Consider the following 144179-nt stretch of genomic DNA (forward strand, 5'->3'; position numbering starts at 1 on the left):
GGGACATGCACAATCAGTCTTGCCCCAAATGATGGAGTTAGAAATGTACCAGGGGATTCCAATACAATCCCATCAAGGTGGCATGTACCAATGCCATCTCACTAGTCCAAGTGGTCAATTTCAGTTCACATTCGATGGCTTGGATAGGTCTAAGAAACAAAGGGATCACACAAACCAGACAAGTGTCTGCTAATACTAACTGATAGAATCAAAAAGGGAGAGAAAGATCCAGCATGGGAAGTGGGATACACAGCAGACTCATAGAATGGCAGATGTCCTAAACAACACTCTGGCCTCAGAATCAGCCCTTAAGGCATTCAGATCTGGCTGAAGAGCCCATGAGAGTATAGCAGGCATGGAAAGCCAAGATACCATGGAAAAGAAAAAAAGAAGAAGACCTAAATGAAAGATCTCTGTTAGTGAGATCCCAGTGGAAAGAACGGGGCCATCAAAGAAGGAGGTACCTTTCTCTGAAGGGAGGAGAGAACTTCCACTTTGACTATGACCCTATCGGAATAAGATCAAAGTCAGCGAACCCTAAAAGCTTCCATAGCCCTAGCAACTCATGACTAGAGCCTAGGGAGATTACTGACGCCATGAACAGGAGTGTCAAATTGTTAAGTCAGCAACAGGAGTCACTGTGTACTTACATCCCATGTGTGATCTATCCTTAATGTGTTGTCTAATGTGCAGTGATGCTATAACTAGTACTGAAACAGTATTTTTACACTTTGTGTTTCTGCGTGGGTACAAACTGATGAGATCTTTACTAATTATATACTGAATTGATCTTCTGTATATAAAGATAATTGGAAATGAAAAAAAAAAAACCTGGTGTTAAATTGGAAATGGCATAGAAAATTAATTAATTTTTAAAAAAATATTATGTAGGATCTCTGCCTTTAATGTGCTGTACACTCTTATTTAATGCTATAACTAGTACTCCAACATTATTTTTTTTTTCACTTTGTGTTGCTATATGGGGGCAAACTGTTGAAATCATTACCTAATATATACTGAACTGATCTTCTGTATATAAAGAGAATTGAAAATGAATCATGATGTGATTGGAAGGGGAGAGGGAGCGGGAAAGGGGAGGGTTGTGGGTGGGAGGGAAGTTTTGGGAGGGGGAAGCCATTGTAACCCATAAGCTGTACTTTGGAAATTTATATTCATTAAATAAAAGTTTAATAAAAAAAAAAGAGTTCTTAGAGATCCTATATTCTAACTTACTCATTTCTCCCATGAGGTATTTTTTTAACACGCAGTCTGTTTATTGGCTCATCATACATGCACACTGAGTACATACACAGACATAAATATTCCAATGTATGAATGTTACATGGGATTCACAGGCCACACCCCGCTGCTCACCCCACATGCTCAGGCTGGGCCTGTCTTCCACTGAAGCTGGCTCTGGGAGGGTGGGGTTTGGAGGATGGAGAGGTCCTAATCCCCTCTTCTCACAGGTACCACCAAAGGGTACTATCTCTCCTATGAGGTACTGTTGTCTAGAGAGCTTATGAGACATGCCCTAGACCATACAGTATACAGCATTCCTGGGCTTAAATCCAGTTTTTCCCTCTCAAATACAACCTGATAATAATATGCTTGCTTTCAAAAATAATAGTATTTATTCATCTATTTATTTATTATTAAATTGAAAAGGCACAAAAATTGAATTATTTAAACAAGAGAGGTTTTCTTTCATTAGAGAAACCCGGAATTAGGTTCAAAATATTAGAAAGTTTTTTGTAAACATGTGGCAAAAGAATTTTTCCAATGGTTAGTAACCAAAATAGACTACATTATGATCAGATGGATAACATCATAGATGATTTAAAAGATTGAATTCCTAGGCAGATGAGTTTCACTATTACTACGTAGTAGGCAGAATAATGCCCCAATGATATTCACAACATTAATCTAAAGAACCTATACATAGGCCAGCACCGTGGCTCACTAGGCTAATCCTCCACCTGCGGCGCCAGCACAACAGGTTCTAGTCCCGGTTGGGGTGCCGGATTCTGTCCCGGTTGCCTCTCTTCCAGGCCAGCTCTCTGCTGTGGACCAGGAGTGCAGTGGAGGATGGCCCAAGTGCTTGGGCCCTGCACCCCATGGGAGACCAGGAGAAGCACCTGGCTCCTGGCTTCAGATCAGTGCAGTGCGCCGACTGCAGCGCGCCGACCTCGGCGGCCATTGGAGGGTGAACCAACGGCAAAGGAAGAACTTTCTCTCTGTCTCTCTTACTGTCCACTCTGCCTGTCAAAAAAAAAAAAAAAAAAAAAAGAACCTATACATAGGTTAGCTCACCTAGCAAAAGGGATTTTGTCAATACGATTGAAGTTAAAAAATCTGACATATGGAGCTTATTCCATAATTCACTTATTTCACTGGAACTAAAAAAAGAGTAAATAGATAAACCCAGTAATTCTTGCAGCATGTGATCAGAATAGAACGAGCAATATGATAAGAACCCTTAGATAATGTGAAGGAATAAGAATTTGCCTTCTTCTTACTCTATTCCCTGACCTCGCAGAAAGTTCTGAGAAGCAAGGACCCAAAGCAGTAAAAGTTTGCCATATAATCCTTGATTTGCAGTGGTGACAATGGGAATGACCCCATTCTTTGTAGGCTACCAAAGTCCAGAGAGGTGCACATGTCTGCCTCTGAACTCCTGATTCAGAGTGTGTTGTACAGGTGAGCAGGGTCACAGCAACATGCTTAGCCTTTAAGAGGTGACATTTCCAAATGTTGGAGTATGAAGGTCATTTTGTATAAAGTGCTAACTTGTGCATTTGAAATTAAAATGTTCATATTTAGTAAGAATTCATTTCTTTGCATGAAGATCTACAAAGTTAGAAAAGATATGAATGTTCCAAAATCTTCTAAATTAAGGTTTCTCTTTTCTTGTTGAATAAGCAGCTAGCTCTATGCCACTTCGTTGGTCTTTTTTTAAATCTACTTTTCTATCTTCTTGTAGCCTGTAAACAGCTGAATGTTGTGTGGGAATTGGGTTCATACAAAAATCAATGTCACTGAGTATACTAAAAGTACACTATGAAATCTTAGGGTGTTATCACCACCAAATTCTATTTAGGAATACATAAAGTATATTTCATTTTTATTGTAAATTTTAATATAGCTGATATGTTATGATTTAGCCTAGCAGATTGCCAGTTACTATAGAAACAAGGCTGTTTACACTGCTTCTTCCAATATCTATTATAATATTTCATATACCTGTTCATTTTTCACCAAAGGGTCTCAGAATTCTTTATAAATACTTCTCATATCTCATTCCCTGTCCAGTGATCTTAACACATGTAAATGGGTGAAACTGAGGTAACTGTTTTAAGATTAAGCTTGCATTGTGAGTTGGTAGACTGGGCCAAAATATAAATGATTCAAGTTATCTTAAGTTATGCACACATTCACACTTAAGTTCTAAAGATACTTTGTTATAGAAGATTGAGCTTAAAGGCATATTTCCTTATTTTAATCACTTTTATTATTTATTAAAATGTTTGCTATTTTAATCCACTCAAAAGGCAGAATGATAAAGAGATAGAGATAGAGAGAGAGAGAGAGAGAGAGAGAGAGGGAGGGAGGGAGGGAGGGAGATCAGCATTCAGGACTGGGTCAAGTTGAAGTTAAGAGCCCAGGACTCCATCTGGGTGTCGGGGGAGGCAAGCATTTGCATCATCTGCTGCCTCCCACAATGCATTAGTGTGAAGCTGGATCAGAAGCTGAGTAGTGGGGACTATGACAAGCACTATAATATGGGATAAAGGTGCCCTAAGCAGCAGCTTAACTGGCTGTGTCACAATGCCCTTGCCAGTTGTTTTTGTTTTTTATTTCAGTGCATTGTAGAGAAATTGAGTGGGTATTAGACCAGTGTTGATTTACCCATGTCAGCTGGGCAAGAGGAACATGTATGACATTCTTTATTTAATTTTTTTATTTATTCATTTTTAAAATTTATTTGAAAGACACAGAGACAGAGATTTTCCATTCCCTGCTTTACTCCCCAAATATCCACAATAGCCAGAACTAGGCCAGGCTAAGGCCAGGTACCAGGAACTCCATCCAGATGGGACCCAACTACTTGAGCCATTACCTGCTGCCTCCCAGAGTCACATTAGCAGCAAGCTGGAATAGGGAGTATTGCTCAAAGGCAAACCAGGAATTCCCGTATGGGATGCAGGTGTCCCAAGTAGCATGGGAAACCACTAATTGCCCATGCCACATGGCTGGCATTCTAAGGGAGTGTGAGTGCTACGTAGTTTGAAAGAGCCACACATACTATTTTTTTAATTAAATATATTCCTTTCCTTCCTCCTTCTCCCAAGTTCCTCAGCTCTTCTATGCTGCAAAGTTTGAAACTTGGATACAAGGCAACCTAATCACAGCATGAGTGCCCAGGGGCTGTAGTTATGCTCTCTGTATTCAACTTTCTTCCTACAGAGAGATTGACAGCTGAGGTCTACTCAATCACAGAAACATGCTCAATCAGATGTACTTCTGTTTTCAAACTGCTGCCAAATTATACTCGGAGAGCGAACCTGCCATTGAGAGCTCATATAGAGGGTTTGAAATTGTTGTGAGATTATGCCGTGGATCCCCTGGAAATTTGCTTGACTCCTCTCATTAAAATTCATGTATTTTGGTGTTGAGGTAGATTCGTTTTGGTAGGAGAAGTGCGAGGAGTCACGACACAGACACCGGGACTTGGGTGAAAGCAGGCTAGAGGCAAGCAGCTTGCAGACTTGTTTATTTCAGTTGGTGCAGCAGCTTATATAGCCGGGGCAGCCAATCCGGTCAAGAGGCAGTTTATGCCATAACCAATCACTGCCTGTTGTCAGGCAGGCTCTTTTGCCAGGTGGATTCTGAAGCTATTCCTGAGTAACTGATGCTCACTTGCCAGCAGCCATCTTGGCATAGCCTTCTTATTCCACCACATTTTGGGGCATTTTTGTTTGTTGCTCTGACTTACTCAGCGGAGGGCCACTATCAACCTCTGGAACAAATGTATTTAGTAGAAGTAGAAAACCACTGTGGTCTTGCTTGTCCGTTCCAGGTTTATTTTTATTTGTTTTGGTTAGAATATAAATAGATGTCTGTTTTTCTTAATTGGTTTCACTTCAGTTTTGGTTATGTTGACATGATTAGTATACTAATTTGAGTTTTACACTGAAATCTTTCAATTCCTATACTTTGCAGTTTCTCTTTAAGATTATTTATTTGAGAGGTAGACAGAAGAGGGAGTGACAGAAAGAAGGGTCTTCCATCTACTGGCTCACTCCCAAAATGGCCACAATGGCTAGAGCTGAGCACATCCAAAGCCAGGAGCCAGGAGCTTCTTCTGGATCTCCCATGCTGATGCAGGGGCCCAAGGACTTGTGCCATCTTCCACTGCTTTTCCAGGCCAGAGCAGAGAGCTGGATTGGAAGAGGAGGAGCAACCAGGAATGACCCAGCATTCACATGAGATGCTGGCCCCACAGGAGGAGGCTTAGCCTACTAAACCACAGCGCTAGCCCAAGTTTTTCATCTTGTGCAAGGAGAATTCTCATTTTTCTTTTTATCCAAATAGTGTTTCTCAGAGAAATGTTACTTTTGAAAATTGCTTTAGCCTGCATTTAGTGCCTGTTTTCTTTTGTTTTTGTTTTTTTGTTTTTTGTTTTTGTTTTTTGCTATTGTTGTTGTTAAATTTTTGTGAGAGTCTTCTATTTTCTGGGCACTTAAAATGAATGTACTGGTTTTGTTCTCAGGTTGCTTGTAGCAATCACTTGCAGATTACTAAAAAATAGGTAAGGCATGAAATTAGTGAAATATTCTCCAAGTTTATTTCCTTGAATAAATTGATAAACCAGGTTCAGTATTCCTTTTTTCTTGCAAAGGTGTTAAATTTCCATGTCAAAGAGTAAAAAGGAAAGATAAGAACAAAGAATATTGCAAACTTATTAAACATGGACAAATCTGAAATGTCACAAAATATTATAGAAGAGGTGCTAGGACATTTTTTAATGGTTTAGTCACCAAACATATGGTGTTTTATTGGTCTCCTTACTGCACACAACATAAGTTAATATTTTATGGGATTCTAGTAAACTAATGGGCAAAATTTCAAGGAATGGTGCAAGTGTGAGTACCCAAATACTTTCATTATCAAATTGGTAAAGTAACTGTAAATGAAAAGTTTTACAGCAATGGAGTCAAAGTAATACAAATCCCCTGTTAGAAATTGATCTAAAGAGAATTCCAACTAATAAAATGAGTAAATCAAATTATTGTGCTGATGCATATTCTCCTGTGTTAAATGTAAAACCACACCTTGGGAAATAGAACTACCATATTTACCACAATCTCTTTCATCATTTATTATGATTTCACCATAATATGTTTTCAATTATATTGGGTTAAATGTCACTGACAAATGTGTGTAGCAAAACTGTTAGCTTTTAATTGCATGTCACAAAATGTCTGTAGCAATGTAGCATAAAATTCAGAATTCTTTCTTTCTCAAATATCTTTTACAGTAGAGAAGTAAATAAATTAATCCATAGATTTGGCTTTCCAGATGCTATTGGTAGTCAATAAATATGCAAATAATACTTGTATTTTAAGAAGGTGGTTATTATTCACATGATTCTAATCAAAATACATCTCAGTGATTTGGAAATCTCAGGTAAAGGAAGATATTTTTAGTCTAAATTATCTATGCAATTATACCAATTCTTGATTTCACTTGAAGGCATCAACTTGACTTTTATGATTGAAGATACCACCATTAATACAGAAAATGGAAAGATGGAGTTATGATACAATTGCTGTGGTGGTCTTCACTACAGCTTCTAAGAGTAGAAAACTAAGTTCAATATTTTACTTGTTAAAAAGACTTCAGGCTAAAATTGCAAAATTAGTCTTTTATTTTTTGACTAGATATTCAAGGCTGCCTAAAATTTCCTCCTACCCTTACCAATGTGCTAATGAGATTTCTTGACTCTTTCTGTATTTGCATATCTGTAAATGAATCTAAATAAGCCTTTGTAGTTTAAAATGACCTATTTCCAATACCAAGAGTAAGTCTTGCCTTTGACCACGATGAACATTGAGATCTGTTTTTTCTTCATCACTCCTTTAGACAGGCTTCTTCCAGCAGAAGAATTCTATCCTGATTTGCTGTGAGAGACTTGTTTTGGAGAAGAAAATCTGTAATGACAAACTTCACCCAAAGTCCGATCATGCTTTTGCTGTTTGTGTGACTCTTTGAGAGTTGCCTGCATTCTAGCGTTCATGTTTTGGCATGCCATCAGAAGTTTGAGCACTCTGAAGGCTACCTTCCAATCCTGGAAATGGGATCGTTAGAACTATATAACTATTAATTGTTTTATTTAGTTACCTTGATTCATTTGGAAGACAGAGACACAGACAGACAGAGGGTGACCTCCCATTTGCTGGTTTACTCAAATGCCTGAAACAGCCAAGACTAGTGAAGCTGAAGCAAGGAGCCAAGAACTTAACTGAAGTCTCTCAGGTGGGTGGCAAGGATCCACATATTGTTGTCTTCTATGGTGTGAAATAGCAGAAGTGGAAATGGAGAGTGGAGCCAGGGCTAGATTTCAGGTGCTCTGAAAGGGGATGCTGGCATCCCAACTGGTGTTCTAACCACTACACCAAAGTCCACTCCAGTATCACTTTCAATAAGACATACAAGACCTCATCTTCAGGAGAACATTAAGCATTTACCATGTTACCCTTGATTTATTTATTTTCCATTTTATTTTAACCTTTCCATTTGGCCAACATTGGGTGTTAAATGTTTATATTTTTTTCCTGTGATTAAGAAATGGGCTTTAACTTTGCTTCTGTATTTGCTAACACATGTTATTATCATGATTTCAATTCCATCATAACATTAAATGTATTGATGACAGATTTATACTTTGATGGAAAAATGCCATAGAAGGAATACATATATGAATTTATGTCTTCATATGAGGATGTCTAAGAACTGACACAGTATAGAGCTGAGTACAAAGCAGAGTGATATATATGGATGTGCTAATGAGCTAATCATGCTCCACCCTTTCAAGTCTTTCCTTAAATACCCTTTCCTTAAATATTTGCTCACCACTATTTTGAACAGGGAATGGGGCCGGTGCTGTGGTTTAGTGGGTGAGGCCATCGCCTGCAGTGCCAGCATCCCATATGGGTGCCAGTTTGGGTCCCAGATACTCCAGTTCCAATCCAGCTCTCTTCTATGGCCTGAGAAAGCCAATGGAGGATGACCCAAGTCGATAGGCCCTTGCACCCATGTGGGAGACCCGGAAGAAGCTCCTGGCTTCTGGCTTCAGATTGGCACAGTTCTGGCCATTGCAGCCAATTGGGGAGTGAACCATTAGATGGAAGACCTATCTCTCTTTCTCTCTCTGTCTCTGCCTCTCTGTAACTCTGCCTTTCAAATAAATAAATAAATCTAAAAAAATAAATAAAAGAGAGAGAAAAGAGAGATGAATTCTGTGTGTGGGGTAGGTAACATAGCAAGAACTGATGGAGGGGTCTACTCCTTTGTCACATCCATTTCACTGTGATCCTACATTTGAATCTCCCATTCTTAAAAGCACTGCAAGTTGCTTATCAAGTATTTCTTACAGCATGCAATGTGATCTTTTGAAAGGAGGTTTGTGAAATTGAAATTTCTTGATCTCAATTTGCTACTAAATGTTATCTTAGTACTTAAATTTAAAATTTCTTGTGAATTGACCCAAAGAGGCAATTGGCCTCTGTGGCAATAATTTAAATCATAAACCTCATGTGCTTTGGGATCAGGTATTGTACACTGATTAAAAAGCAAGTTCTGTCAAAGAAGAGCCTGATTAATCCTAGAAAATTTCCAAACTTTTGTAGCCTTAAATTGCCATTTGTGGAGAAGTCCTTACACAAAGTTTTTATAAAGAAGTGACTAGATTTGGCTAATTAATGACAAAGAATAAGATGAGGTACAGAACACCTTAGCTTTGTACAAAAAATAAGTATTTATAGATTAATGAAGATAAGAACAAGGTGGAAAACAAAATATTACTACAAGACAAAAATGTCATTTAAAATGAAAGCTGATTGTAAGCAAAATTAGAAAATATTTTGCTCTAATATAAATGTAATTTTGGAAGTTCTACTTTCTGAGGCTGAAGAGTGGGAATTGTATACTAAACAGTAAAGAAAGGAGGAGTGAATAACACACAAGAATACTTTAAAAAGTCCATGGACACAGAATTAAAAGATAAATTTATTTTGATACCAAGAAGTTTGAAATTCATGCCTAGTTTTTCATAATATACATTTCCATGAACTTTTTTTAAGAACTCTCAAGATAGAACAAGCTAAAAACAGGTTTTGATTAGCCGTTCTTTCAGGGAAATAAGGTCACTGATGAGATATCATCTTGATGAAAAGTGACCAAATATCAGATTAAACGAATTTAATGTAAACAGCAATGAAAGTTAATCATTTTCAGTAAGACCTGGCACAAATGGTTCCCAAACTCAGATTTAAATGAGTCATGGCCAATATAACCAATATTTTCATCATTTTGGTCATAATGAATCCTGTTATTTTCCCCTCCAAATCCCCAGATGTTTTACTTTGTCTACTTTAGGGAAAGAATATAGTTTTGGAACCATGGAAACCATGATGTAGCTGAACATGGGCCTAGTGCTCAGGAGAGTCTTCTGGGATGTGTGGCATATAGTTTAGAGGCCAGGCACATGGTGAATGGACCAAAACATATGACACCATGCAAATGCTGGGTCTGTGGAAGTGTTGCTTCTCACAGTCGTAATAGATCTTTTGGTAAAGAGGGAAATTTGAAGAAGGATTTCCAAAGGCGAACATTTTTTACAGGAGAGCCTCTGGAAGAGGTCTTTAATGAAAAGGAAGGAGATGTTAGAGAGATTTATCTTAATATTTCAAGAAAGCAATTTGTGGAATAGTCCTAAAAAGGTGAGCAAATACGTAATAGTGTGGAAGTTTTAAATATTAAATTACTAAAAGTATCCCCATTGTTGCCATACAGAGTTAAACCAATATTAATTTGAGGGGCATTTTATCTTTTTCTTTCACAAAACAGGTTCTGGGGATCCTTCAGTGAACTAGCATAATCAAGTATAATTCTAGGACAACAAGGAAACCTCAGCAAGTACTTTTTAAATTTTTTTTATTTTTTGCCAGGCAGAGTTAGACAATGAGAGATTGGTTCACTCCTCTAATGGGTGCTATGGCCGGAGCTGCCCGATCCGAAGCCAGGAGCCAGGTGCTTCCTCCCAATCTCTCATGCAGGTGCAGGGACCCAAGCACTTGGGCCATCCCTCCACTGCACTCCCAAGCCACAGCAGAGAGCTGGACTGGAAGAGGAGCAACCGGGACTAGAACCCAGGGTGCCGGTGCTGCAGGCAGAGGATTAGCCAAGTGAGCCATGGCGCCGGCCCTCAGCAAATACTTTGTAGGCAATTTAAAAGAACATCAGATAAAGCCTGCCACGTGGTTCATTGAAAGCCTGAGGAGAATTAGACACTGAGGGAAGGACTTGAATGTAAATAGTCTATTGGGAGGTGATTGTAGGAAGCATTGCTAAGGAAATAGAAAAGCAAGGCAGGGAAGGAAGGAAGCCAGCTCAAGGTGAGCAGGTTAATGGCTATGGCCAACTGGGTCCCAGGGCTACAGGAGATTTCTTTCTTTCTTTCTTTCTTTCTTTCTTTCTTTCTTTCTTTCTTTCTTTCTTTCTTTCTTTCTTTCTTTGAAAGTCAGAGCTACACAGAGAGAGGAGAGGCAGAGAAAGGTCTTCCATCTGATGGTTCACTCCCCAATTGGCCATTGCTGCGCCAATCCAAAGCCAGGAGCCAGGAGCTTCTTCTGGGTCTCCCACAAGGGTACAGAGGCCCAAGGACTTGGACTAACTTCAACTGCTTTCCCAGGCCACAGCAGAGAGCTGGATTGGAAGTGGAGCAGCTGGGACTCTCCCCCATTCCCCAGAGAAAGGGAAGCCGTTATACTTTTTTCATTATGGCAATCAACATCAGTCTACTTCTCACCCATTTTTGAGTTCAGTCTTTAAATCAATTCCCTTGTTGGCTTCTTTTATTATTTTTTGACAGGCAGAGTGGACAGTGAGAGAGAGAGAGACAGAGAGAAAGGTTTTCCTTTTTGCCGTTGGTTCACCCTCCAATGGCCGCTGCGGCCAGCGCATCTCACTGATCCGAAGCCAGGAGCCAGGTGCTTCCTCTTGGTCTCCCATGCGGGTGCAGGGCCCAAGCACTTGGGCCATCCTCCACTGCACTCCCGGGCCACAGCAAAGAGCTGGCCTGGAAGAGGGGCAACAGGGACAGAATCCGGCACCCCAACCGGGACTAGAATTCGGTGTGCCGGCGCCGCAAGGCGGAGGATTAGCCTAGTGAGCCGCAGCGCCGGCCTCTTGTTGGCTTCTATATGGGCTGAATTGTGTCCACCTTCACATTTCCTTGTTGATGTTCTAACCCTCAAGATCTCAGAATGTGTCTGTATCTGGAGACAGCACCTTCAAGGAGATAATTAAGGTAGAATGGGTCTTTTAGTTGGGCCCTAATCAAATGTGACCAGTGTCCTTAAAAGAAGAGATTAGGGAACACAGACACATACAGACCCAGGGTGATTATGTGAGAACACTGAGAACCAAGGAGAGAAGCCTCAGAAGAAACCAAATCTGTCAAGAACTTGATCTTGGAATTCTAGCCTTCAGAACTTGTGAGAAAATGCATTTGTATTGTTTAAACTAACATAAAACAAAAAGAAAAGAAAGAAAGCCTGAGGAGATCTCCAGGAAGCTACCATGTGAATATGAAGAAGCCAGCAAATGTATGGGAGAATTGCAGGTGAAGAAGAGTGGTCAGTGCAAAGGCCTTAAAGTCTGTTGAAATCTAGCAATTGAAAAAGGTCTCTCTCACAGGAAGGTGTATAAATGCATTTTAAATAAATAATCTTTGTATCTGATACAGTGAATGCCTGAAATTACAGATACTCCAAAACCCTGTATATACTATGTTTTTTATTAAGTATGCACATCTATGATGAAATTTAATTTTTAAATTAGGTATAGTAAGAGACTGACAAGAATAATTTACCATAGATCTTAGCAGGCTCAGCATACAATTTTTCTTTCATTATGAAGCCTAGAACTTTTACCTTTTCACTTAAAGGAAGCCATGTACACTTTCTCTTTGGCATATCTAAATTAGCAGATCATTACTCTTGAACTTAGAGTCCATTATTCAGTAGAATAAGAGTTCCTTGAATGCAAATGATATCACAACAGTTGATCTGATAACCAAGTGACCAGTGGGCAGTAGTGTGTGCCATGTGGATAAGTGGCTAAGGGAGTTGATTCACATTCCAGGCAGGATGGAGTAGGACTGTGTGAGATTTCACCATGCTATTCAGAATGATGCACAATCTAAAATTTATGAATTGCTTACTTCTGGAATTTTCCATTTACTATTTTTAGGCTGTGGTTGACCAAGGGTAACAAACCATGGGAAGCAAAACAATGGATAAGACTGAACTACAGTGTTACTAAATAGAATGGGGAAAGCTGAGAGACTTGGGATTAGTAAATTAACTTAAAAACACATTTAGAAATATCAAATGGGCCTTCATGTAAAGACACACTGAAATGGTTTAGGTAAAATACAGTCACCCGCAAATAAATAGGCTCAATAAAACTTAGCTATTATGCCCTACAATTCATCTTTGTTAGCCAAATCCCACAAACCACTTTCAAAGATGGGGTAGCACTGTAGTAGTTAGTAATTTTGTTCTTAATTTTTACGTGTCTCTAACTGTTATTCAAAGAAAATATACCTGGATATAGATATGTATTTAGGCAAGAACCGTTTAAAATGGCAACCTACACCCCAATCCCTGATGCTCCTTATCCTGCTCCAATTTCTTCCCCATAGTACTTGTAAATTTCTAACATGCTCCAGACATTCGCTTGTCTCTGTCAATGTATTTCTCTCCTCTAGAGCATGGAAGCTTCAGGAAGCTGAGATTAATGTTTCATTTACTGATGTATCCCAGATGCCTAGAATAGAGCCTAACATTAGAATTGTATAATACTTGTCAAATGGTAAATGAACAATAAATGATGAAAGATTTTTTAAAAAAAAAATCTCAATGGTAACTAACAATTTAATTAGAAAATGGCTATAATATATGAACACATATTTCTCAGTAAATGATACACAGATAGAGGATAAGCATATGAAAGGATCTCCAAGGAAATTAAATACCCAATGAGGTATCATGATACATCTACCACAATAGCTAGGATTAAAAAATGGTGATAGCACTATTCAATTCTTGCTGAAAAGAATAGAGAAACAGCATCCCTCAGTCATTGCTTATGGGAATTTCAAAATTTAATGTCATTCTAGAACACATCTTGGCAGAATCTATAGTACTAAATATGAAAGTATAGTATGACCCAACAATTGCACTCCTGGGCATTCATCCCAGAGAAATAAAAACTTACATGTACACAGACACCTATGCACAAATGTTTACACATGCCTAATTCATAATAGCCAAATACTGGTAATAATCTGGATATACGTTAGCAAATAGTGCATGGAAACTGGAAGATCCATACTATGGAACATTACTCAAAACTCAGAATGAATGAACTATTGATACAAGCAACAAACTGGATGAATCTTCAGAGAATTATGCTAAGTGGGGGAGGAAGAGCCAATCCCTAGAGGTTACATTGAGTAAAATTCCATTTATGTAGAATTCTTGAAATGACCATATTCTAGTAATGGAGTAGGGGTAGCCAGGGGTTAAGGAGAGGCTTGAAGTTGATGCAGCTGTAAAAGCATAACATAAGAGGTTCTTGTATTTGTGTCATGATTCTATTAATATTACTATCCTGGTTATGATACTGTACTGTAACTACAAGAGTTACCATTGGAGGAAACTGGGTAAATGGAGTGGGAAATTTCTGTGTATTATGTCTTACAGTTTCATGTTAATCTACAATTATCTCAAAATGAAAAAATTCAAAAAAAAGCACATGGCATGCAGAATAGTTTAAAAAGTAATATTTACATTATTTTAATTCATGTCGTTCTCAAAACAAATCTGTGAGGCAATATATGTCATATTTTGTCTTGTACAAATGATGAACTGAGAATTAAGCAATTTACCTAAGGTCGCAGAGCATTAGGTGATGGGACAGGCTTTGTTTTGTATAATTTCAAAGAGGAAAAAGTGGAGAGAAAACATTATGAACTTATCATCTGGTTTCAATAATTACCAGTTCATGACTAGTCTTGAACACATATTTTAACTGCAAGTATTTCAAAATTTAGCTCTATGAGATAGGGACTTTTTTTTTTTTGAAAATACAACACCAAAACCTCTATAAATAAACAATAATCCCTTAACATTATTTGATACCTGGAACAGATGTTTAACCCAGGCTGTATGACTCCAGAATGTTTTAACCAATGAATTTTCTCTGATGAAAATACAGATCTAATACCTCACAGCTACCCAGAATTAGAAAGAAAAAAAATGTTGGTTTTTAGAACGGAACATGATGGTGAAGCTTTGCCTGACACAAAAACAAGGGTAATCTGCATCATTTTATTGATAAGCTAGGGTATAATGATAAATTTAAATTCATGCTACTTCAGTGACAACTAGTTTTCCCTAGATTCACACAGTTTTGTTTAGTAATTATTTCACCTTCTAAATGATCTCTATCAGGTTTCTTTTTTATCTGCCTTTTGAGGTTTCATACTACTCCCAGTTCTTGATCTTGAAGCATGTCACTCATGTTTTTCATATCCTTTGCAACCTATAATTTTAGATAAAGGAGAATGCTATTTGTATTTTGTACTGCAGAATGTAGAAGGATATTGGATTATGTTATAGATAGGCAAATAAATACCATATTGGTTTCAACAATTTCAACTGAGATTACTTTTTCAAGGGAGCTTACAAGATACATACAATCCATTGCTAACGGTTTTGATTACGGCATATCTAACCTCTAATACCCATGACCCTTTTTCCAGATCCATTTTGATAATGTAATGAGCCAAAATAGTAAAGTTTACGCTGTTCTTTTGATAGGAGTTTCTAAGATATCCTTATGAATTAAAATGTTTTCATTTGAACTAAGCTCCTTCATACTAAACAAGGTTGAAGACTTGACACCTTACCTTAAAACTTGCCATCTATTTGCATAATTATGCTTTAAAATATGTTTTTTGTCTCTTGACACTTAAAACCTTCAAACATTCAGGTTTTTTGTTCTCTCGTTATTCATTTCCTTTTATATTTCACTACTAATATAAAAATATAGTGTTCAAGAATTACTAGTCCAGGGGCTGGTGCTGTGGCATAGTAGGCTAAGCCACTGCCAATGGTGCTGGCATCCCATATGGTTGCTGATTCACGGCGCAGCTACTCCTCTTCTGATCTAACTCTCTGCTTACGGCCTAGGAAAGCAGTGGAAATGGCCCAAGTCTTTGGGCTCCTGTACCCATGTGGGAGACCCGGAAGAAGCTCCTGGCTCCTGGCTTCAGGTCAGGTCAGCTCTGGCTGCTGTGGCCATTTGGAGAGTGAACCAGCGGATGGAACACCTTTCTCTCTGTCTCTCCCTCTCTCTGCCTGTAACTCTATCTCTCAAAGAAATAAATAAAAGATTCAAAAAAAAAGCTACTAGGCCAAACAATGTTCATTAGTAAAAAGTATGAAATTTATTTGTGCCTCTAATAGCTAAAAACCAGTATAAGATATATGAAACAGGACTCAAGCCTCTGGTATCTAGAAAAGAAGGATAAGGATTTCTATAAATGAGAAAAAACAAAAGTGGATCCTGTGATTGTTCCAGCATTTTACCTGAAGAACGTCTTCAGAATGTGATGCAAAGTGCAGGAAGCCCTTTGGTTTCCCCGCGCTGAAGAGATGAAGCAGAGATTTTAGGGGAAAAAACTCAGTGAGTCACAGAACTGTGCTGGAGATGAGAGGGCTGCACAGAGAAAGAACGCTGGAGATCTGTACAGAGTCCGTCTGCAGGATTCAGCTGAAAACTGAGCACCATAATTGTGTGAAAAATCCATCCCAGGATGTAGAGTGAACCACTCAGAAGGATGAGGACAGAGTTATACAGGACCAGGGACTGTATATAACCCTAGCCACCAGGATGGAAAGTCTCATAAATCAAGGGGTATTGATAACAGTATGAAGAAAATTCTTGCCCTTTTAGTATGGAGACTCAGAATTAGTCCTGAATTTATTTAGATTCCCTGTTAAATTTCCTAAGCCATACTTACTGTCTCAAGAATATGTCATAATGTACCAAAGACAATCATTTTCCTCATAACTTCATCATGTCCCCACCTGAAACCCAAAGCTTATGGTTTGTCCATCATCATCTACACTCTTTCCTGTTCTTGCTGTTAAACTCCTTTTTTTAAAGGTTTTATTTATTTATTTGACAGGTAGAGTTACAATGAGAGAGAGAGAGACAGAGAGAAAGGTCTTCCTTCTGTTGGTTCACTCCCCTAATGGCCGAAATGGCCGGAGCTGCGCCGATCCAAAGCCAGGAGCCAGGCGCTTCTTCCTGGTCTCCCATGTGGGTGCAGGGGCCCAAAGAATTGGGCCATCTTCTACTGCTTTTCCAGGCCACAGCAGGGAGCTGGACTGGAAGAGGAGCAACCGGGACAAGTACTGGCGCCCATATGAGATGCCAGCACTGCAGACAGAGGACTAACCTAGTGTGCCATGGCACCGGCCCCAGCTGTTAAACTCTTAACCGGCTTCAATCACACACATGATGGAGCCCTTTGACGTCTAACAAGTACGACGGATCAATGCACTTGGAGCTTTAACCACTTTCCAGAATAAAGCCTTTACCTATTGCCCAAGTCAAATTTGGCTCCCTTTGAAGGAGACTGAGTCTTGTATCTATGTAGTAGAGATGGTTTTTACTCTCTTCCCTGTACAGGTATACCTTTGGGCTGGAGATAAGTCGCACAATCCTATTGTTCATCTCTAACTGAACACCATTTCTCACACTCTTCTTTCAAAACACCACAACCATGGAAGCTTCTGTCTTCTGATATTAAACCATATTGCTTGCTGCCCATAGTAGTAACTTTTGTAGGATCTCATTCTTACTTATTGATGGTTTTAATACTGTTTCATTCTATTAACCTCCAGCCTGCCTTCTCCCAGAAGCAACAATGATGATGTGTCAAACCACTGGCCTCTTATCAGTTCTAAAGGCCTTTGTAACAACAGGTCTCTACCACTCACCTGTGGAATGTTATGGAGAAATGAAAATTATTCATCAGTGAGAAGACATTACATTAAGTCAGGAAACAACCAGATTTCACATTGGATTGGTTCTCAAATAAGCTGTTCTAAATACCTGGAATCTATTTAATCTGCACAAAGTACCTCTTGGTCTTCTTCAGGTTCTAAGTTTCAGACTTGGGCAGAAGTTTTGAGTTAATTTTTATAAGGTTATTATTTCCTTGTTATTCAAAATTTTCTCAGATTTGTAAGATAAAGATTTTTAACTGCGGTGGGCACTGTGGTGCAACAATTTAAGCCACTGCTTGGGATGCCTGCTTCACACATTGAGTGTGTGGTTCTGCTTCCAATCCAGCTTCTTGCTAATATTCCTGGAAGGCAGCAGAAAATATCCCAAGTACTTGAGTCCCTGCCACTCACACAACAGAAGTCCTGGTTTCTACTTTCCTCCTAGCCTAGCTTTGGCTGTGGTGGAAATTTGGAGAGTGAATTTATGAACGGAAGATGCATCTTTCGCTCCAAGTCACTCTGCCTTTGAAACATAAATAAATAAGCTTTTAAAAATTTTTAACTAAAAAAAGAAACTTCTTGAAATTAAGAATACCTATAAAATATAAAATAAAAAATAAAAGTTAAATTAGTAAGTCCTGTGTTTAACCATGCATCTCAGTAATTCTATTTGTTTATACAAAAAGTAAAAAGCCAACTCAGGATTCACATTTCAAGTGTCTTCTAATTGTGCACATATGTATATGTGTATGTATTAAATATTATCTTAACTGAATACTATATACATTAGCATATCTCTCTTATGACTGTTTTCCATGCACATCTGTATTTTACACTTGATGCTAAATACTATGGGTGATATAAATGTTTTTGTTATAAAATTTAGAGTATTTTATTTTGATTTTTGTGATTCTTGGCTCTCTGTAATTTTCATGCCTTCCTTCTTGGTAAATTAGCACACTTGGAAAGGACAGGAAATTATCATCTTCCAATCCCTATTCCTAGGACAGTGATGACAGGTTCATGTTTTTAACTGTCCAATAAACATGTAGTATTATAATATATAACTCAAGCAACAGAAAGAGATATTTTTAGTAGAAAGAACAATAAAAAGTAAAAAATCTACTTTTGACAATCAGGGAACACTTATTTTGATTTCTTAAAAACCAAATCAAAGTTCTCATGTTCTTATCAGTGAGTAAATTATTCAAATTTTAAAACGAAGCACATTTAAATTTTTATTTATTTATTTTAAAGATTAATTTATTTGACAGTCACTGTTACAGAGAGAGAGAGAGAAAGAGAGATCTATCCACTGGTTCACTCCCCAAATGGCTACAACAGCCAGGGCTGGGACAGACTGAAGTCAAGAGCCAGGAGTTTCTTTCACATTCCCCAAATGATTTGCAGGGTCCCAACCACTTGGGCAGTCTTCTACTGTCTTCCCAGGCACACTAGCAGGAAGCTAGATTTGATGTGGGGCAGCTGGGACTTAAACCTGTGCCCATAGTGAATGCTGGCATCACAGGTAGCAGCTTTACCTGCTGTGCCACAACGACAGCCCCACTAAACCCATTTTGGAGGTCAGCACACAACTGGGTTAACGTATGGGAGAGAAAGAACCGAGAACTGCGTTTGAATTGTAAGGCAGGTCTCAAGGGTGTTGACTGGAAGGTCAGCGCAGCAGTGCCATTGACACTGGGAATTTGCATGATGTCAAGACAGGTTTAAGGCAATGGGGGACATTCTCTCAGCAATTAGAAAATTATAGTTAACTTAGTAGCTGTGAAAGGCCATATGCAAATTTACGATGCTGGAATGGGAGAACTAACAATATAAAGCAACTTTATGGGCGACATGAAAGTCAGTGAATGTTTAAATAAAAGACCCTGTTCTGGTTTGAGATAACACAGAGGCCAGTTAAAGCAGGCCCCTCCTTCCTCCAATGTCATGGTTGCTGTGGGGGCAGACTGGCAGACCTCCCTCCCAGGGAAGCTGTTGTGTTGAACTACTCAGCTGCAGCTTCCGGCTGCCACACCTGTACTTCTGTAATTTACTGCAGGTGGGTGCTAAGACTTTGCTCTCTCCTTCACTTTACACAGCTCGATAGCAGAGCACAGAGTAGGATCCCAGACCCAGGGATGTTGAGCTTTTAATAAGCAGCTTTCACCCAATGAGTCCCCATCATGTTGGCAGAGACTTTCTCAGAACTGTGCTGCCATCAGAGGAACTGTCTTCCCAAGGCCCTTTCTTCCTTCTATCCTTTTCTCTTAACTTTTCATCTTTTCTGGATGGCTGCCTCCCATAGCACCTGAACAGACACAGATGCACTTATAATTTTATGAACTTAGAGGAAAGTACAGAAATTTTGTGAGAATGAAATTGAGAGGGATTAACTATCAAATCAGAAATTTTTTAAAAAACAAAAATCAAAAACTTCTAGAAGACAAAAAGCAGTTTGAAAGACAGTAATTCAGGAAATAAGACTAAGGTAGCCATAGCCCAGAGTGAGCATGGGAAGAACCATAGTAAAGAAGATGCCCTGTCCTCAGTATTCTCACAGAGAGCTGGCGTGAGAGATAATGCTGGAAACAAAGGAACTATTAACCCTTGCCCTTGCCCTATGTTCAAAACACAAGATAACCAGGTACTGCCTCTTCCATTAAACATACATTCATATCACAACACTGCCCAATATCTGGCAGTAGAGCAGAAATGAGATTGAATTGTGTTAAATTGCTATTTTCATAGGCCAAAAAAGTGAAATATTGGCGATTTCTTTTGGTTCAACAAAATAGTCACATAGTTACAATAATGAAAATGATGCCTTGTTAATTTTTGGAAATAGTATTCAGTCATAATTGAGAATAATATATATAATTATATGAACAATATTCTATAATATTATATAGCAGTGTAATTTTAACCTTGAGGATATAAAACACAAATACTCATGTCAAAATTTCATTGTTGGCAGTTAATGAGTGCCAGATTAATGTATAAGGCCTTAATATATTTTTCAATATGTGAGCTAAAAATGAAGAAATAAAAGCATAGCTGTATTATTTATAGAAGAAAAGTTAATAGTGGAATTAAAAAAATGGTGACATAACTACATTTCTACAGTCAAGAGAAGAGTGAATGTAAGTGAAGTCCTCATCTTTATAGCAGGAAATAAAAATATGTAAAATTTATAATATATGAAAAGTGATATAAAAAGTATTACTTGTTGTTTTCCTATTGAGTAACTATAGGAGAAAGGAGACTGGTTGACCATAGGTATCATTGACTTTTTTATTTGTAAGGCAATCTTTGCTTTGCATGACCATACAAGTGAAGTCATATAAAGTAATTTTAATAATCAATCAATGGGAAAAGTCAAGATCATTTCACGTCCCTTCAAAGTTTTTTCAAAACATTAAAAGTTTTTTCTCTGTCAATTTTATATGTACAGAAAAATGAAAAAAGATGAACATACTTTTTAAATTTTATGTCTTTGCAAAAACAAAGTCATCAGGAGATATTTGAATGCTGTTCACCCTCTCACCAAATGTGTCCTAAGACAATATGTGGGTACATTTAACATGATACAAAGCAAGTGCTTTTTTATGCCTTGGCAAACTGTCAGACTCCTTTCTAAGTTTGGATCAATTTGCAACATTTTATGCTATGTGATTTCAATGCCATGAGATATCTTTGAGAGTTCTTTAGTGTGAAATTTTTTGCTCATGTCACTTACTTTGGACATTTACATCCTTTTCATCAAAATCATTTTTCTCATTATGTCAGTAAATTTGTCTTCACAAAATTCCCCTGGCTACATATCTAGAGGCTCTCAAACAGCAGCTATGTCAACATGACTGTTTCTTTTATAACTCCATTTACATTCCATTTAAATTTCACTATCAGTGTTACCACTTTTTCTTATTTTGCTGTACATTCATCTTTGTTGCCCAAGTCCTTATTTCAAATACTCATTTTTGTAAAATGTCACAAGGGTTTATCACTGGAGACCAGGAAGCAACACAATGGAAGGCTTTCCTGGATGTACCTGGGCTGAATAACATAAGCAGTGATCAAACACAGACTTTGAAAGAAGTGATGTGATTGGTCACTAAACACAGGGGCATCTGTTACTTTTATAGTGATTTGTGGACTGATAGCAACCGATGTTGTATTATGCAGTTACTTATAGTTAATATATCACAGAAACAGAAACAGAAACCATGGTGGTTTTAGGGACTGGCTTTATTTAACTCAATTGCAGTGATTTCAGTTTGTGTATTTTGGAACTTTGCAAAGTGAAGACTACTTCACATTAAATATGTTCATTAATTGACTTTTTCTTTAGTTTTATGTTTACTTATTTTACTTATTTTTTGTGTGTAAGTTCTGTGTGAGCAAGAACTATACCTGTTTCACTCACTGATATGTCTGTCCCTGGCACCGACCACATTTACATACAACAGAATCTCAGTAAATCACTGAGGAGCGGATGAACACAAAATATGAATTCTGTGATTTCAGAAGGAGAGTAGCCTGTTGGCTGGTATCTTTTTGGAGGCAATACAATATGATTGTTAAGGGGCAGGCGCTATGGCTCCCTTGGTTAATCCTCCGCCTGGGGTACCAGCATCCCATATGGGTGCCGGGTTCTAGTCCTGGTTGCTCCTCTTCCAGTCCAGCTCTCTGCTGTGGCCCAGGAAGGCAGTGGAGGATGGCCCAAGTGCTTGGGCCCTGCACCCGCATGGGAGACCAGGAAGAAGCTCCTGGCTCCTGGCTTCGGATCAGCGCAACGCTGGCCATAGCAGCCATTTGGGCGTGAACCAACGGAAAGAAGAGCTTTCTCTCTCTCTCTCTCTCTCTCTCTCTGTCTGTCTATAACTCTACCTGTCAATATGATTGTTAAGAGATTGACTCCCAAGAAAAAATTGGCAGGATGACAATGAAATTCTGGGTGAGTGTCCAACACTTTTCTTCACTAGTTGCATAGCCTTGACCAAGTCATTGAACTACCCTATGTGTCAGTCTTCTTGTTTATAAAAAGGGAACAATAGTAGGATTTCTGGGGCAGGATTTTATGATTAGTAAATGAAAATAGCGGCCCCTGTTCAAACAGTGGTCAGCACATTGAAGATGACTGGATTGATGGAAACTAAGTCCTAAACAAACAACCCAGAAAGTTACTAATTTCTTCCATGAGCAAAAATGGGTACTGGGAAATGATGAAGACACTAAGGAGAATGAAGTTGCTTTTTCAGGAATTTTGTTTATTTGTTTTGGTGCAGTGAAAACTAGAGATATTTACTGACACAGTTACATTATAAGTGATTGTCTAGAAAGTAAAATCTGACACTGAATTTAATTAACAATCTCATATCTCTTTAAAAAATGTTTGCATAAGAAATGTGTAAACTATTTTTTCTATGGTAATAGAAAATTATTTCCAGAGCTTCCTGTTGAATAACTGAATTGTAAAGTCAAAATGAGTGGGCTTCTTTTTTCTTTTTTCCCTAAAGAGAAAGAACCAAATGTCAGACTTCAATTTTAATTAAGCAATTAACTAAAATGTTGTATAGAAAAGACGAGAAAAAAGTTGAATTGTGTAATTTAATTTTAATTGATTGAAATCAGTGAAGACTAGCTGCTGTTTCGCAAGTCTTTTCATAGGACAGGGGATAGATTTTGACAGCAGAGACAGGATAACACTGATTCTAATTCTATTTAATTAGCCATGTCCAACCTTTCTCAACAGAAAAGCAATACTCTTATTAAATAATACCAAAAGTGCAATGAATTTTGGCCCAAAGTAATGAAGATGTGACCCCTATATACAAACACTTCGCGAGAATAGATTCTGATGTATCCAGAGGAATGTACTCAAAGTATTAAAAAGCAATTAGATTGCTTTCAGTTACTCCAGGATGAAAGCAGCAACATCCATCCCCTCTATTCACAAACATGTAAGACATATCTCCTTGAAAGAGATTAAACAGGATCTAACATTGAAACATACAATAGCTATAGCCAACCATTTTTGTTATTTGTATTTTTAGATAAAGCATTAACTGAAATATATATTACAGATTACAAATTTTCACAAAGCTAACAGACATTAGGTAATCAGTGTCAAGATCAAAGAAACAGAATATTGCCCTGGCCAGTCACAATTGCTTCCTCTAAAAGGATGCCTATGATTCTGATTTTCAGCACCATGGCCTAGTTTGACCTGTTTTTGTATTTTATGTAAATAGAATTATAAATGTATGATTTTGGGTCTATCTGGTCAAAACATTTATGATATTACTCCTCATGGTTGTTCGCATTCAGAGTGATTATCTGGTACATTCTACTGTATTGATATATCACAATACATGTATTCATTTTAATGTTGATGGATATTTGATTTCTTCCAGTTTTGAAAGCTATTGGGAATAGCACTATTGGGAAAATTCTTTTGCAAATCTTGTTGTGAACAAGTGAATCAGTTTCTGCTGAATATATACTTGGTAATAGAACCCTGTTTATGTGTTTATACAGCTCTTCTTAAGGGTTTAAAAATGCATTTATAACTACTTGAAAGTTCTACGTGCATGAAACATGAGTTCAGTTTTTCCATAGTCTAGTCAACACTTAGAATTAATATCTCTTTCTATCTATTCTGTTCTATGTATGAATGACTTGCACTGTAATTTTAATTTATATTTTCCTGATGACTAATGAAGTTGATCAGTGTTTCATGTTTACTGACCTTCTGGGTATTTGCTGTTGAGAAGTTCCTGTTCTAAGTCTTTTAATCATTTTTATGAGGCCTTTTTCCTTTTTTGTTGATTTATATTTCCTCATATATTTTGAATTTTCATCTTTTGTCAGATACATATTGTCCACCTATATTCTCTCACACTTTGGCTTGACTTTCCAATGTCTTCATGGAGTTTTTTGATGAGCAGAACTTCTTAAATTTTTTTTAAATTATCTATTTCAAAGGTAGTGTTTCAGAGAAAGATGGGGAGAAACACATAGAAATAGAGCTTCTTTCTGCTGATTCACTCCTAAAATGTCTGTAGACAAAAAGGACTAGACCAGGCTGAAGCCAGGAGCCAGGAGCTTCATCTGGGTCTCCCACACGGGCGGGAGGGGGCTCAAGTAAGTGGGTTATCTTTTGCTGCTTTCCCAGGCACATTAGCAGGGAACTAGATAGGAAGTGGAACAGCTGGGACTCAAACTCTTCCCATGGGATGCTGGCATTGCAGGTGGTGGCTTAACCCTCTATGCCACAATGCAAGCCTCTAAGTTCCTAATTTTAATTTAACAGAGTTTATGAAATTTTACTTTATTTTAGAATCATTAATTTTGTGTAGCCCTTTTACGAAAGTCTTGTATGTTTAAGTTCACAAGGATTATATCTTTTGGATTTTTTTCCTCCCTGGATACTTTATTTTTGACTCTTCATACTTAAATTTATTTTTGCATATAGTATAAGAGAAAGCAAGTAGACATTTACTTTTGTTCCATATGGGAGTTCAGTCCATGGTGACCTTTGAAAATTCTGGAAGATTCTCTGATTCTAAAAGATAGAACCTCACTCTTGAGGGAAAAGTGCTAAGAATAGAATATAAATAAAGTAGAAAATGAATAGTGGAATAAGGGAGAAAGAAGTTGTAGATGCATGAGGAGAACAGTTAATCATTATGTAGAGCCTGATTTCAAAAAGTGTTTTAAAAGAAAAGTACAAGATTTGAAGTGGAAAGTGCTATCTTTTAGTTCAAGATCTTTAGCTCTAGGAGCCATTGTACTAGAACCAGAGACTTCTTGACCCAGACTTAACTCAGAGATGTCATTCCTAGAGGATACAGACTTATTTATTTTTTATTATGTAAGAACACTTAATATGAATTCTAAATTTTTAAATGTACTGTACAATATTGTTGACTATAGACATGATGTTGAATTGAGATATCTAGTGTTCATTTATCTGGTACAATAGAAACTGTAAACCTTTTGAATGACAAATATCCATTTTTCCCCTCTCTAGCCCCTCACAACATCTTTCTAGGCTCTGTTTCTATGAACTTCACTATTTCAGATGCCTGAAATTGCTGAGGACTTCATGGTAACAGAAGAGGGTACTATAAAGATAGAAGAGTCATCTTGGCCCATTCTCTGGACCATTCTTTCCAACTCCTTAGGAACTTGTTTTGGTTAATGCAGAAAACTTCTTTTTATTTAAAAATTTAAAGTAGAAACAAAAAAGTTTACAGGCAAGCTCCAAAAAGACATAAGAATAAGTTTTAAAAGGAACTAATAGGCATTCTTTCAATTAATGAAAACACACAAGGACAATGTGGCAACAAATATGATGGAAACAAACCAAATGTTTCAAAAAGAGTTGAAAGAAATTTTTAAAAATTTATTAAAGCTTTTAAAGAATAACATAGGTCAGTACTAGAAAAGTGGGCATCTTCATCTAAATAATGAAAATAGCAGTTAGAACTTTATTATAAAATTATATAGTGAAGATAGCTGATAAGACATAATCATTATATTCTTTTTTCTTATATCTGGATCATTCTTGTGACTATATAAACTTGCTATAATTCCTCCTATTTTGAAACAAAATTACTGCTTTCTTCTCACTGGTTCAAGTAGCATTCTTTCGCTTCCCTCTATGGCAAAACTCCCAGGTTAAACGGTCTCCAGTGCCTTGTCTATTTTAAATGTATGTAAATAGGCTTTAAAACTCACCACCCCAACCTTAGGTTGGCCAAGATGGCAGAATAGGCAGGGAGCACACTATTAGTCCGGGGGAGAGACAGTTTAATATAAGTGGAGATACTGCAGGGTCAAGGAAGAGTGGGGGATGAAACAGCAGAGGAAACTCTTCCAGAACTAGTGATTCACAGTGTACCTGCGTGGAGAGCGTGGAGCCCAAGTTCGGGACACCAGCGGCAGACTCAACACACCAGCGCTGGAATGCGAGGTGAGCCGAACCTCAATAGCCTGAGACACCAGTGGGCAAGCGGAAAGAGGAGGCTAGAGGGAACGAGGCTTGAAACTCCGTGGGGAAAAGTTCACCAGGCTAACTAGAAGAGAGATAGGAAAAAAATAAAAAAAGTGACCGATACGGACACAAGTTTCTCTCTCTCTGCTCACCTCTCAAAGGCGAGCAAGACAGAGCAGGCGCCATTTTGGATATACGTCATAAGCAGGGCGACCTCAGGTCTGCACCAGCCCTGAGCCTAGCAGAAAAACCTGACTCTGGGGGGAGGGGTGAAATAACAGGAGATTAGCATCTAACTTGGCAACTCAGTGGGAGACTGCAGGAGAATTGGAGCCCACACTGAGGGCAGCAGAGATTCCCTGTGTGGTCCTTGGGAAAGAGCTTCCGATCTCTGGCTCCTGTGGGTATATCATTTGCCTGCTAACTACCTCCAATTACGTTCAGCTGTGCAGAATTACTTCCCTTTTGAATCAAAAAAAGAAAGAGAGATTCACCACACCTAACCTGGGAGTGTCATCTTTGACACACCCTCAACCCTGAGGAACCAAACACAGCTCTCAGTCCACACTCATCTCAAGCCTCTAAGGCTCCACTGAAAGCAGACGGTCCACTTAATATAGAGCCATAGTGTAACAAGAAAAAACACCACAGTGAAGAAACCAAATATCTCCAACATGCCAAACAACAAACGTAGAAGCTGAGGTAACAAGAGCAAGGAAGACACTATGATGCCCCCAAATGAACAAGACACCCCAATGCAAGATTATGAAGATGAAGAGATAGAGGAAATGCAAGAAGCGGATCTCAAAAAACTGATAAGAACATTAAGAAGTTCTCAAAAACAAATTCTTGACCTACAGAAATCCTTAATGGACAAGATAGAAAATCTCTCCCATGAAAATGAAATATTAAGGAGGAATCAAAATGAAATGAAACAACTAGTAGAACATGAAACTGTGATAGTGAGGAGAAATCATAATGAAATGAAGAATTCAATAGATCAAATGACAAACACATTAGAGAGCCTTAAAAACAGAATGAGCGAAGCAGAAGAGAGAATATCAGACTTAGAAGACAGAGAACAGGAAAGGAAACAGGCAAACCAAAGAAAAGAAGAAGAAATTAGAAATCTAAAAAATATTGTAGGGAATCTACAGGATACTATTAAAAAACCCAACATTCAGGTTCTAGGAGTTCCTGAAGGCATGGAGAGGGAGAAAGGATTAGAAGGCATTTTCAGTGAGATACTAGCATAAAATTTCCCAGGTTTGGAGAAGGACAGAGACATCCTAGTACAGGAAGCTTATAGAACCCCTAATAAACATGACCAAAAGAGATCCTCACCACGACATGTTGTAATCAAACTCACCACAGTGAAACATAAAGAAAAGATCCTAAAATGTGCAAGAGAGAAACGTCAGATTACTCTCAGAGGATCTCCAATTAGACTCACAGCAGACTTCTCATCAGAAACCCTACAAGCTAGAAGGGAATGGCGAGACATAGCCCAGGCACTAAGAGAGAAAAACTGCCAGCCCAGAATACTATATCCTGCAAAGCTCTCATTTGTGAATGAAGCAAACAGAAACTGAAAGAATTTGTTGCCACTCATCCTGCCCTGCAAAAGATGCTTAAAGATGTGTTACACACAGAAACACAGAAACATGGTCACCAATATGAAAGAAGGTAAAGGAAGGAAACCTCACAGCAAAAGATCACAGGAAGCTCAATTTCTCTTTGACATAGAATTAAACTCTGATGCTCTGTTAAAGCAATGTGTTAAAGTAATCTATTATGTTCTCTTGATGTCTGTTAAATTCTAATTGTTCAAAAACAGCTGAATTTTTATTAAGAGCTATGGGTTATTTAAATATGTGCTTATTTTCAAAGATTTGAATAATCACCTTGTAACAATGATCAAATTTGGTCTATGTTATGTCATGTTTTTAAGGAATCTTATTTCAACCAGATATTTTGGATTTTGAGCCTTCTTGGCATTTTTGACAGGCATTCAAAAAATCAAAGTTTCAAACAATCTGGTCTCTAAAATTTCCAGTAAATCCTGGACTTTGGTTTTTCCAGTTTGGGCCCAACTGAAAAAATCGAAGGACCTATGTATCTCATCTTATAGAGACACCAACTAATCAGTCTATTTGGATTATATTAAAAGGACTGTCAAGATGTGATATGGTACCAAACTTTAAGTTTCTATAATGGAAAATGCTATTAATACAAATGATTGAGAATTAAAAAGTCTAATGATCTTGTGTTACTAGACATGATAGTTATCTTAATGAGAAAGCCCCAGAGGCCTAATGAGTTAAATACTTGTAAAACCCTACAGGTGCTTTCAAAAATACTGTGAAGTAAGCAAGTGCCTCTTGTTGGTTGATGAGTTTATAATTTTAAACATGGCGACTTAAAGTCTTTTGTCATCCATAGTTATATATGATGTGCTGCTCATAAAACTAAAGCGTTGTTGGCTCTGTGTTTACCTGTCCTCCTATAGGTTCCTATGGACTTTTTCCAGCCACTTTTATTGTATTCAGTACTTTGGGATGGCTCTGTAAACAGATGAAGCCAATAATGTATTAACAGTACCAACTGAGAGAAAGTATGGTTAACTGAGGTTACTAAAAACAAAAAGCAATTCAAATCAATTGGCAATCTACAAAAAGAGTTAAAGATTTTAAAAGATATTATTAAAATTGCTATATTGGTCTATTGTGCTATGTTATATGTGTGTACATATTGTATGTCCACATGGGGAAATTTTATTAAGAGTTTTATTTTAAATGGCTTATAGAAAAGATTGTCCATAAATTTAAGCTGCTAAAATCAATCAAAGATACATTTAATTTATGTGACCTGAATCTGTGTATCATATGTTTTAAACTTGTTGGTAGAAAGAAACTAAAAACATTTTAGATGGTTGTGCTTAAGTTTACTGGCTAAACAAACTACACCATGTTAGATATTTAAGAGTTGTTTTCAAATACATGATTCTTAAAATTTATAGAAGGCATTGGACCTTCTGGTAAACGTTTTCTTAAGTTGTTATCTAATGGTTGAAACGGTTTGCTAAGTATTCATGTAATATTGCTATTGTCAGCAAGCGATCTAGGACTTGCTCCCTCATTTTTCTGTTCTAACCCCAACTTGTTCTTTCATTTCTCTATTCTCTTCAAGGTAGGAAACTAATTCTATTATAAAGGAATCTGTAGGACGCACAATTTAATCTTAAACCTTATAATAGAGATGGCTAACATTTTTCTGTAATAGCATAGCCAAAATAAGAACTTAAATAATAATCTCATAGCTAGATTCACTTCGCCATCAGCAAAGTATACAGTAAGTAGAAAAAACCTCCCTTTCAGGCCAAAGGGAAAGAAAGTTTTAAAGTGAGAATATAATTTTCCTCATGGGCATTGTCTACCTTAGAAAAACTACTACAGAACATGCCTGTACTATAGACTTGTAGTTCAGGCCACCGAAGATTAGAGATGGGACATGGGCACTCCGTTGACTTGCATCCTCTGGTCTGCAGGGAAAGAAAGCTCGGCATCAGAAGCAATGGGTGGCAGGCCCTTTGATGGCTGATCTGTACAGTGATCTGCCCTCAAGCAGACCCAACAGGCCAGTCCACTGCAGTGGCTTTCAATGTGGTAAGCCTGGGCTTCAGCAGAAGTCAGCTTGTGAAGAGCCCTGGCAGCTCTGCCAAGAGTTGGATCACTGGAAATGGACCTGGCCTGGAGTCGAAGGATGCCCAGGTCAGAGCCACAGATCTTATTGGCTCTAAGCTGAAAAGCCCTTCACTCAGCCCAACTTCCAAAGTTCCAAACTTCCATCCACTGCAGCTGAGGGGATGGCCAAGTAGGGTCAGCAAAATTGCAGGCAGAACTGTAAATTTCTTGTTAGAGATGCCCCCTGCCTTTACCTGGCCAGCTCTCCTCCCAGGCCAGCCAAGTAATGAAAGTCAACAGAGTGCCTTTCCCTAGGAGGTTCACACCTCCCTTAGGATATACCCCATGTGAAGAGATAGATAGGTCTGGGCCTCTTAACTTACAAGGCCTAAAGCCCACCAGATTATTATCAAGCCCCTTCTATCAGGTTCTATTTGCCTCTCAATCAGAAAACTTAATTGTAGCTTAGACAGCACCTTTCTTAGCTCCTCTAATAATGACTCTGTCCTTTGTTCTAGGCCCTGTCTAGTGCACTTGGGCCTCATTCCTTCGTAATCATAACCTCTGCTCTACCACCAATGGCTCTACTCCCAACCTGTGTGTACTGATGGTCCTCTTCCCCACTTCATGCTGTATAATTATTCAAACCTGGTAAATGCCACTCTTAGGATCATTGGTTACTATCCTCACCCTGTCTTTTATGACCTTGTCTAAATATGATCAGAGTCGGCAAACTTGGAAGGCTTCCATAGCCTTGGCAACTCATGATGACAGCCTAGGATGGTTACTGGCGCCATAAACTAGAGTGTCAATTTGTTGGGTCAACAACAGGAGCCACTGTGCACTTGCTCCTCATGTGGGATCTCTGTCCTTAATGTGCTGTACATTGTGATTTAATGCTATAACTAGTACTCAAACAGTATGTTTCACTTTGTGTTTCTATGTGGGTGCAAACTGTTGAAATCTTTATACTAAATCGATCTTCTGCATATAAAGAGAATTGAAAATGAATCTTGATGCAAATGGAAGGGGACAGGGAGCGGGAGAGGGGAGGGTTGCGGGTGGGAGGGAAGCTATGGGAGGGGGAAGTCATTGTAATCCATAAGCTGTACACTGGAAATTTATATTCATTAAATAAAAGTTAAAAAAAAATAATTCTAACCTTAAAAGCAAACCTTTGAAAATGCAATGTTAAAGATGTATTTGTTAAAACACATACAATATATAGGACTTCTATGCTTCATGTATGCTAAAATAAAATTCTGTGTCAAAATATTCTTCATAGAAAACTGAAGTCTCCTTTTCCATTGCTTTTCCAAAGGCCACCACTAAAATGAACTAATATGAATCAACCTCCTCACTATTAGTTTTCTATCTGTTGACTGTCATATCCTCCTATCTGTTCTAATTTAATTGATATACCAAAGACAGCTTGATTTCTATTGCATCTCATGTGTTTGAGAAAGTAGGTCCTTCTCTTTCTTGAAAACCAAATATCAGGATATCTTAAAGGCACAAAAAATGTGTTCATTTCCTATAGTCCTTACCACATTGTTGGAACTTGGACATTATTAATTGGGGATGTCAGCAGGTACAGATTACTGCTCATCAGTGGAAATCTACCTTTATTGTAAAGGCAGGAGAAGAAAAAACAGGGTGCCAGACTGCTTATTTGCTGATTCCTATCAATCAAATTTTGCTTTTATTTCAAACTAACATGAATGCATGACAAATCATAGGATGTTTATCTAAGGCAAACTGTGTTTTGGGAAAGCATGCCCAGGATAAAGTGAAAGTTCGTGATGACCCATTATGTGACCTTGACTTTCTTCCATGATTTAAGATTTCAGAGGCTCATAGAAATGCAAGCCCATAATACTAACGGATAGAATAAAAAAGGGAGAGAACAATCCAACATGGGAAGCGAGATACACAGCAGACTCATAGAATGGCAGATGTCCTAAACAGCACTCTGGCCTCAGAATCAGCCCTTAAGGCATGCGGATCCGGCTGACAAGCCCATGAGAGTATTTCAGGCATGGAAAGCCAAGACACTCTGGCAAAAAAAAAAAAAAAATGACCTAAATGAAAGATCTCTGTGAGAGAGATCCCAGTGGAAAGAACAGGTCATCAAAGAAGGAGGTACCTTTCTTTGAAGGGAGGAGAGAACTTCCACTTTGACTATAACTTTGTCTAAATATGTTCAGAGTCGGTGAACTCAAAAGGCTTCCATAGCCTTGGCAACTCATGACGACAGCCTAGGGTGGTTACTGGCGCCATAAACTAGAGTGTCAATTTGTTGGGTCAACAACAGGAGTCACTGTGCACTTACTCCTCATGTAGGATCTCTGTCCTTAATGTGCTGTACATTGTGATTTAATGCTGTAACTAGTACTCAAACAGTATTTTTCACTTTGTGTTGCTATGTGGGTGCAAACTGTTGAAATCTTTACTTAATATATGCTAAACTGATCTTCTTTATATAAAGAGAATTGAAAATGAATCTTGATGTGAATGGAAGGGGAGAGGGAGTGGGAGAGGGGAGGGTTGCGGGTGGGAGGGAAGTTATGGGGGGGGGGAAGCCATTGTAATCCATAAGCTGTACTTTGGAAATTTATATTCATTAAATAAAATTTTAAAAAAAGAAAAAAAAACTCACCACCCTACCAAAGATATACTTACAATGTGGGACATGCTCAATCGGACTTGCCCCAAATGGTGGGGTTAGAAATGTGCCAGGGGATTCCAATACAATCCCATCAAGGTGGTATGTTCCAATGCCATCTCACTAGTCCAAGTGATCAATTTCAGTTCACAATTGATCACACTGATAGGTCTAAGAGTCAAAGGGATCACACAAACAAGACTAGTGTCTGTTAATACTAACTGATAGAATCAAAAAGGGAGAGAAGGATCCAACATGGGAAGCGGGATACGTAGCAGACTCATAGAATGGCAGATGTCCTAAGCAGCACTCTGGCCTCAGAATCAGCCCTTAAGGCATTTGGAAATGGCTGAAGAGCCCATGAGAGTATTTTAGGCATGGAAAGCCAAGACACTCTGGGGAAAAAAAAAATGAAGAAGATCTAAATGAAAGGTCTCTGCGAGTGAGATCCCAGTGGAAAGAACAGGGCCATCAAAGAAGGAGGTACCTTTCTCTGAAGGCAGGAGAGAACTTCCACTTTGACTATGACCCTATCGGAATAAGATCGAAGTCAGCGAACTCTAAAGGCTTCCATAGCCCTGACAACTCATGACTAGAGCCTAGGGAGATTACTGACGCCATAAACAAGAGTGTCAAATTGTTAAGTCAGCAACAGGAGTCACTGTGTACTTACATCTCATGTGGGATCTGTCCTTAATGTGTTGCCCAATATGAATTGATGCTATAACTAGTACTAAAACAGTATTTTACACTTTGTGTTTCTGTGTGGGTGCAAACTGATGAAATGTTTACTTAATATATACTAAATCAGTCTTCTGTATATAAAGATAATTGAAAATGAATCTTGATGTGAATGGAATGAGAGAGGGAGCGGGAGATGGGGGGTGCGAGTGGGAGGGAAATTATGGGGGGGGGGAGGGAAAGCCATTGTAACCCATAAACTGTACTTTGGAAATTTATATTTACTAAATAAAAAAATTAAAAAAAATTGCCAGTAGAATTCACACTGATAATTCTGGGGAACAATTCTCAGACCTCATCTTTGTACAACATTTGACAAATCTGGACACTTCTTCCCATTTCTTTGTGACACCACACTCTCCTGAATTTGCTCCTTACCTCTTAACTCCTCAGTCTATTTCTGATATATTTTTTACTTCTTGTCCTCTTAACAGTGCAACATCTCAGCATTCAGTGTTGTTCTTTCTGCCTTCTACATACCTTCCCTCTGTCATCTGGCAAAGTTTCATGACTTGAAATAATGATGAGTTTACCACTGATTTCCATGTAAGTATCTATAGTTTAAATCTGTATACCTGCCTCCCAAACTCCACACTCAAATGTATAATTGCCTACTTATATTTTTACCTGAGTTTCCATTAGATAATTTAAATACAATGGAGATTCAGAACACATCACCCTCAAGTATGCCACTTTGGCATGTGGATGATTTTGAGCTGACAGTGCTGAGAAGCAGCACATGCGGGAATGGCTTTCTGATCTTTCCCTCTTTTCCTAAAAGTTTGTCAGACAATTTCCTATGAGAAAAGAGCTCATTCTGTTTTGGGAAAGAAAGGACATTCTTATCACCAGCAACTTGTAGTCAATGCCAAAATACATACATACCTACAAATCTAGAAAAAGTATTTATCTTCCATTAGTTTCTCTCACACATTTCCTAGTCATTGTCCCACAATTTATTGTCTTTATACCAAACCCATTTTCACAAAATTTATCAATCTTTGTTTAAAAAGATGAACAAGTTTTTGGGCCTAACAATGTCTTAGGGTCTTCACTTTCCTTTTGAAGACTACCATATGCACATAGAAATATTAAATAAAACTTACATGCTTTTCTACTGTTACTTTGTCTTATGTCAGCTTAGGTCTTATGCTCAGCTTCAGAACCTAAAGAAAAAATCTATTTGTCTTCTGCAAAATCCAGCATATCCAAAATAGAACATCTCTTCTACTGAGACCTGTTCCACCTTTAGTCATCCCTATCTCAATTACCAGATTTTCCATATTCTATTTGGTTAGGACCAAGACTCTTAAATCTTCCTTCACTTCCATTTTCACCCATACCTTACAACCAATTTGCTGGGAGACCGAATGGCTCTGCCTGCCTCTCCTCCCCAAATAAATCTAGAAAATCCCTGCATCCTACCACATGCACTGCCACTATCCCCACGGAGCTACCATCACTCCTACTTGGAACGCTGCTTTGTCCCCTGAATAGTCTCATTGCCTTTACCTTTGCTCCCAACAGTCTAATCTCAGCTCAGTAGCTGGAGTAATCCTTTAAAATTTGAGTCAGATCACTTTCCTCTTCTTAAGAGCCACAAGTTCTTTCACTTCACCTATAGCGAAGGCCAAAGCTCCTGCCAGCTGATTTCATCTCTTACTCTTCTCATTGTTCTTTCCAGTCTTGGAAGAATGTGGTTGTGGAAGAGAGGAGTAATATTAAAGAAAATATAACTTACTCTACCTAATACCCACAAATAAAAAAACAATATGATTGTGTTTTATTTTGTTATCCATTAGCTATCACTTATACTAGATGGTTGTGCATAGGAAAGCATTTGCCCAATAGCTTCTCATCCCCACCCCCCTTTTGCTAATTGCATCATAATACCTTGAGTAATTTTAAGGTAAAGCTTCCCAGTAATTAAAAGTAAACTAAAATTTGAAGAGAGTAAAATATGTAAGGTTTACATGTTTTAGGGTTCTGATTGTAGCTCTTTTAAGATATCAGGGCCAAACAATGATATGATAGGAAGAGAAAACTCGAGATAAAGGCCTATGCTGTTTCACTAGTTTATCAATTTCTCTTCCTCTTAATAATCTAATGTTGTCATGAATATTATCATAATATTTTATCTTTATCCTTCTAGTCCTAATTAGTTAGGAGTTGGTGGTTTTGGAAATTCTACAAATGACACAGTTAAGATGTTTTATTTCAAGTACAGTAACATGTAACATGTGATACCTCCCTTGGTGTATTGAATTCTCTGTGCCTATAAAAAATCTAACAAAACTTTCTTCCCCAATATTTTTCATAATTTATTTTACCCATGACCCTAACCAAAATTTTACATAGTTAGAAGGGTCACTACATATTCTGCTATAGACAATATAAATAGTTCTTTGAAAAGAATAGCAATAGCTAACTGCTTAAAATTGCACAATTTCCAATTTACTATGCATAGTCTTTAAAAATTTTAAATCAATTATTAAATACTCTTAAGTCTAAAACATAGAATTATACAGTTTTACATTTCTAATAGTTCAGAGAAGTCTTGATACTCAGTGAATGATTTTGTAATGATTGTATGTCTTATCAATACAATTTTTTCTCTTTAAAAATAATTATTTATTTAATTTGAAAGGCAGAAAGAGAGAGAGAGATGCTCCTTCTGCTGATTCACTCCACAGATACGCACAATAGCTGGTGCTGGGGCTGGTCAAGGGGAAACTAGGAGCCAAGGCCAAAATCTGGAACTCACATGTGTGTGGCAGGGACCCAACTACTTGAGGCATTATCAGCTGACCTCAGGGTGCACATTAGCATGAAGGTGGCTCCAAAGCAGAGCCAGGACAGGAACCCAGGCTCCCCAAGGTGAATTGGAGGCATCCCCAGCAGTATCCTTACCACTGTGCCCAATGCCCACCCCACTGAATTGTTTTCATTCACAATTTTATACTATTCCTTTTAAACTGTACTCAGCTTTTAGTAAGTGTACATCCATTAACTTATTGAGCTTTTTAAATTTGAAGTATTCTCACTATTACCCACTATTCTTTCAATGAATATTGTTAACTGAGTTTGGGGGATATATTTTACATCACTGCTTTTAAAAAAGTTTAGTAACAACATTATCTTCATTGAAAATGTGATAAAGATTAATGTTTTCTATAATATGCTCCATCAATTTTTAATAGTTTAGTGCATTTTATACTCATCTTGACAATTTTATCTATTTTATACAATAATATAGATTGTATAAAAACCATTTTAATGTTATAAAAAATCAACATGCCCCCTTTTGTATAAATATTTCTAATCTGTTGTATTTATTGTCATATTGTTCTTATATTTTAATTGTTATTTATTGAGGCTGATGCTGTGGTGTGCAAGGTTAAGCCACGACCTGCAGGTCAGCATCCCATATGGTTCAGGTCCCGGCTGTTCCACTTCCAAATCAGCTCCATGTTGATGCAACCGGGAAAACAGCAGAAGCTGGTCCAAGATCCCGGGCAGATGCTACCCGTGTAGGAGATCCAGAACAAGCTCCTGGCTCCTGACTTCAGCCTGGCCCAATCCTGGCTGCTGCAGCCATTTGGGGAGTGAATCAGCTAATGGAAGATTTTCTCTCCTCTGTCTTTCTGTAACTCTGCCTTTCAAATAAACACATAAATCTTAAAAAATGTTATTTATTCATGTGTTCCATACTTTATTATTGTTTTTCTTTACTTTTAGTCTTTTCTGCATACATTATAAGTAGTTTTTTTGTCATTTTATGGTTATTTGGAAGTCATATAAAGTTGAAATCTTAAAAAATCACATATTTCCTTTTTCTGTACCTTTTCTAGACTTTTTAAATGTATTCATGGATCATAGAGTACGATTTTTACACATAAAAAACACAACTTAGGGGCTGGCACTGTGGCGTAGTGGGTAAAGCCTCCACCTATAATGCTGGTGTTTTATATAGGCACTTGTTCAAGTCCCTGGCTGCTCTGCTTTCAATCCAGTTCCTTGCTACTGCACCCAGGAAAGCAATGAAAGATGGCCCAAGTGCTTGGGCCCCTGCACCTACATGGGAAACTAGGAAGAAGCTACTGGCTTCTGACTTCGGATCCACCTAGCTCTGGCTGTTGCAGCCATTTGGTGAGCAAATCAGGATGGAAGAGCTCTCTCTGTCTCTCCCTCTCTCTCTCTGTAACTATGCCTTTCAAATAAACAAATAAAATATTAAAAAAAAACACAGCTTAAGAATTTAAACTTGTTTCAATTACATTTTGTTACTATTTTTTGCAATATTTTATATTTGTGTATCTGCTTAACTGAATATCCCTTTTACTTCTATAGAAAAAAAACTATTTGATCTTGAGTTCTTAAGTTTTTTTTGGACTCCATTTGCTGAAAGATATCTTCAAAAACAGTTGTATTAGTAAGTGTTTTATGGCCCTCAGCAATCTGATATTATAGCCCTGAGAAATTAACTACAGGAAAACACAAGGATTCTACATTTGAGTCTATTCCTTGGATTTCTGTGGAAAAGGATCTAATTACTGCAATGTTCAGAATGTCCCAAGAGAACGCAAAAATCAACGTTTCTCCTTCTGTATAAATATTTTTCTTCTTCCTTTGGTTAGATACTTGTAGAATCATTTTCTTTATGCTTTAAAATTTCTGATTATCGGCAATGCCTAAATAACCGTTTGGTTTGCTTAGTCAATTGACACTAACTTGAAAATTCAGTTTTATCTCATGAAATTTCTTTTTTCTTAAAAAAAATGACATAGCTCTGTAAATCAGTCAATTAATCACAGAAAGTATAAACATTCAAAAATGGAGAAATCAAGGTCTAAAAGAAGTAGTGGCAAATAAAAACACTTATGACAAAAATCACGACAGAGTCAATTCTAAAACCATTACTTTTTTTGTAAATTCTATATAAATAGTTCTGAAACTGAATTGTTTAAGGAATGATGACAAGAAAGGTCTGTACATTTCAGTGCAATTTTTCCCAAATATCTTGCTTTTGTCTTTGAACTTCATGAAAGTTATTCAATTATGCCTTTCAATATTGCTTCTTTTAATTTTATTCTCATTTCTTTATAAACATCAGTGTTCACAAATTGGATTCATTCAGTCTATTCTCTCTCTTCTCAATCTATTACCTTTTCTTCTATCATTTTAATAACTTTTTGTCTTCTATTTTATGTATTGAGAGATTGTAAAACCACTTAATTTACTAGAATTATTTCCAAATGCTGCAATTGTGGAATTGAATTTTTATTGAATTTTTGTATCTCATCATTGAATTTCTTTTTCTTGTTATCAGTAATGTCAGACAAATGCAAAATAATTTTAAGTAGTTCTTTTACAAAGCCTATAATGAAACTCTTTCCTAATCTTATATTATTATCTGAAACACAAAGGAAATGGAAATTTCTTTACATCTTTTCGGTATTTTCTGATTCATATGCCCAACAGAAATATTTATGAAAGATTCATTTCTGTAACTTTTAAAAATTATTCACATTGAGAAAAATGAGATATATCTAAATCCAGCATGTTTCTGTGGAATACTTGATGCTTCATTGACCTCTCATGCTCTTTCACCTCTTTTATTTTTCTTTCTTATATTTTTACTCAATTACTGTCCTGCTCTTCCTCTCTTTCTCTCTTCTTTCTCTCTTTCCTCCAGAACACTTCGGTCAGGTATAGAGTAAAATTCTAAGTTAGTCACTTAATTTAGTGACCTCAGTTTACCAATCTATTCAATAAAGGAATTTCTACTTCCTATATTATTGTGTTAATATGACAACAACAATAGAATGTAAGTAGCTGGAACATTGCCTGCAATATAGTATGCCCTCAATAATTTTTTAAAAATTGAGATCATAAGGAAAAGTAATTAATAATTCTAAGAACTATTATTAAGTTATATAATAATATTAACAGTTTTATTATTATTAAAGCATATCTCTGCTATACTAGATAAATAAAATAGATGGGTATTGCTGTAACAGACAAAAGTAGCCAACTCTCACAGGTTTTAAGTAAATTTATATTGGTGGGAATTTGGAGTGGAAAATCCATGTCTGTGGTCAGTGATACTTTTGTGTGTCAGCCAATAAAATTAAATAAAATCTTAAAATCTTGCTCTTGCAGACCTAGGGGTATGCTTTTCTGCTCTGCATAACATGGAATATTAGTTATCTTTCTGTTTACATCAGTGCTTGAATTAGTAAATTTTTGCATTGCTCTTGGTACTAGGTCTTTTTACTAGTTTCCAGTGCTTCAGCCCATTTTTGTCTTTAAATTTAAATATATGTATTTATATATATGATTATATACTATATATATTTTGTCTTTATATATTTATATAAGTTGTGCTAAGTGCTTGACTTTCATTCCTGCAGCCTTCAGAGGTGGGTCTGGGTAAGAAAACCGGGGCCCAGAGACTTGTCTGTCCAAACCTGTGGGCCCAGCGCCCACATCATCCCTGCAGGGTCTCCCAGACGGGCCAGAAACCTCTTGTGCAGTTGTCCTCCAGCTGCCCCCACCCTGCAGAGCAGGATGGCAGCCATGATGGAAGTGGGGTTGGGGGCTGTTGCCACCGGCCGTTTCGCTGGGCAGCTCAGCAAACACCGAACACCTTTAAGGAGACTCCAGGGCGGGGGCTGTGGCCAAGTGAGGCGCTCGGGTTGTGTGTGGCCACAGCAGGTTAGTAGAGCTTGCCCGGGGAGGGTAGCCTTACCATCCTACCAGTCCTGAGTCCCAGGACCCCTGCGCTCCTCTGGGAGCATGTGTCACAGGAATGTGAGTGGACAGTGAGGGTGGTGGACACTACAGTGACCTTGTCTAAAAAACTGAGGCCTCAGGATGTTGTTTTATACTTTATATTTTTAAAAAAAATTGGAAATATTAGAGGTTTTTTTAATATGTAAAAAAAAAATCTTCTGTCATGTAAATAAGAAAGCTCCATTCTGAATTTTAGTCATGTTCCACTTTCAAGAATAATATAGTTGTCTCTGCTACACAGGTAAAATTTAGCTGTGTTTTCTACACACCTGGTTTTAATATAGTTGGTCAACTAATTTAATTTAGTTAATTAAGTGTCAACATATTGATTGCTTAACTCACATAATTGGGTATCTTTAATATATTCTTTTCATTTACAATAGTTTGCACATTTTATAGTTTGAAAACAGTTCTCTATAGGTTTGACTATGAGAAGCTACCACGTGGCAACATATTCAACATTTAAAGTAAACAGTCTATACTCTTGAGGAACAGTGGTTTTTCTAACTACTACTTATTAAATTCTTTATTTAGTGGAGGGTTAAGCTTGTGATAATAAAGTAAATGGAAAAGATGTCATGGTAAAAATTAAAAAATTAATAAGAAAAGAAAGAGGAGAGAAGGTGGGAGAAGAAAGGAGAGTAGTTTGGGAAGAGTCATATAGTCCTTAAAATTGTGTATTTTAAATGCATGAAATTTATTCCCTTTATATAAATAAAAATATATGTAAATGCCTTTGTAATTTTCTTCTTGTAGCATGTACAATAGGCAATATCACCTTATTAATGCACACTTGTTCAAATTATAGATAGCTTACAGATTGAACTTTTCTAATAGTAAAATAATGCCATAATTGTCAATAGTATTATCATTCAATATGGCTTTCTACATACTTTAATAAAAGTTTTGTGTTGTTCTATTACTTGCAGTTCAAATCTTATGCATTTGTCACCATTGCACTATTCATTTCATTAAATTAAATATCCACATTAAAATAATTTATATTGTGACTAAATATCTTAAGATGAAAAAGGGAATGGGATATGATAGAAGGTTTCTTCTCTTTATGGCTCTTCCTCTTAGTGAATTTCAATGGTGATTATTCAAAAGATAATTTAAGATAAATTGTTGTAAGACTATTCATTAAATCTTTTTTTAAAAAGATAATTAGCAGAAATTCTGTCATCTTTATGAAAAGCTTGCTCGGCTACTATGAATCCAAGATGATAATGACATCCAAATGAAATACTTACTTTTGTAGGCTATAAAAGATTAAAGGTGATATCACCAAGTTTAATTGACTGGCTCTTGTCGCAAAATATTGAGTGAATGATAGTGTTAATTTCTGAGAGTTCTTTGTGTAAGAGTTGAGAAGACTAATATATGAACTAGAGAAAATCATAAGCCCATTGAAGAAATAGATTCCCTCAATTTTTTGAAAATTATTTTTTACTGTGACTAGCCCTCTTTTATCTGGATTTACTCATTTGTTTATTTGAAAGGCAGAGTGACAGAGAAAGAGAAAAAGAATCTTCCATCTGCTGGTTCACTTCCCAAATGATTTCACCTGTTGGGGTTGGGTCAGGCTGAAGCCAGGAGCTGGCAACTCCATGTGGGTATCCCAGGTGGTTGGCAGGGACCTGAGCAAAGCATCTTCCACTGCTTTGCCAGGTGGATTAGCATGGAGCTGGATCATAAGTGGAGCAGCTAGAACTGGAATTGGTGTTCTCATACGGGATGCTAGCAGCCAGCATTGACTTAACCTACTACATCACAATGCCAGTCCTCCATGTCTCCTTTTGATATGATGAATAATCAATAAGAGAAATGTGCACTTTTGTTCAGGACTGACAAGAGGAAGTATGGTTTTAAAGTGAAAAAAAAAAAAACCACTAATTTTAAATCTGCTTCAAAAGTAAAAATATAAATATATAATGAACTTCGTAGAAAAAGTAACTGACAGAATAATTACCAACTCTCTCTCCGTAAAGGCTTGGACTCACCACACAGTACCCCAGCACTGTTGAGCACCACTTTGAACAGAAGCAGCCAGGGATCTTGGGATAAATGGGCCACCCCAGACTTAGGGTAAGAATTCTACAAAATGACTGAAAAATACTCTTCTACCAGAAAGTACAGGGATTGTCTAAAACCTCTTGAGTCTTACTGTAAGCTCTCAGAACCCAACATCAAACAATTTGACCATCAAAATCAGCAAAGACTGTAATGAATTTAAAAGCATTGACTGTTGTTATTCTTGTGCTTATAGTGATTGTGAAAGAACAAAACAAATTTACCTTTGGTTTACATTTGACTCTATATTAGGTAATTAGCTCATTATTCTACACACTGCTGAACATAAGGTAAAATTCAAACATATCACTTATCTTTCCTACAGAAACTTTTTCCATTTTCATGTTACAAAACTGATAAGGAAAATTGTCTTCTGAGAAGAATTCTGTATAATGAAAATATCAAAACATTACCACTTTTTAAAAAAGATTTATTTATTTATTTGAAAGTCAGAGTTACAGAGAGAGAGAGAGAGAGAGAGAGAGAGAGGGAGAGAGAGGGAGATAGTGGTCTTCCATCCGATGGTTCACTCCCCAAATAGCCGCAACAGCCAGAGCTGCGCTGATCTGAAGCCAGGAGCTTCTTCCTTGTCTCCCACGCAGGTACAGGGACCCAAGCACTTGACCATCTTCTAGTGCTATCCTATGCCACAGCAGAGAACTGGATCAGAAGAGGAGCAGCCAGGACGTGAACTGGCACCCATATGGGATACCGGCGTTTCAGGTCAAGGCGTTAACCTGTTGTGCCACAGCACCAGCCCCAAAACATTACCACTTTATAACTAATAACACATTAATGGATTCTGGTGAATTTTCTTCAGTGTCTGGGAAAATGAAGAGAAAACTTCAAAATAAATGGATCAGACTGACAGCATCTCAGTATGTTAATTAATATTGACATTTCTAAAGGATAGTATGTCTCACAACACAACACAACACAACACATTCTAACAGGTAGTATAGTATACCATTTGTATTAGATTTCCAAAAAAGAGGAGAGACGGGCACTTTTGATTCTTTCATTAACTCCTGTATTCCCTGATTCTAGAATAATACCTGGCACATAGCAGGTGTTGAGTAAGTATTAATCAAATGAGTCATTGATTGATTATTGAATGGAGGCAAAGGGTATTGTTGGAAGAGTAAACACAAAATCAGTTATTTTTTGTCACTGGTAAGTTTAACCAAGTCAGAATACCTTACAAAACAAGTGAAAAACTTTTTAATAATCTGTAAATTGAAGTCCTGGGTAAAGTGTTTTGAAACTGATGAACTCTTGTGCTCTTTAGGGTTGTGCTCTCTAGGGTTGTTCTTAATCTCTCAATAACATGGATAGGGATGACATTTATTCTTAACATTTTTATCACTAATATTATTTAATATGCTGCAGTATTACAGATATACTTTATTTACATCTTCTTTCTCCCCATCAGGGATTCTCATACTGATGTCCTTGGAGAAACCTAATTGCCCCCAAATCATTTCCTTTTTCAGTGTTTTGTTGAATTTGAATTAAGACTCCCTATAGTAAATTGTAAAGTTGTTCAAAATTGACTCAAGGCATCATAAGAACCCTAAAGCTTTCAAGGGACTTGGTAAAATCTAAAAACTCAATATCTCCTGAAGGAAAAACCACATGTCAGACATTCTGTGTTATTGTGGTTTCTGTTCTAATTCAATTAAAAATTGAAAAAAATCACGGCCCAAACAATTGTGGTTATTTTTTAAATAATAATTCTAGAAGCAATGTAAGCAAAATCTGAATGACTAACATAATTAAGACAGTACAGAACTGGACTTATTTTGCTTACAACATGTATTTAAATACAGTTCTAGGTCACATTTGCATACAGTACTCATCTTTGATTCTGTTGCCTATAATGTTGACACAGTAAAATAACTTTAGAATTAAAATGATTAAATTTCATACTGCTGTTCTATAGACTTATTTTCCACTTTATGATTGATGTTTAATATATTGTTTTCATAATAAGATGACATTTGTATTTGCCAAGACAAAAGTCAACATTTCATCTACTTATGAAAAAGATAGTTTTCAATCCTTCTTTTCTTTTTCCTAAAATTAAAAAAATTGTTTTGACAAATGGAAATGATTAAGTCAAGGAATACAAGTATGTATTTTAGTTGGTCGTTAGCTGCTGTAACTTTTACAGGTGATATTGTACTATATGCAAGGAGAATTTTAATCTAAAGGAGGATAAATACATTTCCTTCAATGATTAATTACTAAATGCTAGAACTAGGAAAAACACTGGGGCATGTTTTCTTTCTTGGTACTTTCACAGTATCTCATATTTCCCATTTCTTTGACAATGGGTGGACCAACTGATCATTAGGCCCTTGGTCATGCTAACCCACTGTCCTGCTTTGCTTATGCTGATCTCAGGGTCTGGAATATTTGTCATAATATATCTTTTCATTGTATAGACCCCTTGCCTGATCTAGCACCTAAGCTTTATTCTTCCTGTTCTTTTACTGTCAACCACAATACCCTGATTGTTCCACTCATAGCACTTTTCATTATTTGTAATCTAGTAAGTTCTTACCTGTCTTCCTAGTTGGACTAAAAACTTCACAAAGGAAGGGCTCGTCACCCCTCTACCTGGCACATACTAATTTGAATAGTTTCTTAAAGGGACAGGTATTATGGCACAATGGGTCAAGCTGCCACTTGGGACACCTACATCCCTTAAAGGAGTGCTGGTTTGAGTTCTAGCTACTCTGCTTCTGATCCATGAGAAACATTCTTACTCATGAGCTTGGGGGGCAGTATATTACAGCTTAGGTACTAGGGTCCCAGCCACCAACATGGGAGACCTGGATGGAGTTCTTGGCAACTGGCTTTGGCTTGGCCCAGCCCTCACTGTTGCAGGCATTTGGGGAGTGAACTATTAGGTGTAAGAACTCTCTTTCTATCTCTCCCTCTGCCTTTCAAGTAGTTAAGTCAATCTTTTAAAAAAATAGTTTCTGAAAGAATTCATAAAAACAACATTTTCACCATATTTTCCATATTCTTATAAATTTAGACTACAGAAATTATGTAAAAGATTTTATTGCCTTGTAAGTATTAAATATTAGAGAAGTTAGAACTAGGGCCAGGTTTGTGTCTTGATATACAGATTGTTATAAAGGCTCATTTAACAATTTAATAAATTACTTTATTGAATGGATAAATACTTGAAAAGAGGCTGGCAAGGGCATGGCAGCAAGATACAAACTCAGGAACTCAGTACAAACTTCAAATCAGAGTTAAGACACATTTATCAAAAACTACTTCTATATAACAGTGTGTACAGGCCCTGACGGTTTTCCCATTCTTTGTGCTCACAAAATTAACAAGGCAGGTAAATTTTGTGCTGACTCTATCATATGTATTAGTAATACTTCCTTTTTCTACTACTTTGCACATAGACAAATATGTCTCAACTGTCTTTTTGAGTGGGTCCACTTAGAGTTCGCAGTACAAACTTCCATGCAGAGAGAAACCAAAGTGAAGTCTATGGCATTTCTCATTAGGCCTGATGCCTGATTTTCATTAGGCCTGTTGCCTCTGTCTCATTAGGCCCACTGCCTGGTTTTCATGAATCTCACTGCCTAAGCTTCATTAGGCCTTTTGCCTGATTTTTTATTAGGTACATTACCTGATTCTTATTAGGCTTGATGCCTGATTTCTTTTGGACCCCTCGGTACATGGGGCCAGTACTTATTGTCATGGCTGGTCCGTTGTTGTTTCCCAAAATCTGAGATAAGCAGAACTACTAAGTTCCGTATGCCTGTAGAGAGGCACAAATGAAGAGAGATTTTTACAACAAATGTATATTTTACATGTAGGCTTACCCCCTCCCATGTGTTAGAATTCATTAGCTTTTTTGGTTAGAAGTTGATAGAACATTACCTTTTTCAAATCAGTACATGCCACATGAAACAACCTTGCAGCAGAATGAATAAATAAAAAGGCAGTGAATTAATTCAAATTCATTGGAATTGGAACAAAAATAATTTAAATGATGTTATTAGGTTAATTAAATATTTTATTTTCTAGTACATTTATTTATTATACATTGGTAAATCAGTGACCTTTGTCACAATATGCCTTTTGTAATTAGAAAAGGGAATACAGTTTACTGTCCTTAATTTATTCACATGAAAACTGGATTGATAAAGTTAAGCCATGTCCTGCAAATTCAGTATGTATAAATAAAAAATAGTATATTATACACATAAACTCTTCTGCTTTTCTTGTATATCATTCCACATAATTTAAATATGCCGCAGCCAGCAATGAAATAGGTTTTTATTTCACATAAGGTAGCCCTCTATAGCCTTAGATTAATTGTTTTGAGCATAATTGATCAGATTTAAACATTAAAAATCTCTACTCTTTAAAATATGAAAGACAATATACAGTTTCTGCAAGTGACATGCTTCATATAGTAACCAATAAAGTTCATATTCTTTTGTCATAAAAATATACATGTCTTTTGTAATTAAATGGATTTATCTTTATTTCTGGGGGTCACTAACGTTGTTACATAAAAACAATATTGACACACTTAGGAAATGTCTTCAACTCAAAATCATATTTTCAAATTGTTTAAAGCTGTTGAAGATGTAATGAAATTGAACAACAATTTGAAAAATTTGAAAGTTGTCTGCCTGGCCATTTGGAAAACACTGTCATTCATTCTTGCCAAGGGAACATTAACATTTCCTGAGCTTCTCTGAAGTTCTAGTTTCCATGAAATTTCATATACTAAGTGAATAAGATGTTTTCATTTACCTAAAAAAGATTGGGTCAAATAAATAGAGGAAATTATAAATAGTTTCTGTTTATAAGTCAGAAATAATACAGGATCAACCATTAGCCATGAATTTCAGATGAATGTACAGCTGAATCATTGTCCATTTAAGTTCAGGAAACATTGTGAGATACCATTTTTAATTTCCTAATTTTACTCTCAAGCATTTTAGGCAGTATACTGAGAGAACATATTAAGAACTGAATAGGGTTGCAGGTGGGAAGGAAGTTATGGGGGAGGGGGAAGCCACTGTAATCCATAAGCTGTACTTTGGAAATTTATATTTGTTAAATAAAAGTTAAAAAATAAAAAAAAGAATTGAATAGGGATCTGTAAGCTCAATTTCTGTTCAAAGACCCATTTTTTATATACTCATTGCTAAATATGTCCTAGTCCTTTAGAGCTTTGATCTTGAATTTATTACTTTATTAATCACTTGCATGTGGGAAGCAGACAGCCAATAGCATTCTGTCTTGACAGTAGTGTTTAGATAAACTGTTCATTAAACATTTGACCTAGGAATTATGATAGACACATTGTTTGAAAGATGCATTTTGACAAAATATTTTGTTGGGTAGATTCATGCATCACCACCAGTGTATACAGGCATTGATTTATTTCTTATCAAAACATTAGCTTGCCAACATGTAGTCACAGGTTTCTCTGGATTAAATTGTATTTTTGTACTCTAGAAAAATAAGCACTCCCACTAAAATTCTTCTGAGAACAAAATGCTAGAAATGGAGTAATCCCTTATTGACTGACACCCAAATTGCTTTGAATATTTTACACATTGTGGCCTTGTTGTCTTAAGACAGTCTAGAATAATAGGACCCCTTTTTTCATTTATAGAAAGCCTAAAGGAACAAAACTACATTCCTTAAATATGGCTTCTCTCTAAGTAGGCAAGTGTGATTAGTTTCACTTAATTTTAGAGAGTCTATGTCTTCTGGAAGGTGTTTCCATTTCAGTTTTTCTATCTTTACAATACTTTATCAGATAAAATTTGTTTTTTTTTTTAAATTTAGCCTTGACTTCAAAACACATCAAATCCTGAGAGATGTTAATAATCTGAAAAAATCTATGGACTTTCTAAACTCCAGAATGAAAGATTAACTACAAAGACCCTTTCTATCAGGTGAAACTCAGTTTATGTAAAAAGTGAAAGGATGACTTTGGGAAATTTGATCTTAGAACCTACCAAATATTTTAGTTTAGTACAGAGTTTTCATATATTTTCATCTACAATGGTCCTTTATTGACCCACATTTCTTAATTACATGTACAAGTCATGCATTTTTTATGCTACTTTAGTTGATTCAAATTTGCCACCTTTAGACCTGGATACCATCACTATCATGTCCATACCATAAGCCATGTGTGGTTTAAACCAGCCTCTGTAAAGACTTGATTCATGATAGTCAAAGCATTGAAAGCTCTCCACTGTGGTTGGCTTAAGTTGCAACTTTAATATTATCTTTTGAGTGTGCTTTTTTTTGTTTTTATTAAAAGAAAAAATGCAAGAAAAATATGTCATTGAGATTGATTGTAATGGCCAGCTGTTACGATCTCAATGGAAGTATTAGAACCCCTGCCTAAGGTGCAATGAAGAGTGCCAAGCCTCATAGCAACTCAGCTCATCCTAAAAAGCACCATGGCCTGGAGTGAAAGCTGCAATTTAAAAATCTCCCAGAGACCCATTATTTGCAAATCATTGACACAACAAACTGTAACAACCCTGGTCCTCCTTGTCAATGCATGCTTAGGGAGCTTTTTATCCGCAGAACCTTGCATGCTCAATAACTTTTCGTACTAAAAATCCTTATGAAATTTCTGAAGAAAATGAGCAACTGCGCATGGCCAGAATCCACTTTAAGTGTTAAAAATGAAAATTACAATTGATTAGACTGGCTGGTGGTACATACATAGGAAAGAATCCTCACAAGTCCAAAGAAGGTGTTCATGTTACCATATTGCTTAAAATAAAGCCAACTGGTTATTCAATTTTCTGGCAATAAAAAGCAGCTGAAACATCTCTGCTGGCACTCCCTCTTCTTTCTTCCTGCTAAGATCTTAAAAATAAACTAATGGCTTTCTCTCTAAACTTGAGGAGAGGAAAATATCACTCTGGAGTGTCAACCTTTCTTCCAAGTGTAACCACAAAGAGATTTTTTTCACAGCTGAGACATTAACTTTTAAAACAAAGGATTTATGGGGTAAACATAGTAACAGGTTTAGCTGTTTGTAGCTACTGCACGGAGATTATTCCTCAAAGAGGAACACATTTGGGTTTCAACTGGTAATATTTTAATACATGGCTCTGGCTATCTACAGAAAGGCAATTTGTTAGAATCTTATTAGTAGACCTGATATTCTACAGGTGATGACACTGGCAAGCTTATCCAAAATTTTGAAAACAGGAACATGCATCATTTTGAACGACAAAGGAGTTATCACCTATAGATAATAAGAATTTAGGGAGAGGTAGGGGGAAATAGGTTAGATTACTAACGAATGAGACACTGGAATAGAGGCACCCCAAGATAGATAACCAGGATGGCTAAAGCAATAGTCAATCTATGAAAGAAAGACTCCCCCCAAAAAAATTACAGGAAAGAGATGCTGATTCGTATTCTAGAAATACTTCTTGTTGTGCCTTCTGTGGGCCAGTATCATATTGCACAAACGGCAACAGATTCTCCCAATATTTTTCTAGATTTGAGTATATTTCCCTATATTAGTGATTAAGAAATTAAACTGTGAAACTATGGAAAACGTGATTAGTTCACAGTTACGCTTATCATCATAGAAGCAAGATTCTGCATCAATTTTCCTGACTTTATTTGATTTTAAATTAATGATTTCAGTGTACATCTAACATTAACTTATGTTATACACAAATTACAGCATCAAATTATTATTTTATTGTCATTTCTACTGCTATTTTACCTTTATCCTATTAGCATACTTTGCTTTTGCAAAGACGTTCATATCTATTATCTCCTTTTAACACCTAAGCAAACCATGCTGAAGATAAGGTAAGCTGTCATTCATCAAATACTCCATATAGACCTCAAGTTTCTTAGATCTGGCTCTTTCCATTGGGTCATGAAGAAATCAAGAAGCAGACTACATATCTGTAACTGTAGATAATACAACAGATGACACAGTGTTTCTCCTTGAGGACTGTGTTGCCTCCCAGAGATCATTTGGAAATGTGTGGAGAAATGTTTATTTCTCCTTCCTGGGGAAGGATAGAATGCTAGGAGTATCTAGGAGGTAGAGATCAGGGATTCTGCTAATCATCTACAGTGCACAGGGGACTTTCTCCTAACAAAGAACTATCTGGCCCCAAATTTCAATGGTGTTGAGGCTGAGGTCTTTAAGAGGTGATGAGGCCATAAGGACTCTTCCTTTGTTAATGAAATTAAAATCATTTATAAAAGAGGCTTCATCGAGTTCAGCCAGTTGTTTTTCATTTTTGCTGCAGGACATGGAGTTCTGCCCTCCAGAGGATGCATACTCACTGGACAGCTGAGCCTTCTGGCACCTAGAACTTGCATTACCAAGCCTGCAAAACAGCGAGAAAATACATTTTCATTCTTTATAAATCATCTGGTCTCAGGTATGTGGTTTTAGCAGCAGAAGATGGATGAACACCCTCTGATTGCTGTAAATAATTGCCACGGCAAGTAGTACTCTGCATTATTAAGGCAACTTCCCTTTTATTTGCGTGTTTGCAAGATATTTTTATTTTCATTCTGTTATGTTTGCTCTATTGTTGGTGTTTTTCTTGAAGCTATAATGGATTATATAGCACACAGTTGGATCCTTTTAAAAAAAATTAACCAATTAGATAATTTTGGACTTTTAATAAGTGTGTATAATTCACTTACATTATTTTTAGCTGGAGAAGTGGATTTTTTAGTATGACTATTTTGTGCTTTTAGTTTACTAGCCATTTTGTTCCCTTCCTATCCCATACTCTTTCCTGTTTTAGTTGGAGTTGATTAGGTTTCATTACTTCTGTTTCCCTCTGCCAATTTGTACACTACATATTACATTTCTGGTCTTCAAATAAATAACCCAAAATTTTAATGCATTCAACATTTCTTATAAACTTTAAAACTGAAAATACTGCAAATTCAGTCACTGGACAAGCAAGTGGCTTGACCCAATTCCTGTTTGTCCTCAAGTTTTCTTTTTGACATTCAGTTCCCTAAGCTCTCTTGAGTCCTATACCACTGCCGTGTGAGGCCACATTCTAGTCCATAACTTCAAGTTTCAAGCTCTGATTCCCCAATAGGCATGACACTCAATTGGTTTCCAATAATAAACACATGCCAAATTCTTAGTTTTCTTGTACAATTCTGGGCTTGTTTTTGCCATTTTTTCCATTGTGACATTTCTACTCCGTTTAGGATTGAGGGAGGAAGCATCAAACAGCATGAACTCCTTATACCATCTTGACTAATGAGTTCCCACATTTAAAAAAAAAAACATATTTAATGAGGTTTATATTTATCTTTTGGCCAAACAAGTTTATATTTAATTTAATGTAGAAAATGATGAGAGACCAAAGTTGAGGTCGAGGTATATAAAAAAATTGCTGTTCTGGAATCTCTTGGGTTCTTAATAGCAATCAAGGAGGGGATAAGAATACTCAAGGAGCTACTGCACAGTTGTAGAGTGATGAGCAATTGCCGCTGGGATAGGAAAAGAAGAAGAAATAATGGAGCATGCAGCAACCCTCTACAGAATGGAGAAATAAATCAATAGATTATTTAGAACCAAGGAGAGAAAGTGGTGGTGGACAGCAACAAATAATTTTCTTTCCTTTTAAAGTAATTTTACATGTCACACTGTAACTATGGTATATCCACTTTGAGAAAATAGCAGTTGTTTTTGGACTAGAAGGGCCTGTGAATCATTTTGATGTGTTTCATTTTATTTGTTATATGCTACTTTTAAATTTCCTGTAACTCTTTGCAAAGTAAATATCTGACCCACCTTTGGTTAACAAAAAGATAGAGCACATATGCAGATGCAAGTCTCCAAAATTTGACGGGATATATTATTTTCTTTCAAATTTGCTTAAAGAAAGTGGGATGAGAATTGGGAGGGAGGAGGCTTGAGAAAATTTCCCAGATGAAAAATCTGGATCTTATCAATTTCACAGTCCAGGAAAGTTCTTCACATTTGGGAGTCATATTTTATTATTGGGCTGAAACAAACAGTGAGAAGGTAGATCACATTTCAGAATATAAATTATTCTAAAACTTTTCCCCATGCTTAAGACCCTATTTTCCTCCCCAAAATTATAAAATGAATTTCATGTTCACAAAAGATGGCAAACCAATTGCCCAAGAGAAATCTGCTTTCTATTTGCAGACCATGTCTAGGCCAACACTACTTCTTTGGCCTCAAGTAGAAATGTTTTCCAGTGTTGGATTCTAACACATCCAGAGAATATAGTGAGCTCAAACAAAACACACTTAGTGTATTAGTCCCCTTTTTGTTACTTTAACTAAAATATCCCAGAAGAGCTTCTTAGAAAAGAAAAGATTTATTTCAGCTTACAGACTGGAGGTTATGGATCAGGAACAGGTGGACCCATACCCCAGTGTCTATGGAGGCTGATCACAGCAGATGTGAAGGGATGCTCACATGGTAAAGCCAGAAGCAGAGAGATGGGCAGAGAGAGAGAGGCTAGGCAGAAGCTAAACTCAGATAATAATCAATGCTTCTGAAGAACCACCCTCCAAGGACACTGTCCTAATGACCCAAACACTTCCCACCAGACTCACCTCTCAGCTGCTACAATTAGATTAACCCATCATCCTGAATCTATCAACCATTAACATCAAGACATCAGAGTTTAAACATACTGCAGGATTTTGGAGGAGACACATCCTACGTAACGTGTAACATTAAATTATCAGAAACTTCTACCTTTCAGGGGCACAATGTATTCATTCTGATAGTGGAGAGCATTTTTCTTATAAAGGGCCAGATAGGTAAATAACTGGGTTTGTGAAACAAATGGTTTTGTTGTAACTAGTTGACTCTGTCGTTGAGCATGAAAGTACGCATAGACAGTACATAAATAAGTAGATGGCACTGTCCCACAAAACTTCAGTCACAAAACCAGATGCTGGACTGGATTTGCTATACAGGCCATACTTTGCTGACCTTGGTCTCATAGCCCCAGTAGATCACAAAAGAAAGCACATGTGTCCTCAGGAAGCTAAATTCAATCATTGTACTTGTCTACAATGAAGTGACCACAGCCAATAAGTGGTAAAACACAGATGTGTGACAGTTTTCAAGTCTTCTAGAACAAATGCCAGGACACAACCAAGTCATGATATCTGACTACTACCAACTTGAGAAAAATCCAGAAAATAATGAAACCTTTGTCCTATGTCATTGGACTTTTAAAATAACATCTTCACTTTCTGTTTAAAAATTCCTCTTTATCCCTATTTATAGAGCCTGAAGTAATGTGGAAAACCAGCAATTTTCTGGTACATTTAACTGTGGGGGGGAACCAATACAGATAATTTAGGCCAAAAGTGACTATATTGTCCTTAAATTTCATGGTTTGCCTATCTACATCCCCCAAATGCACAGAATAATTGCCAACTTAATTTTTGTCCTTATTACATCACATATCTTACACTTATCAAAGCAAAAGAGAAAATCGATATAACTGGTCAAAGAATTTAAGTCTACTCAGCCACTGGAGAATGCAAAATTAAAGACTTGCATAACTTCTTCTCTCAATAAACACATCACCACAAATTGCTGTGCCCAAATATTTGAGCTGAGGGGATGAGAGAATATTAAAAATGTCAACTTGGCTACCTGAGCATCAAAATCGCAGCAAGGTTAATTCTATCCAGCAGAAAACACAGATCTGTTACCAAGGGCACTCCCAAAGATATCCACACTCATAATTCTTCCAAAGTGCCAAACTCTAAAAAGTTAATGTGATTGGTAAAATTGTGAAAAGTGATAGAACATGAGATATGGTTCAAAATTACATGTGCTATGCTGTAAAGCACAATTTTATTCTCTCTTTAATATTTGCTATGATGCGATTTTTTAAAAGTCCCTAGGTGTATAGTCTGGCATCCATGTTTCCATAGACAAATGAGCTCAGGGAGTGAAAAGGCCTACTTAAACCCTTCCCACCCCTTCCCAACATGGGCCTCTGCTACAAAAACGTATTGGGGGCCACCACTGTGGCATAGCAGATGAAGGTGCCAGTTCAAGACCCAGCTGTTCCACTTCCAATCCAGCTCCCTGCTAATGTGCCTGGGAAAGCAGCAGAGAATGTCCCAAGTGCTTGAGGCTCTGCACACACGTGGAAACCCAGAAGAAGCTCCTGGCTCCTGCCTTCAGTATGGCCCAGTTCCGGCCATTGAGGCCATTTGGGGAATGAACTAGCAGATGAGAGAACTCTCTCTACCTCTCTCTGTCTCTCCCAGTAACTCTGACTTTCAAGTAAAACAAGTACATCTTTAAAGAAAAATGTTGGAATGATACTCTTTGAAGAAAGAAAGGAAATAGATAAGAATGGTAAAAGTAAGGAAAGCAATTCAGAAACTTTAACAAAATTATCAGTAAAATTTTCCTTTCAATGGGGTCTAATTAGAGAAATGTTAAACTGGCTCCTTTTACATTTTTACCTGTTAAATGACAGTGCCACACTATATAGTTGTTGGATTTATACTTCATAATCTCACATAAATTTTGTTTTCTTACAATAATTCTATTTTATTTTATTTAGTTGTTTAATGGATTTATTTGAAAGGCAGTTACAGAGAGAGAGGGAGAGACAGAGAAAGAGATATTTCTATTGGCTCACTTCCAAAATGTCCATAATGGCCATGGCTGGGTCAGGCCAAAGCCAGGAGCCTGACTATTCATCCAGGTCTCCCATGTAGATGGTAGGGGCCAAAGTACTTTGGTCATCTGCAGAAAGAATAAAATTTTCAGGTCTGTTACCTTTCTAAATAACTGATAAAGAATTCTGTTTGCTATATTATACAATTTTAATTAAGTTGAATTTATTGTTTCAAGAAATAAGTCAATAGGAACTGGTGTTGTGACATAGCAGGTAAAACCGCTCACTGGCTGTGATACTGGCATCCCATGTGGGTGCAGGTTCGTGTCCTGGCTGTTCCACTTCTGATCCTGCTCCCTGATGATGGGCTAGGAAAAGCAGTGGAAGATGGCTCAAGTGTTTGGACACCTGCCAACCACAAGGAAGACTCAGATGAAGGTCCTGGCTACTGGCTCCTGGCTTTCGTTTGGCCCACATATTGCAGCCATCTTAGAAGTGAACCAGCAGGTGGAAGATCTTTCTCTGTCTCTCTCTCTCTCTTCTTAACTTCAGCTTTAAAAATAAACAAATGACCAGCACCGTGGCTTAACAGGCTAATCCTCCGCCTTGCGATGCCAGCACACTGGGTTCTAGTCCTGGTTGTGGTGCCGGATTCTATCCCAGTTACCCTTATTCCAGGCCAGCTCTCTGCTATGGCCTGGGAAGGCAGTGGAAGATGGCCCAAGTGCTTGGGCCCTGCACCCCATCGGAGACCAGGATAAGCACCTGGCTCCTGCCTTTGGATCAGCACGATGCGCCGGCCGCAGCGGCCATTGGAGGGTGAACCAATGGCAAAAAGGAAGACCTTTCTCTCTGTCTCTCTCTCTCACTATCCATTCTGCCTGTCAAAAATAAATAAATAAATAATAAATAAAAATAAATAAATGAATCTTTAAAAAAAGGAAAAAAGTCAATCAATAAAATGCAATATAACTGTTCATAACAAAACAATGTGCAATGTGATAAAAATCAGCATTTTTGAGATGACATCACATTTTATGGTTTCTTCTTCTAAACACATACACATGCAAATCTGAGAGCATTATTTGGTACACACTCTTTTCATATACTGAGACATATATATGTATAGTATCAGAAATTATGAGCTGTCCTTTAGAGTCTGCTCCTGCCTTCTAAAATACTCACAGTTTGTATTAAAACTCCTTTCTGTGCCTCAAACCATAGGTGGATATTGCCATGGAACTCTGTTCTGGACAATTACTAAGTGGCATCTGGCCATGGAACTTCTTTTTTAAAAAGTGTGTGCCTTTGCTTCTCTTGATCATTCCTGTTGTCTACCAGTGAATGGCGGAAGCGACCTCAGTAGCTGCCCGCCAGCCATCCTACCATGCAGCGGTCTCTCACAAAGTGAAACCACAGCAGCCTTGAACTGATTGCACCAAGTCTTTCATGTAAAGCAAATGAAATTCCGTCTTTATGTTGGTATTCTCAGAACCTAGGTATAGAAATTGATGTACATACAAAGATACATCAGTGGGAATGTACTCCAACTTGTGTTTTATAATGACTGTATATAAATATGGGTGCATTCTTCTCTGAATAGTCTAATCACCATCAGTAAGGTAATTAATGCTAACAGTAGATGCGCACTTGGAGCTCTTGCAGGTTAGATGGAGCTCAATGCCTTTGATTGGGAAGATGCTGGCTAACCCTTTGGTTAATATGTCTTGGTTCTGCAGCAGTTCTGTGTCTTCTGTTAAGTTGGAGTCTTTGTCAATTCTTTATCTCCTCCTTGGAGCCCTCTTCTCTCTTCCTCTAAATACCTTCTTTTGTTATCTTGCTTTGAAATTGCTTCTTCTTCGAGCTCTTCCTAAACAAATCAAATTTGCTTGTTCATTGTATCCTATGGCATTATGCTTGCTTCTTCTGAGGTAGCATAAGCTGTCATGTAGGAAAATGACCCATTGATAAATAACCCTGATAAATATTTTTGATAAATTAATGGATGCCTTAACTAAATCTTATTATTTAAAGTCCTGCCATCATACCAGAAAATCACAGAATTTTTTATGCTAAGTACTCTGATATTGCTTTTATAGTCTTCTTAATCTACCTCTTAGAGTATTATCCCAAAGTCAATTTAACTTCTCTGTCATATTTAGCCTGAAGGGAATCTCTTTTCTCAATATCCTAAATAATAATGCATTACTTTAAAATTAATTTTGCTAATTTAAATATTCTTTTCTCTTTGCTAAAAAATAAATACAAAGATGAAAAATTACAGGATAAATTCAAATATCCAGCCACAGGCCAATCTGTTTGATTGTGTAAATGAGTATCTCTTCTGATTTTCAACATCCTGGCAGGTCAACTGGAGAAGTTACAGCAATGTAACAAGCCATACAGAAGAAAATACAGCAAATACTATGCCCTCATTATCAGAAGGAAAGAATAAATTTCTCCAGAAACTTTCCTAGTCCTGGATCTTAGCGAGATATCTCACATGGGACAATTCATGGAGGGCACTGTGTAATGCATTGGACAATATTATACTATATGATATTCTAAAAGAACAAAATTTAAATGTATATAGCCAATTATTGTAGCTGCATTTGATAAAAGTGAAAAGGATAATGGTAAAGTGAAATGCAGTCAAGGTGAATGAATGGCAGTGTCTAACCTGATCAAAAAGGAACATTTGATTTTCCAAAGAAGACAAGGGGCGGCAAGCACCTCGGAGAACTGTCCCTCTTGCTTGCGTTTGAGGGACTAAGAGCCAAATTATAACTAGTTCAAGGATTTCCAGCAGGAGAAAAGGACTCCAGTCTTTGTATTCTTAACAGATTTTAAAGGACAAATTCCTAAGCTTTGAAAACCACACGAGTGCTATCATTTTTATTAAGGGAATTAAGGAGTCTGCACATTATTCTCAGCAGAATGAAGAAACCACCTTTTCAGAACTGTACCTACAGGAAAGACAAACCAAAAATGACTTTTGTTTTGCTTCACATCAGAAGTCTTTTGAACACAGCTCTTGAATAAATCCTGTATAAAGGCTTTGAATTTTCACAATATGGCAATTCAGAGAGGGATACGACTTGAAAAAGCTTCCCGGCCAGGTGATGCCAAGCTTCCACCAAGGCCAAAGGAAAATCCAGTTGTAATGTTAAGGAATATTTGAAAGAATGTGATTTTTACAGCAGTCAGGAGGAATTAATGGTAAAACATAACTCTACTTGAATCAGTGCTTTATGCAGCTCTAATTAAATGTTTGTATTTGTTACTTACCACATAACTTGGTGAATGTCTAGCAGAAATAACAGCTTTTGTTTTGCCATGGTGCTTTTTGCAACTAAACATCAACTCCTGGACAACATAATTGTTATGCCCACCTAGTTTACAATGAGGAATCCATGTTGTCCGGCATGGCCTTCTCAGCATGGGATGCCCTCAGAGGACAGAAAACCAACCAAGTCAGAATAAAGTGGAAGAACTTGGGTCATTCCACTACAAGAATAAACAACCCCAAACTCCAATGCCGCTAATGTGATGCTCCTGTTCAAATAAAACCGCTTGGCCTATAAAACACACAAAGATTTTCTGCCATTTTGTGACCATATGAGCTGCATTTTAGAAGCAAATCAACATATTGCAGTTTGCAAAGTGTGCTTTAGTACTTAATGGATTTTATATAATACAGTTAACATTTCAACACTGATAGGGAAATAGAGTAAATAGTAATCTCCCTAGTCAATTAATTTAAACAGAATTGTCACCCTAAAGTAAATGAATTTTTATACACCGTTGTTGCCCTGTGTCTAAAAGAATGACACAAACACAGAGTACAATTGTGAATTTGTCAGGATGTCAAAGCTTCTCAGATGGAGACCCTATCTGACCTTTTAATTTTCTTTCTTTCTTTTTTTTTTTTTTTGGCCATATCCAAATTATTTTGCAACTGATACAAGAAGAAACAGTACCTAGATACAGAACAATGTAAGCAAACATAGGTCTCCTGTCCAATGGGTTGTCAAATGGTGAGGTGCCTGAAAAACTCTGTATTACCTCTCTGCTTTATTAACTTATGGTTATCTTACATCTAGACAGGAATGAGTATTGGCATTTATGTTTTTGTCCAGAATGTAGCTGGAAATGCAAGGTTGTGATTACAAATCTAAATAATAAGGGAACAGTAGGAAGCAACAGGCATAGGTTGGATGCACAGAGAAACGTGTACAAGACTCACAATATTCTGGAAAGTAGCTAGAACATATTTATCAATTATTAAATCATATTTAAAAACTGACTCCAAAGCTCTTGTGCTATGATTATGAATTTAAGCTGTTGTACTAGTTTCCTGTTGCTGCTCTAACAACTTAAAACCAACAGGGGGCTTAAAACAGCACAAACTTATTATCTTACAGATCTTCAGGTCAGAAATCCAGCACCAACCTCCTTGGCCTGACTAAACTAAAGGTGTCAGCAGAGTACATTTTCTGTACTTGTTCTGGAGACTCTAGGGGAGAAGGAGTCTCCGTGACTTTTTCCATCCTCAAGAGGTCACTGGGATTCCTTGTCTTGGGGCCACACTCCTCTGTTACCAAAGTCAGTGCCATCTAGTCCTTGCTGTGCTATATTTCTCTCTCCTTCCTCTTACGAGGACCCTTGCGATTCCACTGGGCACACCTGGATAATCCAGAATTAACTCTCGGTCCTGGGGTCAGCTGATTAGCAGCCTTAACTCCATCTGCAGCCTTACTTCTCCTTTGCCAAGCCTGACACATTCACAGATTCCAACTAAGGCACAGACCTGGGATACAGAAACTGCCTCGGCCTCACCTTCACCTCTGCTGTATGGTGTAGAGGTCTTCATTGAAATTGTGATTCCAGGAGGAAGATTTGTTTTGTGTGGAAAAAACAGTACAATCTATGTGTCTTCTATTTGGACCAGGTTCATATTGCAGAATATTATTCATCACTGGGCCACCCTTCACATGCATTTTATAGATTTTATCACCTTAGGGAGCCAAACTGTATGATCAGCTGTCTCACCATCTCAGTGCTTTTTTCTCCATCCTAGTAGAGAGAAAAAAGAACCAGAATTATATAAGATAAGAGGACAAAAATAAGCTGCTCCAGAAATTACAGAGCAAGAGTTAGAAAAGGAAATATACTTATTCATATTGTTTGGTTCATGGAGAACTGGGAGCATTTCTTAACTAAAGCAAGACCAGGAAAGTGAGACAAGTATTTCGTCTGTTTCCCAGATGGGCATGTTAACATTACTCTCTCATTCAGGAAATTCTACTGCTTTCTTATAAAAGAGATTCTCAGCTATTTTAAGATCTTGATTTCATACCTTTTTGAGGTGCATTTGAAGGAAAAGGAAGTGGGGGTAAAAGGGATAAGGTTTTCATGTTTACTTTAATGTACTGAGGGAATATTTATATTTGTCCCCCAAACATTAAATCTGGTCCAGCTGCATGACTGAAAATGAAGAATGAAAATCTGGAGGCCAGGTCAACATTATTATGAATTTCACGACACATTAAACCAAGCTTGGGACCCTTCTAAGTGCCAGGTCTCAGCAACCACAGAAATCACACACCCGGAAGCCAGTCCTGCATGATCTTTGATTTTTAACTGTAACTAGTCTGAACAATGAAAGATTGTACTGACGTTTGCTCTATCATTGTCCTTAAGGACTGGAGTAAAACATCATATATATCTAATTGAGGTAAACTTTATGTTTATTTCACTAAATACCCCCTGACTATATAGAATTCACATGAACCTTGGAGCCCAAGGGAGTGGGTTCACATCCATCTCTTACCTCTTAATAGTTATGTGAACATGGGAAACTTACCTAGCCTCTGCTTTGCAAAATAGTTATTAATAATGGTATCTATGTTGTAGGATTTAGGGAGGATTAAATGAAGTAAAATAGATAAAGCATTAGAACAGTTCTGGAAACACAGTAAGAATTCCGTAGTCAGCTATTATTTATTGTCCCTAATTATGAAGAGTCCCATGTTTTATGTGACTTGCCTGTAATTTTACAACTAGAAGGAACAGAGAATAAATGCCTCACAGACTAGAACTCTTTCCATGAAATGGGTGTTATAAGAAGGCTCACTTAATAAAATTCTTAAAAAAAAAAAACAAAAAACAGTAAACTTACAAGAAAAAGGATGTCCTCAGTAGGAGTTCTGAACTTCAGCTGAAACTTAGAGGCATAAAATCTACCTTTCTTCATTTCTTCATTTATTCTGTCAGCACGTAGCTATGAATGTCTGCTTTATGCAAGATTCTGAGCTAGATTTTCTTTAAGACTAAAGGCTTAACGTTTATGTGTAATCAGTATGTAATTTAGTATGACAATTTATGGTTATGTGTAATGTCAGGCTATGGTGAGGCTTCGCGTGAGGGTTCTACCGAGTTCAAGGAAAGAGCAAGGAGTCTGACTGCACTGATAAAGAAATTAATCATGGAGGAAATGGCACATGGGCTGGGTCTGCATGAAGCAATGGATAGAATTTCAATAGCAAATAGCAGGATTAGAGAGAAGTCTGCAGGGAACAGCATGAACAAAAGCGGAGAGCTCAGGAATATGGTATTTCAGAATATGCGCATTTATACTTTATGACTCTACCTGTTCTACACAGGATTTATAGTATCCTAGAGGATTACGTAAATTACAGCAAGGTGGTATGATTAGCAATTATATTAAAGGATCAATTCAGGTATTTCTTGTTGAATTCAAGTTGCTAACAATATGAAATAAAGTTGGAAAAGTGAGCTGGTATCAGAGTTTAGTGGATCTGAAATGACATGCTACATTTTTTTTAATTAACTTATTAATTTGAGATATAGAGCGACAAACAGAGAGAGGGAGAGACAGAGAGAAAGGTATTCCATATGCTTGTTTATTCCCCAAATGGCTGCAACAGCTGGTGCTGGACCAATCCAAGGCCAGGAGCCAGGAGCTTCTTTTGGGTCTCCCACATGATTGAAGGGGCCCAAGGACTTAGCCCATCTTCCACTGCTTTCCCAGGCCATAGGCAGAGAGCTGGATTGGAAGAGCCAAGACATGAACTGGTGGCAGAAACTTAACCTACAACACCACAGCACTAACCTACAACACCACAGCACTGACCCCCAAGCTACCTTTATTTTATTCACAGGACATCAGCAGTGCAGAAAGTCAATGAGCAAAAGGTTAGAAAATATTAATAGGACACTTGAAAGATCATCATGCAGCAGGCCTAAAGGTGGGCTGAAGTGGGGGAGGGGTAAAAAAAAAAAACAGTGACAAATTTAATAATTGAAGGAAGGAAATCTAGACAGGGAATGAAAACATTTTGTGATAAGATCATCATAGCACTAAGAACAGAAAAAGAGATGTAAGAGATAAGAATAAAAGCATTCAGAATAAAAGATAAGTAACAAGAAGAAAACATCTACGCAGAGTAAGTAGGGTTTGCTTTCCTTGCTCACGTCCATCTAGACAGATGCCATTTCTCAGGGTTGTTGCTCTCCTATGACCTCGTCCTTCCCAACACCGCTGCCTCCAGCCTTGGGTGTAGGGGATGAGGGGGAGGCAGACAGGCAGTTCGGCTCTCTCTTCATTTTGACAGGAAAGAAAGGCATTTGGGGAAAAAACAGACGTGTTGCATGTCGTAAATCTTATCAGAGCTGTCCGGAGAGATTCGCAGCCTAGGATTTGGACTAGAGAGATGAAAATAATTCAGTTTGGCACTCTGTTGCTAGAAAGAACTTTTCAACTTTCAATTAGATATGCTAATCAACCACCCGCACTGTCTAAAGAGCAAATAGCAAAATAACAGAAAAGATCGCCTTACTTTAATATGTGATTTTGAAAGGTTTATGATTGTCATCGCATACATTTAAAGACAAAAGCAAATGTGCATCCATGGGAACTCTTCATTTTCCCAAATGGAAAATTTTGGGGAGAAGGAGGAGGACAGTTTGAATACATATAAATGATATAAACCTTGAGGCAGTAGATTAAATAGTCAAACGGGCTACTTATACAATTGAAATATTTTACAGAATATGAATTTACAAAATATCCCCACACTTGAATTTTATGAAATAATTTGTCCAACTCTTTATATGCTGTACACCAGTGACCTCCCCATTACAGGAGTCCCCTCTGGAGTCATCCTCAATCTGGCCGAACACACTTATGTGAAAGTTGTTTGAATTCAGTTTGAGTCCATAAATGACACTATCACCAGTAATTTTATCTCTGCAGTTGCAAGTACTTATTCATATACATTCTAACATTTTTTTCATTTATTTTGAAAGTAACATTTTTATTATTGTACAAAGTAAAATTTTGTATTTATCTCTTTAAAAAAAAGTATTTCAGGGAGCAGCGCCATGGCTCACTTGGCTAATCCTCCGCCTGGGGTGCCAGAATCCCATGTGGGTTCTAATCCCAGTTGCTCCTCTTCCAGTCCGGCTCTCTGCTGTGGCCCAGGAGTGCGGTGGAGGATGGTCCAAGTGCTTGGGCCCTACACCCTCATGGGAGACCAGGAGGAAGCACCTGGCTCCTGGCTTTGGATCGGCGCAGCGCGCCGGCCGTAGCGACCATTTGGGGGGTGAACCAACGGAAGGAAGATCTTTCTCTCTGTCTCTCCCTCTCACTGTCTGTAACTCTACCTGCCAAGTAAATAAATAAAAAATCTTTAAAAAAAAAAGTCTTTCATTTGTAAGGCAGAGAGAGAGAGAGAAAGAGGAGAAAGAGAGAGAAATCTTCCATCCATGGATTCACTCTACAAATGACTGCAACAGTCAGTGTTGGGCCAGGCTAAAACCAGGAGCTGGAAGTTCTATCTGAGTCTCTATCTGGGTAGATAGGGGTCCATGTATTTGAGTCAATATCTGCTGCCTCCCAGAGAGGGCATTAACAGGAAGCTGGATCCTAGTGCATTAGCAAGATGCTGGAGTCCAAGGAGGTGGCTTAACCCACCGTGCCACAATACCCGCTCCTGTTGTTTATCTTTTAAAAGTGATGTTCACAACAGCAAAAAGGAAGACCTTTCTCTCTGTCTCTCTCTCACACTGTCCACTCTGCCTGTCAAAAAAAAAAAAAGTGATGTTCAGAAGTTTTTTTAAAATATTTTATTTATTTATTTTACAGGTAGAGTTACAGACAGTGAGAGGAAGAGACAGAGAGAAGGGTCTTCCTTCCGTTGGTTCACTCCCCAGATGGCTGCTACAGCGGGCGCTGTCCCGGTCCAAAGCCAGGAGCCAGGTGCTTCTTCCTAGTCTCCCACACGGGTGCAGGAGCCCAAGGACTTGAGCCATCTTCCACTGCCTTCCCAGGCCATAGCAGAGAGCTGGATTGGAAGAGGGGCAGCCGAGAGTAGAACTGGTGCCCATATGGGATGCCAGCACTGCAGGTGGAGGATTAACTACTGTGCCATGATGTAGGCCCCCAGAAGTTTTTTTATACTAAGATTCAGCATTAAAAATTGTGAGATAACTTGTCCAAGAATAATTAAATGTCTTTGCTTCCTTTTAAAAAATAATTGATACTGTCTTTTGGTATCTGTAGATTTCTCAAAATAGCATTGATTGATAGAATAATGTTCAAAACAAAATAATTAAGAGATCACACCTTAAATGACAGACTGCAAAGAATTTTTTTTCCCTCTTTAGGACATGCATGTTTCACTCAGGGAGAAAACTGGCCTGCATTAGGGGTGGGTGGTAATGAAACATGAATGTGTTTCACGTTTCATGAATTTGCATTTTGAGCTAAAGTATGAAACCAAAACAATTGCTTAATTTCCTTAACTGACCTTCCTTGATTCTTCCTTGCGGGTGATCCCCTTGGTAAGAGGGAAGACAACATCTATCACATGGGGATAAGTAATAGGAACAGTTCCATAATTTGTGGGGTCTAGAGCAAAGTGAAAACGCAGGGGCTCTTGTTAAAATATTGGAATTTCAAGATGATGACAGCAGAGCATTAAACAAAGTGTGGGGCCCTGTTCAAATGCATAAGTTGCAGGCTTATGAAGTCAACCCTGATAACTAACATTGCTTGTCCTGACTGCATCTTGAGCCAATTGTGGTGACTGAAGGAAGCAGGAAAGTTCAGGGTTTTGACGACTTTTAAGGGTTGCATTATGTGTAAAGGAGATTTACATCCCTAAAGGGACTCAAAGACCCACATGCAGTATCCAGCCTAAATTATCTATATTTCTAATGTATTGCTTTTTTGACTGGAGTTTATAAGTTGCATTTGATTAGAGATGGAGAGAGGGAGAAGGAGAAATAAAGTGAAACTGGAACACAATTTAAGAAGTCAATGGCCCCAAGCTTTTCAAATTTTGGAGTTTATGAATAACTGGAAGTCGCTATTGAGACTTTTCCACAAAGAAAAATGAAGTGTTACTGTTTCTTATTTGTATAAAGAACAACTTAAGGATGCATTTTTCCTGTGAAAGTGGAACAAACCATATCTTCTAGGTAAATGGTCAATTATTTAATTTGGAGTTTATTTCCACAAAATAAAATGTGTTTTCACAAGAAGCTTGTAATTTTTATGTGAAAAGAAAATACTGCGAAAAACTTCAGTTATTGCAGAGTTTTTTTTTTCTTTTTTTTTTCTTTCTTTTTTTTTTTTTTTTTTTTTTTTTTTTTTGTAAAGGGAGCAAATGTCTTTGCTGTGGCTTCAAGGAAATGTCTCATCCAGCTAAGCAAGAACCAGATTAATATTTCCTGTTTCTTATAAAGTCACAAGGAGTCATGAATTCAAAGATGAATGATCAGATTGGGAATTGTGATTGGGTGGAGTATGCTTAATTCCTCTGATTCACTATCTTTAAAGAACTACAAATCAACACTGTTTTACAATTAAAAAAAAAATACTAAAAGGCATTGGAACTTATGAACCTACTCACTTTACCCAAGTTTTTGATTAAATATTTTTACTAAAATCTTAGCAACATGCCACTGTAAAAGTAAAATATATTGAAGGTAACATATTGTCAAAATATAGTCCTTCCTTCATTGCCATAATGGGTTAGCAGTTAGTTCATCATGAATGATAGAGTGACTTTCTGCCAAATAATGTAATTTTACTAAAGAATGAACATGTATGAGTTAACTTCCAAAGTAGAAAACATGAGGTCTTGGGTAACTGTAAGCAAACTCATTATGAGTTGTATGCCAAATATTCATTTTAAAATAGTTCATAAGTTTAATAGTTCAAACAGAGAGCAATTTGAATTAGAGTGAACACTTCCTAAAAAGCTCATTTTGCAGGCACACTGCCCAAACATGCAAAAACAATCAATATAGGAATCAGTGAGGGATGAGACAGGTCTCATGAAGGGACCTGCTCCAGAGCCAACCAGATCCATGCTTGTGGTCCATGCTTGTTTTTCTTGTTTTCCTCATCTGAGAAACAGAAATAACCATCATACAAGATCTTTATAGTAATTAAAGATGATATACTATATCTCATTGATTCGAAACTTTTCTAATTTTAACAAAGCAGGATGTGTCTTATAATTGATATGAGGTAAGATTCAACAAAATACAGTATACAAAATTCCTGGTACGTAGAGGTACTCACTAGCTATAACTTATTTTGATTCGCTTTGCGCTATCCCTATTTTCATCTTTTATCTTAGTAATCTTATGCATTTCCCCATCGAGGATGCAATGAAAATACTCAAATTTATCCACATCCAACTCAACTCCTAGCTTACATTTGGGCAGAGTGTAGTTTTCCCAGCTAGATGTCCCTGGGCAATTTGCTTAATCCCCCGACCTATTGGTTTTGTGACAAATTGGAGAGATGTCTTTCTCCACAGAGTCAGTGTGATGATTACATCAGAAATGCTATGAGGAAAATGTACCTAACAGAGTGCTGAAAAAGGGGTTGGGAAATGTAGTGAAAAATGCAAGCCCTTCAGAAACCAACAGACTTGCCTTTAATACCACGAGAGCCATGCACCATGCTTGCAAAATTAGACATTATGTATTTTCTCTTTCTGAACATCTGAGTTTTAATTAGTCATTTGAATATGGGAGTGCTAATAAAATCAACGTAGATTGATTCAATTATTTAAAAACACATGCATTCATGTATAGAACTGTACACGTCCAGTGTTTTATACAATATTAGAGATAATATGTAATAGAAAAAATAAGGTATAGTGTGTGTATGTGTGTGTGTGTTTCATTGGGCAACCACCCCACAACAGGTATTCTTCTAGACCTTGGAGATTCAGACTCAGTGCATGTTCAGTTCTTGGCTTTAGGATCATCCTGTGGATTGCTCTGCCTCCATTTCATCATCTGTGAAGTCAAGACAGAAATACTGCCTGCATCATGGGATTGTTCTGAAGATTAAATTGCCAATATTTATAAGGGCTTGGAAGAGTCATCATCAGAGAATAAGGTTTAGCTGTTACCATTAATACCTCTTCTCATGCTGCCTTATACAGCTGATAGGACACAGGCTTTGGAACCAGGCTGGTTGTGCTAAAATTGTAGATCTACCACCTATACAGCTGCACGATCTTATATAACTTAACCTCTCTGGGCTTCTGCTTTCTCTTTGTAAAATGGAGATAATAACACCCACCACATGGTGGTTATGAAGATAAAACATTGTGTTAGCACGGGGCCAGTGGCGCAATGGATAACGCATCTGACTACGGATCAGAAGATAAAACATTGTGATTATAACGCTTGGTGTCTGGCAAATAAAAAGCTCTCTGTAATTGCATGGTAACTCAGATTAATACATTACATTGCGTTTCCATTTATATGAAGTCCTAGAACAGGCAGAACTTATCTAGAATGATAGAATTCTGATGAATGATCTCTACAGTAAGTGAGAGGGGAGAATTTATTAGGAAAGGGTAGGAAAGAATTTTTTGGAGGGAAAGCAATATTCTGTCTCTTGATTGGAAACATCCGTGGATACATAGATGCATTTGTCAAAACTCATCCAACTATACACTTAGAAATAAGCTCATTTTAACTCATGTGTATTATAGTTCAGTAAAGTTTAAAAAAACTGCTGACAAAAATTTTGCTCCAGCAGCACTTAGGTTAAAAATTGAAATGACCTGGCAAAGGAGAATATATTCTTGAACAAGATCTACAAGGCAGCTGTGTTTGGGATGGGGTCATCCAGTGTGTGTGGTTAGGAGCAACAGCTTTGGAATCCAGTGGAGCAAAGTACGTACCAAGAAACTTATTAGGTATGTGATAAAAGAACAAACGCTGTTCCTATATAATAAATGAGACAAATGAAAAATGTGCCTCAGGTTTATCACATCACTCTTCTGAACACTCGCTTCCTCCTCTTGAGTTATGGGAGCTGGGTCACTCCTGCAGCCTTTCCCTTCAAGAATTCTTTACATCTATGCCTTAGAAATACCATGATGATTAGAGAGAGCACTGGAAACAGTTTCATTCTTTACTTTACTTATTCTCTTTATGTCCTTCCTTTCTTTTTTTAAAACTTTTAATTCTCAGGATCAGTAGTAATTTGGGGCAATTTAAATGAAGACAAGAATAAGTAATTTTTCTTTGAATCATTACATGGCAAACCTAGCATTAAAAGCTTTATTTGTAAACTGGCTTCTTTTTTTGTTAGTTATTTCTTAAAATTGCTATTGTTTGCGAATATGATGTCTGATTCACTGAGGTTTAATTTGCTTTGGGGGGTCTTAAAAAAATAAACTGCACAGCAGTACCATTAGATTCCTTGAATTCCATTTGATGTAACACTCATTATCAAAAGGTTAATGCCAGAAATAAAGCTAGCCTTACATGCCATCGCTACATGTTTGAGTGATGGGAGGTAAGCCAGGGCTTGTACTAAAGACAACTTATTTCTCTTTGAAAAATGTCAGAAGCACACTGCCTTGAGTTTTTAGAGGCTATTTGTTAATAGTTTTTTTTTAAAGACTATCATACATTTAATTTATATCCACACAAAACCATCAAGATTTTCAGAAATCTGTGTATAAGACATATAATGAAGTTTTTTTTTAAAAAATACATATACTTGCTTTCCTACACTTTTGCACAAAAGCTTTTGTTCATTGTGTTTTGCAGGCAAGCTTTTCAAAATTATGTAACACAGGTTTTTGCCCAGGTATTTGAGATAATTATGAAAAATATGTCCCTTGCTATTTCATTATATCTTACTGATGTATAATATAAAAGGGGAAATTTTAGAAAGGTATAGCCCCATGATGAAGAAATAAATACATACTAAGCACTTTTTCCTTAATAGTTCCAATTACTTCATTAATATGTGTTTAGATGCAGCAAACAAGAATATACTTCAGAACATCTGTTTGTTGAATGGGGTTATCACCGAATCACAATTGACCACTAATAGCTGCAACAAAGAAAATTATGAGAAGATTGTTTTTAAAGCACAAATGCTTTTCTGCTGTTGTTTTCCAGCAGTGAATATGCTTTTAGGAAAAAAAAAAGAAATAAACATTAAAGGGAGTAGCACTGTAGTTTGCCGGCTGTGTGCCACAGAGCCTGTGAATGGGAGCATCATTTTGTTACTGGATAGCTAAACAACTGCTTACATGATCGATAAAGAACATTATCTTAAATCATAGCATGAATTCCCAATATCATACATAAAATCAATAAAACACACAAAGAACAGGACTGAAATTTTCCACTAAAACATTGCCTGCTGCTTTGGAAAATAATATTTAGTAGGTTGGATTTTTTGTTGTTGTTGTTTTACTAATTATGAGCTCAGTGGCAGTTTATTCTGCAGTAAATCTGCTGGTGTGAGATTAAACCTGTTATTGAACAGAGTTTTGAATCTACTGCAAGGCACTCATCACTGCTGGAGAGTGAACATTGCTGTTATCTCATTTAAAAGTTGGCCAGCAAAGCAGCCCATTTGTTTAAAATGCAATTAAGCTGGTGTCTTGAAGAGAAATTAGCAAGGAGTACTTCATTTTGGAGGCATAAGAGGTCTGTTCGTAGACACATTAATCCTGCGATTTGGGATGTCGTTGCAATTTGGGACTCTGTTCTGAAAGGCTGTTCGGAACACACAGACACAAAAGGGGAAAGCTGGGTGAGGAGAAGGGTCGGCTCTGTTCTCAATCAAAAAGAATCTGGTTCATGGGCTTACACCCAAAACCTGCAGCAAGTCTTGCATCCTATGTGCAGCAACTGAAGAAATTAGAAAGCAAGTTTAATGAGTGTTGCTGCTGAACTGAATAAGAAGGTCAGCCATTTTTTCACATAAATGTACGTATGATACAACCTGTTCTTAGAAGAAAATGTATAGCAATTTCACTGCTGGGTAATTGTTTTAAAAATGCTTACTATTGAGTCTGTTTTAATTTCACGATGCAATGATTACTACAAAAACAATGGATGAATATTTGTCATGAAATTTCCCAGAGAATCAGTTACATGAAGCAGAAAACTTTTTTTGAACTGATACATGTTCAGATTTATTTTAACAATGCTGTTTGTCATTATAGGAAAAAGTAATATTTAGGAGGATGTCACTAAATATAGTATTTTGCAAAAACAAAGATTTTATTTTGCGATTAAAAAATGAAGCAGAGGTTCCAGGTAATTACTCAGATGAGTCAAGCAAAAAACAATCTAAATTATGATAACTGTTCATCCAAAAAAAATAAAACAGCGTTTTTTGGTGTCTCACTTCTGTTTGACTTTTCCTAAAGCAAGCAATGTGGAAGATATTTGTGTGCTCTAAAAATTAAACATATCCCTATTTCTCCCAGCATCCCTTTTTATCTTGATGTGTGTTCCCAAAGGTAAAGAAATAGCAGCTCATTTTAATGTTTCAATCAATCCTATACGCTAAAGAAGCATAAACAGTAAAATTTCAGCTTGCAGTCTCTCCGATGACTCAGATAGAGATGCAAATTAACTCTGGAAAAGCTGGAATTATTTCTAAAATCAGTTTCGCTGCAAATCTTTCTAAAACATTTATATACTTCCTTATCATCTTTATCATATTGTACTAATTTCAATTTCACTGTCTATATTGAGTCAGGATCATCATTGTAGACATCAGTTATTAGGAAGAATCCAAACACACACACACACACACACGGTGGAAAGGGCTTGGGTTTTCAAGGGACTACATCAAAGTGCCTCAGGCAAATTTAATAAAATCCTATTCAAGATGCTGACATTGTAACCAGTACAATATGTTTTATTCAAATTATCAGCTACACTGTCTAAGCTCCTTGAAGGCAAGAATAGGTTGCATTCATCTTTTTCAACCTAATACTAACCATGGTGCCTGGATCATCTTGAATACAACCAATAACTGCTTTTTTTCGATAAAACTGTGGTCTCTGTTTCATTCTCCACTTCCAATACTAAATTGATGACACCTATCACCACAGACTCTTGGCTATTTGAATCCTATCACTGTTGTTATTTTCTTTCGGCATCACCTACAAGGTGGCTCTCTGAGGGATGTACCAAACTCTTGTGCATGCTTTCTCTCTCTAGCATGTGTTTGGGGGGCAGAACTCTTTTCTCTCATCAGTTGATGTTTCATTTCAATACAAATTGGATTTTTGCTTACCTCCATGAAGGTTTTAGTTAATTCAAACTGCACTTGGTTCTAAATCAAGTCTATACCCTCCACAATATTGGAAATGCAGCTGTAAAAAGATTAATTTGCATTTCTTCATAGACTATGTAGAAGTTTAATTATTTTTCATATTTTTATTTTTAAAAAATATTAATTTAATAGTTGAACATAATAACAAATACACTTATTAAATATTTCCTATGGGATTCTTGATTAATCCTGGTCTTATGATATTAAGAAATATGAATTATGTTTCTTAAAGCTATTTTGTTGAATTTGTTTTTTATCATTTTATTCTATTTGCTTTTAGAAGTTCAAAAGTTTCAAATTATGATATAATTATATCTATATATATTTCCCATTAGTAGTTTCTTTCACATAAAGAAATCAGAAAAATATTCACAAACACTATCTTCTGTTTCTTTCATGGTTGGAATTTCTATATTTAACTTCTATTCCACTTGGAACTAATTTTCTTAAATGGTTTGAGATCAGAATCTGAACGGACTTTTATCCAAATAACCAACCAGTTGCCCCAGCTCTGTTTGTTGAGTAATCTCTAGTTCTCCCCACAGATTTACCTTCCTTCTTTTATCATCTTTAGTCTGTTCCTGGGCTACTTGCCAATCACCTAGGACCTATGTTTAGAAGAAGGGAGAGTGATTATGAAATACAGAAAAGTTGGGGCTGCACCTATGGGAGACAGCGACCTATCCCAAATATTCCATCTAGTTTTTTTGTGTGTGGTTTTATCAGCATCATCTCAGGCACATATTTAATGCAACAGAACTCCACTACTTCATGTAATAATGTTTCATAAAGAAAGAAAGTATGTGGACAGTTAGGGAATGGGAAGTATGTTGAAAAAAATCGATAGATTACAAGTAAACCTTTTAGTCCCTACACTTTGGGAATATTGGTTATCAAAAATATCATTGCCTCATATCCCACAAAGGGTAGAAAGACATTTGCAATAAATTTATCTGACAAAGACAAGTATGTAGAAATCAATGGGAAAAAAGTATCTAATAGAAAAATGGGAAAACACTTGAATGTACACGGTAAATGAATGTGTAACGAGATGCTCAATCTCCCTAGGCATTAGCAAAATGCACATTAAAATTTCAATGAGATACTGTTACCACCCTTCAGAACTGCTAAAAATAAAATGAACACCAATGTATTTTTAGTGAGGATATTAAGCAATTGCAACTCTCCTATACTGCTGGGAAGAGCAAATTAGTGTAACCACTTAGAAACTACTTTGCTGAACAAAAACATATCCTATGACCCAGAAATCATACTCCTAGATACACACTCACAAGAAATGCATTTTCATGAACACCAAAAGACTAGAATATTTGTAGCTCCTTATAATAGACTTACACTGGAAACGGACCTAATATTCATCAGCGGTAGATTGATAAATACACCACAGTATATTCAGAGATTAAAATACCACATAGCAATATTTCTTGGGTATTATAGCTCAAGAATTTGTTTTTAGGGACCCAAAGGTGTGAAACCTTTCTTTCCCATCATAAGAAGCATGGCTCACACTCCTGCAAAAGAAGACAAGTTAACAAGAGAAAAGTGTAACAAATTTGATTAAGGTTTTATGTGACACAAGAGCCTTCAGACACGAAGACCCAAAGACCAGGAAATACCTGTCTATGGAATCCCAGGTAGAAATATGACATCATGTAGAAATGGATCATCTGTATCTCATATGGGTGTCACTGGGTTTGACTCCTTTCTATACTTCAAATTCCAACTTCCTTCTAATGCCTAGCCTGTGGAATAGCAGGTAGTTCTCAATAGCTTGGGTCCCTGTCACTCTTACAGAAGCCTAGATTGAGTTCTAGGCTCTGGACTTCAGTCTGGCCTGACCACAAATGGAAACTCTCTGCCTCTACCCCTCTCTGTCTTTCATATAAATAATAAAACAGATTTAAAATTTTTTGAACAAGAAATATGATTAAATAAAATGTTATAATCTAATGATAATGGACTTGGAGCAGAAAGCTTGTCCGGTGTTACTTACTTTGTCTCTTGGCTTGTCGGGGATAGTAACCGGGAACTGCCATCTGCTCCTGTCTCCCCCGCCTTCTCCGTCTTTGCCTCCTAAGCCCTAGCCACCATGTGTGCATCTCCAGGCTGGCGTCAGATCAGCAATGCCTTTTGGGAAGTTCTACTGCCTGGAACATGGCATCCAGACTGATGGCCAGATGCCAAATGACAAGACCACAGTGGGAAAAGATGACCCCTTCAACAACTTCTTCAGTGAGACAGGGGCTGGCAAACACATGCCCAGGGCAGTGTTTGTAGACCTGGAGCCCATGGTCATTGATAATGTTCACACTGGCACCTACCGCCAGGTCTTCCACCTGCTCATCACAGGCAAGGAAGATGCTGCCAATAACTATGCCCGTGGGCACTACATCATTGGCAAGGAGATAATTGACCTCTTCCTGGACCAAAGTCAAAAGCTGGCTGACCAGTGCACAGGCCTTCAGGGCTTCTTGGTTTTCCACAACTTTGGTGAGGGAACTGGTTCTGGGTCCATCTCCCTACTGATGGAACCTCTCTGTAGATTACGGCAAGAAATCCAAGCTGGAGTTCTCCATCTATCCAGCCCCCCAGGTTTCCACAGCTGTGATGAAGCCCTAACAACTGCATCCTCACCACCCACACCACCCTGGAGCACCCTGATTGTGCCTTTGTGATAGACAATGAGGCCATCTACGACATCTGTCGTAGAAACCTTGATATCGAGCACCCCACCTACATTAACCTGAACCGCCTTATTAGCCAAATCATATCCTCCATCAGGGCTTCCCTTTGAGTTGATGGAGCTCTGAGTGTTGATCTGACAGAATTCCAGACCAACCTGGTGCCCTACCCCTGAATCCACTTCCCTCTGGCCACATACGCCCCCGTCATCTCTGCTGAGAAAGTCTACCATGAACAGCTTTCTGTAGCAGAGATCACCAATGCTTGCTTTGAGCCAGCCAACCAGATGGTGAAATGTGACCCTCACCATGGTAATACATGGCTTGCTGCCTGCTGTGCCATGGGAGACGTAGTTCTCAAAAATGTCAATGCTGCCATAGCCACCATCAAGACCAAACGTGGCATCCAGTTTGTGGAGTGGTGCCCCACTGGCTTCAAGGTTGGTATTAATTAGCAGCCTCCCACTGTGGTGCCCTGTGTAGACCTGGCCAAGGTGCAGCGAGATGTGTGCAGGCTGAGCAGCCATGGCTGAAGCCTGGGCTTGCCTAGACCACAAGTTTGATCTGACATATGGCAAACGTGCCCACTGGTACATGGGGAAAGGGATGGAGGAGGGAGAGTTTTCTGAAGCTCGTGAAGACATGGCTGCCCTAGAGAAGGATTATGAGAAAGTTGGTGTGAATTCTGTTGAAGGAGAGAGTAAAAAGGAAGGAGAAGAATGCTAGCTTTTCATTCCTTTGAGCCCTGCAGCATGTCATACTCACTGAACTTCAGTTTCAACATTAGCTGACAGCCATTAGATTTTTCTGGCTACATTGTCTTCATTCAGCTGTGATCATGTCCTGTCTTTTCCATGTGTTCTGTAAGATATTTCCATCATGTCTGAAAGTAAAGGCTTAAAGAGGAAAAAAAAAAAAAAAAAGAAGGCCTATCCACACTCTTTTGGTCTAACTATCTGAAGGTTTTATGACCTACTATGAGACAAAGTAAATCAGAGAACTTAATAGTGGGGGAATGTTAGGATAATTTTTATTTCTGTGAACTGCCTTGGGGAAAAGGAATTTTGATTACTAAGATCAATTACAGGTGGAGGAGAAAAAAGGGACAGGAGACAGCACAACAGGAAAAGGTCAGAGAGACATCTTCTAAGGCCTTTTCAAAGTCCTTTCTTTTAAATTATACACTATGGAGAAACACTATAATTGGGGGATTATTTTCTGAACTCCAACATGTTAGAATACAGATTGCATGCCCCATCCTCAGAGCTTCTGATTCAGCAGATCAAGATGGGGGGTCCAAGGGCTGATTCAGAATTGTAGATTTTCTTAAAATTTTATTGATTTATTTAAAGGCAGAGAGAGAGAGAGAGAGAGAGAGAGAGAGAGAGAGAGAGAGAGAGAAATCTTCCATCCACTGGTTCACTCCCCAGATGGCTGCAATGGCTAGAGTTGGCTGATCTGAATCCAGGAGTCAGGAGATTCTTCCATGTTTTCCATTTGGGTGCAGGGACCCAAGCACTTGGGCCACCTTCTCCTGCTTTCCTAAGCCATTAGCAGGGAGCAGGATTGGAAATGGAGTTGCCAGGACTCGAACCAGCACCCATACAGGATGCTGATGCTACAGACAATGGCTTAACTTAATATGCCACAGCACCGGCCCCATGAATGTGCATTTCTAACAAATTCTCACAATGCCAAAACTGATGTCTGGGGGTATATTTTAAAAATCGCTGAACACAAAAATGATAGCAGACAATCTATAGTCCACACAACAATATGTGTGAATCTCACAAACTTGATGGTGAAGGCAGGTAGCCAGACATTGATATTAAAGTGAAAAACAGACAAAATATGTTCATGCTGTTAAAAGTGACTACACATTGGGAGCAGTATAATATTAGGACAAATTAGTCCTTCAGTATTGGCTCTGATATGTTTTGGGATCTAAGTTCTTCTTTCATACATTTATAATGTATTGCATATACAAGGATACTCCAAATAGCTCATGGAAATGGAATTAAACGTTTTTTAAAAAATTGAAAAAAATTTGAAAATTTTCAAAAATTTTGAAATCTGTACATATGAAGGGGCTTCATATAGTTCGAGAAAATTCATATTATGAAAAAATATTCATACATTTCAAATGCATTTTGCACCCAAATAAGCTCATCCTTTAATTTCATTTTCATGAACTTTCGAAGTACCCTTGTATTTGCATATATATTATATGTAGATATGTAAAAGTCAATGAAAATATATAAAAGCTCAAATAATCCACCCATTTCTTCAAGATTAAATCAAATGACGATCATGTTGATGAATTATTGCCTCAAGTATGTGTCCATATAACTAAAAGTCAGATTGTAAGCCTCAACCAAGGATTTTTGACTAATGAAAACATACTGACAGGTGCACTCACACCTGTCTGTTTCTGTTCTTGAACTGATCAGGTAAAAGCTGTTCCCAGTGTACCTACTGAGCCCAGCAGACATGGTGTCATCTCCGGTCTGCACACCTCAAAGCGGCTCAGCTGCAGGCTTTCCACGCTTCTGCATTATAAGGACGTGCAGGTGGCAGTTTACTATTGCAGCTTTAAAAAGAAAAAAGAATTGATGGATGGCAAGAAGGAAGCAAGTAAAGGAGGGAAATACTCCAAGAGTGAAGAAAAAGAAAAATGCCTTTAGGCAGAGGTAGCACCATAGAAAGGTCCTTCATAAGGAATTTGTGAACACAGAGCTCAATCTTGAAAAGTAGAGAGAGAGGACATGCTTTATTGCTCTTCATGCCTCTTCCTTAGTGGGTCTGCCCTAATAGTGCCCCAAACTAGACTCTGAAGGTAGAAAAAAGGCTCCTAGGAGTTTATTACCCTTTATACTCTGCTGCTCCTATTGTTTCCCTTTCAGGGTCATTCCTCTTCAAAGCCAGGTTAACAAGACAAAAGTAGATCTTTCACAAGGTTAACGCAGCTTTCACAAGGAGAAAAGAAAGCCTTCCATAAAGACCCTAAATTCTCTCCATCCACTTTCTCCAGTGCTCAGTAGTTTTCACTGGCCTGAAGGTTAACCGCCTCCAGCTCTGGAGACACAGCATCGCTTTGCCTCACCCTCAGTCCTCTGTGCATCTTTCCTTCATGTTTTCAAAGATGGCCTTATCAGACCTGGTAGTTATAATAGACTAATGATGAAAGGAAAAAAAAAAAGGGCCTATATGCTTGGAGCTTAAGAAACATCTCAAAAAAACTCAAACCATAAACAAAAATAGAAAAAGAAAAATACATCTGAGGTGCGTACCTGCCTCCTTTGCTCATTTTCCTGGCAATAGAGGGATGATGTTCACAGCATTTTACATAGGAACAGTAGGTCTCTTTCTGGCAAGGATGTTATTTCAACTACGAAGAGGAAGGGAAGTAGAGGGAGAGCATAGAAGATATTCTAAGTACAATGATCAATTTACTATGCCAGTACTGAGAAATCCAGAGACCAGCCCTCAGCAGATGAAAATTCTGAGAAAAAAATGAATACCTCTTGAATGCAAAGCTATAAGTTATTTAGCAAACATAATAATATTATACTAGATGCTTTGATTGTAGGGAAGAGATGCAGACAAAGCTAAGGAAAATAAATAAATGAAAGGCCAAATCATTTTGTGCAATGAGTTTACTGCCTAACAGCAAACAATGAAGATAATAAAAGGAGAGTCCAAGGTTGAGCAACAAAACAAAGATATGAGACAGAATGTCTAACTACATTGAAAAGGGCACTCAACAGGGCTTGCTAGAGGTTCCAGACCTGCTGATTGGTTTGATTCTTCATTGTTTGGAAATATTTTTTGAAGAATTATTTATGTATTTGAAAGTCAGAGTTAGAGGGAGGGAGGGAGAAAGAGAGGAAGGGAGAGAGAGAGAGAGAGAGAGAGAGAGAGAGAGAGAGAAATATCGGCAGGTTCAGTCCCCAAATGTTCACAATGTCCAGCACTGAGCCAGGCTGAACCCAGAAGCTAGGAGCTTCATTCAGGTCTCCCAGTGGGTAGCTAAGGCTCAAATATTTGGGCTACCTTCTGCTGCTTTCCCAGGCTTATTAACAGGGAGCTGGATTGAAAGTGGAACAGCCAGGACTTGAACTGGTACCCATATGGGATGCCAACACCCCAGGCAATGGCTTTACCTGCTACACCACAATGCTAGTCCCTAGAAATAAAATTTCATTCTCTATGAATGAATCTGTGAATCATATGTTCTTAAGTCTTTTCTAATTTTCAGAGTCATTTCTTCTATATCCTTTGTCTAATATTTCAAACACATTGAAAATATTTACTATTGTATCTTCCTCATCCTCCCCACTTCAACATATGCAGCTTGAAAATATATATGTAGAAAAGGAAAATAGAAATTTTTCAGTGTGAAGCATGGAGCAAAGGGAAGGAAGGATAATGAATCAAGGACGAAGTTCAACATCAGTGCCATCAAGAGTTACAGACTTCAAGAAAAGTGGCTGTGCTTTCTAGAATGCTGCTCAAAACGGGAATCAATGTATACTTCACAAGGTGGCTGTGTGTTCTCAGGACAGGGGTCTAATCCTGTCACCTTTTCCCAGGGATCTTAAAACCCTCAGTGACTTATCCTCACCATTGTCACTTCCACCCTGAACACACAAATATCTCAAGTCCTTATTCTACACCCTCCTGGTGCAAAGGAACTTGTTTTCACAACACATATGTCAGTTTTATTTCAACTATGCCTCTTACCTATTAAACTCAAGTTCCTTGAGGTAAGGGACCATGTGTTCATCCCTGTATACCACATGCCTGTCACGGTGATTAACGTATGTGAGCACTTAAAAAAGTTCATGGAAAATGGATTTAAAAGTTTATTTTGGTGCAAAAACTTTCTGCGTAATTTTGTCATAATATACATTTTTTATGAGCTTTTTTAAGCTCCTTTGTATGCATGAATCTGAAAACATTTTGGATTTAAAGCTCCAAAAAATTTTAAAGTCTTCTTTATAGTAAAGATTCAGTCAGAACTTGTTGAAAGAATGAGCAAGGGAGACACAATTTTTAAAAATGTCCCTGACAAATCTCAATAAGGAGAATATTGATGGAAACACTGTCTTCAAGAAGTTCATTGGCATTAAATGTAAGGGTAGAGGTGGATTAGAGACCCCAAATAAACTAATAAAATGAAGTGGAGGTAAGCAGCCAAGATTTATTCTTAGCCGAAGAGTGGGCAATGGGTGGAGGTGGCGTTGTGGTGGAGCAGGTTAAGCTGTTGACTGTGATGCAAATGCTAGCATGCCATATGGGTGTCAGCTGCTCCTCTTCTGCTCCAGCTCCCAGGTATTGTGCCTGGAAAGCAGCAAATGATGTCTCAAGTGCTTTGGCCCCTGCCATCCATAGGGGAGGTCCAGATGAAGATCCTGGTTTCTGACTTCTGCCTGGCCCAGCCCAGGCTGTTGGGGCCATCTAGGAAATCAACCAGTGGATTGAACTTCTGTGTGTGAGTGTGTGTATATGTGAATGAGTGTGTGTGTCTCACTCTCTATGTAACATAATCTTTCAAATAAAATAAATAAATCTTCAAAAAATTTTAAAAACAAGTGGGAGGAACTAGAACATTAACTTCTTACCTGCCTGGGGACTGAGGAGTCAGCTAGAGGGCAATAGGTATGAGGAGAAGATATGTGCTAGTAAGTGACAGGAATATCGATGGATTCTGGGAAAGGACAGTGTTAGACTCAGAATTGGGGAGTCACCATTTTCCTGTTTTATGGCCCCTCCCTCTGATTGTCATGATAGCTGCCAATGGTAATGGTGTAGGTGGGATTGATTTTTACTATGGAAATGATATTAAAATGCAGCTTGAGGTCATGTTGGCACTCATCTTGAATCTCGCCAGATAAAACCAGAAAACCTGGGGAGGAATTTTTGCCCCTAAGCCATCCTGGTCTAGAGGAAAAATAATGTTAAGGCAGGGGCAGAAACTTAACTTGGTCTGGGCAGACATTGCCCTAGCTAACAGGGTACTTACTTGGGACTTGCAGGACAAAATTGCCAGGATACTAAGGCATAGCTTTATAATAGCATTTCAGTAAGAATTCAAAATAATCCAAGGATGAAATTAGGCAGAAAAAAGGGAGACTTCATATTTTCAATAAATCCAACAAAACTACTGCTTATAACTGAGTATCAAAATAATAAATATTTGGAACGCAGATGATATTTTTCACATTTTATTTGAAAAGTAGAGACAAGCAGAGACAGAGATCTTCTTTCTTCTGATTCAATCCCCAAATGTTTGTAACAGCTCGGGCTGGGGCAGCCCAAACCAAGGAGTTAGGAACTCAATCCAGGTCTTCCACATGTGTGGAAGAAGGCCCAAGCACTTGAACTTCCCAGGATGTACATTAGCATGAAGGTATATTCAGATATAATCAGAAGTTGAGCCAGGATACAGGTATTCCAAGTGACGTCTTAACTGCTATGCCAAATGCCAACCTATAGACTTTTTTTTTAACCTAATTAATGGCAGAGCCATTCCTGTAAGAATCAGTCAAGCTGGAGCAGCTTTGACATTTACTTATGATAGCTGAGTTGCCCAGCTAAAACACAGGCAGAATAAGAGTTAAAATTGCACTTATACCAGTGTTAGTGGTAGACATTTGAAATACAATATTTGCATGAATATAGTCCTCTTTACTTGTTCTTACATGACAGCTTTATTACCTTTTACATGGGTTTCTTTTTCTTGAGTGGACTTAAAGGACTTTGTTGTATCTGAAAAGAAGATCTTTGCATGTTTCTTTCTAAAAGTATTATCAGTTCAAATGCTTAAAACTTTTTATCTCTTAAAAATTAAAGGGCATAAACTTTCATAAGTCTTCTGTGGCAACCTAAATAAAAAATTGTTGGCAACCCGAAAAACTAAGGATAGCTGTAATTTCGTGGGATGAGGCATTCAACAGAAAAGTTCATATTTGAATGAATATGAAGAGTTACCCAGGAAAGCTTTCTCTCAGCTGGAAATGAAAACATGGGGAGTACTTCACAGATATAGGATGCCACAGAATCTAAAATCTTCAGCACTGGATGAGAGAGAAGATATTCTCTACTTGTTCAGCTTAGCTGGAAAGAGAGAAGGAAGGGAAGAGATGCCACAGAGCAGGGATCGTTTTATTCTTATACTAATGGAACATGCTTAACCACGGGGATATTAATTTGTGTATCCATGTGCTTTTTCTGATTAACAACATTCCTCACTCAAGAATTTTAGCAGATGGAGAAAAAGAGAATATTGGAAGACGGAGTTGGGAAGCTTGGTGAGGAATAGGCCAAGAACAATTCTGTAAGCTTGACTGTTTTGCAAGAGTATGGAGGTATGTAGGTAAGAAGAACATCCTGAAGATGGTGGTAGATGCTGTTTGGGTCCTGACACGGCTTCTTTGTCAGCTTAGTGGTGACAAAGACAGGGAGCCCAAGACCCGAGTCCTTGAACCTGCCTGAGCCCACACCTAGTGTGAGTTTTACTGACTGCTAGATTTCAGGAAAGCCTCTCCAGTGACAGAAGGAGGGAGTGGGGAATGTGTCCTCTTCTATCTTCTTTAGTCTGTATTCTTTAGCTGGTTTAATAGAGTACTGGAATGAAAAATATTTCACACATGTTGTTATCTGGCTAGTTCAGGGGCATCTAATTCAGAGGTATTGACATTTTTCTCCAAATTTTTAACTGCACCAGGAAGACTGCAGTTTGTTGTTTTCTGAGGATGTCTCCAAACTAGACTTTCTTTTGGATACAGTACCAGTGAGTTAGCAGGATCACAGATGAGGGGGTGGAGTCAGGGAGCACTAAGGACTAAGGCATTGGTTACCCAGCTGTAGGGTTCTCATGACTGAGTTTGGCACTGAGCAATTGCAGACAACCAGCAGGGTCAAACCTATTCAAACTGCATATGTGAGCTCAGGAAGGGATCCACGCAACATGTGGCCAGGATGGAATGGGGCTTTCTCCATTCTCCAGCAGCTTCATAATTCTAAAAGCTTTATACGGTTCAGTGGAGGGAGCAGGAAATCCTAGAATGAGTGATATTAGAATTCTTGCCAATACTCATGAGTGGGTGCTAACAAACAGATTTTCCATGTATCCAGTGTGGTAGATTTCTGCTACACAAAAGGAAACCTCGGGGATCCAATGCATTACTTGAGATTGGAAAAACACAACCCAAATGTTTTCTTAGTAGGATAATTAAAGCTAAATTTAGTCTAGCTTATCCCAACATCAGAAGGGAGTTGGGAGATGCATCCAGGCCAAATGGCTGCAAGTTACAGGAAACAAAGAAGAAAAGAAAAATCAAAGAAAAGTTTAGTAGTAATTAATTAATGTGGTAGTTTAAGATAGGAAAGTACTTAACTTTGCTAAGGTATTTGTATTCTTAATTAATTGCTAAACCAAGGCTTATAATTAGAATATATATTATGATATTTTAATAAAGTTTAACTCCCGGACTTAGAACTCTTTAATAATTTCCCATTACTTTCAGGATAAAGATAATAGCCTCCTAAGTGGTCCTTTTGCTTCTCCCCACCTTCTTGTTCAAGACAAAAGCCAGAATGTTTAAAAGGGAAATAAATGAGAGCACTTCCTCTGCCTAAAACCTGTGAAAAGCTTCTTATTTCACTCAGTATAAGCGTCTTACAGTGGGCTAGCAGATTCTCTAAGATTGGACACCACATACACACCGTCTCTCTGATCTTAGGTCCTATTATGCTCCTAATTACTCAGGTCTCTGAGTCATATCTGTCATATTATAATGTGCTTCTGTACTGTTTGCCTCCCTCCCGAAGAGATTGGTCCTTGCTACATTGCCAATGCCTACAACTGTTCCTAGGTCACAATAAGCCCTTGTCTTAGTCCATTTTTGCAGCAATAACAGAATATTAGAGACTGGATAATTTATAAAGAACAGACATTTATTCTCTCAATGTTTAGGAGGCTATGCAGTCCAACATAAAACCAAGGCATGTCAGGGCCCAGTTTCTCTGCCTTCAAGATGGTACCTCATGGTTTCTTCCTCCAGAGAAAAGGATCATTATTTCCTCAGCTGGCAGAAGGTTCAAGGGCCAAGAGGGAACAAGAGGAGACTGAAATCATACTTTTATAATGATATCTGAGCATGGGGCCCTCACATCCTACTGACCTTTAAGAAAAGGTCCTAACTCTTTATGTTACTATGGCAATCAAGGGTCAACATGAGTTTTGAAAGGGACAAACATGCAGACTACAACATCTCTCAATGGGAATTTGCACAAAGAATAAATAAACTCTGCAATGGTACATAGTAGGCTGTGCATGTGCAGATTGTTGTCTAAACCTCAATTCTTAGCTCTGGTTCTCAGTTTCAGCTGCTTCTGGCTTCATGCTAGCATGTCTGAGAATCTTTTCCTGCCCAGTTTTACTGTACTCAGTGAAAACAACTCCCATAACTGAATTATCTAGAATCACCTTAAAGTTCACCTTTTCTACTAAATCACAAATTCTGTGACAGTTTACCTTTGTTCACCAGCTAGCAAATGGCTGGCATACAATGAACCTGTGAAAAACAAATATTGAATGACTACCTTAAGGGAATGTGTTTAGATAGGAAATAATTTTAAATAAAGAGTCTCTGTTTTATGTTCAGGTCATTCACCCTTGGTTAAAGTGCAGTTGATTGCTCCTCACGTTCTTTACTGTGACCAGGAATCATCATTTCTGGCTTCACCAGGAAGAAAAGATGAACATTTCATAGGCGAAGACTCAACTTTACAAACAACAGCAAATATTGATGGCATCAGATTTTAAGCAAACTTGAGGATTATTTCAATTTCTAGAGGTACTTCCCCAAACCTGGAGAAACTAGGAGTTTTTATTGGATTTATGATGGAAGAAAACATTCAAGGTGGTGGACTCTTTCAAAATAAGCTATTGATGCTGGTGACTGACCTGCAATATTCCACACTGGGTGGAATCATCTTGATGAATTCTCCTTGGTCTTTTGTCTTACAGGTATGAGAATGGATTTTATGAGTAAACACGGAAATGATTGCACTTTTAGAGACAAACTTATAAAAACTAGGTTCACATTAAATTGCTAGATGAACTAGAAAGCCAAGTATTAATTTATAAAGAGGAAATATTAGTTCCGGTGACTAAACTCTTTCTATCTCTTTATACACAGGGCCACAGTTTTCTGAGTTATTAAACCAAAGGATTGCTCAGGAATAGTAAGATCAGAATAGAGAATGTTTGAGAGTCTTGAGGATGGTTCATCAGATCTTATGAGACCTCGTGACCAGGATGAGCATGACCTCTGGACACACGGGATCCTCTGAAGCCAAGTTGCCAAATGGCTGTTCTCTTTGCATGATGTATGTTGACAATACATGTGTCAATTTCACTAATTAAGAACATTCTGGAATGCTCCCATGGAAATAGGAAACATTTTGCTAAGTGCTATTTTCCAGTCATGTAATTCTCACAGGCAGCCTTATTTCCCTTTTCTCTAAGTACTTAGGGAGTCCTTATTGTTCAACCCTATGGGGTTGGAAATGACACGGAAATAAATTACCTTTACCCCCTCCTAAGGCAGTGGAAATGTGTGTAAGTCACGATATACTACAGGGATGTTTCTAAAAGTTGCTGTTCTACATTACCAGTTTCCTACTGTAATGGGAAAAGCTGTGCAGGAGCCTCCCTATTCATTCTAAATAATGACTGGTAGAGAATCCAGGTTATAGCCAAAGGGCAAAAGTAGGGACCAGAGCCAAGAGCACATGTTGAACCTCTGAATACACATTCAGCTTATTCCATACAAGGAGATTTCTTCCCCTGGTTCCCTTGAGATGAGAATTTATGTGCAGTGGAGGGGCTGGTGTGGTGGGAAGTATGAGTTTGTGTGCAGGTGCTCACTTTTCTTCTGACACCTGGGTCACAAAGCATCCTCTTCTCTCCCCGTTATCATGTTGCCATCCTGGATAAAAACAGCACCCCTGACTCAACATTATATACCCTCCTGTCTGATCCTGACTAATGATAATTGTTAAGGCCCCTTCTGATGGATAGTGAAGGGAGACTCCGTCTCTGATCATAGATTCAACCAAGAAAATGGCCATTCCCATTCCTCTTGGTTTAGATCTAGGCACTTCCGCTTTCACATAAATGCTATCAAAAATGGGCTGAGAAAAACCATGCAGAGCCTCTGTCTCCTCCCTGGTAGGGGGACAGCAACAGACCGGAGCATTTTAAAGCCTTTATGTGGTGCCTCCTGAGTCAGACTGAAAAGCTCTCAGCTGAAATTGCCAATGGATGAAAGCTCTCTTTAGAAATGGCCCTTGGATGAAAAGTTTTGGAATTCTTAGGATTATAACCCTTCAGCCAAATCCCATTATGTTCCATTTCTGTCTTTGAACTACAGGGAACTACAGAGATAAAGCCATTCTGGAGAGGGGCGGGGGAGTTTGCTCTGGAAGGGGAGGGAAATGACTTAGTGTCCTATCTTTGCAAAAAAAAAAAAAAAAAGTGTGTGTGTGTGTGTGTGTTTTAACAGAGGTATCTATGAAATAGAAGCAGCTCTCAGGGGGAAAGTTCAGATGCTGCTGCGATTGGGAACTTGGTTATGAGGGCAGCCTCACCATGATGCAGGTGTGGAAGACCCTACTGTCACGCACCGTAGAAACGTAGGCCAAGCTCTGAGTGATAAGATCAAGCAGTCAGCAATTAGCTCCTGTTAAGATCTGGCTCTCCCTGTGCCTCTCAAAGTAACCTTTCATAATTTTTCCAGTTGTGACTACAGGCCCTTGACTGTCCATTTTCTCCCTATTTACCATTTTATTAAACATTTCCTTACATTTTGTCTTTAGAGATTTTAATAGTCATTAATCGGGTAATTGTCACATAACTGCAAGGAGATTCACTCTCAGTGTCATCAGATGCCAGCAGAAGGAAATGGGGGCATGGAGAGGTTAAGTGAATTGCCCAAATTCACTTACGCCAGCAAGCAGAGCAGAAGGGGGAGCAGCCTCCGCATATGATTCCTTGTCTGTACTGATCTCAGGCAAGTGGTGGCCACTTGCTTTTAAACTTTCATTTTCAATGGTTTGTGTTGGTGATATGCACAATTATTATCCAGTTTTTTCTGTTTTCCAGATGAGCAAGGGCCTTACAGAGGCTTGTTGCCTCATCTCCAGAACAGGTGCTTTTCCAGTCAGCATATTCAGGGCACAACACATCTTAGAAATTACTGCTGGAATGTACAGGTATTATAGGGAAAATATGTCTAAAGAGTCTCCTCAGTAAGAATCTCTTACACTCTCCTCCTTCCCAAAAATACATACTTGTCCCAAACCACGATCGTAAGAGAATCACACAGACATTTGTGCCGCACTTGTAAGTCACACAGAGACACACCAGCACACTGCCTTCAGTGCAGGCTTCTGCCATCTTGACTCCTGTTACACTGATAAGAATAAGGGGAAGGATTCGATATTACAAGGCCTAAAGCCCACCAGATTATTATCAAGCCCCTTCTATCGGGTTCTATTTGCCTCTCAATCAGAAAACTTAATTGTAGCTTAGACAGCACCTTTCTTAGCTCCTCTAATAATGACTCTGTCCTTTGTTCTAGGCCCTGTCTACTGCACTTGGGCCTCATTCCTTTGTAATCATAACCTCTACTCTACCACCAATGGCTCTACTCCCAACCTGTGTGTACAGATGGTCCTCTTCCCCACTTAATGCTGTATAATTGTTCAAACCTGGTAAATGCCACTCTTAGGATCATTGGTTACTATCCTCACTCTGTCTTTTATGACCTTGTCTAAATATGATCAGAGTCGGCAAACTTGGAAGGCTTCCATAGCCTTGGCAACTCATGACGACAGCCTAGGATGGTTACTGGCGCCATAAACTAGAGTGTCAATTTGTTGGGTCAACAACAGGAGCCACTGTGCACTTGCTCCCCATGTGGAATCTCTGTCCTTAATGTGCTGTACATTGTGATTTAATGCTATAACTAGTTCTCAAACAGTATGTTTCACTTTGTGTTTCTATGTGGGTGCAAACAGTTGAAATCTTTATACTAAATTGATCTTCTGTATATAAAGAGAATTGAAAATGAATCTTGATGTGAATGGAAGGGGAGAGGGAGCGGGAGAGGGGAGGGTTGCGGGTGGGAGGGAAGTTATGGGAGGGGGAAGCCATTGTAATCCATAAGCTGTACACTGGAAATTTATATTCATTAAATAAAAGTTAAAAAAAAAGATTGAACAACAAAATTATATATTTTTATCTATAACTCCAGTGATTTGTAATACTTCTGATAAATATGCTGTAAAGAAAATCCATCTTCTAGACTTTTTTTTTTTTCTCTTCCCAAAAGAAAATTGACATTGAATTCACGGTATCAGAGGGGCCTAATCAGTAAGAGTTCCAAAGGAACTATAAATAGTATAGGCCAATGAAATCTTTTCAAGGAATAGGAGCTTAACTTTTCTCACAACACATTGCCTTGCTGCACTTTTCTAATTCTAGACCCATTTCTAATTCATACATAAAGGTCAGACATGGGATTTCAACAGTTTGAAGATAAAGACCTTCTATAAACCAGAGATGGTGCCATCTTAGCATCCCTTTGACTTGCCAGCTCTCCTGACTTACTGGTTCTCAAAATAGCCACAGTAAAGGAGTAAATGATGCAAGAGTAAGGGGCAAGATAAATGACACAGAGATGAAAGTTCCTGCCTCCGATGCCCACATTCTTAACTGAGTGCCTGGTTCCTTGAGTCCTGGCTCCCCTGCTTCTGATCCATCTTCCTGTTAACATGCGCTTTGGAAAGCAACAGATGATGGTTTAAGTACTTGTTTCCCTGACATAGGTGTAGGAGACCCATATTGAGTGCCAGGCTCTTGCCTTTGGACTGGCTCGGCCCAGCTGCTGTAGGTATTTGGGGAGTAAACCTTAAGATGGAAGATTCCTTCCTTCCTTCCTTCCTTCCTTCCTTCCTTCCTTCCTTCCTTCCTTCCTTCCTTCCTTCCTCTCTTTCTCTTTCTCTCTCTCTTACTTCTCTCTCTCTCTCTTCCTCTCTCTCTCTCTCTTCCTCTCTCTCTCTCTCTTCCTCTCTCTCTCTCTCTGTGTATTTCAAATAAAATTTAAATAATTAAATAAAATCTATTGAAAAGTTACCTTTGGGGGCTGGCTCTGTGGCGTAGTGGGCAAAGCCACCACCTGCAGTCCCAGCATCCCATGTGGGTACCAGTTCAAATCTTGGCTGCTCCAGTTCCGATCTAGCTCTCTGCATAGAAAATGGCCCAAGTCCTTGGGCTCCTACACCCATATGGGAAGACCTGGAGGAAACTCCTGGCTCCTGGCTTCAGATCAGCACAGCTCCAGTCTTTGCGGCCAACTGGGGAGTAGACCAGTGAAGGGAAGATCTCTCTCTTTCTGTCTCTCCTCCTCTCTGTGTGTAACTCTGACTTTCAAATAAATCAATAAATCTTTAAAAAAAGGAAAAGTTAACTCTGAAACAACAAGATTAAAATAAATTTAGAATTCAACCTAGATGATTAGGAGAAAAAGTTAACATTCTTTCAATGAAAATAAGTTTACTACTTTTAACCCAAAAATAGGTTTGAATCAAGCACATGAGCTTGTGATATGGAGATGAGTAAGACTTAAGTCACTCTAAGTCACCTAGTGGACATGACTATTAAACTTGAGACCTAAAGATGATTATTGCCTAACCCGGAACCAGAAGAGAAATATTGGATGGACAGAGAGAAAGAATCATATTGTCTGAAGATCAAGAAAGAGAGAAAGAATAACACAGGTGGAAGGCAGGCCATGTTTCTAGAGCACTGAGTGTAAGTAGGAAGCTAAATTGTAAGGGAGGCAAGGTTCAGACCAGGAAGGAATTAGTGGTGATTTGTCTTAGGCAGAACTCTTTTGCGTAGAGGAGGGAGTAGTGACCACATCTCTTTCCATCAACTTGTTAAATTATACAAGAATGTACAATCCGTTCTTCATTTAATAGTTAATATGAACCATAATTTGTAAAGTAAGAAAAATGATGGTAATTCAGAAGTCATGTTCTTGCACTATCAAAAAGAGACATAAGCTAATTTTTAGATGTGGTGGAAGCCTCCATCCAAAAATATAGATAGCTGACTCCTTGGAACATCATACTGTACCCTCTTCACCTTCCACATGAACTATCTTAGCACTATACATCATCCTTATTTACTCTAAGGCTTAAATTCCAAAGTATTAAGTATCCCAAAAGAGTTATTAGTCATTCTCTGATTAGCTTGTGGTTTTGCAGGTTCTTTGCTCAAAAGAGCCCAAATTGTCCTTCAGTGGAGTGTTCTTGGATTGAGAACTGGCCGAAGCCTCAAGATTGGGTGATGGATTAAAATTTTTCCACTATGATGGTTAAGACAGGCCTTTTATTTATTTTTGTCATATTTTTGGCTAGATTAATCAACAACATCTTCTTTGAACTGCCCATCTATCTCAGTCCTAAAACCACCGTGGTCTATTCTCAAAATGGGCTTTATCGAAGTACAAATTGTCCAATGGAGCAGGGCCATATGCTCAGAAGTGTCCTATGTTTAGTTTATATCTCTGCTATTGCCATTTTAAATCTTTAACAATTGTTTAACAAAATGATTGCCTTTTCATTTTTCACTAGGCCCTACAAATTATGTAGCTGATCCCTCCCTACATTCCAGAACCTGTGGAATGCTATTACAGCCTTGCTTCCATTTAACTTATACTCATTAAGCCATTGATGGTTAAATGCTGTTACATGGTCTCTGCCATTACAGGTGCTGTTTTCCACAGTGGCTTTAGGACTCTGATGGCATCATGTCTTCTAACCCATACTGTTCTTTATAAGAGAGCCACCACTGAATGCTTCGACCATGTGGATGTCCCTCCCCGAGCATAATTTCTATTGCTTTGGTGAAGGCAGCTGATGGGTTCTCAAGTCTAATACAATACATTCATTTTTTTTTCATGTTGCATCCCTTGAGTCCTTTGACTCTTTCAATATTCTGCCAAAGCAGCGAAGGCAAATCTACCTCTTTTGTTGTAGGCCATCATTTTCATCCAAGCTTCTAGGAGCCATCTAAGCAGTATATTAGGACGGACTTCATGTGTCCTTGCCAGGACGTTGAACCTTGAGTCAGAGAAGAATGTCCCAAATCAATAAATCAACATCATCTAGCCTTATATTCCACCTCTTCTCCTAGTTCAGAACCCTCAAGATCCACTGCTAGGGTTATTATTTTAGTTCCACTGTAACATATTAGCTAGATCCATTAACTGTTTTCAGGAGAAATCCCTTTCTTCCCATAACATAGCAACACTTCCCCAGTGGAGCTGTGCTAGGACTTGTCTTTTTTTTTTAGATTTATTTATTTTATTTGAAAGGCAGAGTTACAGAGAGAGAGAGCTTCTATCCACTGGTTCACTCCCCGAATGTCCTGAATGCTCAGAGCTGAGCTGATCCAAAGCCAGGAGCCAGGAACTTCTCCACGGTTTTCCAATTGGGGGCTGGGGCCCAAGGACTTGGATTCTTATTCTGCTTTCCCAGGCACATTAGCAGGGAGCTGGATCGAAAGTGGAACAGCCGGGACCAGCGCCCATATGGGATGCTGGCACTGCAGGAAGTAGCTTTACCTGCATGGCCTCGGTGCCGGTCCCAGAGCTTGTCTTAAGTTACTGGTCTAAAGGCCATAGCATCCATGGGGCACAGACCTTGAAGGAGTTTAAACATGGCCTCCAGGTGTGGAGAAGCTGCTCTCCTCTAGGAAGGAAGACACACTGGCCAACTCAAAATGTTCAAAAAAATCTGAGGGATGGAGATTTTCAAAATGATTCAACCCACACTTCTTATCTGAGATCTTTGGAAATTCTCTGGGGCTGAATCCATGGTTTGTGTGTGTGTGTGTGCATATGTGTGTGCATGTGTGTGTGTGAAGGAGGGCACAGACAATCTCTTTTTTGGGGTGGTAAATCTACTACTCACATTGTGATTTTCAGAATAGTCATTGCACCATCAGGCTGGGTATGCGGATCTCCCTAAGTGCAGCCAAATATTTTTGGCTTTCATAAAATCCTTTAGACTAAGGGCTGGCTTCCCTCAACCTATTGTTCTCTTTCTTCAGAATTTTGATGACAGTTAACAAAAACCAATCTTCCCACATTTCTTATAATGAGCATTTCCACGGTATCTCAGAAATGCATTAAACAGAGGATTCTTTTCTGCATTGCATCTTGCCACCGGTGATTAATAATTCTTAATAATCACACTCCAGGCATTATCACCATGTTTCTCATCAGTGGTAATACTATCTCTGTTCCATATTACCAGTGAAAGATACAATTCAAGAATCATATTTTTTAAAAAAAAAAACTGATTTATTTATGTATTTGAAAGTCAGAGTTACAGAGAGAGGAGTGGCAGAAGAGAGAGAGAGAGATCTTAAATCCACTAGTTCATTCACCAAGTGGCTACAACAGGTAGGGCTTTGGCCAGGCCTAAGTCAGGAGCCAGGAGCGTTCCCCGGGTCTTCCACATGGATGGAGGGGTCCGAGTACCTGAGCCATCTTCCACTGCTTTCCCAAGTTCATTAACAGAGAGCTGCATCAGCCAGGACTGGAACCAGCACCCATATCAGATGGCAGTGTCACAGCAGTGATTTAACCCATTACATCACAATATCAGCCCCAGAATCACATTCTAAGAATCTACTTCCTAGGACTATTTTTAGCATCAGCTGTTTCAATTTTGGTCTCCGGAAGCAGATCTTGAGACTAGAATTAAAGTTCAAGTAGCTTATTTGTGAGCGGAGAGCAAGAAATATGAAAGGGGAGTAGAGAAATGCCAACGAAGAAAGGTGGAGCCAATAAAATGTATATTCTTGCAGTGGCAAGTTTCATCCCATGAGGCAGTTTTGAAAGACAAAATGGAATACATGTCTCAGAGTTTTCCTGCCTGAAGCTTCTGCAAACAGCAATCTCCATCCTTCCTTAATGTCCATCAGCCTTTGGCTGAATGCTGCCTCAGGGTGGTCCTTTAATGCCAAGATATATCCATCTTGCTGCCTTCTCACTGCCTCCCGACACATGCACAAAGAAGGTACTCATGACACATGGCAGTCTTCAGACAAAGAGCAGCTGGTTCTCACAGGTGGAATGACACACAACAGACACTGGGATGGTAGATTCCAGGGCTGTATGGGCAGAGTACAGAGATTATCAGCTTCAGTTTTCTCATCTTCATGCCTGACCTTTCCACTCCTCCTAATTATGTTTCCAGAGTTATGGCTACACAGATTTTTCCTCTTCACTGGTGCTTCTCCACTTCTGCTTCTCTTTCAATATTGCTTCAGCCACCTGTAGTCAGCCCACCTTCTCCACCTGGAATATGTCTACGTCTTCTCTTTTTTTCAGATACAGACCATATTGCTACCTTTTCAATTTCAAAGTTAGAACTCAACTGAAGAAGAAGTTATGGAGTTTCCAATGTGACTGGTGCTTTGCCATGTGAAAGTAAATGTAACTAAGGTACCACCAATAAGGACAGGAGTGAGTTCTCTCCCCCATCCTTGTGGATGAGAAAGGATTCAAGTCACCACATGAAATGAATCCTAGCTGGTGAGAAGTTTACAAGGCAGAAAGTGTGAAGAATAGAATGCCTGTGAGACAAATGAAACAGAATAACTAAGCTGGTGGCCTTCTGAAGAGGCCAGAGAATGGTAAGAGTCTTGTGAGTCCAGATTATAGGGTAAGAGGGTGAGAAGGGTAGAGAGGTCAGCTAGGCAGGTTATTGGGCCCTAGGTTTTTCCATGGAATTTTGACTTTATCATAAAGGAAAGAAGAGGGGAGAGCGGCAAGATGGTGGAATAGGAAGGGAGCACACTGATAGTCCGGGAAGAGACAGTTTAATAAAAGTGGGGATACTGCAGTTTCAAGGAAGAGTAGGGGAAGAAACAGCAAAGGAAACTCTTCCAGAACTAGTGATTCACAGTGGACCTGCGTGGAGAGCATGGGAGCCCAAGTTCGGGACACCAGCGGCAGAATCAGCACACCAGCGCTGGAACGCGAGGTGAGCCGAACCTCAATAGCCCAAGACACCGGAGGGCAAGTGGAAAGAGGAGACTAGAGTGAATGAGGCTTGAAACCTGGTGGGGAAAAGTTCACCAGGCTAACTAGAAGAGAGAGAGAAAAAAAAAAGTGACCGATACGGACACGAGTTTCTCCCTCTCCACTCACCTCTCAAAGGCGAGCAAGACAAAGAGCAGGCGCCATTTTGGACATATGTCATAAGCAGGGCGACCTCAGATCTGCACCAGCCCTGAGCCTAGCAGAAACACCTGACTCTGGGCGGGGTGTGTGTGTGTGTGTCTGTGTGTGTGAAATAACAGGAGATTAGGATCTAATGAATGTGTGGTGCTAATAATCTGAGACTGTGAAAAAAGAGACGGTGGGGGAGAGAACTCATGGAATTCACGTGAGTACTCTCCAGAGACGCTACAATTCGGTAACCTTGGCAACCCAGTGGGAGTCTGCAGGAGAATTTGAGCCCACACTGAGGGCAGCACAGATTCCCTATGTGGTCCTAGGGAAAGAGCTTCCGATCTCTGGCTCCTGTGGGTATATCATTCGCCTGCTAGCTACTTCCAATTCCGTTCAGCTGTGCGGAATTACTTCCCTTTTGAAGCAAAAAAAAAAAAAAAGAAAGAAAGAAAGAAAGAAAGAGAGAGATTTACCACGCCTAACCTGGGAGTGTCACCTTTGACACACCCTCAAACCTGAGGAACCAAATGAGCTCTCAGGCCACACCCATCTCAAGCCTCTAAGGCTCCATAGAAAGCAGACAGTCCACTTATTCTAGAGTCATAGTATAAAAAGAAAAAACACCACAGTGAAGAAAAAAAAAAGAATATCTCCAATATGCCAAACAACAAACGCAAAAACCGAAGTAACAAGAACAAGGAAGACATTATGACGCCGCCAAATGAAAAAGACACCCCAGGCCAGCGCCGCGGCTCACTAGGCTAATCCTCCGCCTTGTGGTGCTGGCACATCGGGTTCTAGTCCCGGTCGGGGCACCGATCCTGTCCCGGTTGCCCCTCTTCCAGGCCAGCTCTCTGCTGTGGCCAGGGAGTGCAGTGGAAGATGGCCCAAGTGCTTGGGCCCTGCACCCCATGGGAGACCAGGAGAAGCCCCTGGCTCCTGCCATCGGATCAGCGTGGTGCGCCAGCCGCAGCGTGCCTACCACGGTGGCCATTGGAGGGTGAACCAACGGCAAAGGAAGACCTTTCTCTCTGTCTCTCTCTCTCACTGTCAACTCTGCCTGTCCAAAAATTAAAAAAAAAAAAAGAAGAGAACAGAAAAGAAAAAGACACCCCAATTCAAGATTATGAAGATGATGAGATAGAAGAAATGCAAGAAGCAAATCTCAAAAAATTGATAAGAACACTAAGAAGTTCTCAAAAACAAATTCTTGAACTACAGAAATCCTTAATGGACAAGATAGAAAATCTCTCACGCAAAAATGAAATATTAAGGAGGAATCAAAATAAAATGAAACAACTAGTAGAACAAGAAACTGTGATAGTGACAAGAAATCATAATGAAATGAAGAATTCAATAGATCAAATGACAAACACATTAGAGAGCCTTAAAAACAGAAAGGGTGAAGCAAAAGACAGAATATCGGATTAGAAGACAGAGCACAGGAAAGTATAAAGTCAAACCAAAGAAAAGAAGAGGAAATTAGAAATCTAAAAAATATTATTGGAAATCTACAGAGTATTATTAAAAAACCCAACATTTGGGTTCTAGGAGTTCCTGAAGGCATGGAGAGAGAGAAAGGATTAGAAGGCCTTTTTAGTGAGATACTTGGCAGAGAACATCCCAGATCTGGAGAAGGACAGAGACATCCTAGTATAGGAAGCTCATAGAACCCCTAGTAAACATGACCAAAAGAGATCCTCACCACGACATGTTGTAATCAAACTCACCACAGTGAAACATAAAGAAAAGATTCTAAAATGTGCAAGAGAGAAATGTCAGATTACTCTCAGAGGATCTCCAATTAGACTCACAGCAGACTTCTCATCAGAAACCCTACAAGCTAGAAGGGAGTTGGATCACTGGAAATGGACCTGCCCTGGAGTCGAAGGATGCCCAGGTCAGAGCCACAGATCTTATTGGCTCTAAGCTGAAAAGCCCTTCACTCAGCCCAACTTCCAAAGTGACCACTGCAGCTGAGGGTATGGTCAAGCAGGGTCAGCAGCATGCAGGCAGAACTGTAAATTTCTTGTTAGAGATGCCACCTGCCTTTACCTGGCCAGCTCTCCTCCCAGGCCAGCTAAGTAATGAAAGTCAACAGGGTGCCTTCCCCCAGGTGGTTCACACCTCCCTTAGGATGTACCCCATGTGAAGAGATATTTAGGTCTGGGCCTCTTAACTTACAAGACCTAAAGCCCAACAGATTATTATCAAGCCCCTTCTGTCAGGTTCTATTTGCCTCTCAATCAGAAACCTTAATTGTAGTTTAGACAGCACCTTTCTTAGCTCCTCTAATAATGACTCTGTCCTTTGTTCTAGGCCCTGTCTAGTGCACTTGGGCCTCATTCCTTTGTAATCATAACCTCTACTCTACCACCAATGGCTCTACTCCCAACCTGTGTGTACAGATGGTCCTCTTCCCCACTTAATGCTGTATAATTGTTCAAACCTGGTAAATGCCACTCTTAGGATCATTGGTTACTATCCTCACCCTGTCTTTTATGACCTTGTCTAAATATGATCAGAGTCGGCGAACTTGGAAGGCTTCTATAGCCTTGGCAACTCATGACGAGAGCCTAGGTTGGTTACTGGTGCCATAAACTAGAGTGTCAATTTGTTGGGTCAACAACAGGAGTCACTGTGCACTTGCTCCTCATGTGGGATCTCTGTCCTTAATGTGCTGTACATTGTGACTTAATGCTATAACTAGTACTCAAACAGTGTGTTTCACTTCTTTTTCTATGTGGGTGCAAACTTTTGAAATCTTTACTTAATATATATTAAATTGATCTATATATAAAGAGAATTGAACATGAATCTTGATGTGAATGGAAGGGGAGAGGGAGCGGCAGAAGGGAGGGTTGCGGGTGGGAGGGAAATTATGGGAGGGGGAAGCCATTGTAATCCATAAGCTGTACATTGGAAATTTATATTCATTAAATAAAAGTTTAAAAAAAAGTAAAGAAGAAATGTCTCAGCAAGATGAATGACTTTATCATAAATCATATCCATGTCTTAGAAATTACTAGGGATGAATTAAAGAGTTGGCAGAAAGGTCAGTTAAGATGCTACTGATCTTAAAAGACGGCTGAGATGACAAAGGGAAATAAGTAGGTGCTTGATATTAGGGATGATTTGAGAAAGACCATTTTTGGAAGGAATGTGTAAATGCCATGTGTGCAGATATCTATGTCTAGTTTTGAAGACTATTGCAATCTTAGCATCTATCACAGTTTCAGTAGATAAGGAAATAATAAAAGAATAAAAGGATCAATCTTCCATGTATTCATAGTAGCCATTATGCCAACTATTGATACAAATTTTATAATATAATAATTTTTAAAATCCTATATGCCCTACTATAGTGCTAATCAACAGGCTGTAGACAGAAAAATTCACATTTATATTCCACATTGGGTAGGCTGGAGGGGAAGTAGAGCCTTTTCTGGAGCTTTGTAGATAAATATTTCCATATTTTTCTTTATATTCTATTCTATGGTACACATACAAAAGAATTAGCAAATATTAACATTGAATTATATAAAATTTTTCAATAAAGTGCTTTCAGATTTTCTATGATAACATCAATATCTGTCTGTCTCTCAGTCCTCAAAATAGAAATGGGGAGCTCTGTTAAGGCAAATCAGGAATAGATCAGCCTTGGATATGCCACAGTAGGAAGGTGCTTCAAAAATGCATATAATGCATATAATGAAAAAAGCTATGCATGGATTTCAACTTGTTTAAAAAATCTAATGGTTTAATTCTCTACATGAACTTTTTGAAGTACCCTCCTACTCCACACAAGCAATTGTAAGATAGTGGACAAAGCAGAGGCTCAAAAGTGGGAAGACATGATGTAACTTTTAAAATTATTATTTCTTACTAACTTCTATTTTGTTTAAATATTTAACTTTCCTGAGTACAAGGTCTGTCTTTAAAAACAGAAACATCATCACCATGTTACAGGATTAACTGAAAAAACACACTTATATATCCTCTGCACACTGCACTCTCAACCTCTATTTGTGAAATGAACATAGTAGTTTTTTCTAATTGGAATTGGAAGGAGAGTTTACTTGAAACTATTATTACTTCAGGAGACTGCACCAAAGGGCACAAAACTCTAGTCACAGCATATAGTTTCCCAGGATTTGGCCATATTTTATTGCATCAAACTGATCACATTTATTTTTTAATTTTTAAATTAAAAATTACAATATATACAGTATCTACAGAAGTGCATATGAATTGACAATATTTGATTTTATTTGTTCAACAAATACTTGCTGGCCATAGGTTCTGTGTTTTGCACTGATGCAGGCCAGAAGAAAAAGCAGTGAGTAAGGTACAAAGGATCTTATTTCATACAGTGTGTGCATACACATGAGCCTGTTTGATATTGATCCAGAACATGGAACTTGGATGTTGCATTTTGGAAATTAACAACATAAGAAACTTTAGAACATATATAGAAACATGGGGACTGAGCAACACGCTTCCAAATGAACAGTGGGTCATAGAAGAAATAAAGAGTGAAATCAAAATATTCCTTGAAATGAATGAAAATGAAAGCACAACATATAAAAACTTATTTGATACAGCAAAAGTAGCATTAAGAGGAAAGTTTATAGCAACTAGTGCCTACATCAAGAAATTGAAAAGGTTTCACACTAAATGATCCAAATACATGCCAATGACCCGGAAAAATAAGGACAAACCAAACATAAAACTAGTAAGAGGAAAGAAATAATAAAAATTAGAAAAGAAATTTTAAAAATTGAAATTAAAAATGCAAACAAAAGATCAGTGAAATGAATAAGTGGTCTTTTGAAAAATAAATGAAATTGATAAACCAACTAAAAAAAGGGGGGGGGATACCCAAATTAATAAAATCAGATATGACAAAGGAAATGTTACAATTGATACCATAGAAATAAAAAGGATCATCAGGAATTATTACAAACAGCTATACATCAACACATGGGAAAATCTAGAAAAGATAGATTTCTGCACACATACAATTTACCAAAATTGAGATATGAAGATAGAAACCTGAATAGACCAATAACCATGACTGAGACTGAATCACTAATAAAGACTTCGCCAACAAAAAAAAAGTTTAGGATTGGATGACCTCACTCCTGAATTCTACGAAACTGTTAAACCAGAACTAATTTCAACTCTTTGTAGACTATTCAAAATAGTTGAAAGGGAAAGAATCCTCCCAAACTCTGAAGCAAGCATCACCTTGATTCCAAAAACTTGGAAAAAGAATTATAGACCAACCTCCCTGATGAACATAGATGTAAAAATCTTCAAAAAAAAAAAAAAAAGCCCTAGCTAATTGAACCCAATTCCTCATCAAAAAATCATCTACCTGGAACAAGTGAAATTTATCCCAAGGATACAGGAATTGTTCAACAATGCAAATCAATAAATGTGTCACATCACATTAACAAAATGAATAAAAACTATGATTATCTCAATAGATGCAGAGAAAGAATTTGATAAAATAGAATGCCCTTTCATGACAAAAACCTTTTAAAAAATGTTTGCAGAAGGCAGACACCTCAACACAATCAAACAGACATTTGGCAACCCACTGTCAGCATCATAGTGAGTAGAGAAAACTTGGAAGTATTTCCATTAAGATATGGAACCAGGAGAGCGGCAAGATGGCGGAATAGGAAGGAGCACATTGATAGTTCAGCAAGACACACAGGTTAATAAAAGTGGAGATACTGCAGAGTCAAGGAAGAGTAGGGGATGAAACAGCAGCGGAAATTCTTCCGGAACTAGTGATTCACAGTGGACCTGCGTGGAGAGCGTGGGAGCCCAAGTTCGGGACACCAGCGGCAGACTAAACGCACCAGCGCTGGAACGCGAGGTGAGCCGAATCTCAATAGCCTGAGACACCAGCGGGCAAGCAGAAAGAGGAGACTAGAGGGAACGAGGCTTGAAACTCCGTGGGGAAAAGTTCACCAGGCTAACTAGAAGAGAGAGAGGGAAAAAAAAAAAAAAAGTAACCGATACGGACACGAGTTTCTCTCCGCTCACCCCTCAAAGGCGAGCAAGACAAAGAGCAGGCGCCATTTTGGACATACGTCATAAGCAGGGCGACCTCAGGTCTGCACCAGCCCTGAGCCTAGCAGAAAAACCTGACTCTGGGGGGAGGGGTGAAATAACAGGAGATTAGGATCTAACTTGGCAATCCAGTGGGAGACTGCAGGAGAATTGGAGCCCACAACGAGGGCAGCAGGGATTCCCTGTGTGGTCCTTGGGAAAGAGCTTCCGATCTCTGGCTCCTGTGGGTATATCATTTACCTGCTAACAACCTCCAATTAAGTTCAGCTGTGCGGAATTACTTCCCTTTTGAAGCAAAAAAAAAAGAAAGAGATTTACCACGCCTAACCTGGGAGTGTCATCTTTGACACACCCTTAACCCTGAGGAACCAAACCCAGCTCTCAGTCCACACTTATCTCAAGCCTCTAAGGCTCCACCGAAAGCAGACAGTCCACTTAATATAGAGCCATAGTGTAACAAGAAAAAACACCACAGTGAAGAAACCAAATATCTCCAACATGCCACACAACAAACGCAAAAACCGAGGTAACAAGAACAAGGAAGACACTATGACGCCCCCAAATGAAAAAGACACCCCAATTCAAGATTATGAAGATGATGAGATCGAAGAAATGCAAGATACGGATTTCAAAAAATTGATAAGAACATTAAGAAGTTCTCAAAAACAAATTCTTGAACTACAGAAATCCTTAATGGACAAGATAGAAAATCTCTCTCATGAAAATGAAATATTAAGGAGGAATCAAAATGAAATGAAACAACTAGTAGAACATGAAACTGTGATAGTGACAAAAAACCACACTGAAATGAAGAACTCAATAGATCAAATGACAAACACATTAGAGAGCCTTAAAAACAGAATGGGCAAAGCAGAAGAGAGAATATCAAACTTAGAAGACAGAGAACAGGAAAGGAAACAGGCAAACCAAAGAAAAGAAGAAGAAATTAGAAATCTAAAAAATATTGTCGGGAATCTACAGGATACTATTAAAAAACCTAATATTCGGGTCCTAGGAGTTCCTGAAGGCATGGAGAGGAAGAAAGGATTAGAAGGCATTTTCAGTGAGATACTAGCAGAAAATTTCCCAGGTTTGGAGAAGGACAGAGGCATCTTAGTACAGGAAGCTTATAGAACCCCTAATAAACATGACCAAAAGAGATCCTCACCACGACACATCGTAATCAAACTCACCACAGTGAAACATAAAGAAAAGATTCTAAAAGGTGCAAGAGAGAAACGTCAGATCACTCTCAGAGGATCTCCAATTAGACTCACAGCAGACTTCTCATCAGAAACCCTACAAGCTAGAAGGGAATGGCGAGATATAGCCCAGGTACTAAGAGAGAAAAACTGCCAGCCCAGAATATTATATCCTGCAAAGCTCTCATTTCTGAATGAAGGTGAAATTAAGACTTTTCATAGCAAACAGAAACTGAAAGAATTTGTTGCCACTCATCCTGCCCTGCAAAAGATGCTTAAAGATGTGTTACACACAGAAACACAGAAACATGGTCACCAATATGAAAGAAGGTAAAGGAAGGAAACCTCACAGCAAAAAATCACAGAAAGCAAAATTTCTCTTTGTCATAGAATTAAACTCTGATGCTCTGTTAAAGCAATGTGTTAAAGTAATCTTAAAACAAAAAGCAATTCAAATCAATTGGCAATCTACAAAAAGAGTTAAAGATTTTAAAAGCTATTATTAGAATTGCTATATTGGTCTATTATGCTATGTTATATGTGTGTACATATTGTATGTCCACATAGGAAATTTTATTAAGAGTTTTATTTTAAATGGCTTATAGATAAGATTGTCCATAAATTTAAGCTGCTAAAATCAATCAAAGATACATTTTAATTTGTGTGACCTGAATCTGTGTATCATATGTTTTAAACTTGTTGGTAGAAAGAAACTAAAAACATTTTAGATGGTTGTGCTTAAGTTTACTGGCTAAACAAACTACACCATGTTAGATATTTAAGAGGTGTTTTCAAATACATGATTCTTAAAATTTATAGAAGGCATTGGACCTTCTGGTAAATGTTTTCTTAAGTTGTAATCTAATGGTTGAAACGGTTTGCTAAGTATTCAGGTAACATTGCTATTGTCAGCAAGCGATCTAGGACTTGCTCCCTCATTTCTCTATTCTAAGCCCAACTTATTCTTTCATTTCTCTATTCTCTTCAAGGTAGGAAACTAATTCTATTATGAAGGAATCTGTAGGACGCACAATTTAATCTTTAGACCTTATAAAAGAGATGGCTAACATTTTTCTGTAATAGCATAGCCAAAATAAGAACTTAACTAATAATCTCATAGCTAGATTCACTTCGCCATCAGCGAAGTATACAGTAAGTAGAAAAAACCTCCCTTTCAGACCAAAGGGAAAGAAAGTTTTAAAGTGAGAATATAATTTTCCTCATGGGCATTGTCTACCTTAGAAAAACTTCTACAGAACATGCCTGTGACTATAGACTTGTAGTTCAGGCCACTGAAGATTAGAGATGGGATACAGGCACTCCCTTGACTTGAATCCTCTGGCCTGCTTTAACACAAACCAGGAGGAAAAGAAAGCTCGGCATCAGAAGCAATGGGTGGCAGGCCTATTAATGGCTGATCTGTACAGTGATCTGCCCTCAAGGAGACCCAACAGGCCAGTGCACTGCAGTGGCTTTCAATGTAGTAAGCATGGGCTTCAGCAGAAGTCAGCTTGTGAAGAGCCCTGGCAGCTCTGCCAAGAGTTGGATCACTGGAAATGGACCTGCCCTGGAGTTGAAGGATGCCCAGGTCAGAGCCACAGATCTTATTGGCTCTAAGCTGAAAAGCCCTTCACTCAGCCCAACTTCCAAAGTGACCACCGCAGCTGAGGGGATGGTCAAGTAGGGTCAGCAACATTGCAGGCAGAACTGTAAATTTCTTGTTAGAGATGCCCCCTGCCTTTACCTGGCCAGCTCTCCTCCCAGGCCAGCCAAGTAATGTAAGTCAACAGAGTGCCTTCCCCTAGGAGGTTCACACCTCCCTTAGGATATACCCCATGTGAAGAGATAGATAGGTCTGGGCCTCTTAACTTACAAGGCCTAAAGCCCACCAGATTATTATCAAGCCCCTTCTATCAGGTTCTATTTGCCTCTCAATCAGAAAACTTAATTGTAGCTTAGACAGCACCTTTCTTAGCTCCTCTAATAATGACTCTGTCCTTTGTTCTAGGCCCTGTCTAGCATACTTGGGCCTCTTTCCTTTGTAATCATAACCTCTACTCTACCACCAATGGCTCTACTCCCAACCTGTATGTACTGATGGTCCTCTTCCCCACTTAATGCTGTATAACTGTTCAAACCTGGTAAATGCCACTCTTAGGATCATTGGTTACTATCCTCACTCTGTCTTTTATGACCTTGTCTAAATATGATCAGAGTCGGCAAACTTGGAAGGCTTCCATAGCCTTGGCAACTCATGACAAGAGCCTAGGGTGGTTACTGGCGCCATAAACTACAGTGTCAATTTGTTGGGTCAACAACAAGAGCCACTGTGCACTTGCTCCTCATGTGGGATCTCTGTCCTTAATGTGCTGTACATTTTGATTTAATGCTATAACTAGTACTCAAACAGTATGTTTCACTTTGTGTTTCTATGTGGGTGCAAACTGTTGAAATCTTTATACTAAATTGATCTTCTGTATATAAAGAGAATTGAAAATGAATCTTGATGTGAATGGAAGGGGAGAGGGAGCGGGAGAGGGGAGGGTTGTGGGTGGGAGGGAAGTTATGGGAGGGGGAAGTCATTGTAATCCATAAGCTGTACACTGGAAATTTATATTCATTAAATAAAAGTTAAAAAAAAAAAAAAAAGATATGGAACCAGACAAGGATGTGCACTCACACCTTTATTATTCAATATTGTTCTGGAAGTTTTAGCCAGTCATTAGACAAGAAAAAGAAATAAAAGGGATACAAATTGGAAAGGAGGAGTCAAATTATTCCTGTTTGCATATAACACAATTAGATATATAACACATATCTAATATATCTATCTATATCTATATATCAATATATCTACAGGATATATAGGAACCAAAAGACTCCACTAAGAAACAATTGGAACCCTTAATAGAGTTCAGCAAAGTTGCAGGATATAAAATTGACAAATGAACACAAAAATCAATAGCATTCATATACACTAGCAATGCTATGACTAAAGAAGAACTTGTAAGATCAGTCCCATTCACCATAGCTACAAACAGTTTAACCAAGGATGTGAAAGACTTCTACAATGAAAATTACAAAGCATTTAGAAAAGAAATAGAAGAAGACACAAAAATGTGAAAAAAATTTCCATTTTCATGTATTGGAAGAATTAATATCATCAAAATGTCTCTACCACCCAAAACAATTTACAGATTTAATAGGATCCCAATCAAAATACCTAGGACATTCTTCTCAGACCTAGAAAAGAAAATTTTAAAATTCATATAGAAACAGAAGTAACACCAAATAGTGAAATAAATCCTAAACAATTAAAGCAAAGGTTGAGGCAGCACAATACCAGATTTCAGGACATACTACAGGGCAGTTATCATTGAAACAACATGGTTCTGGCACAAGAATAGATACACTAGAAATTATTGTACTCATCTACAGCCAACTAATCTTTGACAAATGAGCTAAAATCATTCCTTGTAGAAAGGACAGTCTCTTTAACAGTGTTGGGAAAATTGGATTTTCTACAGGCACAAGTATGAAACAAGACCATTACCTTACACCCTGCACAAAAAGCAACACACAATGTATCAAGGATCAAAACCTAAGACCTGAAATCATCAGATTACTGGAGGAAAACATAGGAGAAATGCTACAAGACATTGGTATAGGCAAAGACTTCTTGGATAAAACCCTAGAAGTACAATGGGATTACATCAATCTAAGAAGCTTCTGCCCTATGAAGGAAACACTCAACAAAATGAAGAATGGGAGAAAATATTTGCAAGCTATGCATCTGATAAAGGACTAATATCCAGAATACATAAACTCAACAACAAAACAATCTAGTAAAGAAATAGACAAAGGATATGAACAGGTATTTTTCAAACTATAAAGTACAAATGACCAACAGATGCATAAAAAAATGCCCAGGATCACTAGTCATCAGAGAAAGTCAAATAAAAACCACAATGAGATTTTGCCTCACCCCAGTTAGAATGGCCATCATCCAAAAGTCAATAAATAACAAACGCTGGCAAGGATGTGGAGGCAAAGGTAATCTAACCCACTGTTGATGGAAATGTAAACTGGCACGAAGTTTATGGAAGACAGCATGAGGATTCCACAGAAATCTAAAAATAGATCTATAATATGACCCAGCCATCACACTCTTGGAGTTATATCCAAAGGAAGTGAAATCAGCATATGAGTTACCTGTAACTCCATGTTTATAGCAACACAGTTCACAATAGCTAAGAAATGCAATCAACCCAGATGGCCATTAACTGATGACTGCATAAAAGAATATGAGATATATATATATAGATATAGATACATAGGAATATATACATATATAGGAATACTACTCAGCCATAAAAAACATGAAAACATGTTTTGCAACAAAATGATTGCAACTGAAGACCATTATTCTTAGTGAAATAAGCCAGACACAAAAAGACAAATATCAGATATTTTTCTCTTTTTATAGTAGCTAGTATGTAGAGTACACAAAAAAATTAATGTATTTGAATGAAACTAACATGTTGAGATTTTATTATTGTTTATAGCTCTTGTCAATATTCCTGCTAAATAGTGGTATTTCTACTTTTTATTGTTGAATTTTTTATTTAGTGGGACATTAAGCCTGTGATTATAATGTTAATTAAAATATTTTACCTCAAAATTTAAAAAGGAATAAAAGAATGAAAAGAAGGAAGAAGAGAGAGAGGATAGCGGGGGTGAAGAGAGGCAAGTATATCATTAATTCCTAGAGTTGTATCTATGAACTACATTAAATCTGTTCCCTTTATATTAATAAAAATAATTTAAATATTTCAGTATATATGCAGAAATATGAATTGGCTAATTTGTAATTTCATTTGATCACCAAATATTTGCTGGCCCTAGGCCATGTGCTTGTCAATGATATAGGCATAGAAGATAAAGCAGTGATTAAAGTACAAAAATCTTAGTCTCATGGAGTGTGTGTGTAAACATCAGCCTCTTTGATGTCTAACAAGAACATGAAACTCATAAACGCTACATTGCATCATATATACTTAGAACTCAACATTTAACGGGAATGACAATGATTTATCTAGTTTAGCTGTATTATTTTTCAAAGCAAAATATAAAATCCCAAACAGGGAAACACTAGTTATAATTATGCTCTATCAGCAAATGATTTTGGGAAAACAAACAGGGTAGACAAAGGAGACTAAGCAAGCTGAATGATGAATGAGATGATATTAACATTTCAACAGAAAACATAGGTCACACTAAACACAGGGAGGGGAGACTCATTTGGGTACATTAAAGCGTTGCATCTTCATTCAGAGGAAGTACTCCCCACATTTTCTCTATTACACAGCTATTAACTTCTATAAAAATAAAAATGAAGCTCTCAAACTGGAAGAAGTTTATAGAATTCATTATGATGATGGGAGATGAGGAAATAGAAAGTGTTTCCATAGGCTGCCAGTGGATTAAAGGCAGTGAATGGAACAGAAGAAACATCTCCATTTGGGCTTTGTAAAAGACTTCCTAAGAAAAAATATTCAGGTATTTTAGGGATGGGATAAAGTTGGTTTTTCCATATAAAACAAGTGCCTTCAGGCAATTTCCCATAAGCTGTGAGAGTAAACTTATTTTATTTTCGTTACCTTCCCTATATTCCTTGGGAGTTTCCAACAGGACATCCTTCCTATGGGGATTTGTGAGCAGGGTGTGGAAAATTCTCTGATATTCTGATGGAATGATCTCACAGGGTCATGCTTCACAATGGTGGTTTTTAATTTAGCATTAAAACATGGAAGCCATTGTAATCCATAAGCTGTACATTGGAAATTTATATTCATTAAGTAAAAGTTAAAAAAAAGAAAAAAAATTAAGCATTAAAACATGAAGCAAAGCCATGTGCCACAAAGTATTATATATAGCTCTCCAAGAGTTCTAAAACAAACTCCAAAGTTGAAATCCTGAAGGGGCTACATCTGAATGCTGACTGTGAGAATTTGTCTCCTTTATCCACTTTCACACACTCACCGGCTGCCCCTTCACTTCTCTCCTTATGTGTCTGCAGAAAGACAATCAACTGATCAGAAACAATGGGGAAAATGGCACTTTTAAAGCAATAAAGTATAAAAATAAAACGAAAAGGCATGAGAAGAGGAACTGAAATCAAAAGACGAATGTTTATAATGAAGTGCAAGGGTAGGGGGTATTCCACACACACTTGCACACTTGATCAGACACAGGGCAATGAAAGTAATTTTATTAATGTCTTCAAAATATCCTTGGGTCTTTGGTACAAAAGGTCACCAGAGATGTAAATGTGTTGTACCCTGTGAGTCTAGAATTGAGTCTCATGCCAGCAGGCTGTGGCTTATTTAAAAAAAACAGACACAGGCCCGATCGCCATGCTATTTTGCTGAAGGGCACATAAAACTTATGTGACACACAAAAGATGAAAATACGACTACAGAGATGTTCAAATCATACCATGTACACTGTATTCTCTAGTTCCAGATAATGTTAATTCTGCAAGGACTCTCCAAAGGTGAATTTAATTTTCATAATTTAATAAGATACACAAAACCTTAATAACATATAAGAATGTTCAAGCATCCTGTAGCGCAGACTTCCAAGGATAAGCAAAAATTACTCAAGGTTTAGGATGGTCTCCAAACCTTAGAACAAACACCCCATGAGATCTTTAATGTCATTACAAAGCAAAGGAGTCTAAGTTTATAAGTTCTCATCTGAAACACCCTAACACAGTGAAGTACGTGCTGGTTGATTTATCCCTTCTGGAAGAATGAAAGGTTGCGTTGGACCTGGTGAGATTTTAACCTGTGATCCTAGAGAATCTTCCAGAGCTTCAAACCTAAAGTTTGATGTGTAACCTACTGGTTTAAAGGGACCTACATATTAGTACTGGAGAGTCTGACATAGTGGGTGGGTACATCAGACTTCAGAAAGAGCAATTTAGTCAGCAAGACACCTATATTCCCTGTTCTAATCATAAAAAAAGATGATCTTTCCAAGAGCTACCACAAGGAGAATTTTGATAGGCACTGAGCGAAAGCAAGTCACGTTGCAGGAATTTTCCTCTACGGAGCGTCAGTCTCAGTTTGGAAAAGGGTAGCAATTATTTCTGATAATGTAATGCCTTATTTTATCAGTAAAATAATTGAGTTGTCTATTATGCTCTGCTCCATTTTTAAAGACATTATTGTTGAATATACATCATTCTTGAGTTCAAAGTACAATGATCTTATTTATCTTGATTTAATTAATATTCCTTGGTATCACAGTTCATTATTACAGGGATTCAGGCAGAGACATTACGTTCCATGAAACATAACTCAGCATACTAATGACCTGCAGTAGCACTGGTGCTTATTAAGGACAGCTTTTTTAAACAGTATTCCTACCCTGCCCCATTTCTTACTAACTGCCCCACCAAGAGGATAAAACCATTGCCATTATAATACTGTATACTTTGTTCATTTCCTGATTGTTGTTTGGGAACAAGCCTCTCCAAATACAGTATTTTTCACACTTTCTATATGTATGCTATTTTCATTTATGGAAGGGAAACAGAGAGGGAGCGAGAAACACAGAGAGGAGGGATAGAAATTTTCAGTGGGCAGAAGACAAGATCAATCTTTTTGGACAGAGATATAAATCTCAGTTCAATCAAGTTTTTTTTTTGAATCAGGGACAGTATCAATTTTTGTGACTGTTTAAAGGCTAATGTCTATTTTTTCCCAGCCCCTGTTACCAATTTCTGCCCAAATGATTAGATTTGCTTTGGAGCTAATTCAATTTGGTTTTTAAAATAGCCAAAGCAAGCAGACAGTTCTTAAAAATCTCAATATTCTTCCTTTTTTCAAAATTATCCTTTGACATGTGCTTTCTTCTGTTCTTATCTTTCTTCTTCCATTTTTACTGCTCAAAACCCTTCCCAAGAAACTGTGTTTACTTTTTAAAAAATGACTTCTATCTTGCTGTTAAAATGAGAAACAGGAGGATGCTTGGTGCACCAGTCAAGTTGCTGCTCAGAGCGTATAACATCCCATATCTGAGTGCCTTGTCTGAGTCCACCTTCCTCTACGTCTGACCTAGCTTCCTGGGGATGCAGAGCCCATAGGATAGTAGATGAAGACTCAAGTATTGCAGTCCTAGTCACCAACATGGGCCTGAGTTCCAAGTTCCTGTCTTTGGCTTCTCCCAGCTCTTGCTGTTTGTATACATTTGGGGTGTGGGCCAGTGGATGAAGAACCTCTGTCCATCTGTTTCTCTTTCTGCCTTCAAAATAAAATAAAAATAAATAAATATATTTTAAAATATCAGAAATAAAAATGAAAGCTTTGTGAAAATGTAGTGTGTCTAATGTCCTCTCACATGTGCCACTCTTCCTACAAGAAGAAATTAAGAATGAGTATCAAGAAAGAGCAATCACACATAAACATTTAACAAACATACACAGTTCACTGAAAGCATATTTTGGTAGAAATGCCCATTCTGCATCTTGACCGATTTAACTGTCAAGTACCAAATCTGACCACTTGAGATGCATACTGGGAAAAAATTATGTGCCTAAGGTTGTATTTTATTTCCTGTGCTTAAGGCTCTCAGGTTAAGCACAGGATGCTCTGTTTTACTGGAATTTATGAAAAAGAACAAATAACTTTTTGGTATAAGTATGTTTCAAATACTTCATGGGCCATTACTAAAAAATAGTATTTATAATGTCAAATTCAAAGTTTACTGGGTGTCTTGGATTTGATTCGCTAAATCTCACCATCCTAACAATGCTTCAAGCTGAAATAAAAGGACTTGAAGCAACTTGAAGTAACTGAAATATGAGTCCTTTTGATGGTGCAAGGTTTTTTGTGGAATTTTCATCTGTAATTTGAGTAAACTGTTACTGGAGACATTGATGAACAGTTTTCTAGCTGCTGATAGTTATCTTGACAACTACATTATATGGATGCTTTGTAAATCGAAAACATTTTGACGTTAAGATTTGTTATTTTCATACTTGTATCTATGTCTGTTGGTTCTTATGGTAAAACTCAAATTTACATTTTGGTAGTCCCAAGCCAGACTTAGCTATAGTCCTAGTAAATTGTTTTAGGACTGAAAGAACTGGACTTTCTCAAATATTTCCTTGACTCTTCTATCACTAATGAAATACTCATTTTGCTGGGAAGGATAAAGGTATGTCCCAGATTCCAAACCATGAACAGACTCAAACCTCAGAAAAGAGCTATGACTCAGGTTAGAAGTCTGTTCATGTTTTCTGTGGTTTCCATCTTGCTTCTTCCCAGAGTGGTGACTTCAGTCTTTCCTTGACAGGCCCTTCTTTCTTTTCATTCCACAAACAATGATACCACCTTAAAATTCTGAAATTAAATGTACACTTTCAGCCATAGTCAGAGCCCATATCTCAGTTCCAAATCCCTAGGAATGAAACATACCAACAGGGGCCAGCATTGTAGCACAGCAAGTTAGGTTGCCACGTGAGACACCAGCATTCCATCTAAGCTCTGTTTCATGATCTAACTGCTCTACTTACCATCCAGCTCCCTGATAATGCACCTGGAAGGCAGTGGAAGATAGACCAATTACCTGGGACCCTGCCACACATATGGGAGACCGGAATAGAGTTTCTGGCTCCTGGCTTTGGCTTGACCATAGCTGCCATTTGGGGTAAAACCAGCAGATGGGGGATCTCTCTCTCTCTCTTTCTCTCTCTCTCTCTCTCTCTCTCAAGTAAATAAATAATTTTTTTAAAAAAATTATCAATGGCCCAATGTGCTAATAATGCTAATAATTTATGGTCAGAGGAGGTATCACCTAGTGTATGCCTGGCTCTTACTGGCTCACTCTTGGATGTGGAGTAGCATTGTGATAGGAAGATACTGTAATATGTACCCAGTACAAGTACCAAAGGAGGATGTTTATAAGTAGTATGAGGTGGACTATAGATTAGGATGAGGTCAAGATTGGGTAGGTTGATGGAGCTTACCGGTCACCTGAGAGCGAGTGTACAGTGGGCACAGGTGCAGACAAAATGAAGCGAAGCCTTGCTCTTCCACCAGAAATCTTAGAGACTGAATATCACAATGACTGGCAAGGAAGATATTTGAAAACACACTTTAAAAAAGGATTTTAATGCCGGCCGGCGCCATGGCTTACTTGGTTAATCCTCTGCCTGCGGTGTCGGCATCTCATATGGGCGCTGGATTCTAGTCCCAGTTGCTCCTCTTCCAGTCCACCTCCCTGCTGTGGCCCAGGAGGGTAGTAGAGGATGGCCCAAGTGCTTGGGCCCCTGCACCCGCATGGGAGACCAGGAGGAGGCACCTGGCTCCTGGCTTCAGATTGGCACAGTGCCGGCCACAGTGGCCATTTGGGGAGTGACCCAACAGAAGGAAGACCTTCCTCTCTGTCTCTCTCTCTCTCACTGTCTAATTCTATCTGTCAAATAAGTAAAAAAATTTTAAAAAATGATTTTAATGCCAAACTGAAATCTCAATTTAAATGATTTATCTTACAGTTTTGAGAAAAAAAATTCCCAGGCATGTAGAGAATAATTAACACAGAAAAGATACTATGTTGTGTGTTACATTTTAAGAAGTGTGTTTTTTCTATTCAGATACTGGTTCATGACAGCATTGCTTGAACACTTTTTTTTTTTTTTTTTTGACAGGCAGAGTGGACAGTGAGAGAGAGAGAGAGAAAGGTCTTCCTTTTTCTGTTGGTTCACCCTCCAATGGCCACGACGGCCAGCACGCTGCAGTGGGCTCATCGCGCTGATCCAAAGCCAGGAGCCAGGTGCTTCTCCTGGTCTCCCATGCAGGTGCAGGGCCCAAGTTGGGCCATCCTCCACTGCACTCCCGGGCCACAGCAGAGATCTGGACTGGAAGAGGGGCAACCGGGACAGAATCCAGCGCCCCGACTGGGACTAGAACCTGGTGTGCTGGCGCCGCAGGCGGAGGATTAGCCTAGTGAGCCGCAGCGCCAGCAGACAGCATTGTTTGAAAAAGTTGTCTTTGTTCAATATAATACTGTTCTGATCATAGTTTAACAAATTTTTAGAAGAAAAATTAGCAGTGAACTCATTAGTTTGTTTAAATATAAAACACAGTGTTTTTATTTCATTAAACTGTCATGGAGATTTTTAGTACTTTAAGTTTCAACACTCAAGTGAAGTTACAATTTAAAATGTTAGAGTCTGCTGTCTCCAAAGTCTTATGAGTTCTTATAGGAGCTTTTAGTAATAATAGCCAAAGGCAACTATAGCACTTAAAGGAAAGAAAATGAACTGAAATTTTTAAGTCAAGATGAGACCTAACTACTATTAAAATAAATGTTAGGTTTGTGGAGACAAAGCACAGGTATTTCATAATAGCCATGTGCTAGGTATTATTCTGGACACTTCCTGAATAAACTCATTTACTGCTCAAACGCTTTCAGCAATTAGTAATATTAGGTAGCTGCTGCTATCGTTCTCATTTCTCTTGTGAGGAAATTAAGTCCTAGAGAAGTTTGGAGCTTTTCCAGTGACACAGCACCTGCAGTGGCAGCCAGGATTTATTCCAGGCAGTCAAGGTCTCTGATCCTTGTTCCTTCACACTACTACATGTTCTTTCTTAACTGTGACATTAGCACATTGATTAACTCATAAAGACAATCCCAAGTAAGCATTAGGCTCATCTGTTTTAAATGTTTGATAAATCTGAGTTGACACACTTCCCCTTTCATATTCTTTTATCTTTATTTACATATTTATTATAAAGTATAGCACCAAATGAAAATTCTGTAAACAGAATAATTCTTACTGAACATATTCAAAATTTATTTTCAGGAAACCATGCTAGGTACACAAGGGGTTGAGCCACCTATGGGGATGCCAGTATCCCAGAGTAGAAGGCCTCAAATTGAGTTCTGCCTCCACTTCTTATCCAGCTTTGTACTGGTAGTGCCCTGAGAGGTAACAGGTGATGGGTGAAATATTTGGGTCCCTGCCATCCACTTAGGAAACCCAGATTAAGTTCCAGACTCCTGGCTTTGGCTTGGCCCAGGCCTGGCTATTGTGGATATTTGGGGAGTAAACCATTAGAAGGAATATCTCTCTCTTGATCACTCAGTTGCTCGCTCTTTCTCTCACTGTCATTTCTATTCTGTCACTCTGCCTTTCAACTAAAAATAAAGAAATTGTAGTAAGAAAAGGTAAGGTATAGGGGCCAGCATTGTGCTGCACTGGGTTAAGCCATGGTCTGTGATGGCCAGTATCCCATAGGAGTGCCAGTATTGAGCCCCAGCTGCTCCACTTCTGATCTAGCTCCCTATGAATGCATCTGGGAAAGCAGCAGAAAATGGTCCAAGTGCTTGGATCTCCACCAACCACATGGGAGACCCAATTGGAGTTCTAGGTTCCTGGATCCCTTGCATCCATTCAGAGGGTGAATCAGTGGGTGAAATATTTCTCTCTCTCTCTCTCTCTCTCTCTCTCTCTTTCTGTAACTCTGACTTACAAATAAAAATAAATAAATCTTTTTAAAAAGGAAAAGATGTAGATAATTTTTAAAGTATTTGCACTTTGTTAAAATAAAAATTAGAAGTATATTACTATATAGCACTTTTACAAAGCTGTTTTCTTAATTTGATTTCTCCTTAATTAAGGGATGGTTATATTTATTCTAATAAAAGTATTTGGTATATGACTGGGAGATTCTTCTTAACATGAAAAATTATACTACCTGACACAAGTTCCAAGAAATAATCACTTTAATAATGGTAGGGAGAAATTTCTGGTTATTAAAAATAACATGAAATAAAAATGCTGTTTATTTTGGCAAGAATTTTCAAAGTCATCAATTTGAAATTCACTCTAAGTTGTAAAACTATTTTAGAATAAGTTTATCTGTAATATTACATAATTTCTATAAATGGAAAACCAACTTTCCCTCTCCCCTAAGCCTTAATAAAATGAGCAAATGTACATCTCAATGGCAGATTAAGGCTTTTTTTGTAGCTAAGCCTAATTAAAATGGCAACATTCCAGTGGTTTCTTTACCAGAGAGCAAGGACATCTGTAAGGGATAAAAAGATACCAAGCATTTTGATGCATTTGTTTCCAGTGTTTAAATGTGGCAACAGAAAACAAGGAATGATACTGGCTATGCTACAAGAAATATGTGAGTTAGATGCTTTAAAAGAGTACGGAAAATCCAAGCAGCACAATGAACTTTGACTTTAGATTGTTGTCTCTCTTTTTCCCTCACCATTTCTGCCCGTTTTCAGTAGCATAGACTCCCCCAGATCCAATCTCAGGATATGATAGTCCCCTGAGAGTTGTGTATGTATGAGAAGATCTGCAGGAAAGAGGCAGACTCGAACTTAATTAGTCCAGCCTTTCTCAAACTCCCCGACCTTGGAAAACATTCCTTTTTTTTTCTTTTTTCCTTTCCTTTCCAACACCAAGTATATGTACCTTTGAGCACGGTTTGGAAAGTTGCTCTGGCGTGTTATTCCTTGCCTTTTCAGAACATTGTCTTAGTCCGTTTCTGCTGCTCTAACACAATACTACAGACTAGGTGATCTACAGACAGCAGACATCGCTTGTGGCAGCTCTGGTAGCTGAGCAATCCATGATCAAGGAGCGGCAGATTTGGTGTCCAGTGAGGGTCCAGTCTCAGCTTCCAAGATGATTCCTGGCAGCTGCATCCCCAGAGGGCAATGAAAATGTTCTCTCACATGGCAGAAGACGGCGAGGCAGCAGAGACAAACTTTCTCTGAAACCTCTTTTGTAAGGGGATTAATTCACTCATGACAGAGGAGCCCTCATGGCTTTGTCACTTCCCACAAGGCTCCTCCTCTTTTTTTTTTTTTAACTTTTATTTAATGAATATAAATTTCCAGTGTACAGCTTATGGATTACAATGGCTTCCCCCTCCCATAACTTCCCTCCCACCCGCAACCCTCCCCTCTCCCGCTCCCTCTCCCCTTCCATTTGCATCAAGATTCATTTTCAATTTTCTTTATATACAGAAGATCAATTTAGTATAAAGATTTCAACAGTTTGCACCTACATAGAAACTCAAAGTGAAACATCCTGTTTGAGTACTAGTTATAGCATTAAATCACAATGTACAGCACATTAAGGACAGAGATCCCACATGAGGAGCAAGTGCACAGTGGCTCCTGTTGTTGACCCAACAAATTGACACTCTAGTTTATGGCACCAGTAACCACCCTAGGCTCTCGTCATGAGTTCCCAAGGCTATAGAAGCCTTCCAAGTTTACCGACTCTGATCATATTTAGACAAGGTCATAAAAGACAGAGTGAGGATAGTAACCAATGATCCTAAGAGTGGCATTTACCAGGTTTCAACAATTATACAGCATTAAGTGGGGAAGAGAACCATCAGTACACACAGGTTGGGAGTAGAGCCATTGGTGGTAGAGTAGAGGTTATGATTACAAAGGAATGAGGCCCAAGTGCACTAGACAGGGTCTAGAACAAAGGACAGAGTCATTATTAGAGGAGCCAAGAAAGGTGCTGTCTAAGCTACAATTAAGTTTTCTGATTGAGAGGCAAGTAGAACCTGACAGACGGGGCTTGATAATAATCTGGTGGGCTTTAGGCCTTGTAAGTTAAGAGGCCCAGACCTATCTATCTCTTCACATGGGGTATATCCTAAGGGAGGTGTGAACCTCCTAGGGGAAGGCACTCTGTTGACTCTCATTACTTGGCTGGCCTGGGAGGAGAGCTGGCCAGGTAAAGGCAGGGGGCATCTCTAACAAGAAATTTACAGTTCTGCCTGCAATGGTGCTGACCCTACTTGACCATCCCCTCAGCTGCAGTGGTCACTTTGGAAGTTGGGCTGAGTGAAGGGCTTTTCAGCTTAGAGCCAATAAGATCTGTGGCTCTGACCTGGGCATCCTTCAACTTCAGGGCAGGTCCAATTCCAGTGATCCAACTCTTGGCAGAGCTGCCAGGGCTCTTCACAAGCTGACTTCTGCTGAAGCCCAGGCTTACCACATTGAAAGCCACTGCAGTGCACTGGCCTGTTGGGTCTCCTTGAGGGCAGATCACTGTACAGATCAGCCATTAATAGGCCTTCCACCCATTGCTTCTGATGCCGAGCTTTCTTTTCCTCCTGGTTTGTGTTAAAGCAGACCAGAGGATGCAAGTCAAGGGAGTGCCCAAGTCCCATCTCTAATCTTCGGTGGCCTGAACTACAAGTCTATAGTCACAGGCATGTTCTGTAGTAGTTTTTCTAAGGTAGACAATGCCCATGAGGAAAATTATATTCTCACTTTAAAACTTTCTTTCCCTTTGGTCTGAAAGGGAGGTTTTTTCTACTTACTGTATACTTTGCTGATGGCGAAGTGAATCTAGCTATGAGATTATTATTTAAGTTCTTATTTTGGCTATGCTATTACAGAAAAATATTAGCCATCTTTTTTATAAGGTCTAAAGATTAAATTGTGAGTCCTACAGATTCCTTTATAATAGAATTAGTTTCCTACCTTGAAGAGAATAGAGAAATGAAAGAACAAGTTGGGCTTAGAATAGAGAAATGAGGGAGCAAGTCCTAGATCGCTTGCTGACAATAGCAATATCACATGAATACTTAGCAAACCGTTTCAACCATTCGATAACAACTTAAGAAAACATTTACCAGAAGGTCCAATGCCTTCTATAAATTTTAAGAATCATGTATTTGAAAACACCTCTTAAATATCTAACATGGTGTAGTTTGTTTAGCCAGTAAACTTAAGCACAAGCAGGTGGAGATTTACCACACCTTGACACACCCTCAACCCTGAGGAACCAAACACAGCTCTCAGTCCACACTCATCTCAAGCCTCTAAGGCTCCACTGAAAGCAGACAGTCCACTTAATATAGAGCCATAGTGTAACAAGAAAAAACACCACAGTGAAGAAACCAAATATCTCCAACATGCCAAACAACACACGCAAAAACCGAGGTAACAAGAACAAGGAAGACACTATGACGCTCCCAAATGAAAAAGACACCCCAATTCAAGATTATGAAGAGGATTAGATTGAAGAAATGCAAGAAGCGGATCTCAAAAAATTGATAAGAACATTAAGAAGTTCTCAAAAACAAATTCTTGAACTACAGAAATCTTTAATGGACAAGATAGAAAATCTCTCTCGTGAAAATGAAATATCAAGGAGGAATCAAAATGAAATGAAACAACTAGTGGAACAAGAAACTGTGATAGTGACGAGAAATCATAATGAAATGAAGAATTCAATAGATCAAATGACAAACACATTAGAGAGCCTTAAAAACAGAATGGGCGAAGCAGAAGAGAGAATATCAGACTTAGAAGACAGAGAACAGGAAAGGAAACAGGCAAACCAAAGAAAAGAAGAAGAAATTAGAAATCTAAAAAATATTGTTGGGAATCTACAGGATACTATTAAAAAACCCAACATTCGCGTTCTAGGAGTTCCTGAAGGCATGGAGAGGGAGAAAGGATTAGAAGGCATTTTCAGTGAGATACTAGCAGAAAATTTCCCAGGTTTGGAGAAGGACAGAGGCCTCTTAGTACAGGAAGCTTATAGAACACCTAATAAAAATGACCAAAAGAGATCCTCACCACGACACGTTGTAATCAAACTCACCACAGTGAAACATAAAGAAAAGATCCTAAAATGTGCAAGAGAGAAACGTCAGATTACTCTCAGAGGATCTCCAATTAGACTCACAGCAGACTTCTCATCAGAAACCCTACAAGCTAGAAGGAAATGGCGAGACATAGCCCAGGTACTAAGAGAGAAAAACTGCCAGCCCAGAATACTATATCCTGCAAAGCTCTCATTTGTGAATGAAGGTGAAATTAAGACTTTTCATAGCAAACAGAAACTGAAAGAATTTGTTGCCACTCATCCTGCCCTGCAAAAGATGCTCAAAGATGTGTTACACACAGAAATACAGAAACATGGTCACCAATATGAAAGAAGGTAACGGAAGGAAACCTCACAGCAAAAGATCACAGGAAGCTCAATTTCTCTTTGACATAGAATTAAACTCTGATGCTCTGTTAAAGCAATGTGTTAAAGTAATCTATTATGTTCTCTTGATGTCTGTTAAATTCTAATTGTTCAAAAACAGCTGAATTTTTATTAAGAACTATGGGTTATTTAAATATGTGCTTATTTTCAAAGATTTGAATAATCACCTTGTAACAATGATCAAATTTGGTCTATGTTATGTCATGATTTTAACTAATCTTATTTCAACCAGATATTCTGGATTTTGAGCCTTCTTGGCATTCTTGACAGGCATTCAAAAAATCAAAGTTTCAAACAATCTGGTCTCTAAAATTTCCAGTAAATCCTGGACTTTGGTTTTTCCAGTTTGGGCCCAACTGAAAAAATCGAAGGACCTATGTCTCTCATCTTATAGAGACACCAACTAATCAGGCTATTTGGATTATATTAGAAGGACTGTCAAGATGTGATGTGGTACCAGACTTAAATTTCTATAATGGAAAATGCTATTACTACAAATGTTTGAGAATTAAAAAGTCTAATGATCTTGTGTTACTAGACATGATAGTTATCTTAATGAGAAAGCCCTAGAGGCTTAAAGGGTTAAATACTTGTAAAATCCTACAGGTGCTTTCAAAAATACTGTGAAGTAAGCAAGTGCCTCTTGTTGGTTGATGAGTTTATAATTTTAAACATGGCGACTTAAAGTCTTTTGTCATCCATAGTTATATATGATGTGCTGCTCATAAAACTAAAGCGTTGTTGGCTCTGTGTTTACCTGTCCTCCTATAGGTTCCTATGGACTTTTTCCAGCCACTTCTATTGTATTCAGTACTTTGGGATGGCTCTGTAAACAGATGAAGCCAATAATGTATGAACAGTACCAACTGAGAGAAAGTATGGTTAACTGAGGTTACTAAAAACAAAAAGCAATTCAAATCAATTGGCAATCTACAAAAAGAGTTAAAGATTTTAAAAGCTATTATTAAAATTGCTATATTGGTCTATTATGCTATGTTATATGTTGTGTACATATTGTATGTCCACATGGGGAAATTTTATTAAGAGTTTTATTTTAAATGGCTTATAGAAAAGATTGTCCATAAATTTAAGCTGCTAAAATCAATCAAAGATACATTTTAATTTGTGTGACCTGAATCTGTGTATCATATGTTTTAAACGTGTTGGTAGAAAGAAACTAAAAACATTTTAGATGGCTCCTCCTCTTAATACCATCCAATGGGGATCAAGTTACAACAGGAGATCTGGGGGACCTCCAGACCCAGCAAATTTCCTAAGTCTCCAGTGTTTTAAGTCCTGCTTTGTGTTCTGAAATTGCCCCCAGGTGACCATACATAGACTATGTATTAAAGTGCCAAGGTAAGTTCCAAGGTAGGGGCATAATGAGAGAAGAAATACAACTTTCCCCATCACTAAGAAGAAATGCTATAGCACTTAAAAAAGATGCTAGTTTGTGTTACACAGATTTCTGTAGGCTCCCTGGTCTCAGTTTTCTAATAATTGGCTGAAAATATTTTGTGGCACCAGGCTGTGCTACATTAGATTCATTTCATAGCTCTCTTAATACCTAGCAACGTACCTGGAGTGCAGGACTCTACCAATGAATGTTTACTGAACCCAATTAAAGAATTTCTATTTCTGTCAGCCTATTTATTTTCTTTCTACAGCTCCTAAACCCTTGGAATAATACCAGCTGAAAATTGAACCTGACTCTTTTTTTTTTTTTTTTTTCTTTGGCCTCATAGTGGGATTTAGCTAACGGGTAAACTAACAGTCAATTTGAAGTATACAAATAAGATAGGCAGTATATGTAAGTCAAGAATTTTTTCTAATTTTTAATTTAATTCAGACACATACTAGAATTGAGAAAACTAGTGTACATTTTCTGACACAAATTCATTGTTATATTTTCTTTCTTTTTCTAAGCAACTGATTATATCAACTTGATGCATAACTTTTCTAATTTCAACATTTTAAAATCCCAAGTATTTCGAAACCGTGAGAGAAAGATAGGAGACACTGCCAGGAGCACTTTCCTTGGTAGCAAATATTTCAGATGAACAAGTTTCACTTAGCAGAAATATTTCAAAGCAGAAGTTTGTTTTTTCTTGGGTTACATTTTTCACCCGTCATGTGGCACAAGATGAACAGATAGAAGGTTATAAGTGCAGGACTAGGGAAGGGCTTTCTTTCACACAAAGAATAGCAGGTGCCCCAAGCTAGTTAAATTCTGTTCTGACATGCAGGTAATATGTTCTTTCATGTAGTCACTTTCCTCTTCTTGCAGAAATTTTTATTCTACATACTATTCCCTGAAAATGAAAATAAAACTCAGCATGCTTTCAAAGGTAAAAGTTATTCAATAAAATATTAATCTAAGATTTGTCACTTGTTATTTACTAGCACTTGACGTTTGTGATATATCTTTAACAGTTAAAATAGTCTGACATATTTTATATAACTCTGACCTTGAATCATTTTGACATGACAAAACCTTTAGCATCAATTAAGTATTGTAAATGAAAAATAGTTCTTCAGATATAGAAAAGTGTTTTGAACAACTGGTAGTTTAGCGGTAGCAAAAGGCAAAAGGCATACTCAGTTACCTACATGTTGCAAATTCAAAATTTCAAAAATGTTCAGATTAAAATTTCAGTCTTTCCCTCTTTTAAGGCACTTTTCCTCATTCTGATTTTCACATAAATTTTACTTGTATGGTATATAAAATTAAAATGCAGTATAAGTTTTCTTTGCATTGATATGCATTGATATTTATATACCAAAATATAATGATTGGTTGTTGGCTAAAAAATCAAAACTTGCTGTACGGATGTCAATCAGAAGGGAGTTAATATAGGGGATTAGGGTTACAAACATGCCAGAGAGACTGTCTGATTTCCTTCTTCCCTCCTCTAAAAGATGAGAAGAGCAGTAATATTTACCTATAGGAAGATGTTTTGGAGTAGAGAGTATGGGTAGTCTGGTGGCAATCTATAGTGACAGTTCACCCAAGGTTTACATAAAGATGGCATATTGGAACAAAATGTCACAGATATCCTGGAAACCATTGCCTATGAGAAGCTGACATGTAAGTGAATCACTAGTAATGAGGACAATTTTTTCCCTGGAGAAGAAAGGTACAAATACAGAAAAAAGGAAAGCTGAACTAAACCCTGTGGTGTCAGAGTGCAACTGGAGTTGTTGATGTGAACTCTTGGTTTGGTGGATTGATCAGTCTTCAATATATATAGAAATCTGGACATAACAGTATTCAACTGTGTGTGCATATGCTAATTCATACACACATACTCTTACAGCTCTGTCAACAAGAGTTGCTGGGTGTAGCAACACACCCCCAGAAGCAGCAAACTCTCCCAGCACCCAGATATTGGTTTCTACTATAACTCTTCACTGCATTGAGTCAGGGCTCTAGAGAAATGGCAGCTTTCAAGTCAGGATTTGGAAAAATACAATGTGTGTTTGGAAGCAATAAGACATGCAAACAGGTAACACAATACTTTAAGAGTGAAAGAGTTTTGAGGACAAATCAAAGGGAGAAAAGGAACTTGTTGGGGGCCAGTGTTTTGTTACTGTGGGTTAAGCTGCAGTATCCCATTCCAAAGCACCAGTTTGAATCCCAGCTATTCCACTTTCAATTTGGCTTCCTGATAGTGTACTTGGGAAGGCAACAGACGATATTCTAAGTACTTGGGCCCCTGCCACCATTGTGAGGCGCCAGAATGGGATCCCTGGTTCCTGGTTTTGGCCTGGCCCAGTCCAGGCTGTTGTAGTTATTCACAGTTATTAGTGAACCACAAGATAGAAGATCTCTGTCTCTTTCCTCCCTCTTTCTCTTCCCTCTGCCTTTCAAATAAATAAATCTTTTAAAAAAAAAAAGAAATGAAAATAAATCTGCCTGAAGATTCTCTCACTGGTTGAATCTAGAAAATTTAAGCCAAAAATAAATATTGGTAATAGCATATATTAATCCATGGAGTAACATAGAAATCCATGAATCCATATAAGTAAATAGGTAGAAGAAAAAGCTGTTAGTCATATAATGCCAACCAATAAATGTGGGAGGAATGATTTATTGACTCAAAAAAAATCACCATTTTAAAGTCATTATAATACTAATTCAGACAGGAGATATTAATGAAGACAAACTTGAGTGAAAGTGGAGTGAGCAAAGGGATATTAATCTAATATCAAATATTCCACACAAAACATTTATTATTTACAAAGTAAAAAAAAAAAAGCTTTACACAGGAGAGTCATGGTGTTCATAAGCTTAATCTAGTGATCAAAATTTAAAGCTCCAATGATGAGACAAATTAACATTGTGTGTGACAAGATTAGGTGTAATGCAAAGAACTGCTTTGCTTCTGTGTTATTCCCACCTAAAATTCATTGCTTGGGTCTGATCATGATGAAACATCAGACTCACGCAGCTGGGGAACAGCAACAACATTGTTGCCCTAGAATCTTCAAAAACATCGAGGTCGTGGAAATGAGAAGACTGAGACCATGTTCCAGACTGAAAAAGACTAGGACAACCAGATGCACTGCGTAACTCTTCATATAAGTGGTGATATTGGTGAGCTGAGAATGAGATTTCTAGGAAAAGAGGGTGTAGGAATCTGCCTTAATATTTTTGAAAATCTGTGGAAGTCTGAAACTATTTAAGAATAGAAATTTTAACTAAATAGGACTAAAATGATGACGAGTGACGAGTGAGGCGAAGTTGCTGATCATTCTCAATTTGCACCTGGCATTCAGAGATCTGGGAAGCTAGAGGAGCTTCATGAAGTTGCCAGTACTGATGAGGAAATACGGCAGGTGATTCCAGTCTTAACATACAGTTGCAGAACTCCACGTGGTAAAGATTCTCAGACCCGTCAAGTGTAAGCAGAGAAGAAGTAACAGTATTTGGAATCTACTCCAAGGCTCTTGTTAGGAATCTCAATTGAGGAACCAACCTTGGAATATTGCTGGCAATGGCTTTTGGGAAATGCAGTTCTCAGGAGAGAACAGAAAGTGGATGATGCCAATAGGCACCCACCACGTTGCAAGTAAGTTCAAGTAACAGAAAGTTGCCTATTTGTTGTTATTCATTAATAAACAGAAGCTTGCGGTTTGGAAATCCACTCTTACTTTTTAACTGAATTTGCACATTCACCTATTGTTGAGTAAGTATGTATTTTGTGCACCTAGTAACTGGCAGGCACAATTAGAGGTGCTGGGGACACAAGAATAAACATGCCAGAGCAGCTTTTGGCCCTCTTCCAGTGCACAGCTCCAGTGGGGCCTGGAGAGAGAGCAAGCAAGTCAGGGACAAAGAAATATGCAATGCAGACAAGTACTGTAAATGAACGACACAGGGTCACGAGACAGTAATACTGGAGAATTCTTTACGTAGCGGGGCGCAAGTGAGCTGCTTCCAGCAGGTATTGGAAGGACATGAGGGTTGGTGTGCTTCCTGGCCTGCATTACAATGCCTCTTCCACGCGTGCTTTTCCACTGCCAGCCTTTGCCAGATGCCACACTAATGGGGCCGCCGGATCTTGGACGGGAAACCCCTCAACTATAAGCTGAAATAAGCTTTCTTCCCTCGTAAGCTGCTCCTCTGTCAGGTACTTCCGTAAAGTAATGAAAAACCCACTAATACAGAGAGGCAGGGCAGGGGGCTCCTGTGGGGAGAAAGGAAAGGATTCATTTATTCCAAACTGCCCTTAATACTCCCACCGCAGGCCCAACTGCCGCTCGTATTGTCTCTCTAGACAGCAACTGTTTGTGTTTCTGGGTCCTGCTGGGCGCAGGTCTGCACTCCACTGTGGATCCTATGTGTACACCAAGCTCCTGCTGCTTCTCACTGCTTCAGCAGCCGTTTAGCGCCCATCAGCCTCCCACCTTCCTCTAGCACAGTGAAAGTCCCCATGCGCTACCACCTGCCTCCATGTGCCGTGAAGGTATATCAAACAGTCATGGAGAACTGAAAGACAAGTTAGGGGTGAGTGCTTGGCACAGTGGTTAAGATGCTGCTTGGGAAGCCCATGTGCCACACCGGTGTGACCAAGTGCAGGTCCCAGCTCCATTTCCAGCTCAGCTTCCTGCTAATGCACACCCTGAGAGGCAACAGCAGTGGCTCAAATAATTGGGTCCCTGACACCCACATGGGAGACCCAGACTGAATCGTGGGGCTCTTGGCTTTAGCCTGAGCCAGCCCTGGTTGTTACAGACATTTGGGGAGTGAATTAGCAGACAGAAGACCTCTGCCTGGCTCTTTACCTTCTGTATCTCTGTGTTCCTAACAAAGGTTAAGTAAGTAAAAGTAAAAAAAGATAAGTAAAAGAAACTTATACCTTATTAAATAAATAATAAATATATGGTACAGAAAATTTTCACATCAATGTAGTTTTTTCCTTATATGCATTTTCTGTGAATTTTTTTGAAGGTCCCTTTTATTTGTTATGATGGGACAGTATCTTTTAAAATTTTCTATATTAAAACTATTAACAGAGAGACATGCAGAAACAAAATGAAACTATTTCCAGGCTATATTAATCTTTCTGAACGGGAAGTTCACTTCTAGTACATTTTAATTATGGTGAAGAAAGTATAATCTTATTTTCTTCTGTTGGTAAAAGGGCACTGAGTAACCTTAATTATAGTTGATATTTCTATATCATTCAGGCTTTCTATAAATAATTTTGAACTTTTTATTGATAATAGTCAAAACCATATCAAAACCACGGTTTTAAAGTGTGAGTGGAACTATTAAGAAGAACATTTAATGTTTATTATCCTGCATTGTAGAATGATCCCCTGGCTCTAACTCTTGAGCCATTTTGCAAATCAAAATAGTAATCAGTCAGGCACACTAAGAAGAGCAGAAAATCAGCTACTCAGGGGCACTTCCCTCAGCAAACTCTCCTCGTTGTTTCACAGGGCAAACAGTTTACACATCACAGGCCCACTCCTAAACTAAGAGTGGTGGCTCTGGTTGTCTCACACAATCAAAATCCCTGCTTCTTCATGGGTCTGAAACTGTTAAAGAGTTCTGCATAGAGTGACCCAGTACACTCTATTTTTTAAGAGTGTCACTTAGGGACAGCTGTCTGGTGGCTGGATTTTCAGACAAGGCTAGCGTCTGAGAAGCCATTTAGGATGCTCTTCGTACTTCTTTGCTTCTGAGTCCTGGAGATCTTAATTTCTTTGTATCTATCATTCTGGTAATTGATTTTGAAAGTTAATCACCAAAATATAAACTCATACGGTGTGACTTATATGAAGTTTAAAAATCACTACCATCTAATTTTCTTTTTTTTTTTTTTTGACAGGCAGAGTGGACAGTGAGAGAGAGAGAGACAGAGAGAAAGGTCTTCCTTTGCCGTTGGTTCACCCTCCAATGGCCACCACGGCTGGCGCGCTGCGGCCGGCACACTGAGCTGATCTGAAGCTAGGAGCCAGGTGCTTCTCCTGGTCTCCCATGGGGTGCAGAGCCCAAGGACTTGGGCCATCCTCCACTGCACTCCCGGGCCACAGCAGAGATCTGGACTGGAAGAGGGGCAACTGGGACAGAATCCGGCACCCCGACCGGGACTAGAACCCGGTGTGCCGGCGCCGCAAGGCGGAGGATTAGCCTATTGAGCCGTGGCGCTAGCCACTACCATCTAGTTTTCATTGGGGAATGACTCCTTGCTCTTATTTCATGAGACATGAGCTGTTATTCAATCAATATGTAGATCTATAACATCAGCTGTTACAGAGCATAAGATATACACATCCCACTTTCTATCAAATTTTGGTTAAACTTTCACAAATTGATTGGTTCTTTGAAATTCAGAAATTTTGTTAATTTTGCAAAGTAGTTGTTATATCTGAAATTACAGAAATTTCAAAAATTAATCTAAACCAACTGATGTATATCTGTCTAAAATTATTAAAAAATATTTTAAAATTTCCACTGTGAACATTACCCACTTAACCTAATCCTAATTATTTTTTAAAGTTTGTCTGGTTTGACATGTGTAATATTGCTACAAGCTGGCATTTTGATTTTTGAAAAGGTTATTTGAAATTTAGATTTGGCATCTGTCGAAAAACGAAATAAAACAAAACACTGTCATCCTATTGCATATTGTAATATAGCTGCTAATGATTGCTGAAATTTAACCGATCACACAGAATGACAGGGGAAAAACACCCAGACAGGAAACTTATGTCAAAAGCACGGAGAAAATAAAGCAAAAGTTCTGCAAATTAATGCCTTCCTGGTACTGTAAGATTTTATTCTGATTACCCCTGCAAAATTTATAGTGCCAGATAACCTGCAAACAGAGACAATAGATTATTTTCTGTGAAGTACTGTCAGAAACTTTTACACTGGTCCCAGTTATATAATCTTCAGTTCCAGGGCCTGACAGTCTAGGACACAGTGAGCTGTCAACCCAGGAGCCAGCCAAAGATGATTGTTAAGGGGATTTGGTGCTCCTTCTATTTGCCTAATAGGGAGCCTTGTGCTCAGCATTTCCTGAAGCAAAAGAAGACAGATGAAATCTCTGGGCACTTCATTGCTGCTGCCTCTCAAAGATTTCCTGTCAAAACGGGCCTATAAGGGGAGAAAGGTTTTCAATAACATTTTTTTTTTTTTACCTGGCAGGATTTCCAGCGTTGCTATGAAAAGAGTTTGAAGGCGCTTTGTTAAAGGAAAAAAAAATAAAAAAATAAAAAAAAAGGAATTAGAAAAACTGCTGCCAAAATACAAGATCTAGTTGTGTTTAAAAATAATTTTAAAAAAAAAAACAAAAACAGAGCAATATGGCTTACATTACCATAGCATATATGGGAAAACCAACTTTGATTGACACTTTATCCATATTTTATATAGTTTTTTACCGGTTCAAATGAAGAAAGTGACCTTGATGTTCTTGCTTTTCGACTGAAATATGGAAAGCATGTCTGTTGCAAATCATTTTTAGGACTCTTTTAGTAGCTGGTGTAGGAAATCAGGAACTAATATCTCATTTTACCCTAGAAATGCCTGCCAATCTGCGTTTCTTCTCATTAATTACTTCATTTCTTTAATTCTGCCACACGGTAGCCAGCCAGTCAAGTCAGCCCACAAATATCTAAGAGCTTGTGACAAAACAGCGTGTCTCCTCAAGGGCCCCGACTTTTATAGGGAGAGACCATTGTAATGGGGGTAGCTCTCTCAAGCAGATTCTAGGAAGACATCCACCCTCACATTTTCCTTCTTTTACCAGAGAAGTCTGGAACCATGGCCGTGAGCTAACCACTTTGGCCCCACATGGAGATGCTAGTTTTGTCTGTTAACACGGTTCAAGTGCAGTAACAATTTTTTCTGTTCCTTTCCCCATACTGTGTCCCTCTGAATGGGACAAAGGTAGAAGAACCTGGACAAAATAAACAGGAAAAGCTGAAACAATAAGTGAAATAAAATAATGGACTCAGAGGTTTTTCAAATTGTGATTTCCAGAATAGTCCTTCGAGTTAATTTTCCAAGACATCTTTGCTCTTCTTAAAATTGTGATGATGTTAACAAAATGTGAACTGATAGCCAACAGAGAAGAACAATTAACATAGACAAACAATAGAACCTCAACTGTTTGTGGGTATTTAATGTAAAATCACACAGGTCAGAAGCCCCAAGGACAAAGCAGAACCAAACAATTGATTTTTGTAACAAAGACCTGGAGTGATTAGGAAAATACTAAGTCATACTGTCTATATTTTGCTTGCTATAACATATAACTAAACTGTACATTTAGGAGGATTTTAATCAAAATTTATATATTAGAAATGGGAATGTAAATAGTGCCTTTGTTTTCTGGAATGTTTACTTATGAGAGACGTTTTATGAACTGAGAAAATTGGATAAGAAAGGTGTTTTTTATCAGTTGAAATAAACCATATCTCACTTAAGTAGATTTATCTTATAATATTATGATGTATTGCTTTTTCTGCAGTGAGGTTTTAGAAATTTATAGGTCAAATCCCTATAACATTAACACACGAGTTAACACAATAGATAACAAAAAAAAAAAAGTCTCTAAAAAGGCAGCCACAGTTATGGCATGAGACTAATTGGCAGCCTGTAGGCATTGTAAAGACCTTTTTAATGGGGAGTTCCCAGGTGAAGGGAGCTAACTCTTAGAACAGGAGCAGCTTTCAACAAAAGATCTCTTTTTTTCCGAAGAAAGAGGTGAAAATGTGAAGCAAGGAAGGTCATAAAGTACATGGTCACCAGTTATGGATAAAAGAATATCATGGAATTTTTTTTGGACCTGCAGGGACAAGAGTATAAATACAAAATAATTCAGTTATATATAGATGTGTGAATAAACATGTATGTTCATCGTTTAGAAGAGACTAGGGTCATGGTGAAATAATTTGCAGAAGGTCAAGACTAAGCCCTTTATAACAAACTCCTACTATAATATCTGTGTAGAACAAAACTTGCTACTTGTTAGCACCAAATTGCCTTTTATTATTATCTCTTACAATTAAACACCATTTTAAAAAATTAACCCACACAATGCAGGACTGCTTCTTGAACTTCCAATAGGGCTGGAGATCAGAGCAAAAGAGAGAACAATGAAAAACTTGAAGAGTCAACAAGGTTCAATAAGCTGTTTCCAGACAATAACTCTAAGGAGTGGCATTCAGTTCTCTACAGGGTGGAATAGTGTGGAAGTCAAAGCCATACTCAGAAGTTCATTGGAGTATTAGAATGTGAGAGACACAAAGGCACTGAGGATAAACACAGGAGAGGTTCTGAATGAACAGGGATCATGCCGAACATCTTTTTTGGATGTTGATTTTCCTTTTTGATAGGAAAGACATTCTAATGGAGACATGTCTTCTTCAGTTCTGATTACTAGGTGAACTCCCTTTGACATTCTGCATGGACTATTATCAAACGCAGATTGAAGAAGCTGAAATATGCCCACATGAAACAATATGAAAGTTAGTGGGGCATTTGCATTAAATCAGAAGATCAGAAAGGTAGGACGTCAATTCTTCGATCCACTTGGATCCCTTAATTCTAAGTATAAAAATAATTGTTGGAGAGTTTGTTACATACATAACCTATGCCCATTTGTCTGTTGGAACTATGAACATAGGAATAAAAACTGACAGTCAATCAATAAAGACTTTGTAAATAGGACTGGATAAATAAAGAGCTAAAATGTTCCATTTTCAATTCAGTGGAGATTTTCCTTCCACAACTTATGGCTTCAATGTTGAAATAAAAGCAGGAGGCAGATTTGGCTTTCCCCTGTACTTTGGTGCCCCATTCTGCTACTCACTGCTGTTCCTAGAATTACTGAAATATCAAAACCAGGCTAGTGGAAGTGCTGCTAATTTGGCATGTAATGAAACAAAAGAACCTAAAACGCATGTGGAACTACTTTCATAGGAAGAGAAGACAATAAAAAAACAAAAGAACAAATTACACTTTCTATCATGGGATATGAAACAATTATAGGAGGAGGAAGGTAGAGGATGCAACACTCAATGGACCCTTTAATGAATAGTGGCAAAATATCCACTCTAGCAAATGACATTCTTCATACCTTAGGAATAGAAAATAGCCTGCTTCCATTCAAACTTTTTAAAAGGATCTTTATAGATTCCTGCCCGTCTCCCCCAACTGACTAACGTCAACTTTTGAAATTAATCGGCTTTTATCAGGGGACCAGTACATGTATCACAACAGCTTTTATATTTTTCCAATCACTTCATCTGGGATTGAGCTCATCCTAGGGAGTTTCCACATTCATCTGACATCAATTATCCCACCTCCTGCTGCTATCCAGTTCATGTCATAGTAATTAACTTGTATCTATTACAACCAAGTTTCATAATTAACATTTTATTTGTCAATATTTTTTCTCATACACGTTTTTTTTTTTTTACGTTCTTAAGCTTTATTCAGTGAGAGAAATGCATAGGAAGTGAGGGCCTTATCTAAGAGAAAGGGAAATCTGGATTCATACGGAGTACCAGGAGCCAGCCATGTGGAGGAGCATGTAGGCCAGGAAGCGTGGAGAGGGAGGCCCGAAGGCACGTGCGCTGAAGGTGCAGGGGCAGCAAGAGGGTCTAGAACAAAAGGGAAACAGGCCAGAAAAAAAAAGATGGGCTGGGCCCACCATGTCCCAGGCCTTTAATCTAGTTCCAAAGGGGAGTGGTTAATTAGCCTGATTGGCCAGTGGGCACATAGGTGTGGCCAAGTAGGGGCATGAGGTCACACAGGGGCATGATAAAGGTGTAGTCTTCCAGATAAACCTGATCAATTTTAGCCTATATGCCTGCCTACAACATTCTCCCCTCAGACTCCATTCCCTTAATCTCTTGTTGAAGGGCGTAGATTTGAGGGGCATAGTGTAGGCCCTGCCTGTCCTGGGTCTAGAAGTCTCTGTATATCTTATCTAACAAATTCGCACTGTGAGCTGGAGCAGTCTCAGTCACCGTCAATGTCTGTGTCCCCTGCATGGTCAGTTATTACCAGAAGTCGAGTTCTGAAACATATAAGTTTGTTAATTAGCATAAGCAAAACTGGAACAAAAGCAATTGAGAATAGAGTGCCCCATAAGATGGAAAGAACATATCTTACAGACTCCCAGATGGTAGGTGGTGATTGGCTACCCTTATGTAGATTATAAATCCATTTAGCTTGAGCATAGAGAGTTATAATAGAAGAACCTGTTAGGGGTTTTATTATCAGTAACAATTCCCAGAGAGAATCAGGAGAGGCAGGTACAGCATGTCTGCCTTAAGGTACAACAGGCTTGAAGTGAGGTAAGCAGAAGCTTTACTTAGCCTTTTTGTTTTGAAGAGGTACTTAAGGTCTCTGATTGGCTTACAAGAATAGTCAGGCTTGTTTTTTGAGTTTACCTGCAAAGACTTAAGAAGTAGAAGTTTAATCCTAACTTAACTGAGGTAGTCGTGGTAAATAGCACCTGTCATACACATATATTAAAATATAGCACTCTTGGGGCTGGAGCTGTGGTGTAGCAGGTAAAGCCACCGCCTGCAGTACCAGCATCCCATATGGGTGCTGGTTTGAGACCTGGCTGCTCCACTTCTGATCCAGCTCTCTGCCTGGGAATGCAGCAGAAGATGGCCCAAGTCCTTGGGTCCCTGCACGTGAGTGGGAGATATGGAAGAAGCTCCTGTCTCCTGGCTTCAGATTGGCTCAGCTCCGGCCATTGCAGCCAACTAGGGGGTGAGCCACTGGATTTAAAACCTCTCTCTCTCTCTCTCTCTCTGCCTCTTTTTCTCTCTCTGTGTAACTCTGACTTTCAAATAAATAAATAATTAAAAAATATATAGCACTCTTAATACCTTTCAAAAGCTCTTCTATTTCTTTGTTTTAGTAAAATTAAAATTTGTTTACTTTTTAAAGATTTATTCATTTTTTAAAAGATGATTTTTTTAAAGAGAGGAGAGGCAGAGAGAGAGAGAGAGAGAGGTCTTCCATCGCTGGTTCACACCCCAATTGGCTGCAACGGCTGGAGCTGTGCCCATTCAAAGCCAGGAGTCAGGAGCTTTCTCCGGGTCCCCCACACAGACGCAGGGGCCCGAGGACTTGGGCCATCTTCTACTGCTTTCCTAGGCCATAGTAGAGAGCTGGATTGGAAGTGGAGCAGATGGGACCTGAACCAGCAACCATATGGGATGCTGGCACTGCAGGCAGTGGCTTTACATGCTATGCCACAGTGCCGGCCCCAAGATTTATTTATTTTTATATTTGAAAGTCAGAGCTACGGACAAGCTGGGGGGAGGTGGTCTTCCATCCACTGGTTCACTCCCCAGATGTCTGCAATGGCCAGAGCTGAGCAGATCCAAAGCCTCTTCAGGGTCTCCCACACTGGTGCAGGAGTCCAAAGACTTGGGCCATCTTCTACTGCCTTCCCAGGCCATAGCAGAGAGCTGGATCAGAAGTGAAGCAGCCAGGACTTGAACTGCTGCCTATATGGGTTGCCGGCACTGCAGGCAGTAGTTTTACCTGCTACACCACAGCAATGGCCACAAGATTAAAATTTAAATGGCCATGCAATTTAACTCTCTATCTCTATGATTTAGTATCAGTGAGAGAAATAACAGTGAAAAGTACATTCCCTCAAAATAATCCAGGTTACCTTAAACTTAAAGGATCAAATAATTGTTGAAAATTTCCATCACTACGCCTTCATTTTCTAATGGAATATTGTCAGTCTTGTATGACAATCTCTTATCATCTTCAATTTTGAGAATGGCAGAGAAAGAAATTTGGCCTATAGGTTATTCATTTTAAGGATATATAACACTAAGAAAAGCAGGAATCTAGGTGGCCAGTGTTGACACCAGCATTCCATGAGTCCCAGATGCTGAGCTCCCAATCCAGCCCCCTGATATTATGCCTGGGAAAGCATAGAAGATGACCTAAGAACTTGGGATGCTGCCACCCACATGAGAGACCAGAGTAGAGTGGATAGAGTTCCAGGCTCCTGGCTTGCCACCATTTGGGGAATGAATTGGCAGGTGGGATCTCTCTCTCTCTCTCTTTCTCTGTCACTCTTCCTTTCAAATAGATGAATATATGAATCATAAAAAACCAGTCCATGAATAGTTTAAACAACAAAGAAATAGGATTCTAAGCATTTTAAAATATGTATACACAACAAAATAATGGCGTAGTAAGAAGTGATTAAGCAAAAAAACTGAGAAACTCAGAATTTGTATCAGATTATACAAGCTTTGGAAGAAAGACTCTGTATTTGATACAAGTATTTGTGTGCATGTGCTAAAACAAGGCTATTACCATTCATATAATTCTCTCATCAATTTCATCAATCTTCTAAAACACACAGTAAAATCGTAAGCAAGATGTTGAAAATGATAAAGATCCTTCTACTCTAAATTGGGTGGATGATTGACAGTAAATTTGACAGCTTATGAGCTGACAACTTAAAGGAGTTTTCCACTACATTTTGATAACTTTATTTGATCTAAGGATACCTGCAAACGGCAATTTTACCTTTTAAAACAAAAACTGGAATCTGAGGGAAGGGTGTCCTCTGCTTCATAAACATATTTGATTAAATGTCCATCGGGGTCATAGACAAGCAAAAATGGTTATTTCATGTGAAGAGTAAGGACAGTTTTTTCAATATTTTTTTAAAGATTCATTTTATTTATTTGAAAGACAGAGTTACAGAGAGAGGTGGAGACAGAGAAAGAGGTCTTCCATCCACTGTTTCACTTCCCAGGTGGCCGCAATGGCCGGAACTCCACCAATCCTAAGTCAGGAGCCAGGAGCTTCTTCTGGGTCTCCCAAGCGGGTGCAGGGACCCAAGGACTTGGGCCATCTTCCACTGCTTTCCCAGGCCATAGCAGAGAGCTGGATTGGAAGAGGAGCTGCCAGAACTAGAACCAGCACCTATATGGGATACCAGCACTTCAGGCCAGGGCTTTAACCTGCTGCACTATAGCGTTGGCCCCCAGTTTTAAGATATATAATTAGGCAATATATTTCCCTTATCCAAAGAATTTATTTAATTTCACAAATTCTAAAATCTTTCAATAATATTCTTCATAAATCAAAAAGGTGTTTGATCCAAGATTAACTTATGAGGACTGGTGCTGTGGTGTAGTGGGTTAAAGCTCTGGCCTGCAGTGCTGACATCCCATATGGGCACCGGATCAAGTCCCAGCTGCTCCACTTCCAGTCCATCTCTCTGCTATGGCCTGGGAAAGCAGCGGAGGATGGCCCAAGTTCTTGGGCCTCTGCACCTATGTGGGAGAAGCTCCTGGCTCCTGGCTTAACTTGGGCTCAGCTCCAGAAGTTATCACCATTTGGGAAGTGAATCAGTGGGATGGAAGAACTCTCTCTCTCTGTCTCTACTACTCTCTGTAACTCTTCCAAAAAAAAAATCTTTAAAAAAAGATTTACTTGTACATTTATAGTTGATATTCATGATAAACATATACAGGAAATTATTGAAGCAAGTGAAATGTTTTAGGTAGGAAAAAATCATCTACAATTCAGAGGTCAGGAAATAGCATGTTAATTATGATACTTATGCCTATGTATCAGTTTGCCTGGACATATTGTCAGATAAAAATAATAAAAATGGTGCTAAAAGAGGGAAAATGATTCATCTAAATTTTCATGACTACAAAATGCTAGGTCAAGGACTCAAATCCCCGCCTTCCCATTGTACATTCATGTCACCATAATTTTTTGAGACTGTAGAGTGCACATGTTGTCCAGTGACATTTGGCAATAAACAGGCAGGCTCAGGAGTCTGTTGGCTTCTGCTTCCTAGTGCCTGGGAAGAATTCATTCTGGTCAGTCCTTTGAATATCTGACTAAAATTTTATAACCTGGGGCCCATGCTCTGGTATAGTTGTGGGTTGGGTGGCTGCCTGCAGTGCTGGCATCCCACGTGGAAGCTGGTTTAAGTCCTGGCTGCTCCACTGCTGATCCAGCTCCCTGTGGAGGTACCTGAGAAAGCAGTGGAGGATGGCCCAGGCCCTTGGGCCCCTGCATCCCATGTGGGAGACCCAGAGAAAGCTCCTGGCTCCTGCCTTCAGCCTGATCCAGCCCTGGCTATTGGGGCCATTTGGGGAGTGAAGCAGCAGATGGAAGACCTCTCTGTCTGTCTCTCCCTCTCTCTGTAACTCTGCTTTTTGAAATAAATAAAATAAATTTTAAGATATAAATAAAATCTTAGAATCTGCTCCATTCTTTGATTCGGCCTCTTTGATCACTCTTGTTTCTAGTGCTCCTTCATTCTAGTTTCCAAGTAACTTCACTGTGTCCCTTAGAGAGAGGTGCAGGGAACCCAGGAAAAGTTTAGCATTATTGCTTTCTCCAAGCAGATGAGTGAGAACACTAGAGAAGCTTTCAGAGCAAAACCAGCTACTCAGGCAATATCAAGCTATGAAATTCACAGTGAAGATCAGACACTGGGTTGTCTGAGTCGGCTCCAGCTGAAAATCGTGCTTCGAAAAGGCAAGCCGAGACTCCAGGCACCTAATGACACCAATTGGTATTCACATAGGAGTACAGGCACTTACATATGCTCACTGCAAATTTTGCTTCAGGGAAAACTGGAGGACCATTTAAAGGACTCTTTCTGGGCATTGAACTGTCAACTTACAGAAATACTGTACTAATCTTAGGACAACTCTCTGCAAAGCTCACTTGAGTGGTGAGTGAATGTAAATGTCCCAAATTATTAAACATCTACTTCCTCAAATCTGACAAGCAGAAGGTGATTGATTCTGCACTCAGCTCACGCACATAGACTTGTTTATTATATACTATTTCCAAAGGTCTTTATCCTGGCCTCTAAACATGGAATAATTTTCTCCTTCTTAAACAGATAGCAAAATACACTATTCGAGACCACATATTAGTAGTCATAAGTATTAGAATTTCTGTCCCATGAATCACATCTTTTTTTTTTAAGATTTGTTTATTTATTTGAAAGGCAGAGTTACAAAGAGAGAGGGAGAAGAGAGACAGAGACAAAAAGAGAGAGGGAGAGAGAGATCTTCTATCTTCTGGTTCGCTCCCCAGATGGTGGCAACAGCCAGGACTGGGCCAGGCCAATTCTAGGAGCCAGGTGCTTTGTCTGGGTCTCCCATGTAGGTGGCAGGGCCCAAGCACTTGGACCATCTTCTGCTGCTTTCCCAGGCGAGTTAGCAGAGAGCTGGATCAGAAGTAGAGCACCCGGGACGCATCTTAACCCAGCATGCTGCAACACTGGCCATGTATAGATCATCTTTTAATAAACGTATATGGGGGCCAGAGCTGTGGCATAGTAGGATAAGTCTGTAGTGCTGGTATCCCATTTGGGTTTCAGTTTGAGTCCCGGCTGCTCCACTTCTGATCCAGCTCCCTGCCTGGGAGAGCAGTGGAGGATGACCCAAACGCTTGGACACCTGCATGCAAATGGGAGATCAGGAAGAAGCTCCAGGCTCCTGACTTCAGCCTGGCCCAAGCCTGGCTGTTGTGGCCATTTGGGGAGCAAACCAGTGGAGGGAAGATCTCTCTCTCTCTCTGTTTCTCTCTGTCTCTCTCTCTCCTGTACACACACGCACACACACACATACACTCTGCCTTTCAAATAAATAAACTGTTGCATATGGATGAATGGTCATTTTCTGTTCAATTATTGCTTATAGCCATTGTAAATATTATATTTTTAAACTTCATTTGAAATGTAACTTTTTAATGAAAATCTATTCTTTAAATTTTGGAAACTTAGTGTTTTTTCCCTTCTGCATTAAAATAAGTGGGGGAAAGATAAAATTCATCTACCAAGTGCATTTTCCAAGTCCTGATTATTAAACAGTAATTTGCATCAGAGTTTAAATACTCCCATCAATAACAAGATTACAGAGGATGATACAGTTAAGTCATGGTTGATAGACACTTAGTTTAGTCTGCTGTCTCAAGCCAGGACTGGCAGAGTTTGCTGTTCTTGTGATCAGATTCCTCAGCTCTCAGTATGGCAGTGCCTAGTTTGCTAGTTAATGCTACAAAGCAACACTGAATAAATACAAATGGCTTAATCTTCTTTCGCAGACATATCCTCCCACACTGGTCTATGTAATTAGGAAAATACTATATCTCATGTCTTGAATAGTGAACACAGCAGATTGTTAATGATTATATTTACATGCTTTCTATAAAAATTATTCAAATTCATGAGTACTATAAGATTTCCTGCAAAGAATATTAATACAAGGACAATACCTGAATGCATATTGTCATGTCTGTTGCTTATTGATGTGTGATAGTGTTTCCTTAGAGAATTGTTGCACGACAAAAAATTCAGGTGCCACAAATGTTCAAGAAAAAAGTGACTATATGTTTCTGTTTATTTATACACCCACGTTTATACATAAAACAAATTTGATGGAGTTTGCAAATTCCAAAGAAAAGACACTTTCACATAAACACAAAAATATAATCCCAAATTCAAATAAAATTATGACATACTAAAATGTAACATAAAAGTTCTTCTAGTAAAGCCTATTTTGTAAAATGCATTGTGCACTATATTTTATCTATTTTACACCAAAATAATATTGATTTCTTACAATAACACATTAAATAAAAGATTTATGAGTAGTGTAGCAAATCTCATTTGGCCAACAAACTGAAACTCTTTGTGTGTGCTTTATGAACAGAAACAAAACTGTTAATGCTTCATGTATTTCAATAATTTATCAAAAATTTACAAATGCTCACCATTTAAAAATAATTAGGAGAATTAGTATAATAATGAGCAATTAATAACAAAATAATAAGAATTTTTAAAACCCCCAACATCCTTAAAAACAACAAAAGTGTATGTGTATATAAGCAATGTCTGTACATCTAAGCACTTATAGAAAAAGGATATATGCTCACCCTTACAAAGATGAGTTTACAAATAAAAACAAAATAGTAATTTAATAGGCAAGGAATATGGCTTTTGAAATAAAACAGGTTTTTGAGACATATCAAGCAAGAGCGATTACTTAAAAAACACAAAACAGAGCAGCTTGAGTCTGATTGAAGTGGTTACACACTGTGAGAGCAAAAGGATACAAGTCTGGAAGAAGTCTAGGCTGAGTACGGAGAAAGCGTAACTGGGGAGCACAGAGGGACTGCTCTCCTTTTATCTCTATAACCTCCACCCTCCCTTTTACCTTCCAAAGTTATAACCCTGATCTTGGGACAACAACCAGATTTCTGTTGAAGTTGTCCTTCTTTCTCCTAATCTATTCTTTCACATAATTAACTGCCTGACTTATTTGTCCTCTGATTTTATCTGAGGCGCTGGCGAATTTCACTAATTCCTGCAGTTACTACATATCAATGTTAAAGAAGTATTTAATTCCCCAGATGAAAAGCAAACATTCCGAGTATGCATAAGAAAGACTGAAATGCTGGAAAGTTAATAACACTTGCCACTCTTGTAGCACCTTCCAGCCAGTGATTTCAAAGCTCTTAAAAAGTAAAGGCTTATCACTCACTTTGCGGAAACTGAAATGCAGAAAGGTTAAGTGACTTGTTTGTTTATTTATTTGTGATTTCTTTATTCTGCGTTAGCAAGTCAGTAATGGAGCTGGGAATAGGAGACACAATTTCTGATTCCTTCTTCTCTTTCATCCTACTCACCTTGCTTAAATGCTCACGGTGGAGGCTGGTGACATTTACTTTAATAAGTCGGGTGTCATCGCTACTGATCCGGGATGCCCACCCTATGCTTAGGAATAGTAACGTCAAGGGCCATTGCTTTAGAGCTCAGAGTCCAGAGCAAAGTTACTTTGAACAATTATAACCAAGAAGTATGGAGTTAACTGAGACATTTAAGCAGTGGGTCCCCAGTGTGATGTCACAAATCCTGCTAACATTTATTGTACACTATGTGACAGGCATTGTGCTAGGTGTATTGGGTTCGTTAAATCAATTAAGCTACATAACCACTTTATCCATAACTACAACTCTTATTCAAATTCCCAGGAAAGAACATTGAGGAATAGGAAAGTAATTTACCCTAATCATGGGTTAAGTGACAGACTGGGCGAGCTGTATTACATTGTGTGTCCTCTGACTTCAGAGTCTGGGGTCTTTATTGCTAAGCAATAGCGCCTCTCTTTCTGTGTTCCTGCGTCACAGCAAAAAATACATATACTACACATGAACAAAAGAAAATGTGTGCCTAAATTTGGGTCTGCACATCAAACTGACTAAAAATGCTTTTTATTTCCAAGTGTGAACATACTACCATAAGCATCATATCATGACAATTTTAAAAAATCCAGAATTTCCAAAAAAGAGGGGTTATAAAAAATTCTAATCTGAACTTTAAATTAACCGCAAGAAGGCTGTATTCTTTCTGCTTTCTGGGGGATGTTATAGGGGATATTTTGAAGGGGCTCTTCTACATAAAATATATTTTGACTAAAAAGTTGACTAAAAAGTTTATTTCATTATTTCCATTTCAAAGCAATTATATCAGATGTTTCCAAGTGTCAGATATCTGTGAGAGGGGTTTTCAAAATATAAATTTTGATTAGCATATTTATTCCCAGATAAATGAAAAAATAAAACTTAAAATAATGTATTATGTGGTATGATGTAAAGCATAGTGACCTATGCCATCCAGACCTGGTTTCCAGTTCTGTCCCAATTAGAGACAGGTGAATCTTTGGGTAAATTATTGAATTTTGCCAACCTGCAAAGTTCTCACTTCTAGGGGAGTGCTATTCCTCCTTTGCAGGGCTAGTGCGAGAAATAAATAGACTACCAACTCCAAGTGAAAGACTATTATTTTGTTTACCATTTCCTAATGCCCAGCCTAGCAGACTCCTTGATTTATTATAGATACTAAATAAACATATATTGAATGTTCATACTTAAGAGTTTCTACATTTTATCTGACATGTTAGTTGCTTAATAGAGTTTACAATTTTTTACTTCCTCATTAATGTTATTAGTGTTAATAATGTAAATGCATGAAATGGGAAAGTTCTAAGATTTATCCTACTTTGCAGCTGACAATAGTTTCCTGAGCTTGAGCAGAAGGCATGAGGTACCTGGATTACTAAGTATACTTTATTACAGTCAGAAGACCACAAGTTTTGCACTGGTTTGTATACCCAATTCCATCAAGGTAATATGACAAAGGCCAAAAAATATCTGCACAGCCATCCAGTGACATGAAAATGGTCAATAATTATGGCTTGCCCTTTGATCAAGCAAAAGATATGGTCTATCTTCTATGACAGGAAGAAACCAGCTCTTTCCTTTGATGCGGAGACTCAAGGAATATTGTCACGCCAAAATGTAAAACTAAAGACTATATTGAGGCCAGCGCCGTGGCTCACTTGGCTAATCCTCCACCTGAGGCGCCGGCATCCCATATGGGCACTGGGTGCTAGTCCTTGCTGCTCCTCATCTGGTACAGCTCTCTGCTGTGTCCCAGGAGGGCGGTGGAGGATGGCTCAGGTGCTTGGGCCCCTGCAGGAGACCAGGAGGAGGCACCTGGCTCCTGGCTTCAGATCGGCGTAGTTCTGGCCATGGCGGCCATTTTGGGGGTGAACCAATGGAAGGAAGACCTTTCTCTCTGTCTCTCTCTCTCTCACTGTCTGTAAGTCTACCTCTCAAATAAATAAATAAAATCTTAAAAAAAACAAAGACTATATTGAAAGGCGATCCAAATAACATCTTTAAATATAAAATGGGTTTAGAAAGTAACAAATTTTATTTTTTCAGGCTTTAATGATACATTTAATTCATTAGACTCTTGGTAGAGAGGTGTATTTTATTTTATTGTTTTATCATTTTCTGAGAACATAAACATGGACTACAGAGTCACAACAGTGCTTTCTTTGAACACTACTGTACTCTGAACAAGGACACCAGAGAGTTTCTGAAAGAGCTTTTATCTATCGAAAGTAGAAATCATGAACTTGAGGTTATTATCCCAGGATTCTATGCAATCAGCCTGAGCAGTGTATATTCCCGTATTGGAAAAAGAACATCTCTGGCAGCAACACTTAATAGTGATAGACAGCATATTCTGCCAACAGCTTTCTCAGGTTATTTCCTATTTTTCTGCACCTGTCACTGCTAACCCTTGAAAGCAGTGGTTTACAATGATTGTGTTCACTTTTTAAAGTACTCATTCATTCACCCTTTAATCTCTTATTTTAGAGTTCACTGCCAATGGATCAAATGAAACTCTTCCATATCGGCAGTGAACTTTAAATAATCAAATTCAATGACTTTTCCTAAGTTATCTTCTGCTTGTACTTTTGGTATCAACTTTTCCTTTTACCCCCATGTTTATTGCAGCTCAATTCATAATTGCTAAGATATGGAATCAACTCAGATGCCCATCAACTGATGGCTGGATAAAGTAATTGTGATATATATATATATATATATATATGTATATGTATATAATGGAATACTACTCAGCAGTAAAAAATAATGAAATCCTGTCTTATGCAGCAAAATGGATGCAACTGGAAAATATTATAATTAGTGAAATAAGCCAGTCCCAAAAAAGACAAATACCATATGTTTTCCCTGATCTATGGTAATTAATAGAGTACCAGAAATGTAATGGATAGGAGTGAAATTGGCATTTTGAGTTTCAGCAATTGTTTACAACCCTTGTCTCTACTGTTGAGGAACAGTGTTTTGTTTTTTTTTCTTCATGCTATTTGTTGAAGTCTTAGTGTAGGTTTAGCTTTATGAGTATAAAATAAAATGAAAGTAGAACATTGTAACAATTAAGAGATAGAATAAGAAAGGAAGGAGAAGGAAGGGTGGGAGAGTGGGTGGGAGGGACAGTAGGTTGGGAAGTATCACTAAGTTCCTAAATCTGTATAGATGAAACACATGAATTATGTTCACCTTCTAAAAAAAAAGAAAGAAAAAAGCCTTTGAATTTGATGCCCAATTCTGTTGCATCATTAAAAAATAGTACTCCTGGCCGGCGCTACAGTTCACTAGGCTAATCCTCCGCCTGTGGCGCTGGCATTCCGGGTTCTAGTCCCTGGTGGGGCGCCAGATTCTGTCCCTGTTGCTCCTCTTCCAATCTAGCTCTCTGCTGTGGCCCGGGAGGGCAGTGGAGGATGGCCCAGTGCTTGGGCCCTGCACCCGCATGGGAGACCAGGAGGAAGCACCTGACTCCTGGCTTCGGATAGGCACAGTGCGCAGGCTGCAGTGGCCATTGGGGAGTGAACCAATGGAAAAAGGAAGACCTTTCTCTCTGTTTCTCTCTCTCTCACTGTCCACTCTGCCTGTCAAAAAATAATAGTACTCCAAATTTCTCTTACCTCTTTTTCTCCTCCCTTCCCCTAAATGTCATTTTTTTGGACTTTTTTTTAATCATTTTCTTTTTTTGAACTTCTTCTCTTGATGACCCCATGGTTTTCAAGCCTTCACTCTCTAGAGATGGCAAGTATATCTCCATTTCTGAACTTTGTGTTGACTTAATCTCCTATTTTCATACATCCAGCAGCCACTTCCATCTGAATGCATGAAGGACACCTCAGATTCAACCCATCACTTAACTTTTTCACACATCTCACTATATGAGTTCTTGCTCATGACTGCCCAGTTTGTTCTAGGTGCACTATCGTATGGAACACAATGCCAAGGCATTCCCCAGGCCTCATTTCTGAATGACAAGACCGCTTGTCTATCACGTTACTTATAAGAGCCATGTAACCTATCTCTTGACAAATGTAAAAGCTTCCTGACCAGTTTTCCTGCTTTCAGGCTATCCATGTCCCTACATCTTGTTTCTATCCTTCATGTCTTGGAGGGGAGGCTGTCAATGATTCTTGGTTGTCTACTGGGCAAGTCCATGCCCCTTAGTTTGATGTCAAGTTCTTTCACTACCTGGTTCTTGCTTGCTCCATTCAACAGATGCTTAATGAACTACAAACCATCCAGGCCTATTTAGAGAGGATATTCAGGGAGGACAGATGAACTGGCATCAACCACTTAACGCATTATTTTTTTTTAAAGATTTATTTATTTATTTTGAAAGAGTTATAGAGAGAGAGAGGGAGGGACAGAGAGATATATATATATATCTCCAATCTGCTATTGCACTCTACCAATGACTGCAACAGCCAGTGCTGGGCCAGGCCTAAGCCAAAAGCCAGGAGCATCATCTGAGTCTCCCATATAGGTGCCATGTGGGCCCAAGTACTTGGGCATCTTCTGTTGCTTTCCCAGGCACATGAGCAGGGAGATGGATCAGAAGTGGAGCAGTCAAGACAGAAACCATCACCCACATAGGATGCCAGCATGGCAGGTGGTGGCTTTACCCACTATGCCATGTTGTCGGCCCCACTTAATGTATTGTTATGAACCATGAGAAGGGACACTGCATAATATTTTTTGCATTTATCTTCTATTTGCCTTTACTATATAAAACTGATATTATGACCAAGTGGGATTGTTTGAGATCCACCAAATTTTTGTTCCCTTTTTCCTCCCCAAAACTAGTGGTGTGTTGTATTTTACAACCTTCCCTTGTCTTCCTTCTTCTCGCGATCTTAAATTGATTCTGAGCCATCAGGTCGGGCTGTAACGTCACTACTCCTGGAATGCATGTTTGAACATCTCAGCCATGGTTAAACTGATTAGAACTCTTTGTAGAATGATTATGAGGCTTGCACTTAGCACATCATTCTTTAGTGTGTTGTACTGGGAAACAGCTGATAGGAGGGTACCAAATCTTCGTGTTTCTTCATAATCCAGGCTTGCCTAAAATATTAGCTAGCTCATTGTAGATCTTCAATAATTGCTCAGTAAGTGGAGGAATTAACAAAACACTTCTAATATCCAGGGTGTTTGCTTTGGCAAGCTGCTATTTCATAGGAAAAAAACAGTCCATGGCTGGTGTGACAAAAGACTGACCCTGTGCTGGCAAAGAATTTAACGAGGTATTATGGTAGGCAGCAGTTCCATCTGGAAAACCTCCATCCAGACCCCAAATCTCTCACAGAACAGTTAGGAAGGAGGTCAATGGACCAATGAATTGGGAGGGGGCAGTGGGAAATGTAGGGGAATCTACAACATTCACTAGAGAAAAGGTGCACAGAGCATAACATTATCACCTCCTTGGGAACACAAGGATATCATCAAAAATCAATAGCTCACCAGTTCTACCTGGCCATATCATTCAAGGAAGTGCTATTTGTAAAAACAGTATAATATACAGAGTTCTAAGTCCTTAGACATTCCTCTCTAAACGAGGGGCCTGCAATTTTCTAAGCTTATTAAAACACTCTAATTTTATCCCTATAACACCCTGCTATCTGTGTGGTTCAACACAAGCATAAGATTTAACATATTATATCTTTAAAGCTCTTTGTACACATCAAGTAATTGCCCACAAAACACCCTTGTGATGCAGGTGTTATTATTCCCATTTTATAGATAAGGAAATTAAGACTCGAGAGAGTTAATAATTGCCTAAGGCAGTATAGTAGGCCAGCTGCAGAACCTAAATTAAAACAAAATTTTCTGACTCTTTGTTCTGATTTCAGATTGCACAGTTATATGGCATACCAGGCTTTCTCTATATGC

General features: G+C 38.3%; 1 pseudogene; it reads left to right on the forward strand.

Annotated features, from left to right (window-relative positions):
- The first annotated feature begins 73801 nt into the window (after positions 1-73801).
- LOC133759122 (tubulin alpha-1B chain-like) lies at positions 73802-75089 on the forward strand (annotated as a pseudogene).
- The last annotated feature ends 69090 nt before the right edge of the window (positions 75090-144179 follow it).

This window comes from Lepus europaeus, chromosome 5, assembly GCF_033115175.1.
Source record: "Lepus europaeus isolate LE1 chromosome 5, mLepTim1.pri, whole genome shotgun sequence".
Lineage (NCBI taxonomy): Eukaryota > Metazoa > Chordata > Mammalia > Lagomorpha > Leporidae > Lepus > Lepus europaeus.